Here is a 144,179-nt window from a genome sequence, read left to right as displayed (position 1 = left end):
GTACGCTTCTGCATAGTGTTGTGAACAGTAAAGATTTTTAATTGTACCAAAACATCAAATATTTTGATATTAACATTTGTTTCATATTTTATGACAAACATTTATATTGAGACCTAAACATGTAAAAGCTTGTTTCAAATCCATGGTCGGATGTGCTCACTAAAACTCACAAAATTCATATTATTTATTAATGCTTTTTAGTTTGCAGAAGTGCAGTTGTTTATTAAATATATTAATTACAATAATTACCATCATTACCAACCAATTGTACACTGTAATTGGCATGAGTGTCTCGAATGAGACACATTCAAAGATGACACCTGATTTGCACACCACGTGCATTTTGCCTCCTAATTACATTTGTTTTTATGCACAAAAGTAATAAAGAAATATTGGGAACACCCTAGGAAACAATGTAATTTTATTTTCAAACAGTTGAAAAATCTAAAATACAGAGGTGGTGGGCCTGCAAGCCAACCTGCCCCCCTTCCCCCTCGGTAAGCTACCTGAACCATTATGCAATATGTGTCTCCTGGGATTGGCCAATATCTGTCTCTTGGCTGCTACATCATGTCAATTTCTTTTAGCTAGTTGTACAATATGTCACTACAAACCTGTAAACTCATAACAGTAACTTCAAGTAAAATAGGTTAGATGTAATTGGTAAAAAGCCAAAAAATCCTGTTTTTTCCAAAAAGCAGACTTTTTATCGGAAAAAAACAGTCCATTTAAAAAAACCGGCTCTTTTGCAACTCTACTTACTCGTATTCATACAGGCAGGACTACAGTGAAAGACGAAGGAATTGTTCTTAAATGATGTATGAGTAAGTCAATGATTCAAAAGAGTCCATTTAAATATAATCAACCATCCTGGAATGGAATTTTTTGAGAATAAAACATTACTTACCACATTCAAATATATATCTAACAGCAATGAAGTGTGACTGTTGTACTTGTCCGTAGTCTATTGGAATGATCCTTCTGTTTTTGTCTCGCTGAAGCTGAAGAACATCTATTACGTCCTTCATTTTGAAACCGTATTTATCTGTAACAGAAAGTTTGAAATGAATGTCACTGAACTGTACTGATTAGTAGTGAATGTTTCACTGATAAATCAATCAATCTGATACATCTAATTATTTTCCAATTGTAATATTTATTGTCTTCGGGAAGTCACTGATCACATGGAACACATTTTTTCACATCTATGCAATCAGCAGGCAGGCTGGAAGGAGTTACTCTAGCAGGCTTTTTGACTGCCAGACCAGTTTCAGGTAGATAGAGGCTGCTGCAGAAAGGGAAGAGGAAGATTTCTGTGTCGACTTCCCCACTTTCTCACCTCAAAACTGCTGACCAGTGCAATGGTTGAAATGCCATGGTTTCAGGTATCACCAGCAGCAGCTCAAGGGGTAGAGCCGTCGTGCCATGGAACTACCCTCAGAAGAAACGCTTACCTCGCCAAGTATTGTTAAATGAATACACTGATAGTTTACAGACAAGGAGATTCGAATCTTGCAATCGGTCAAGTTGACGTGACGACCGCCCCAACCTCCTCACTGCATCGCTAGCTCTTTCGTTCGCACCCTCGCAAGGCAACAGTCCATGCTGCCAAAGAGCTGGCCTAACCCAAGTTGACACACGTGCAGATGGTTGAAGAAGTCTCCGTGAGGAACAATTCCATCATGAGCCGAGAAAAAAGTGGCAGGGGGCACGGTTAGCCCATAAGAAACAGTGCTCATCTTCGCCTGGCACAGCGAGGGAACTTTCGCAGTGTTGACACAGTTGCCACCTTCAGAGAAAAGTCGCTAAATACGACTGATTTGTACGATGGGAAGTAATTTCTGCCTACTTTTGGAGAAACGAACCTAGTTTTTTCCAAAGTTAAATGAACGTTTTTGATAATAGATAGATCCACCAAGAGGGCCATCCAGACTTTTTTTAAAATATAAAAGTAAAAAATCCTATGATGATGCGAGTTTCCTTTGGCATTTCGACAATTTCTTTTCATAACTATTTTCGACATTCAGTTAGAATACGTGTCCATGGAGGAGGAGAAGGTGATAGGAGTTGTTTTTCTTTTCCTCTTGTAATTGTTATGTTTTTAGGGAAGTGTCCTGTAGTGTATAAAGATAGGTTAGTGAGTGAAGATGAATTGGATTAGTACGTTATTACTTAAACACACGTTGTATTCCATGTTACCAAACGAGGATAAACATCATGGTCAGTGGTGCAACCTCAAGGAGGGGGCAGGAGTTTTTTTTTATTACGTTGACACTGACCATCATAGTTGCCGCCAGCCGCCACTGGGTATCACCTGTATCCCCGATTCCCTTTCATTTTCTCCAATTTTACACATTATACTTATGATTTATGAATAATAGCTCATGACTTCAAGTATTATTATTTATGAAATGAGAAAGTAAGTATTTTGTGTGCAGGTGAATTACTGGATCAGTTCCTTTTCTCCAGTGGGGAATTATTATTATTATTATTATTTATTATTTGAAGTAGGGTTACACTTAACCTTACAGTATTTTTACACGGATTATCTTACTATAGAAACAGCTTCTTGCCCTACATGGATTAATTTGTTAAACTATACAATTCTGCTAACCGTTTATAAATGTATAAGTATGGAAAAATATGTGTGCTTATATAATTGAAACACACAAGGAATAAAATTACACAAGGAATAAAAACACACAATAAATAGAAATTAAGTAAGTATGTGTGAAGGAGGCAATGAGGCAAATGAGGCACAGTCAGTATTCATAGATTAACATCTTAATTTGTTGTTTAAATTTGGCCAAATTTCTCTCCTTTTTCCAGGCTACAGGCAGTTGATTCCATGCCTTACTTGCCAGCGATGATATGGATTTTGATCCGTATCTTGCCTTGTTACATTTTGGTACTCTGATATTATTGGTGTTATTAGATCGCAGATTGGAATATTTCATGTCACTACATATAATTACCTTGCTGCTTATTGAGTGGTTGTGTGTGTGAATTGCCTGATGAATTTTGAGTAGGAACGCATATTTTCGTCTGGATTCAAGAGTGGATAGTTGCAATTCTTGTCTGCTCGATCGTGAAGTCATGTGTGGTGTATTTCGTAAACTACGTAGGGCCTCCCCCATGGCGCAGTGGTAGCATCGCCGCCTTGTAATCAAGGGGTCCCGGGTTCGATACCCGGTGGAGGCACAAGTGGTTCGGATCCCACTTTAAACTGTAGGTCCAGTCCCGATTAGCCTTACTGTGCATAAAGTGGACTTGAAACACCAACTCAACTCAACTCGTATACTACGAATTGCCCAATTTTGCATTTTTTCTAATTTGTTGGTGTTATTTATGTTAATCCCATAGAGTACAGAGGAACAATATTCAAGTAATGGCCTAATAAATGCTTTGTAGAACGTTAATTTGTGAGCAAGGTGCACATATTTGCAGACATATTGAAACTGTTTGATTCTAGGTGCTGCACGTGCACACATAATCTTCACATGTTGTGAAAAGGATAGATTCCTATCTAGGTACACACCAAGATATTTTAGACTCTCACTTGGTTTTATATTCGAATTACCTATTTTAATATTGTCAACTTGCGTGATGTTATTGTTTTCCGTGGATAATATTAATACTAGAGTCTTAGACTCGTTCACTTTCAACATGTTAGATTGATACCACTCAAGAACTTCGGGCATGCTTTTTTCAATATTTGCAATTACTTTATCTAATTTGTTAGATGTGCAGTACAGGAGACAGTCGTCTGCGTATAGATACAAATCAAAGCCAAATTTCTTGCTTGCGATATCATTTACAAACATGTTAAAAAGTTTTGGACCAAAAATAGATCCCTAAGATACACCGAGAGATACATTCAGACCGTACGAAATCAAGTTGCCAACTTTTGTATCGATACTTCTGTTGTGCAAATAGCTTTCAATCCAGTTGCATGCAGTAGCAGAAAAAATAAATTGCTGATATAATTTCTGTATTAATAACTTTGGTTGAACACTGTTGAATGCTTTACTGATATCTAGTGAAATTATGCCGATGTATTGCTTTCCTTTACGATCTGATCCATGCCGCCAGATATGTAACAGTTCATGCAGGAGTAATTCTGTTGAGTGATTTTACCTAAAAGCGAATTGTCTGTTAGTAATTAGGTTGTTACAATGTAAGTATTGTTCTAATTGTTTATCTATTACCTTTTCAAGAATCAGACTTAATGAGGAAGTTATCGATATAGGCCGATAATTATTTAATTGCGTTGGGGACCCCCCAAATATAGGTGTGACCCTTGCGTGTTTCCAGCTGTTGGGAAAGATTTCGCTTTTTATGGATGAATTAATTATATCGGTGCGAGGTTCAGTAATCCATGGGGTGAGCAGATATAATATGCGATTACTTATTCCATCGAAATCTGGACCCTTTCTGACATTAAGTTTGTGAAGGATTTTCAGTACGTCATCATGTGAGACGGGTGTAAAATTGAAGCTGGCTTCTCTACATTGACTGTAGTTTTCAATTTGCTTGCTAGTTTCATTTTTCTTGAGCATTAAATTGTTTGTGAATATATTCGATATTGACTTTCCGACATTAGCAAAGTGGTAATTCAGGACATTAGACATCCTCGGAGCTTCTGTAATTATTTCATTATTGTGTTCAATAGATGTGATGGATTGGTTTTTATTGTCATTTCCCGTTAAATAACTAAAAATCTTGAATTTATTGTTGCCTGCATATTTACCAGAATAGATCTGTTGAAGGAGATATTTTCTTTTCACATCTTTTACCATTTTTGTTACGTAGTTCCTTAAGGTCTTACATTGTTCCCACGTGTAATTATTATTATTTGAACTGCGTGCGCACTTAAACATCCGGTTCTTGAGTGATATCAGTCTAAGAAGACTACCAGTGATCCAGGGGTGCTTGTTGGCCCTAACGCGAAACGTTTTTATTGGCGCATAGACATCAAGAGCTTCGGTTATTAATGACTGCAAATATGTTACCTTATCGTTTATATCTGGCATCGTTGATCTTTTGGGAAATGGTAGATAGGAACAATGATCAACGAATTGCTGTTCAGGGAAATTTTTAAATGAACACCTAGTTACTAGTATTCTAGGAGATCTTTGTGGCCTCAGGTTAATTGTTGTGCATATCAGAAAATGATTGCATAAATCATGCATTGCCACAGCGGATTTAACATGTATTTCTCTCTTGTTTGTAAAAATTTGGTCTATGAGACTTTCACTTTTGTCGGTCACGCGTGTCGGCAGACGAACGAGCTGTTTGTACCCCACTGATTCCCCTGCAGTAGGTTTCATGACGTCATGATTTGTATCTCCAACGAGAACCGAATAATAATAACTCCATTGCCTCTTAATGTTAAGAAAAAGTAAAACACCTGTCTTTTTCATTTTATTAGTATCATCTTAAAATACACTAATCTCTAGCCTGCAAGTACGAGAGATGATGAATACATTTTGATTAGTTGAATAATATGAAATATGTATGTGTGTAGTGGTGGGTGGATGGTGGGTGCATTGTACCTTGTCTGTAATGGAATAATGTTACAGTGAAAAACTACACAGGAGGCAAATTACACGAAACCAGTTTTCTCGCTGTGCTAATTTACACTTTTGCCATTTCACATGACTTTCTTCTGGTTTTCGAACTTTGTAATGAGGGACAGACAAACATTCATACTGTACTCAGAATTTGAATTCAAGACTTTCCTTCCACGTGCTTATTATTTTCGAAGAGCACTTGAAAATTATGACCACCATAACACCACTCTTCAGTTCTATCTATTTAATTGGTGAAACTTCATAGAGGATATTTACAGATGCAGATACAGATAAAATAAATTCAGTTTCCCTGCTAAAATATCGCTTCCATGAAATAGCGAAATTATTTCGACTGTATTGAAACAACACTGCAATCTATGCATTTGGAAGGGTGGGTGTGTGGGGAGGGGGAGAGGGAGATGTGCGATGCTTCAAAATTACCCATAATCAGTTGCTACCCGCTTCAAAATTACCCATAATCAGTTGCTACCCGCTTCAAAATTACCCATAATCAGTTGCTACCCAAAGTGCCGAGGTCACCGCACGTCACTGGTAATTATCATACATTTCATCATCTGACAAATTTAAAGCATCACACACATTCACGAAAAATGACTATTAAATGTTAAGTATCCCCGAAACGTCTGAAATTCCTTTCTTTTCTTGTTTTTCACATTGGTACTTACGTATTCTGCATTCCTAAGGATTGTTGAACGTGCCATTTCGTTTTTCTCACACAAAATAATCTCAATTTTCAACATATCGAGTAATTCTTGTTTGTTCGTTTTCGTTTGCGTTAAACGCAATATGGCGCAGAAATCTTGACTAGCGTTGTCGATGATCAGTGGTTATGCAGTGTTGCAACCTTCTTCATCGAAAAATACCTACTTTCGTGTTATTGATTTTGTATTTTTTTTTCCAGGTTCAAAAACCCCACGAACCATGCACGGATAGGCCCACGAACCATGCTAGGTAAGGTTAGGTTACGTTCAGTTAGGTTAGGCAAAATTGTCATGTTCTTGGAGAACAACGGTATGGTTGGAAACACTGACCGGGGGTTACATCATCGAATGCACGCAACATTTGATTCATATAGTGAAAGGACATAGAGGCAACAGCTTTCGTGCATTGGAGAGACATTAATCTTCAAAAATACATGATTTACTGGCGAAATAAGTTAAGCGAAGGGAAAAAACACTTCCACGAACTTTCAAAAGTGTACGGAAAGTCAGTTCGGTGTACTTTCTCCTGTAAAATTGAAGAAATACGCTTCGGGGATACTTAAATTTTACCAAATGACTTTATACATCATATGTCCATAATAAACTTGCATCGGTACTATTATAGCATGGGGGTGAAACATATAAATCATATATTTCACACTTTTATACATTGCTAACGTACTATTTTAGAATGCAGAACATTTCCTAACGTGAAATAATGCATTCCTAACTAAGATAATGTCTATTTCTTACATTTACGAGTACTTACTGTTACTTGTTATTTTGATTCTGAAACACATTATGGCATGCGATAGCGTACTGGTTCAGGGCACGTTGTGCGAGTTTTCGGTCAATTTATGCAGTGTTGCAACCTCGTTCACCAGAAAATACCTACTTTTGCACCCAGATTTGAAATTATGCTAATACCTTGCAAACCATTGACGTTATCCTCACAAACCATTTACAATAGACTCACAAACCATTGACGTTAGCCCCAAAAACCATTCACCTTAGCCCCAAAACCCATTTTCCGTAAGGTTAGGTTAAGTTAGGTTAGGCAAGCATAATTAAAAAAAATTAAAAATACTCGAAACGTCATGTTGTAGTGAAAACATGCCGAGTTTGAAACACTGACTACGGGGTTACGTCATCTTAACACACAGAACATTGTGCTCTCATACAGAAAGCACATGGCGGCAGCAGAAACAGCGTGTCGGACAGAGATTTTCGCAGAAAACAACATGTATTCGCATTAAAATGGATCAAAACTACATTCACGAACTTCCACAACGCTATAGAAAATAATTTCCGTAAGTACTTTCTCCTGTAAATTTGAAGAAATCCGTCACCACTACACTATAATGTTACCCTTGCATCAAATCACTAAAAGCTCTGATGAAATACTTAAATCACTAACGTTCTCTTCTCTCACGAAATACTATCTAAAAAAGTGTTACATGGGAGACATATTCTGCAAATTGAAGTGCAAACAGCAGAAGAAATACGATGCTCAGCCTAGAAATTAAAGTGCAAGGATACGAAAAGAGTATGCAGTGATTATTATCTGGTGCACATTCATTTACCTTATCTGTATTCTGTCAAAAAAATCGACAATAAATAATAACAACGTCCTTGATCTACAAATCCAAGAATGGCTTGAACAAAGTATTACAAAAACTAACTTGCAACATGCTCATTTCCCTTATGAAACTAACCGGTGCTCATTTAGAAAATAATATAATTTGAACGCTGCTTCAGGGCATGCACTCAATAAAACCACAACATAAAAATTTAAAAATCACACCAATGAACCACCAAATCTGCTAAAACTTGTTTTGCTTCTCTACTACACTGCAAAGATAATTTCATGCCTTTATTTGCCCATGATTACATTAAAAATTATATTAGCAATTCCACAATTATAACATGACATTTATTAAATTATATGTTACTTGCTCATATTACGTAGATTATATGCAACTGTCATGAACCTTTTATGTCTCGGGATTATCTTCACAAGAAAAATTATTTGTTTTGATGCAGTGAATGTAATCCGGTTGTGGACAAATCGTTAACCGGTCGAAGAGGTGCAAAAAGATTTTATTAATTGTCCACTTGCGCAGTAGAGCAGCTAAAGAAATGTTCGGAAGATTTCTTTATACAGCACATTTTCCCGGATTGATTTGTCTTATGTAACATTCGTGTATATTTTAAATGTACATATGTACTTTTTCTAATTAAGATATATACATAAACAATTATGCTAGCGGAGAAGTGTATGTAATTTCGAAGTAGTGGCGGTGATTAGGTTCCAAAAGGGAGAGAGGGGGCAAGGTACCAACACTGGGGGGCAAAGACATTATATTTCACTTTGTAGATAAGGTTTAGGATAGTGCGGGGACAAAAGTGGCGAAAAGTGGGCGGGGCAACTGCCACCACCTCGCCCTCCCTAATCGCCGCCACTGTTTCGAAGTTATGTTAGGCTAAGTTGATTGCAGGTGGCTCTGAGTTGTTATTTCTAATTTCTACCAATGGACGAAATTGTTTAAATTTCTTTTTTAAAAAATAATGTAACTACTCTACTGGACAGAACAATTCACGTCGTGATCGAAGACTTCTGTAAATAATTTTCCGATATTCACGATCCCAACATTTGAGAAATATCGTATGGTCGGTCATGTTGGCATATCATGTACCTAATTTTCGAAGCATATACTGAAGTACCCATCTCTCTGTGTGTGTTGTTCTCGTAGGGCGTGTGTGTGTGCATAGGGCGTAGATAACATGAAGACACAACCTTCTTAATGACGTTTTGCTAATTTCGATTCTCCTTACCCTGCTGCCATAACCAAAGTGTCCCGGGTACGTATAATCTCCAGCCAAGGAAAAGAAAGGCCTCCCCAATAGCGCAGTGGTAGAGTCGTCGCCTTGTTATCAAGGGGTCCCGGGTTCGATACCAGGTGGAGGCACCTAGTGGTTCGGATCCCACTTTAAACTGTAGGTCCAGTCCCGATTAGCCTTACTGTGCATAAAGTGGACTTAAAACATAAAATCAATCAATCAATCCAGCCAAGGCACATTGCACAGTGCAATGGATTCTGTAGGTCCAGGCCCAATTAGCCTATATGAGCACAAAGTAGACATAAACAAGTTTTAAACATTATAGGCCCTTAAGTAATTGGTTTCACAGTTCCATAATGTTAAAAGCATACAAAATTCACCTCTATGAAACATGAAAATTAATACGAAACGTTAATGACTCTGTAATGGGTTACATGTTCAGGGGCGCCGACTTGTCAAAATTATTGGGGGGGGGGGCTCTGATCACTGAAATAAATGAATGAATGACTCACTCCCTCCTTTTTTATAAAAAAAATACGTCTTCGTATAGCAGTTTATAAGCAGCTTTATATTCCTCATGCAAATGAAATCTAACATGAAAAACGTTTAGAAAATGTTTCAAAGTCTCTTTATGTCTTTTGTGTATGCTCATTTGTTTTTTAGGTAACAATTAACATTTTTATTTAAAAGTAGGCTATGTATTTACATTAAGAGGCCAACATAAAAGTTTTATGCCGAGCGTGTTGGGTGGTAGACTCAACTTGCCTTGATCCAGAGGTCTCGGGTTCGAGTCCCGGCGAGGGCATGGGTGTGTTTTAATGTCCGCAACAGACTTGTAAAGAAAGGACATGTGACGGGCGCAAATAACCTTAGTGTTGACGTAGGCCTACCCATAAAAATAACAAATATTTACAATATTTAACAGTTTTATTTAATTATTTACATAAATCTTAACACAAATAGCAGGAAAATTAGTTTTACTTTTTTTGTTCTTGCTACAATATTTTAGTTTTAAAATTTAATTTTGCAATAATTAAAAAACACATAGCACGCCGTGCTTTAGCAATAATGCCTTTGATCATAGCCCTTCCCGCTTTCGCAATACAGGCTTTTCATAAGCTTTCCTTGCGTACTTTACTGCAAGCCAGTGTTAAATAAACTCAAAGACTTTAGAATCATTTTCCCCTTATTCTTTGGACTAGAGGAAGAGATTTCGACGATAACTAAATATCGTACATATCAATATTGCCTGAAAGTCGTGTTTACGATCTCAAATTGTTCAGAATTCACTAAACAACATACTGGTATAATTGTCATATCACCTCGTTATTTTGAAACTCTTTTTAGTAAAAATGTTAACAATACTTATAATTATATACTTAATATATAGTAATAAGTCATGTGTTTTGCTGTCTCCGGTCATAGCCTCCCCCCTAAAGTTGATGGTTTAGCGGTCTCAGCCCACCAAAGTTGATGGTCTAGAACATTTCAAATGTGTATTTAAAGTTAAGTTCATGTTGCACAATTCAGAATAATCTTAGCAAGAGAAGCAAAATAATACATTAGATCCTCTTAAATTATTTGAAGGGCTCTGTCCCGACATCATTAACATTGGGGGGGCTCGAGCCCTCCCAAGCCCCATGGAGTCGGCGCCTATGTACATGTTATTATCGGATCAACATTTCTAGGAGTATGCCAACTCTTACATTACTCAAGGGGTTCCTAACAATGCACGCAAAATGTTGCTAAATGATCTACGCTACGCAAGTAGCAAGTAAGGACTAAGGCAGACTCAAAGACCCAGTGGCGGCGATTAGAGGGGGCAGTTGCCCCCTACTTTCCGCCACTCTTACCACCGCACCAGGTCCGTAGCCAGGAATTCTTTGTAGGGAGGTCAAAGTCAATCCCAGAGGGGGCAAATGTTTAATATATTGTCTCGCATTGGCAGATGTAGCAAAATCTATTAGTAACAGGAAAGGGATGATATCTTGAAACTCCAACGAACAAAAAAAGTTCAAGCAACATCAAATAACAGTATTTCGATAATGACCTTTCCGGGCTGCCAAAGAATACAAAGATAAAGTCTAGTCGGGACTGTATCTACTTGATATTTACAGGTTGATAATATGTACCAACAGCTTTGAGCCTCTCTGCAGAGCTGATTAAGGGAGTCCTTTATAAATCGTGCTTCATAATGTTTCCCTCTAGTTTCCAGTATGCAAGATTTTTACGCACATTAACCAAAACAATCAATGTGAAACACTATCACATTTTCATCATGTTTGATAATAAATTGACCAACTAAGCTGTCCTACATCTTTCACCAGCCGATCTCTATGGTGGAATGGGTACTACGAAACCAAGGGTCCCAGTTTCGAGCCTGGGCATGAGTGTTCTTTGTGAGCAGAGGCGCAATCAAGGGCGTACGCTACAGTCTCCTCCGAAATTTTGAAAAATCGACATTTTCAAGTAAAAGCAACATAAACTCTGGAAAAACCAGATTGGTAAATTCAAGCCCTATAAAATTATCCCGAGTTGACATTTTTGAGAGTGGAAAGTTGTAAATATATGTATACTATCTTATTGTGTATGCCGCCCACTAGAAAGCAGTGAGGGATGCCAAATTTTGAAAAACATTGGGTTCTTATAAGTTCAAAAATCTCAAATTCTCCCTTCCATGTATTATGATATTAATATGCAACAAACTCGCTATTTTAAAAATATTATTTATTGAGTTTAATACGAAAATATACAACAATAACAAATATAATAATAATAACGCGACAAATTCTTAAATGCGCTATGTTCCCACGGATCCCTATAAGTTTGCGCCACTGAAAGCATCCACCTATACAAATCCAGCACCTCCAGAAAAAAAATCCTGCGTACGCAAGTGGGCGCAACCACGAATTTTTGTCTGGAGGGGGGTCAGAACCAGGACAAACGTGCAAGTAATAATAATTGTAATATAGTGGTGGTAGTGGTAGTAATAATAGTAGCATCAAAGACGTTATTAAAAATCACTCAAGAAGGGGTTAGAAGTCTGTGCTAAAGCATTTGTCATGGAACAAATGATTTGAAAATATTTTTCCAACACGTTCACATTAGCTAATACTGGAAGACAAGCACACAACTGTATTTTTGAAAAAGACAAAATGCATGATGAACATAATTCTATTTGTACATATGACATGTATTACTTTCATGTAATTACAACATATATTTTATTCATGCAACATGAAACGACGTAAAATAAGAAAATACATAAGTATGCAACATGTTAACGCTAAATTGTGTATGCATTCAAAGTTTATTTAATATATATATTAATGAGAATATATTAAATACATTACATAATCAATTCATCCGCCTCATAACAAATCAACGGTAAAAATAATACAAATTTTGTCTCCTATTCCTCAAAAGAATTATTCGTGCATTTAAGACAAAACTTTTTAGCAGAAACAGTCTGAAGTAGCTACATATTTGGTCTTACTTCTCTCTCGGGTAACTTAGAATTCATTACAGAAAACAATCATATTGGGATCGATGCGAGCAAGAAAATTTTTAGATCCAAATTTTTCAAACTGAGAACTTAATAGGGTGCAAAAAATTTCACAGGGTGCCATGGCATTTTCTTTAACACATTTTCCATTTCATTTAGACCGCTTTGCCTCACAGCTATGGCTCTGAACGTCAACTAATTATAATGATAGCAGATATTGCGAGCGAAGCGAGTAAGAAAATTTTACGAAAATTTGAAATCAATGGGGGCCATTCACCCTCTGTGTCCCCCCTGCAAGTTCCCTTGGCCGTCTGGAAGAAAAGAACTAATTCCATCTTGAGTATCCATTTGTCTTACTATTCTTAAATTCTGCTAGTCTTGTTTTTTACTTAAATGTTTGCCCCCCTAGAATGGACATCCGTTCAAGGTTGGGGGACAATGCCCCCTGCCCCTCTGTGGTTGCGGCACTTTTTGTGAGTTCCTCTTCATCAATTTCACGTCATCACTCATTGTCGCGATTAGCTAGAAGTGGCAGAGAAGCAAAGCTAAGTAACAAAAAATAAATATTCATTCCCCCTCTCTACTGCATGAATCACTATTATCAAATGGTAGACTTGGGGAAAAAAATAAGTAGTTCAAACTTCATAGCAACACATCCAAGAAAAACATCCAAACACATTAAGCACCTTTAATATAAGACTTCTCAAAATGTTATAACTTTTCTAGATACTGAAAATTACGAAATAATTTTCCAAAGTTGGAATCAGGAAAGGATTCCCCCCTCCAAATCCTAGTACGACATTATTCGGAATCCCACACACCTCATTAAATCAATAAGTGTCTTTGTTATGTTGCTAGAGTAATACAGTTATAATTGTAAAGATTAGTGAGAATATCAGGTCAGGTGTTCTGTATATTTCACAAGGGGGGCAAAGCAGGCTCTCAGGGGGAGCAGTTGCCCCCCCTGCCCCCCTGTAGCTACGGGCCTGCACCGCACTATGCTAAACCTTATCTACAAAGGGAAATATACTGTCTTTGCCCACCCCCTGTTTTGAAATCCAATCGCCGCCACTCAAGACTCATGTTTTAGTGAAGTACATACAACTTCAACCTTACGATTTTTCAAAGTATACATCACAGTGTAGGTAAAATGTAATCATATTATTAGTATTATTCGATATTTCTTGCATATCAATGAGGTTGAAGTCTCGTTCGATTTCATTACGTGTAAAAATCTAGCGTATTAGGAACTATAGGGAAAAATTATGTGACTCGATTTATATAGAGCCCCCTTTAGCAGTTCTGCAGGGTAATTTTGACGCAATTAGTATATTAATATATCGACTAGTATCAAGATGTTTCGGATTCGAGTATCACTGACTGCACGTTTCAGTTTCAAATATGTATATGAGTATATCCAGTGACGGCTCGTGGTCTGACTTTATGGGTGTGCACTTCAGACTCGTGTCCAGAAGAAGTGTTATTTAACCCCTCTCAAATACTCGCACCCGTTTTTGCGTACATTATGATGCTAAATGTATTGACAACGCAAGTTATGGCCACCTTTTACTGAAAATGAGGCTATGGGAGAGTTTTATTTCTTGAGAAATATCAAAAATATTTATATATATAAATTGGAAATACTTCGGTGAATTTTCCGTCGATCATGACAAGAGCGATGTTATTGGGTATAGATAATTCAACATTCGATAACCTGACAAAATCACTATAAACATAGAAATATAGAGGTCCTTGTGGCCGACAGACGAGGTGGAGCCTAGGCACCAAGAATAATCCTCCAAGGCAACCATTTATATACACCATATGTTTTAACAGACTACACGCTATCCTGAAGACGGAGGCAGATTCAGCCTCCGAGACGTTGGTATTTTTTTTGAAAATAACAGTGGTTCAAAGTCCAAAACCAAGAATGAATAAATCACCACTGATTAGCTACAAAGAAGAACCGATCTGTAGGTATTAAATAATCATATCCTACAATAAACGTGTTCTTGAACAGTATTAAAGTATTTTTAAAATAAGGCTATTATTTTTTGTCATTAAAACCGTAAATATATAACATGGTTATGATTTATATTGGAGGAAGGTGGAAAGTAGGGGGCGCGAAAATTCCACCTCGCCCGGGTGAAAACTTTATCTCTAGCCACTCCTACAAACAAGGTAGCAGATCCAACGACCACATGCAGAAAATCAGTTGTAATCTATCTATTTAGCAGTTGTTTACTTCTAATTCTAATGACCGACAGAGGCAAGCGAAATCAAGAGAATAATAAATATTAAGGAAAATAACAGTACTCACTCAGTCTACTCCGTACTGCCCTCTTCATACTTCAAACTTTCCCCTTCTCTTTCACCGTATCCGTATTATTACTGCAGTCGCTGCACGCTTTGTAGCTAACTTCCCTCCAAGAATTCAACAACGTTAAATATTACGTCTCTGCTTTCGCTACGTACAGTTTTTCCTTTCATTATGAAAGCAAACACTTTCCACTGAAACAGGAACGAGCTTTTCACAGTGCAACAATTTTGTAACGCACGAGCAGGCACAGTTGACTGATCCACGGTTCCCTACGCGGGTTGATATGATAATTCGACTACAGCGCCACAAGGGCAGTTTATTTTGACCAAGCTGCACTTAGCAAAGACAATGCAAGATATTGTTTAAAGCACGCGTTTCGCTTTCAGTTGCTCCCCCCCCCCCATTCCGTCTTCCCTTCTTTCTTGCCCCTTTTATGCTCGGAACAGTGTGGGTGAAGATACCATAGAAATTCCCTTTTCCAAAAAATAATCCCTCGATTTACGACGATGTGTGGGTTGCCTCTAATCCGCTATACGATCTCAAATGAAACGGGATTGCAACACTGCTATATCGTGAACACAACGCTAACAGTGTGCGTGAAGCCCATAATACCTCGATCTAGAAGAGTAAATCTCTTCTCTTTTCTTGCGTCCTGCAAACAGCAGAAAACGAGCACAGGGCGAGTTGTGTTCCGAGCGAACGTATCGCAGCGGCAGGCGCTGGTAATGCGAACCCGATGGGGCAATTGGGCTTCGGAACGTTTGATGTTTTGATGGAGATAGTGTCCAGTGAATAAGTATAAAAAAATTAATTGCATTGCAGATTTATTTGGGTGTACACGTGCGAATGTGCGAATAGGCAGAAGCCGCTACTGAGTATATCCCGTTCCGATTAGACTATTTGCACGATTCTATTTAATGCTCGAACTTATTTTAAAAAACTATGTCATTGTCACCACTTTTCCTAATACTTAATCATCGCTTTTCGGGGTTCACGTGCCCGTGTGCCCACCCCACTAAATCCGCCTATGACTATACGTTGATGAAATTTCTTGGAATTTACAGCGAAATCAATAACTTCAGGGAGAAATAGTTCCTAAAGTCGATTTTTTTCTATTTCCTGTCCCGTTTCCGCCTTTCTAAAAATGTTCCTTCATACGTCATGAAAGTGTAGTTAATTTGTTCTCATTATTTAAATAAAATCCTGTGCTGAACCGATTACGCTCTAATTCTTGGTATTGAGCGAATTTTGGAAGTTTTTGATCCTACGGCTTCAGATAGAGAAATGGGAAGACAGAGGGGTCGGAATATTTTCTGTAGACAGTTAAACCGATCCGTCTGCCTCCCCCCCCCCACCTAGAAGTTGGTTTATTTATAGTTGCAAAAAAGCATAAAGCTTATTATTTTTATTGTAACAGAGATAAGGTTCGGTTAGTTAATATTCTAATGGAATAATGGAATAACCAAAGTAAAAACTGCGTTATTCGAAAAGAAATATCGGGAAATGCAGGAACCAGGTTACGTTTTCATATTCTTCCATTTATACCAAAGAATAATAATTCCACGGTTTTTCAAAATTTCATAAATTAGAGTTTTGTGTGAGAGTTCACACAATAAACTTTCTGTCTAAAATATCCCTTTAACTTTTAAAGCTTTTTATTGAACAAGAGGTGTACAAGTTAATAACAAAATAGAATAACTATGCATTTCAGTACATTAACTGTATGAACTGTAAAAAGTAATAGGAAACGCTTTATGCTTGATCTTCACCCATCTGGTGGATTGGGCAGCAAAGTCCATGGATATGATGATGATAATAATGACGATTTATTTTTATTATTTTATGAAAAGTTATTATCGTACAGTAATAGTCACAACCATGATAATTATTATTTCTACTATTCAAGTTTTGTTAATAAACTGACGCTCATACGAGGGTCACTATTTATATTTTGAGCCTTGGCAACACTGATTGAAGTTAGGCGCGATTTGACGTTTGCACGAAGCGGCCCCGGCGCCTACCCAGCGTCGAATAACATGGGTACCTGGGGGAAACCCTGGGGGGTAAAGGCGGTCAGGGGCGTGATGCTGATCACATCACCCCCACTCACGACCGGATCAAGAAAGGGTGGGGCGTTACCCCCACACCCCCTATACGCCTTCATGGCGTGGTGCTAAGCACAGGGGAACACTTTACCTTTTTTTACGAATCGTCTGGCATTATTGACCATAACGTACTTCAAATGTTTTGTCAATAGCTTCATTTGTGTTGTTTATGTTGCCTTGGAGATTGCGCGACAACAATAAAATGGAATTAACTTGTGAACATTTTCGTGCGATGATTGTTTTACGATTTTCGACGTGGATTATCAAGACAAGAGTGCATCGATCAACTTACTTCCACATTTGGCGATGAAGCCCCATTCTTTGCCACTGTGAAACGCTGGTATAACGAATTTAATCGTGGCCGCCATTTGCTCACCGACGAGATTCGCGAAGGTCGTCCAAAATCAGTTGTTGTTCAAGAAAACATTGATGCTGTGCAAAACCTAATACTGCAAGATCGTCATGTGACATACTGTGAGATTGAGGCAACCATAGGCATTAGTTCCACCAGCATATATAAAATATTACATGATCATTTAGCTGTGAGAAAGGTATGTTCTCGTTGGATCCCACACAATTTGACAAAAATTCAAAAAGACGCTCGTGTCAATTGGTGCAAACAAATGCTCAATAAATACAATCGTGGTGTTTCAAAAGACGTATATAAGATTGTAACAGGTGACGAATCATGGATATACGTATGCATATGAGCCGGAACGTAAACAGCAGTCGACTGTATGGGTGTTTCAAGATGAACCCAATCCAACAAAAGTTGTTCGCGCTCGAAGCACATCGAAACAAATGGTCGCCTGTTTTTTCGGGAAAACTGGTCATGTGGCAACTGTGCCTTTAGAGGAACGTAGAACGGTCAACTCTGAATGGTACACAACAATTTGTTTGCCAGAGGTCTTCGATCAAATACGGAAAACAAACAAACGCCGTCGGATCATTCTTCATCAAGACAATGCCAGCTGTCACATATCTCGTCTAACAACCGACTTTATAAACAGTCAAAAAATCGAATATTATAACCATATTATGGAGGTGTCTCAAGAAGATTGGAAAAACTGCTTTGACAAATGGTTCGAACGAATGCAAAAGTGTATTGACCATAAAGGAGAATACTTCGAAAAACAATAAAGCAGTTTTCAATGCCAAATTCCTGTTTTTTCATTGTTAGGCTCAAAATATAAATAGTGACCCTCGTACTCAACAGAAGCGCTAGTTAAACTTAAAACAAGCGCAGGATAAATATAAAGTTAAGATATTCTGATAGCTCAGATATTTATCTCCGGGATCACGCCTCCAGTCGCGATAAGCTTCCACTAGAGTAATTGGTTACGGAAAACTTGGACAATAAAATTAATTTCAAAGCTCAACATTTGCAGCACTGAATTCTTGGAATCCCTTCACAATTAAGCAGAAGCGCTGTTCACAATTTCTTCCAGCTTGTATTTATGAATGAGTCTTGGATTGGATCTTAACAATGGAGATATTAGTAGGAGTGAAGAAAGGAATTCAAGAGGAGAGGGAATTACAACATCCACGCGGCCCTGAAAAGATAGATAATAGAGCGAGATCTTTGGAAGAAAATAGACAATTAACGTGGAAAAATATGAACGTAGTGAATAATGGTTAGCTTGAAATATAGGCTGGTTCAACAGTCTCATGACATTTTTCTTATATCGCTAATAAATTATTTTCAGGATGGAATAAAAGACACTTGTTTTCTGGCAAGATGGCGCACCATTTCGCCAGAATCGTTCGGGACTATACGACGTACGCTTTTAGAAGGAATATGAGTTCAGCCAATACGCAGCTAGTGCTGTCGCGCTGCTGCCAAACCAACTGCTAGCGGAAAGGAAACGCAGAGATTTCGCCGTGTCCAATATTCAGCTTTTTATATACACAGGGTGGCTCAATAAGTCACTTAACACCCTCAGTACAAGGCCACTGCGGCATGGAATTTGAAATTGGCGATGAACAATCGTTATCTGGCCAAGGGGGAACCACATTGACGCCACCCACACGGTCGACGGCCATCTTGATGTCCGCCATCTTGAATTCAACTTCAGAATTTTAAATGGGAAAGGGGTCGTGCGACATATCAAAATGGGCTAGAATTTCACGAGAAATGCAATGGTGAAGGATTGTTTGACGTACCTTTAACCAGTAAAAAGTTATGACTGAATTCTTGTACCAATTTGCTCCTTTTCGAGGTGTTATAAAAATGTCTTAAAATTTGTTTAGCGCTTCGGTAATGCATCGAGATCAAATTGACGTCTAGGGAGAGAAGTTCGCACGCCATTGCACATTATTTTAATCGGATACATCCATGAAGAGCTGTGCATTATGAATGGTTGTCGCGAACAATTTACAGTGTGACGCTTCCATTGAATTAAAAGTCCTTCACAGTGACAAGGCTAATGTTTATGTTCATAAGGAAGTTCATAAACAAAATATTCGATGATTTTTATCTGATAACCCATTTTCGACAGATCAAAGCTGAATGGTTAGTGTTGGTAAGTTAATTGTGTGGCGTGCTGTGTGGAACACGATTGGTTAGTCAATTTTCCATCAACGGAACCTTAAATGCTTAGGGCTACTTGGATTTGTTAAATAAACAGTTTTTTTCATCCTTGCTTATGGAAGAAGGTACTTTTTACAGAGTTTTTTTCAATAGGGAAGAACACCAGAACACATATGGGAACGTTATGAACCAGTTTTTGTCCAAAGTTAGTTATCAGATGACAAGGGTCACATATTCTGTTTATAAACTTCCTTATGAACATAAACATTAGCCTTGTCACTGTGAAGGACTTTTAATTCAATGGAAGCGTCACACTGTAAATTGGTCGCGACAACCATTCATAATGCACAGCTCTTAAGGATGTATCCGATAAAAATAATGTGCAATGGCATGCGCACTTCTCTCCCTTGACGTCACTTTGATCTCGATGCATTACCGAAGCGCTAAACAAATTTTAAGGCATTTTTCTAACACCTCGAAAAGGAGCAAATTGGTACAAGAATTCAGTCATAACTTTTTACTGGTTAAAGATACGTCGAAAAACCTTCACCATTGCATTTCTCGTGAAATTCTAGCCCATTTTGATATATCATATCACCCCCTTCCCATTTAAAATTCTGAAGTTGAATTCAAGATGGCGGACATCAAGATGGCCGCCGACCGTGTGGGTGGCGTCAATGTGGTTCCCCCTTGGCCAGATAACGATTGGTCATCGCCAATTTCAAATTCCATGCCGCAGTGGCCTTGTACTAAGGGTGTTAAGTGACTTATTGAGACACCCTGTATAATGCATGCACGTGATATTTGGGTACAATGAAATATACAGTATAGAATTCTACACAGGATTATATCATATCACTGCAGCATGTAAGAGAAACTCGTACCTGAATGAAGTTTGAAGGTGTTTATTATAGAGGAACTGCAAGACCATCATCATGACTCTCGTTTCTGTTTTCTGGCATGTTTCCCAGAAGATTTGAATAGGAGTTTACCGATTTCTGTGGTAGATACGTTACCCTGTTTTATAATACGTAACACAGTATGCATACAGACACCACACGCTTTAGCCGTAAGTTCTCGACTCGGAGAAAACACTGTTTCCGACGCCAATTCCTTGAAGCAAGAATACACTTTAAAACTAAGATTTCTGTCTTGTGAACGTAACATTTTACCCTTGGTGCCTGTACTGCTTGTAATAGGTTCCGAGAGCGACATTATTAATTTGATTTGCTTTACTTTATTTTATTTAACTTTTCTGTCACTTTTGGCTAATTGCGAAGATGGGAATGAGTGATGATATGATGAAATTGATGGATGGACATTCACAAAATCCATGTCCAAGCCGGGATATGAACCCGGGATCCCTGGCGTCTTAGCGCGATATGCTAACCACTCCACCATGAGGGCCGGCGCGAAATTATTAAGTAACACTCGCAGAACACACACTATTGCATAACTATCGAGCATAAGGGCTGGACTTCAGAGAGCGCTACGACGCCAGGGGTCCCAGGTTCGAATCCCGGCCCGGGCATAGGTGTTTGTAAGTGTCCCTTCATCAATTTCATCATATCATCATCCATCCTCATCTTTGGGATTAGCCAAAGGTAGCAGAAAAGCGAAGTAAAATAAACCAACATTTATTCAATCAATAAGGGCCATATTGAATCACGCTCACAACTGTTCTTCGTGGCGTACGAGTACAATTATCTTACACCGCCCTTGTTACGAAAACGCTGAACTGAAAGTGCCTCACACTCGCAATGTTCGTAAACGCCCACGGCAATGAAGGGCCATTCTTCATATTCAGCCGAATTTGACACCCATAGCTTTACCAAGACACAACTCAGCGGGGTTAACAAGGTGGCAAATAAAAAAAACCCAGACGGAACACTGAAGGAAAACGAAGGGTCATTGTGTGTGTGTAGAGACGCGCTGTTTCCCTTGTTTCTTCGAGAAACGATATCTCCGGCTGTAGGCGACGGAAATGCATGGGACTTGGACAGTCAGGTTCATAATGTCGTGTCCCATGCAATGATGAACCTTAAAGTGGCGAGTTTTATGAAGAACTTCTTGCGCGCAAAAAAAAGTTACAGAACACGGCACTTAACTTGCTCGCTGCAGTTTCCTAACTGTACAACGTTGCACTCCTGCTATTGGCTGTTCGCCAAGGACACGCTCTCCGTAACTCCGCCCGATATCGCTTCTAAAACCGTGCGTCGTATACCTCGCTGACACCTTCCCCGACAGGTGGATCGGTCGTGGCTCACCAAGACTTTGGGCGGCTCGCTCACTCCCCTAGACTTTTTTGCCTGGGGTTTCATTAAGTCTAGGGTGTACCAAGTAAAGATCAACACCATAGAGCAACTGACAGCGAATAGCTGCAGCAACAGGGGATGTCACGCCAGCTGCGTTGAAGCATGTGTTCCGGTCTACTCAAGAGAGGTGGGCGCTATGCCTAGACTTACAGGGCCACCATTACATTGAAATGTACTGAATTTGTCTTCTATTCTAGAGTACTTTTCACCAGTACTGTCAATTTTGTCAATAAATTGCTTTTTGATTAAAATGTCAAGAGGCTTTAGAATCACCCGGTATGATAGAAAAATAGCTCATGCATGCATTCAGACTTGTTCCCCTTGAATATGGAAACACTGCAAGTAATGTAAAGAAAAGCACGATCTTAGACAAGAAACGAAGGCAAGACTAACCCTGTCATTGGCTCATGTTGGTTTGTTTTTGAGGAGTTTACATAACCGTTGGAAAATATTTAATGATGAGTTGAGTGAGCCCAGGGGTAAACTCTGAACTGCCCACAATTTATACAGGGTCATCCGTTTGGGATGTCAGAAAAGTATAACGCTGTAGCTTTTATGTTAATGTATATGTATCGATGCAATTTGCGGTAATGTACATGGCAAAGATGGGAGTTTGCAACAATGACTTCTGCGAGACAACGCAGCAGTAGTTCATAGTGCAATCAGCAGATGGCATGTATAGAGGCGGTACGCGCGCGCTCAGTGTTCAGTGTTGATACAGAGTGGAGTGAAGATGGTCGTTACACCACAACAACGCGCTCAGTGTGTCGTGTGGTATGCCAAATTTTCGAGTGTGACATAAACTCCCGACTCTCCTACACATGTCTGTACCGTTTACAACCAATAAATGTTCATAGTTTCTAGTTAATAGCGTTTTACTTTTCTGACATCCCAAACGGATGACCCTGTATAATTTGAATCAAGGTAGCTGTTGCTGTTGGTGCAGGCAAGAAACAAAAGCTTGGCCACACACGTCAACTTTGAACAAAGCTGTCGCATTTCAATCGAGGCGTTCCAGATTCGATATCTACGGTATTGTGTGGTCATTCTATTGGTTGCGATTTCTGTTTAATAACTATAGGTTCAGTTCGGATTATCAATTTTCTACAACTTGTGGTTGTAGTTTACAATTGACACTTTATAAATTATAAAGGCTACAGGGAAGAATTTAGGTCAGTACGTCCTCAGAATTATTTTAACTGTTCCTCAGTTTCCCCCACAACTTAGAAGATTTTAACAAAGACACAATTTTTATGTATTTATTTATTTATTTCAAGTTTCAGATACAGCACTTGTAAGGCCATTTTACATTGAAAACTCTAATAAATCAAAAAGAACAAGTCAAGATGGTTTTAGGTAAAAACAAAAAAGGTAAATATAAACATGATAAAACATAAACAAGGAACAAACAAAATATTACATATTCATTCTTAGATAAGATCGGAAAAACTTTCAGGGGCAAAAAATGTCGAAATTGGTGGGTAGTTTATTATAGAACTGGAGCAGCCTATTGTCGTTTCAGCACTTCATGTTGTAGTGGTGTATATAGGTGGGATTAATAATGAATCTATTAATATGTATAATATTATTAATAATATTGGAATTATATTTGTTATTAATATTTTTACTCTTAATTTAAATATTTCTTTTGGTGTAAGTCTTGTTGTTTAGATGAAAAGTACTAATATTCCTCCTAAAAATACTAAGAATAACACGTAAGAAAATCATGTGGATTTTAAAAATGTTGATATTGTTATACAAGCAGTATTGGTTTGCAAAATTAGTATAATTCCTATAGATAATGGATGTTTTATGTTGTGACTGTTCTATTGTACAGCACAAATTTATTTTACTTCCTATGTTCGTTTGTAAATGTACAATTACAATTATCATCTATTTTTAACATCAAATGTTAATGTTCAAGTTGCTGTTTAATAACGTTTGTTTTCTATTTATGTTAAATTGTACAACGTTAATGTGTTTGGCAACATTGTTGTTGCTATGGTAACAGAGATAACAGTCATGGAATATTCTTGTAACAGTTGTGAAGTTTTCGGATAAAAGCACTTGAAAAATGAATCATCGACGGCAACAGCACAATATATAATATTTTCCTGACAGTGGGCACTCTAAATTCTGCAGATATATCCAAATATCTGTTCGTCGATAGAGGTTTCGTTGGATCATTTATAATTTGCTATTGTATTTTTTTGTTATTGGACGTCGCCTTCCATTTCTAAGTTATCGCGACGCTGATGATGATGAATTGTGAATTGCTGGAATATGAATAATTTTGACTGATTCAAACTAATATTTTTCTTGTAGTTTCAATTGAACTGTAAGCCACTGCGGCTCTTGACTGTACACTCGATGAGTGTTGGGTACGATTCCAAGAACTTTCCATGGCTGTAAAGATAACAATATGGTTTTAATCATATTCTCATTTCAAGCAGACAAAACAAAATTTCGAGAAGACACAACCAGGAAATACAAAGTGGGTCAGCAGTAGTAAAAAACACTTCAATATGACGGTTACAAAGAAACCCTAATTGCTGTTGGCAATTTCCTGCCGATATTTGAGTAGTACCGCGAAATCCACGATGAAGATCCGCGAATCATTGGACCAGTTCATTGCCGTGACGATCACATGCCAGTCAAAATTTGGGACAATGGAAGGCCCATGAATCATTGCACCGACAAGAATGTCAAAATCTGGGCACGCGAAGTGGGGTTGAGCAAATGGGAGGGGGGATTCGCTCGTTGCCAGATAAATAAACGTCACTTCCTGGAAATGTTGGCTCGCTTCCCGCCATAATTGATTTCGGCCTATTGTCTCATTATCTGGTTTTCGTGGAATCGATGCAACCAGGTGGTTCCTCCTCAGCCTGAGCAGCTAAATCCATTACAAGGAGGCTCGCGGGTCGAATACAGTTTGAAGACTCATTAGGGATTCGAATTTTTAGCTGATTAGATCACTTTTCCCGCAATCTCCATTGACCTTACAATTTGGCACACAAAGGAGATATGCTATGCAGAAATTTCAGCAAAAATGTACCCTACGTTAATTTACAACTCTACGCTGGAAGAAACTACAACTAACAGTATTCCAAAGATCCCGTTGCAGTAGCACTTACAGCGTACAAACTTACGAAGGTAAAACAGCGACAGGGAAAGAGCAGGCGAAGCCAGGGCTTACTCGATATCTCAGCTGAGAGTGTATGTTTCCAGACTTTCAGTGCTTTCCTAAGAAAAAACAAAATGCAGTGGTGCTTCACACAATTTGCTTTGTTTATAGTAAAATAAAATGATCAAAATATGTACCATAGGCGTAACTTAGCGGGGGCAAGGCGGCACTTGCACTTCCAAAAAAACCTCAGGATTATAAAAATGTACAAGATAGTGGTACTTTTGTTAACCTCCTGGAGTATTTTTTATGATTTTGCAAATGCTAAAGTTATTTATCAAAATAGTCCTGCAAATCCGTAGCTTGAACTCATTTCACAATCACCTAACTGACTCGCATAAAGAAATCGACCAGTATTACACTACATACCCAATTTCTGAGTTTGGTGATTCACCAGGTACTTCACTAGAGTCAGTCTCATAACTAACTCCACACTCTTATCACTAAATTTAAAGCAGTGAAAAATAGTAAATCTACTTAACCTGAAGCTCTAATTACAATAACACAAATTCACCTTCACTAGTTGCTTTCAATGCGTGTTTTATATTTTCAGCAAGAATATGACGCTAGCGGTACCCATAGTATCCGAAGGTCCAAAGGACGTTGGCAGGTACCGTGTGCTCAGTGGTGAGTACTCTGAATATTTAATTAATCGATTTTTTGGAAACATTAAATTATTCCTTGTATGTTTCCATTTTGGCAATATTTTCAGGTTTTTTTAGGACTTCAATATGTGTTGTGAAGTTACTGATATTTTTTCTATCTCGATACTATTGTTCTAATGATATTATCATTTTCTCGTGAGACGTTACTTACACAATAACTTTAGAAATGTGCAATTTAAAGTTTGAAATATAACTAAATCAATTAATTATGTGAAAAATGTCAAAATATGAAAATTATTTCACTATAATACTGTTTTACATCGTCAGCAATACTTAGCAAATTTGTTCACACTGTACAAAAGTAACAGTAGGCAAATTGTCCATCCCTATTTTTGTATTTTTTTTTGTTTCTACTAGCTGTGTTTTTAAGGAATAATAGTACTTATGCTAAAGCATAAGTTGTCCTTTGGAGCTTTTGTTTCAATGTTCTAACCTCACATTGTGGAAAAGAAAATGGATATACATGGTGATGCACTATTATCCCACCTTTCGTCAATATTTTACAACTACTTGAGATGAATCTGATTTAAGAAAACGTGAAGTCGATGCAAGAGTGCACGGAACGAGAAATGAAAACAGTTGGGAAAAAGATTAAATGACACTGCACCCCGTATAAGTACAAATTAAGCCAAATACGTGCATCAAGCTTTGTGATGCATTACAGTTTTGTCTCAATAAGTGTGTGTGTGTGAACTTTGCGACGATTAAGAGACAAGCCTTATGTTGTAGATGGAAGGAAACAAAATTGGTACCATTTTGTTGCCATGGATGTGGGAGTTGCTGTTTGAGTGTTAATATTAGGAAAGAAGAGTAAACGCCCCTGGAGCAGAAAACTCTAGCTACGCTTCTGATTTACAGAGAACAATGGATCAACAATTGCATCACATCGCATCTCTCACTCTTTCACCATGATTAAACTTTCAGATATGAAACAAATGTGCGTAAAAGCCATCCAGAGTTCTAACGAGTTGGAAAACAATGGTTGTCTTTCAGCGCTAATTCCCCCAAAAAGCTTTTCACTGCAATAGAAACCACAGATAGTTAATCGCTTCTAACAAGGAAGAGAATCTAAAATGGTCTTTCATTAACTCTTAAAAATACACTTTTTGTACCGTCTAAGTAATTATGGGAGAAGAAAGACATGCGTAGTACGAAACGTTTTGCCCCAGAATAATACATTTCCTTGTTAAGTAGTATTAGGAACAAGGGAAATAAGGGTTACTCCTCGCCTTACTGTACGCTCGTGCGCGCCATTGGTGGAAGGGTGCTTGTTGTAGCATGGGTCGCAATGTATTTTCGCAGTTTTTAAAGTCGCAGAATTCTTGTTGCACTTTCGTTTAGTAGATTCAGAAAAAGTGGGAAAAAATATTTTTTTTGTGACCGACATGTTCATCTGCGTGCGTATCTCATGAGCTAGTGAAACCAGACACAAGAGCACCCACATAACCATACAAGAAGGGGTTATTCCATGGGCTCCCTAACATAACTGAGAAAAGACAATGTAATTCGAATGGTGATATTTTATTATAAATTAATACTGTTTTCTATGACTTGCAGACTGTAGGTTATAGCAATTACTGCCATGTCGAACAAAATAAGGGAAGAGCGTTTTCACCACAAGCATTAGAATCATATTGACTGTCGTAACTAGGGGTGTCAAATTATTGAATTAGCAATAGATATTTTATGGAAGGCTTATCATCAGATATTTGATAATTTATGAGTATTAGGAATATATTTTACCATTCTTCATGAATATTATGAATCTCCATTTAGTGTGCAAGACGTATTTTTTTCTATTGGAACGGGATTGAGAAGGAAAAATTTTATAATCCCTTTCATTCTGGAGTGAAAAAAATCGCCATTTCCGGACCCGGTTGACGGGACGCGGTGAAAATCTCGAATTCTACACACTATTCCCTACTCCTCTTAAGTGGTTGTTTTTGTAATAAAAACAGTAAATTTCATGAAATGTTGACCCTTTTAGCCCAAAAAAAAATAATAATAATTAACCACTTCCCAATACGATCCTTTGGAATTTCTCGTGAGTTGCGATCCCGAAAAGTCGGAAATCAGTTCCCAAGTCGGTATCTTAGTTTTGATAATTCACGCGCCGCCGTTTTGAATTATTTTTGCCATACAATAACCTTTGACGCGTAAAACCGTGGATCGATCATAGGTGCCATGACGGTGATTAAGTGGTCTCTGCCCTACCTATGCATTGTGAAAAAGCACAAAAAGATATAGAATTTTTCATCCAGCAAAGTAATAGATGTTTATGGAAACGAACAAGGTGAATCCAGTTTCTATTTAAATAGAAGGCTCAAGTCAGAATTTATCAACAGCGCCAAGGTATTTTCAGTCAATTTCAATTTTATGATTTGTAAAATAAATATTAATGTGTATCATCATCATCATAATTATGTGCCCCTATGACTGAGGGACAAGATACGAAACTTACTTTGCTCCCCCCCCCCCCTTCCATGAGAAAAGATCCTGCGGGTGCCTTTGTGCTGGGTGCAGTCCACTAGCGCACAAAAATGTGGAAGAGTGTGCCTCGTGCACAATATCCAATACTGTGTTGCCATATCTATGATTGTGTTATGGCTAGGCTAGGTTAGGTTAGGTTAGCTTCGACTATGTCTCTGGGGTCTGCTGGTCTCTCCCTTTTTTTCTGCAGCGATACATTGCCTGTCTTACGAGACCAAATTCTCTATGAGATAGTGAGGTTATTTAAATGGAATAGGGTTTTATGAATATAGCCATTCACATAATATATGATACATAATATGTCAACTTATAAGGACCCAGCCGGGGTCCCTTGAAAGGCAAAAACAGTTGACACAACGTGGCAACATCGCCATGGATTTTGTGCGCTCGTGGTATACATTTTTAACCACAAGCGCACGCAGCCTTTTGTTCGTGCGCTCCCGGCCTACGGCCCTTGCCTTATTCCTTCATTTCTGGATGACTCTAAAACAGCATCTGTGTTTGTAGACAAATTGTCTTACGCGAGGGTTGGAAAGTAGGCTTTCTCAGGAGACCAAGGAAGCAATTCACTCGACAGGAAATATTGTCAATCTTATTTATTATTAGTGGAAAGAATGTATTTCACATTGTAGCACATCGTTTTGTCCTGGAGGTTTCGGATCTAGAGACTGAAATCAGAATTCGACGAGTAGGGATGGTATCGGGAAGAGAGAACACTTGGCTTGGGCGAGGCGAGGTCAGTGCACGAATACCATTGGCGCTGTCGCTGTTTTCTGCCAGTCTGGGAATCGAAACCGGGACCGTTCGCATCAGGGGCGAGATTACTAACCATTTGATAATAAACCGTAGGTCCTCCAGTCAAGATTAGCCTATCTGTGCATAAAGTGGACTTAAAACAATAATTCAAACAATTCAAATTAATTTATATTGTTCATACACGTCTTAAAGTGGTAGCAGTTTCCTTTTTTCCGCTGTGCAGTGAGCCCATAGAAAATAATTACAGACAAATTTCCTAACATTTTAGGTTAGTTTCGCATTCAGAGCTGATCGACCACAATCCACAGGCGTGACTGCGATTTGATGCCTTCGTTTTGGTCTCATCGATTGGCAAATACAGTGCTTGATGATGGTTTCGCTCGCTGAGAACATAACTACGTAACTACATAATATACACGTACATACATAGGAGTCAACACAGACTTGTGCAATTTCCAACCTGACCATCTCCGATTTTCATGAAATTTGGGGAGTTGAAAATATGGATGGAACTTAGTAACTATGAAAATTTTTAGTTTCGTTTGTCTTGTAATTGTTACATTATTCAAGGTCAAAGTTAGCATAAATTGCCCTTTTTGAGCCCGCTTAGCTGTACTAAATGTGCTGTAACTCCGCCCCTATTTCGCCTAGGAAGCTCAAATAAAGCTTATTGTACAGGGAATTGAACAAGCTTTCCAGTGCTATGCTTTTTATATATCACCAGACTGTAGCCAATAAAGTAAGTTTCTTGTTCTGGTGGCACAATCATGGAACCTCGCCAAAATGCCCATAGATGATCTCCACGCAAGTTTATATGTAATCATACTATTTCTACATTTGTACCTTCTGTTTGTTGTATTTTATATGGTTTGATGATTTTTAGCCACAAAAGGACGGCAATTAGTCTTTGCGAATGATTATCAGTTGTTTACTGTAAATATTTTTGCAAAATATAGAAATTCTGATTAACTATTAACTGCAATCGGGGAATTATCTATACACAGACCCAATTTTTCGCACCCCCTTAAAACTTTTAAGACCAAATTTATGATCATTTTGGAATACATTTACCTTTACAACCCCTAAAAGGGATCTTACACCCATGCAGATGTAAAATTCAGGATAAAGCACTGATTGTGATGGAGAATGCACGCGAGAATTACTCTAAATTTATACTAATCAACCGTTTTTATTTAAATATGAATATTTTATTGTGTATAAAGATAGATAATGATGTAACAGCATTTGAGTCCATCTAAATATACATTATAGAAATGGAATAATTAAGATTACATTATTTAGGTTAATTATGCAAGGGCTATAAATACTATAAAAACTGTCGTGTTTATTTGTTACGGTAGTTGGATGACAACGAAAATTGACGGTTTCAGAACGGCATTTCCATAGATAACGTTTTACAGTGTAGATTGGATACATATTAGGTATCATCCGTTGTGGCACAACTGTTGAAAATAAAATAAAATTGTAAATATGCCATATACATGGATATGGAAAATGAATATAAAACTAAAATTATTTTAGATATTTTGCACATAAAATTTCATTCTATGGCATCGCAGAAACATGAGAACTTCAAGCTGAATGGATTTTGTTTGAGAGAAAAACAATATAATGTAGAGGAATGATGGATAGTTTTTCCCCATGGAAAATAATACCTTCCTTGCCCCTCTTTGCAAACATTCTGCGGACGTCCATGCCCATATATGTTTATGAATCATATCTAATTGCTGTATTTCATATCTTCTGCTTTATTCACGATAATATCTCTGTAAATAAGGTTATTTCTCACCGGGAGAGTTCAAAGGCCTCTCAGTGCATTTCAGCCAATCCAGTGTAGCATACAAAGATGAACTCTGCAGTATGTAGGATTTGCTGCAGATGTTCATGTGACCTGTAGCTTCTAAATTTGAGCTTGATGCATCGTAACGTTATGTGAAAGTGAGGGAATGAATGCAGCCAGCTGTAGAGCTAAAAGGAAGAAGGAGGAAAAACGCAACATATGGAACGAAAATGCATTTACATTTACTCCTGTAACCAAGGGGCGCCCACCTACAAATTACTATGTCCATCATCTGTTTTTATGCGAAAACAAGCTTTCTTCAGTCTCGTCTCGACTCATAAATGAGGAAGCCTGCTTCAGTTTTGTGTTTATCTTGATATCTGAACTCCAGTTTCGATTGATTGGTTGATAGATTTGGTTTATTTTACTACAGCCAGTCACAGCCAGTATAATCATCTGTGGGACTTGTGTCTTGTCCTATCCATGTATATTTGTGATTTTCCTTTCGCCGATTTCATCTTATTCCCTTTCATCCTCATCTTCACAATTAGTAATAAATGGCAGAAAATGCAATAACATAAACTAAATCAATTAATCATTTATTATCAGTTCACGGAAAAACTGGCATGTGGCTTCCAAATTATCATAAAGGTATTGCGAGTATTTTGCAGAATGAAAACACGAAAAGATATTACTTATTATACAGTTTATTTCAAAAACCACTACCATGTAATCGAAAATATGTGATGAATGAATATTTTGCACACATGCTGTATAAAGAGACTAACTGTATGCGCACGAATTAGTGCTGTGACGAGTACAGTGGGATGCAAAAGTATTGCTCGGCAAATTGTCCATGGCTATTTTTGCCAATGTTTCTTTTGCACCCTATGTGTATTTAAAGAATATATTCTTTCGTATGCTGGTGCAGAGGTTATCAGCAGCTTGTTCGGCATTTTCTTTCAATTCTTGAATCTCTCATTGGACAATTTGATTGGTAATACTCATGCATCCCTCTGTACCGTGTGAAACCAAAGCAAGTACCTTCAAAAGACCTTCTAGTGGGCAACGGGCTTGAGTCTCTGTCTGCCTTGCTCTCTGTCTCGTTCAAGTACTAGTCTGTTGCTAGTTTATATTTGTTTTAGATTAATGGGGCAATTCCTTTGGTTATGTTTTCCTAATATTTAGTCTTACTACATTGCTAAGAAGGATATTCCATTGTAATTATTTAAAGGAAAGAAAATCTAACTTCCCACGTTTCTTAATGCGACACTGTAACTACAGAACTCAATACTTTCAAGTGAGAAATGGAATGGGGCTTAACTTATAGTTCAATTCTATAAGTACCTTCTAGCGTGATCTTTCCATATCGTGCAAAAGGATTGATTCGACGCTGCGTTCCCTTCCCGCCATTTGTCAGGTTTCCCGGAATACGTGTAATGTTTGAAATTCACCAGAATCGATCTCTCCCCTTTCAGCTTGAAGTTTCAACCATTGAGCGATTCTTAAGGGAAATGGATCATGGCCGCCATTAGGAAACGCAAGGCCCTGAGCAAACTATACAACACCCTTCTTGTAAGGTCTTTACCAGGGCTGAGCCGATACCACTTTGAACCAATGCCGATGCCGATACTCTCACCGATTCCCACCGATATCGTTGCTTGAAAATTGTAATAATTAAAAATTGTTCAAAGTATTCCACTCTAATCAATTTACTAAGCTTTTTGCTTTAAAATATTCAAGAATCATGTCAAAATATTAAATTAAAGTTATGATATCAGAAAGTAAGTTTTTTCACACAAAACTGGTGTAATATAAATATAAACCTTGAATTTTCCAAAATTTTCAGGATAATTTGACTCCGCTAAACTATCGCGCGGCATATTTGCGGAGCCGTGAAAGGCCAAAACGCTGGAAAGTATCGGCCAGTATCAGTAAATAAAATCCAACCGATAATTTCCGATTCCGATACATGCACCGGAAGTGTTCGATACAGTGACGAGAACAGATTTTGGCACCCCTTGTGTCGAATTCGGCGCCTCTCCTCTTTGTTTGGGACAAAAGTATTATTTTCTTAAATCACACTTCTCTTTAACATTCGCGCATAAACAACAACTCTGCTACTCCATAAGGCACCCATAAAAAAATTTAAATGATTTTGTTTCAAGTAACAGGACGCCACAATGAAGAATTATTTTGTAACTGATGTTAAATAATACTGAACATTTTTCTTATTTTTATATTACGTATAAGTACCATGTTTTTCTTCGAGTCTAAGGCGCACTTTTTTCGCGTTTTGAATGTTGAAAATTTAGGTATGCCTTGGATTCGAGTATATATGTATAACACGTATATAATGACATTAGTAATATAGAATAGAGTATTTGCCAATTTCAATAATCAAGTTCTTTCCTCGATGTTTTGTCTAAATGCCGGTATTGATGAAAATCACCCTTAACTAAATTTTGATGGTAGTATTCTTAACCGTCATTGTAGCAATGTAACAACAATATATTGCTCTAATAAAGTACTGGTATTACGGCATGCACATCTGTGCGCCTTAAATTGTATTTTTTTTTCTCAGAACCTTAAGGAATATTTAAGATTTACATTCGATAGTGTTTTGAATTCGAAGAAATACAGTATGTAATTTCAATCCTTTTTTTTTTACATTTTTACGAGCAAAGGGTTTTGCTTCAAGTAAATTGGTCAGGTTTAGGGACTTAGTTTGATTTCTCGATATTTTCATATTTACTAAATGAATTTCGTTAATTTTTAGACGATCATCAGAAAAAATATTTTTTGGTAGATTAAAACAAACTTTGACAAATTCTTGACTCAAAAACCAACTTTCTAAAAACTGGAAATCCGAGCATTAAATATAGTGTAGGTCGTCCGCTGTCCACCCTCTCCCCCGTCCCCAGCAAATACGACCTAATTATACGAAACGAGGGCTTGCGTCGCTTTGCTCGGAACAGCAGATGGACGTAATCAACATATATATCTTCGTTATAAAAGGGCGTGGTGATATTTCCACATGTAAGGAAATTCACGTCACCCGCAGCTTTCAACGAAATATTGCCGTAATTGCTTCCGCTGGACCAAATAAACAATTTTACGTCGTAATAATCCACGTCGTGCCACAAATCTGCGAAACGTGTTCAGGGTTTTGATAAAACCGCGGTGGAAAATTGCTGAATATACTTTTTTTGTAGAAATTGTACCAGTCACGGTTAAGGAAGCTTAAATTGTTCTATAATTAATTGAAAATTATGATTTTATATCCGCTATTCTGGTCACTAATTCTGATATGCCCAACACATGTAGGCTATCATTATACCGGCAATTCAACTCATGTACATTTCCAATGCATTTATAATTATCATTCCGTTCACCACAATTAATACCAGCCTTACTAGGAAGCAAATATTCTGTGCACTGGTGAAAAATGAAAAAAAAAAAAATGATCGTCTAGAATTATATTTGTTACCTGTGCGACAAGGCATGGAACTTGGAAATGAGTTCAGTAAAGTTTAAGATGATATCATTCTTATAAAGTTGGCTACATATTTCGATTATCTCTGTATAGATACTAGACCCTTAACCTGTCCTTTAAAAGATTACGTGGGAGGAGCGCACGTGAGATCAGCGCACAGCAAGATTTCGTGGGACTAGCGCATAGGATCTCAGGTGTTGGGATTAGCGCACAGTATGATTATCAATAAGAACCTTCCCTCGCACTTTTCTTTCCAGACTTGGGACTAGACAACGTCTAGATTAATACACGAAGGTGGTTTAAAGGTTCTTCTATCAGCAGCTTCTATTACAGCTTCGTCAACTTTTCAGAACGATCTTCAATCAAACTTTCAAACGTATGACAGAGAATTGAGGGAACGAAATAAATCTTCAGTTTCAACATATTTGTCTAAAATTGTTTTTATACGCCTGTTGGTTTCTATTTCTGTTTTCTTCTCTTGCGACCTGGAATGTCTAGGTATTTAGCTATAATTTTGGCGCTCATCTCCTCAGCGTCTTCCATCAGTTTCTGAATGAGGGAATAAACATTTGGTTTATGTATTCCCACCATCCTATTTAACTTGTTATTCTAACCTTCCATAGGGTTATTTGTCCTCTGTCTTTGTCTATAAACATTCCACATGATTTTCGGCAAAGAAGAATTGTCCAGCCATTGATCTACGAAATAGGCAAGAAACTGCATCAGCTTTTCATTCTGGGGAGTGATCTCCATGATGCATAGCCACGCTTCGTCAATTTTTTCAGGTGGTATCAAGGCTAAAGCTGCGCACATACGACATATTTTCCTAATATCTTCATTTTCCTTATATGTTGTGGCTAGACCTATGTTTTGTATATGACGCCAAAGGCATTAATTAAAATGGTAATTACAACCTGATACTGATGCTTGAGGAAACACTTCTCTTATTGCTTCTATTACTGCCATCTCAAAATCTGCTTTAACATGCTGCGGAGTCCAACCACAATGTTTGAGCGCCGTAACCAACTGCATATATGTAGATTTCTTTTTATCTTCTAGTAACACATAAACGGCTGGCCAGATCTTTGCTTCCTCTTCGGAACTTTCTGCATCAGCATGAATTGAATAAATTTGCTCAAACTGTTTCGGACACTTTTGAATGTTCCGTCAAGGCAGAAAGAATCACAAAATGTTAATAATTTCTTGCCACTGTTACTTGCAAACACCATGCATTTCTTTTCGTTGTCCACTGTCAGGTCAAGCATAAGGAAGCTCGTCCCGTCGGAAAGTCTCAACACATTTTCATCCTAGGAGATTTCGGAACTACCAATTGGATTTTGGGTTGTTCCCAGTGTTTTCCTACGTATTACACACAAAGAGGTTTTTACGTTATCATATTTTGGAATTTCAGTAACTAGTTCATAACCTCTATTCGTCAATTTCCCAAATTCTTGTTTGTAGACGACGTTCACTGGCGTAGACAGTTCCTCCCTTGCTCTTTTCCTGCATACAGACATAGTTTTTACAACTTCCAACTCTGCAACATTCGGAACACACTGATGAGGTTTTCTTTCCAAAACGTCGTTGTTTAATGTTGTCTTTAGTGATCCCTTGCACTTCAGCCGGCGTTCCTTTACACATCTCCAGTAGATAACATTTTCAGTCTTACGGCCAACACGATACTGATGTCCCTCCAGTAAGAGACAAGGTTCACCCTTGGCACTGGTAATAACTTCCATTGCGCATTCACCTGCAAGGAAAGAAAGAAGAACATTTGAATGTGTGCTTGCTTCACCGACGATCTTTTTCTCTCTGTACGCAGATCACACTGTGCGCTCCTCCCACGTGCGCTTCTTCCACGACACCCTTTAAACGATCATACTACGAACATCCTTAGAAAAACAGTGTTATATCCTTATCCTTAAAAATATGTTGTTACATCTTCATATCACACCTGTAGAAATACTTTGATATTTTATCATTACAAAGATGATCTTAAATATATCTTTGGATCATCATAATATATTCTTAGAATATTCTCATAAATATATAGTGGTATCCTTGTAGGCGACACTTAGACAGATTATAGTATATCCTTAGATCGTCCTCATAAAGATGAGCTTGTACTCTTGAACGATTCTTATAAAAATGTTGCTATATCCTTCGAATATTCTTTTAATGATTTTATCATTAAATCATTCTTACAAAGATGATCTTAAATATATATTTGTATCATTCTTAGAATATTATTAATATGAAGTAATATCCTTAAAGACGACACTTAGATTATAGTATATCCTTAGATCATCCTTATAAAGACGAGCTTGTACTCTTGAACATTTTTTTTAAAAAAAGTTGTTATTAGAATATTCTTATAATGATAATATAGATTATCATGTTTTAATAGTTGGTTGTAAAGATCTTATTTGGCAGAGTTTCGGTTTGGTTTCGACTTGTAAATGTCTGTCTCGTTCACGAACTCATCTCGGTTTATAACATGTCTTGTTCTCGAACTCGTCTCGATTTATAACATAACTCGATCTCGTATCGAGTCGCGAAATATACAGTGGAATCAACAAATACAATTCCCGCACAAACTTTTCACACCATAAATAAGCCATTAAGGCAAAAATATTTTCTAAATAAAGTTTTTGTGTTTGACACCTCGTCCTAACGCTGCGAACCCTCGAAGAGAGGAATTTTATCCTGAATAAATGCAACCATGATTGCAACTAATGGATTTGCATTTGTAGTAATTATTAATAAAGTCTCTGATCTATCTATGAATTATATATAAATAATTAAAATATGATAAATAGTCTCGAACACTAAGTCTGGGTGTCCTTGCGACAAGTCTTGTAGCTTCTGGTGTCGTTGTCGTCTCGAGTCTTACAAGACAAGACCGAGCCTTGTCTCTGTACCACCCCTATGTTTCGCATCTATTATTTAAGGTATCTGATTTCCTTTCAATTGCGTTGTGAATTTTAATGAATTCACTACCAACCAGTGATTGGATTAATTGTTTCAGAACCAGATAGTAGCATTTTTACTTTTTCCCTTTCTACCATAAGTTAAGGCTTTCTCCTTTTAGTTGTTTCTTCTGGCTTCTCCTCTGAGACCATATGCGTGTTTCATATCCCAGGAGATAACCCAGTTACTTACATTTTACGATACTTACAGGTTGTCCCATAAAACAACTCTGTTATATAGTTGTTTTTCGCAGAGCAGATGACTGTGAAAAAGAATCTTCCAACTTCTGTAATTCGTACTCAATTCTCTTTGCTTCATTGCATTCACTTTCTATTGGATCGACTACTCAGGTCATTGTTCAATTAGTGCTAAATTTAACCGAACTAATATATTTTATAAATAACATGTAACATTATTCTATTTAAGTTATCCTGTACATATACACCTGGTACGGTCACGAGCACTTCTGGGTTGTAATAACTCCATTGACTTGCAGAGGAATCATTACAACCCAAAAATGTCCGTGACTGTATAACCAGTAACATAGATTTTCTAGTACGCAAATTTTCTATCACCATTTTAATTTCCTTTTTTTCTACATTCTGTGTTGTTTTATGGAATGGAAATCTGTTGATGTGAAACAAATACTGCCCTCCACTTATTAACGTTTCTACAACCTTAGTGACAATGAAGTTTGACCAGTCACAAATATAGGAGTGCGTTGTGAAAGAAGGAGAACACATGCATATGCTGAACATATTTTATTCAGCAGGCTACATGGAACAAAGGAAAACATAAATTTCCGCTGCCACGAAGCAATGTATGGTGTCCACACAAAATAAAACATTTTCGTCCATCTACACGTGACATTGAAGTTCGACCACTGTTAGAGGGGATCCTGTTTACCATGGTGTGACGCCGCCCCGTCGGCGAATAACTGTGGCAATGCGTCGGGGCATGCTGCGGACGAGTCGTTCAAGGTATTCCACATCGATGCGGTGCCATTCCTCCTGCAGGCAGGCGAAAGAGCAGCCACTGTCGTGGGTCCCCTCTGTTGCACACGTCGCTTAAGAACACGCCACACATTCTCAATGGGCGAGAGGTCGGGACTCGATGGTGGCCATGGCAGAGTTCGCACGTGATGGCGAGTCAACCATTCTCTTGTCAGCCGCGCTGTATGAGGCCTGGCATTGTCGTGTTGAAAGATGAGACGCCGCCTGTGGAACAGGTGCCTTCGCACTGTGGGAAGATGCCGGTCCAATATGCGTGTATAGGCGTGTGCATTCACAATGCCCTCACAGAGGTGTAGTGGGCCAACCCCAGATGCCGTCATGCATCCCCATACCATCACTGACGCAGGTTTCTGTACCCGACGTGCATAACATTTTGCTTCATTCTGTTCCTCCTTCCGACAAATGACTGTTTTCCGTATTTTCCCGTACACAACATTGAAAATGGATTCGTCCGTCCACAAAACCCTGTTCCACTGCCGAAATGTCCATCCCCGGTACATTCGTGCCCACCATAGTCGATTGCCTTTGTTCAACATGGAAAGGAAGGGTTTACGTTTCGCCTTGTACACTCGGTAACCGCATCGCTGTAGGTAACGGCGAATGGTTCTGGTTGACACTTCAATGTGAAAGCGTTCTCGAGTCCACAGTCGTAATTCGGCCACAGAAACATGATTGTTGGTCTGGATATAGCGCCTAAATATCCGTAGGTCACGCACGCTCAGCAGGCGTTTTCGACCGGGGGCCTTACCTGGCTCTATAGTACCCGTATTTTGGTGGTGTTTGATGATGCAGTGGACGGGTAAGTTCAGTTGGCGCCCTATTTCCCGTTCACTGAGTCCATCCCGTTGCAACTCCACCACTCTTCTCCTCACGGTGTTGTCAATAGTTTTGCCCCTGGCCATGGTGATGATGCACTGCGGTTCCTCGGTGCACAGCACGCACTTATATACGGCGGACTCCCTTATCGTGTCCGTGACGTCATGCTTCCGTCGAATGCGCCACTATCTGGAATTTCCCGTATGGGTCTGGTGCCTGGTCGAAGTTCAATGTCACGCGTATAGTTCGAAGTTTTCGTTCTTTACGTGACCTTGGGTGCAACATGCTGGGATCACAATTCTTGCCTGCTCACACGCCTCCTCTTACACACATGCGTCACTTCTGCGGGTCACCCATTCCACCGCCTATGCCTCTGTGCATTTAATCACGTATTCCTTTCTGGTCGAACTTCATTGTCACCAAGGTTGTATTTTAATTCATGATCATCACATTGTGGAGAACAGGCTGAATGAAAATGGCGATGGGACAATTCGTTTACTATTTATTTTGCCGTTGGGTGTACAACACAAGCTACAAACGGAAATATTATAACAACAGTTAATATAATATCACATTACACCCAAACCAAAATATTCATAATTGAATCATTTATTTCATTGATCAATATCGGTGCATGCGATGCGAGTTCTATCTACTCGTAAATCTAAATCTGTATATAATCGGTTTCGAGTTTTATACAATTTTTATTCAACGGAGTAAAGATGTGTGTTTAACTTGGCAACACTGCATGCAGCAATAGCCCGGAAGGTTCCACTGTTCAAAGGACATCGCTGTAGTGACAGCACGTACGGTATTGCCACGTTCAACACACATCTTTACTACCTTGAATAAAAATCTGTATAAAATAGGTTTCGCATGTGAATTTACAATGATAATGGGTTTTAAAAACAGCTGCAAAGAGCTTCAAGAAAAGACCAAGATCATATTTGTAGGACTATTCAATACTAAGAAAAAGTTGTTTCACAAAATTTATAAGAACTTTTTTGTCGGATTTTAAATTTATGAAAATTAAGAATTGTATTAAAAGCCTTTCTACCTGCACTGTATCTAAATTTCATCACGATAGGGAGCGGTCGTTTGGAAAACAACGAAAAACAAGCACTATTTTGTTCTCACGACGATAACAAATCGAAGGCACACTCGAAAAAATTTTGGTTACCATAGCTTAACGCAGAATTCAATAAGCTAAATTTTGATGAATCTCGTTTTTATGTAGGTCAACTGGTTAATTTTTAATTGTAGTTCAAATAATTTTTAATCCAATAGTAATTTTTTTATGCAACGAAATCCAGCTTCTCCTGTTAACATTTTAAGTGTCGTAAAGTAACTGCTGATAACATTACTTCTATTGCAAGAAATAACTATGTTAAAGTTACAGCAACTTACTTTTAAAAGTAGTTAGATACAGTTAGAATTTTAAAAAATCTAACTAGTAACTTCCAAACACTGATCTTCAAATAAAGCGTTATTTTCTTTACGTTACTTCGCAACTCTGGTTTCCAAATATTCGCAACGTGTTGTGAAAGAGGTGGAAACCATTAATAACTTAGTAGAAGAGCTTCAATATTAGTTCCTCGCCATGACAGTAGCGCGCAAGGCATCCTGACGTCATCATTTATATATAGAGAGACGGGCATGTCAGGAATGAGTAACCATTCCCAGAAATGTTTGGAAATAAGAAAGATTGCGAGAATTCACGGCACTCAAGTGCAATTTTATTAGATTCCATGTTCCTCCTTCAACTGAGAAGCAACCCGACACCCTCACGAGTCAATATCTGCTGCTTCGGATAAAATGTCTCCAGGTTCAACTTTACTCAAGAGCTCGACAGATTGAATCTACCAACAATATGTGATATCAAATGTCCTCTAAATAGGCATTTCGGTTCTATCCCTGCTTTTTTTCAGCTTCCGTTGTGAGGAAGAATATATTTCCAATTTTGTATTTTGTTTGAAATGGGTTCCCACGCTCCATTTCACGCATGTTTTTTTCTCACTGATAGATGAAGAGTCAATTTGATATTTCTGGAGCGATAGAAATTAACTTTCTTTTTGCGTTTTCAGTGGTGCTCGAATGTTACATATGGAACATATAATGTGTTCAGAAGGTTCAATGTACGTATAGTAGCTGTTGGTAGTACCTCTGAACTGTTTCTGCTTTAAAGGGAAATATGAAATTCAATCCAAGCAGATGTAGAGTTTGATATCTTGCAGTAAAAACGAAAAGAAAGTAAGACATGTAACATTTGTACATTTAAAAACAAGCCATTTGAACGGTAATAAATATAAAAGTTTCCACAAATGTGTTACGCCAAAGTTTTGGAAACTGGATACGTGACGAGATATGACAAAATTCTGGGCATGCATCGTACACAAATGCGATGGCATATTTTTTTAAAATAAAACAATAATGTAGTTTTGGATTACAAAATCGATCAGTGACCAATCATCCAACCAGTTACGAGGTGCTATGTGTGGTCAGCACGACGAACCGCTTGTCGTTTTTGTATGTTTTCAAAGACCACGTTACGATCCTCATTCATAGCTATTTAATTTCCTCACGATGGTGGATGGCCACCGTCCCATACACTGGCCGAAATCTCAGGAGAAAGGTTGTTACGCTTCCCCCAGGAGATTCGAACCATTGCATGTCCCGTAACCCGGCCCAAAGCCGGACACCTTAGAACGTACGGCCATGGTGCTGGACGTTTGACTCTAGTAGTGTGCCTAACACGAATCACTGCACCTGGAGTTCACTTTGTGCTTGTTCTTTCATATTTGACTTGGCATTCTTCACACTCAAATGTCGCAGTTAGACCCATGGGCACCCGCAGAAAATGTCCAGATGTTAGTTTTTTATGTGTCTTGTTTAAGATATTTATATTGAAGCCGGGCCCCGTGGCGGAGTGCTTTGCACATCGCGCTATGACGCCAGGGGTCCTGGGTTCGAATCTCGAACTGGGCATGCATGTTTGAGTTTGTCCATTCATCATGTCATCACTCATTCCCATCTTCGGAAATTAGCCAAAAGTGGCAGAAAAAGCTAAGTAAAATAAAGCAAATCAGTCAATCAATCAATATTAATATTGAACTCCGTCATTTTAAATAGATATGCTTAAGGGAGACAGAGAGAGGGAGAGATAAGAGAAGCGATATAACTAGAAATAACGAGAGTGAGGAAAAGGAATCTTCTATACATATACACGTATCGCTTGCAATCTGGAAAGAAATACTGTGGGGGTAAGACACCCCTGGCACCCCTAGGAGTGTGTATGGGAAGAGGGTGACATGTAGAAATAATCGAAAATGACCGATATTAAATTTCGCACAAAAATCAGCCGTGACTCTGTGCATCCGGCACAACGATGGTGATTCTCGGGTTGTCTAACATTCAGGCTGATATGAGTTTGTGTTGCGAAAACGACTGATATTAGTGTGGAATCCATAGTTTTCGGGATTGCTAAGATGAATAGTGACACTCCCAATGCCGTTCAACTTCAAGTTCATCACCTATCGGCATGGGGGTGAGAGGGGGTGAAAAATGACCTACATTAGTGTCGAGTCTATAGTTTTCGGAGTCGCTAAGCTGATTGGTAACATTCAGGATGAAATAAAATTACTTAGATTTTACACTATAGTTAGAATTCATTATTTTCCTGTCTAATAGAACATTGGGATAAATAAATACCCGGGCAACGCCGGGTAATCAGCTAGTAGAAATTAAAAGTGAGTGAATGAGAGAAAGATATTAGAAGATGAAACGAAACAGAAAAGTGGAGACAAAAAATAGGAAAATAAATCATAAAAGAAGGTGCATTAAACAAGAAAAAATATATTCTAATACAGAGGAAGGAAGGTGAAATATCCGGAAACAGCGGTTGAAAAACTGATGGGGGGGGGGTGAATACAAAAAAGTAAGAGCTGAAGAAGCAGCAAGCAACTTATTCCATATTCCTGAAGGGACGCCCATGGAATGCGTCTGCTATGAAAAGATAAAAGACCTATGCACTGGTATAACAATTACTATCAATAAGCTACTTTTGATTTTTTTTATCGTACTCAAGCTGATCTCGTCTTACTAGCTTCTGGTCATTGTAAATAGGTTGCTGCAAAATATTGTAACATTTTACTTCATATATCTAACATTTTTGGCACGTTTCGGTCATTTCTAGAGCATAAATGCGTCAATATTTCAGGATTTAAAAAATATATATACTAGAATGTTTTAGTTTTAAGTCCATTTTACTCTCAGATATTCCAGTTGGACTGAATCTATAGTTCCATCGAAATCGAACCCGGCATTCCTTGATTAGAAGTCGACAGCGTAATGTAATCAATCAGTAAGGTATTGATTACACTGATTAACAAAAAAATAATTTCGGCGGATATCTTGGTATCCAACACGCGTTCTAAGACAATTGAAACATGCTCATTCAAAATATGCAAACCATTTGTCTGTAACACCCACCATTCTTGAGATATACGACATCAACCATTTATACAGGGTGTCATTTTAATGGCGCCCACGAACCACGGAAACGTATAGAGGACATCAAAACAAACAACTTTTCTCAGTAACATTTTTCTCGTTGGTGCGTCATTTCGGCGCTACAGTCGTTCAAAAAAGCCCGTTTTGCCGCCTGAATGCTGGCAACCACACACAACATTTGATTGCATTTGTGACGTCATATCCCGTCGTGAAGCGATGCGTTCCAGGGTTGCCAGGAACACACATACTCTGTGAAAAATGACATAGCTACAATCAGCCACATTATGTACCGTAACACAAAACGAGAAAACACGTTCTGTAACCTAACAGGAAGTAAACAAACGATACGAAAAATGGTAGAAAGAAAATAAAATTCAAGTGGAAGTGGTCATATCGAATTTTGTCTCAGCTTACATGTCAAATATTTGCAAATCTAGTTACCAAGTTGGCATCTACAATTTAGTCTATCCACTTCGTCCTTCTGATACTAATTGTCTGTGACACACTGAACAGATGACAAAACAGAAATGAAAGAACTCAAAATTCCAAACGTAAGCAACAGATAATATAATGTATATTCAGAGCATTATGAGGCAAGTGGCAAAAATGATTGAAAATACAGGGATATAAGTAGTAGTAATACTACAAGCTCTAAGACGACTATGTGTTTATCTATGTACCGGATACACATGTAATAGTTTGCATCTGTGAACAGGGCAGTATATTCGGTACTGATTCATCATTAGATTGTTACTGTGGTTGTACGTGTTTTAGTCGTAATGTAACAACGTGAACCTCGGATACTTCCGTTATCAGCACAAAAGTACCGCATGGCATCTGAACACAAACCTGTAGATATCAACCTTGCAACGAGATTTGCAAATATTTGACATGTAGTTGGGCGTAAACAGCCACGTGTAAGCTGTAAGTCCAATAAAATTTATAGTTCTTGATATTTTAGAGTAGGCTGAGACAAAATCCGACATTGACATTTCATTTTCAATACGTTTTTTACCATTTCTCATATCGTTGGTTTCATTTCCCCTTCCCCTGAGATGACTGCTGATCTTCTGGCTGGTAGGCTATGATGTTCGGTCTGCTGGACGCGTTTCTCGCTTCGTTTTACAGCTAATAATGTGGTTGGTAGTTTGTCATTTTTCACAAGATTTGTGTGTTCTTTGCAACCCTGCCGTGCGCTGTTTCGCCGGAGGATATGACGTCACAGGTACGATCAAATGTTGTGTTGGGTTGCCAGCATCCAGGCGGCAAAACGGTCTTTTTTGAACGGCTGTAGCGTCGAATCGACGCACCAACGAGAAAAATGTTACTGGGAAAAGTTGTTTGTTTTGATGTCCTCTATACGAATCTGTGGTCCGTGGGCGCCATTAAAATGACACCCTGTATATGTTTAACATTGTATCAAGGCAAACAACTCGCAGACATAGGTTTCACTAGAACACTTTTTGCTACATGGAGTACTATGGAACATGGCTTTAGCTAAGAAAATAGAGCAAATTCATCACATGACACATATACTATATAGTAACATCTAGTTGAAGGTATAATACACATATAAAATACACACATATAGAAAATACTTCCTTAATATAAGGTGTGTTTGTTTTTAATTTCTTGGCTGTAGAGTTGCGTCTGTGCTGAGCATTTGGCATGTCGCGCTGAAGCGTCCAACAGTAGTCAGCCTACATTGCTGCACTCCATCGACACTGATAGCGTGATTCCATCACCGAGATGTCCTGATGAAAATGTTCACCATGTTCGTCGCTGACTGAACCTAAGTTCTCGGGTAAGAAGTCAAGATGTGTGTCGAGGAGATTAATTTTGAGGGACATGTTGCAACCCAGCTGTCTTCTGTACGCACTAATGCACTTCTGCACAACATTCACATAGTCAGCAGATCTATAATTTCCAAGGAAATTGGCTACGACTGACTTGAATACCACCCATGCATATCTTTCAGTGCCACCTTGGAAGTGGCTGTCCGCAATGATCTTCCTTATTTGTGGACCTATGAACACACCTTCTTTCACTTTCGCACAACTCAACTCCGGAAACTTGTTCCACAGGTACAGTAAAGCATCCGAGTCGTTGTGTAGTGCCTTCACGAAATTCTTCATGAGTCCCAGCTTCAAATGAAGCGGTGGCAAGATAACTTTTTCACTCTCAACCAACGGCACATGAAAGACGTTTTTACTTAATGGCTGCATTATATCTCTGATCAGCCAATCCTTCTTTATGTAGTGGGGTGTCAGGGATGCTCCTTCCACATAGTGCACCCAATAGTCAACCTCACTTCCACATAGTGCACCCTGGACTGCAGACTAACGAGGCTCTGGCGACTGACCACACGGCCAGTATAATTTTGTTTGTGTTGTCCTGTGTTTTTCCTTATTTGTGCTGAGTGCTCCTTTACAGCATCAGCTTTTAACGAAAGTCAGAAGATTTTAATATTTTATATTTTATGCATATAGTTATGCAACGTTAGAGTTGTTATTTGTAACAATAAGGGGCTGGACTCCGAATAATGTGACGGGTGCAAAATAGCCTTAGTGCTGACGCACCCAAAATTTAAAATTCAAATTCAATTCTTTATGAAGTGGTGCTTCCTATCTCTGCTCTCCCACTCGCAGATGAAGCAGCAGTACTTCTTCGCCTTCCTTATCCAACCACACAAGTTGCGTGCACATGTCAAACATATAAACTGTGGTGCCCACGACTTACCACTACGTACCTTCGAATCAAAGTATAGTTCATATGGTTTCTTCAGAAACTGTGTAAAAGTTTTCTGATGGGATTTCTGTTAGATAGCCGCACACGTAGCAAAACAGATCTGGTGAATTTATGCAACCTCTGGACGCCATAATCTACTGTCACTCAAAATAAAAAACAAATGAAAGTATAGTAATGCGATGTCGAAAATATTTCGGCGTATTACATTAAGTATAACTGTGTTCACAAACAACGGAAAAAAATTACGGTGTTGCACAAAAAATAACTAAAAACGACAAATTGTTTTTTTTTTTTGAGGAACGGTATTCCATGAAAAATAAAATTTTGTCGATATCTTCAAAACCTGACGTGATAGTGCAAAACGGTTTTCAAATTTGAAATCAGCATGAAAAACTGCATTAGAAAATGTCAACATCATGTCAGATATCTACGGCTTGTTTATCAGTGTTATTATCGTTGAAGCTAACTTTCAACATTTACGATATTATCACCACAGAGTATTTGTTCTTTTATACAGCTGATTGATTGATTGATTGAGTTGTGGTGTTTTAAGTCAATTTCATGCACAGTAAGGCTAATCGGGACTGGACCTACAGTTTACAGTTTATTCCTATGTGTCTCCACCGGTATCGAACCCTGGCCCCCTTGATATCAAGGCGGCGACGCTACCACTGTGCTAATTGTGCCATCGGGCGCCCTTTGTACCATACAGCTGAAAATGAGAAATTCTGCGTGCTTCAAAAATTCACACTGATAGAGCATATTCTGTATTTGATCACACACATTGTTCGGATCGCATTTTGGACTGTGAATCCAGCTGATGTGTGGATAAAGTGGTCTAAAAACACACACTCATTCTACTTTTAGATGTTAGGCTTGACGTCAGCCTGACAGAATTTGCCATCATTGTTGCATTTTGTAACTAGAAATCCAAGTGCCTTGCTCCTTCTCTATCCTTCGCAACTTTTCAACATGAGCGCGGAAGGAGCAAGATTGAAACGAACTCCGCAGTTACCAGGGAGAGAGCGTATGAACATACTGCCCCCACACTCGACATTTATTCCACTCTTAGAACGGTCCAGTTATAATGATGGTCTTTTTCCAAGCTCTGATATTTGCTTCCTTTGGCAGCGGCCTCAGAGAGATGAAAGCACTGCCCACAATTTTTTCCCTTGTTTCGAGAGCTTGGACTTCGATAGCCCTTGTGAATCACGGAAAGATCATGTTTACACACGTTTGTTACCAAACACACAAAGTCTGTTGTAATTTGAACTTAACCACAATAACTACAGATGGAAAGAACTGAATATTTGTGCGTATATGTGTGCGCGAGAATGACGTACGTATAAGGAAATACACCAATCTGAGGCCGCTATAAGTGCTTATTTTCGTTTTGTTGTGAATATATATATATTTTTTTATTGTAACACTATAATATTATAGTGGTAAGAAGACCTTCAAAGCAAAATTATATCACTACGTCAAATGCAATAATATATTGAAAACGTTTAGTTTTTTTTAAAAGATAAACTTACATTATAAATTTTAGCTAATAAAGTTAAGAATTACAAAGTTTGTCTTAAATTCAACTTTATCTTCAGATAGGCTAATATGGATTGGACCTACAGCATAAAGTGAGTTCTAAACTTCTGGGCAATGTGTTTCCACCAATGAGAATCAAACATTGATTAATAAGCAACAGTTATCAACGCATCATTGGGAGGCGCGTACAGATTAGGTTAACATTTGATTGATTGATTGGTTTGTTTTATTTTAATTCGCATTTCTACCACTTTTAGCAAATCGCGAAAATGAGGATGAGTGGTGGTATCATGAAGTGGTTAAAGAGGCACTCACAAAGAACACTCATGCCCGGATAAGAAGCGAACCCGGGACCCATGACGTCGTGGCGCACTTTGCTGACTACTCTACCACGGAAGCCTGCACAATAACATTTGTATTCGCCGATATATGAGAGAGAGAGAGATATATACACATTGTAATGCAACAAATAGTGTATGCTATTTGAGAATTTCTAATATTTTTTGTTTTGTAGGATCAAATATTTCCAGAGCTTGGAAACAGTAACATTTCTAGAAATATATTTTGACGGAGAAAACGAACCAAATGTCTCAAATAGTGTTGTCCACGGGACCTGACGGGACAGGCTTTTAAAAATTCGAGACGAGACGAGATTGACCATGTGTCATGAGACAAACGAATATTTTCGAGACGAGACAGCATTTCCACTAGACTTTCACGAGGCGAGACAGGCCAAAGTCTCGTTTCGTGGGCAACACTAGTCTCAAAATAATAATAATAATAACTATTTAAATAATTACTAAAATAATTATAATTAACAATATTAATTAAAATATTGAAATTAATATATTTTTAAAACACGAATAGGTAGTATTACATAATAATACAGAAAATAATTAATTCTTCCGTATAATAAAATAATATTATTGTATTATAAACAGCATAAGTATAGTAATATAACAGCAGGTATTCATTAGCTAGCTTCCGTATAGTTAAGTTCGGCAAAATTTGTAAAAAAAAAAAAAAAAAAAAAAAAGGAACTGCCCTGGCAAGGAAATTAATGTCAAATGGATAAAGAATTGAATATTCATTGAATATCAAATAAGGATGTTAGATCCAGTTGACCAAAAGCAAATTTCCTGGTAATATCTTATGCATATAATATTATAAGTAGTACTAATCTTGCATAAATTTTCTTTGCTACTGTCATTCAAAGTCGCATGATCGCAATATAATCCTGGCCTTCCAATAAGTTGGACGGAAATAAATAACCCTCGATTAAACAAGTATATTTTCATTATTAAATTGTAGTTATTTTATTATTTCTTCATTTAATTTTAGAACTTAGGAAGTCTTTCGGCGGGTCCGGACCCCCTGCCCCCCCCCCTAAATACGTCCTTGCTTTGATACTCCAAAACTCTCTCCTTTAAGTACTACTCTGAGAGGAGATCTCGTGCATCAAGTTTATTACTATTATTTTACAACATTACTTCCCTTGATGGTGAAATTGTGGATGCAAACCTAAACTTCCGCGTCTCCTTAACTTCGGATTCAAATTTGGAGAACGCAGCACGTTACGTTAACCACTACACCGCAGACACAGGCTCTCCCAGAAGCAAAACGCCACTGTAAACGTTACCGCAACCTGTGTCCTTGAGATCATTCTGACGTTGATCAATTTTAATTCACGGCATCTGCATCGATGTGTTACACCCGAATATGAGTTTTGACATTGGACATTTTATCAATTAAAACGACTGCAATGTCCTTGCGAGATAATTTATACCGTATGCGCCTCCTGTGTCAAGAAGCAAAATGAAGGATGTGATGTGCTGTGGATATATGATGCGTTAATTCGACTCCGAACGATATGGAAATTTCAACAGAAAATTACAACCGTTAGTATTTTCCCTTGCCTCTTGCAAATCACCTGTTGTTAAAGGAATTTTCGACATTCCAGTTTCGAGTCCATTTCGACCCCTTCCCCTTTAGAAAAAGAAATAGATCGCTAACGAAAAATGACATTTGCCATTCACGTAAATAAATTAACATTGCTTACAGACGTGTGTGGGGGGTCCTTTTTATACGTAACAGAGGGATGGAATTCAAAGCTCCATGTGTAACAGCTTCCTACGCTCGCACGTCATGACGCCACATTTCATAGAAGTCGTGGTCTGAGAGTTCGCACCGCGAAACTTCACTGGAAAAGTTTCCCGATATGACGATTGCGTCTGCAGTTTATAGTGAGATCCGAACCATTAGATGATTTAATCGGGAATCAAATTCGGTGCCTCTTTATTATAATTTGTTTGTCTATTCTTGTGTTTTAAGTCCACTTGATGCACAGTAAGGCTAATCGAGACTGGGCTTACAGTATAAGATGTGATTCAAACCACTATATCCCTTCAACGGGTATTGAACTCGGGAACCATTGATTTCAAGGCGACGACGTTACTATTATCTCATGCCTATTGTATGTCTCTCAAACGTTTTAGGACAACGACATTTTAAACTAGGCAACCCAATTTACACAAGGCGTTGGTGGGTTGCGTGTAGAGTTAGGCTCAATTTCAGGGTTGCCACATGCACAATAGATATTTATAAAATGCGCGAAAGGAATAAAAACAAGTAATATTGTATACAATTATGAAAAATATCACTATTATATCGCAAGTGACAAAATTCTTTCTGGAAGAAAATAAAAAGGTTTCTTAGTATTTCATCGCTGATGAGTCTACAGAAAGGAAAAGAGGTGAGAGAAAACGAAAGGTGACAAAGGAGAGGAGAAAGAGAAAGCGAAAGGAGAAGAGGAAAAGTAGAGGAGAGAAGAAAGAGAGGATAAACGAGGAGAGGAGATGTAGTGAGGAGAATGGAAAAAGATTCTAGGAGAGATGAGGAAAATGGAGCAAAGAAGAGAGAAGAGGAGACGAGAGGAGGGGAGTGGAGAGTAAAGTGAAGGAGAGAAAAAGAGAAGAACGAAAAGAAGAGGAGAAGATTGCAGTGGAGTCGGAAATCTAAGACAGGAGAGGAGATACGAGAAGTGGAGATGAGTGGGATGGAGATAAGATGCGAGAAAAGTAGGGAAGGCGATATGAGATAAAAGCAAATCGAGCAGAAGGAGGGGAGAGGAGAAGGAGAAGAGAAGAACAGAAGGGACTGAAGAGAAGAGGTAGTTGCAGAAAATATCGTCTCAGCGTCAAGAATTGATGCATTGGTCAAATTATCGACATGAAACATTCAATAACATTTTGAAATGTATTGGAGAATGTATTAGATCGGTTCGAAATGCATTTTGGCTTAGTTCAGAGCAAGGTAAAATCTTCCATGTAAGATCTTTGATTTTGCCTGCGATTATACCACTAAAAACATGAATGTAATTTGAATATTTATAAGAATTATCCAATTTTTGTCCACTTCTCGGTTCGTTGAAATGGAGATTTTGTAATTTAATATTTCCCCTCCCCCCACCGTTAATTCCAAACTGAATCATTCCGTTTCACACGGCGTGGACAATGAACACAATGGGATAGGTCTAAAACTTACGAAAATTTTCTGCCACCGGATGGGTTTGAACCTACGACCATCAGATTGACAGTCCTGAACGGTAAACACTACCCTACAAGCTCTCGCTCCTGAAAGTAAGTAGAAGGAGCTGACCAATGTGAAATGTAGATGCAACTCTCCTCCTACATGTAATGTGCAAGCAATACTTGTTTGTAACAAAGAAAACGAAGGTAGTACGACTCGGCGAAAACATTTAATTTAGAATTGCACATGATGAAAACTTTTCATTCGATATTTGCGGAGGTATCCTTGCATTGAATTCGAGTGGGAAAAGGGGTAAAATTAGTATGTCCTGAATTGCCACAAATATAAATAGTTATTTCATTAAAATTTGTCAATGTCTTTGAAGCAGTACACAATTATCATTAGAGTATCATAATTCACGATCTTATACATGAAAATATCCCTTTGAATGTGTGTCAATTCATTTATTTGTTTATTTTTTTATAAATTCCATATGCAGAACAATGTAGCCACTATACACTACTATGACAAATAATGTTACCATGCTCTCCACACCTAGTATGGAGGATCGAACCTGGGACCGCTAGCTGCCCAATCGAGAACTCTAACTACTACACCACGCCCTTACCTTCGATTGAAACAACAATTTTTAAGTATTCTGTCCCTCCAATATTGTAAATGTCGTTGGGTATACATGTAGTTGAACTTTTACTTTAATTTTGAATTGCTTTCTTGTAGTATAACAGATATCTTCGAGAAATAATTTTCGAAGTGATGAAAAAAACGAGAATATTGGTAGTTGCGAATGCGAGTTATTTCTTGTAACTTATTATTGTGATTAGACATTATTAATGGAGAATATCTAGAGGCTTGAACATTGCAGGACGATATTCTTTTCCTGTGATACTGCAACAGACGAAATGATTGTTTACTGACGCAAGTGTCGTGTTCAGAACAGTCTTCTGAAATGTATTTGCTGTTGCGTGAGGTAACACGAAATAATTAAACCGTTTGCGAACTACCAAATCTGCGCAACGTTAGACGTAAACAGGCGGAAAATTGTATTCATAAAATCACTTCACATTTGACAGTATTAGTCAAGAGAGACTCGTGGGACACTGTGTTAAGGTGCTGGAGTAAATACTTCTTATTTTTCTTCCTCGAATAACAACCATTTTTAAAGTAGAGTAACAGTTGTTCTGCTCTTTCTTATTTCTTTTAAATTCTTCCACATTCCTTTAATTGGGTTAAAAATAAATACAAATATTGATTGCATTTCTGTCATTGACATAGACCAGGCCCATACGCAGGATTTCTTTGAGGGAGGGGCCAGACCCATATTTATATTTTATATATATATATATATATATATATAAGAGAGAGAGAGAGTGAGAGAGAGAGAGAGAAAGAGAGACAGATATTACAAAATAGTTCAAATAGTCCGAGCGCCATTGAAAAGTCATGATAATTCTATGTTTAGAAAATAATATATTTATAAATTAAATGTTGCGTACTAGGAATTATTATTGCAATAAAGAACATGTCTAATTGTGAGTTAAGAAAAAGCAATAATAAAGAGACATTCTCGCATCACGATTGCAGTTCGAAAAAGTCGGGACAGGGATTGAAACTAACGCACTGTCCTGACAAAATCGCTGAATCGGACGTCTGGTAGCCTTGCATCAATGATTATAAAACTAAAACCATCCAATATTGCAGCCTGAAGACTTTTGCGCAAGAAACGGATTCATTTATGTAAGAACAAAATTTAAATTTTTACACATTTCTAAAATCGACGATGTTATTTTCGTAGTTATTGATAGGTTCACATTTAAATATTTTTTCATGGTTCGAGGGGGTATGCCCCTCCCCCCTCCCTGGCTACTTGCCTGACGTAGACAGTGGGAGAGAAATTACGGAGAATCTTTCTATTAAATTTTATTATTTAAATAATAATAATCCTATTGGGCCAAGGCTTACTTACCGACTGCTGGCCTCCCTCCCACGAGGGGCAACCAGGGGGGCGTGGAGATCTGCAGCCAGACTAGGGGGACGGGTGGTCGGCCCGACAGACCCCCAGCCGTTGTAGGACTTCGCGACCGGATTACGCTCACTCACTCGGAGCTCCCCAATTTCCTCACGATGGTGGGTTGCCACCGGCCCTATATACAGGCCGAATATTCCCGGAGACTGAACACGGGATCGAACCTAAGCTGAGATAGGTTAAACCGTTTATTGACAATCGTGAACTTTTCGTTTAATAGATAATATTTGGTTTTAAACGACGGGAGAATATTGGTCAAATTTCCTTTTGTGCTCTTTTGAGAGAATATATACTTCTACAATAGCAATCGCGTTCGGAAACGGTGAAAAAAAATGACTTGGTTTTCAAAGGCAGACAAGCTTGGTAGCATAGCTTGCTCGCATTCAAAGTGACTCGCTCACGCTATTCAAGGCCGCTTCTTATCGCAAAACACGGTGCGTGCATGCACAGTGTCTGCACCCAGCATGTTACAAGTGACCAGAGTCGAATTTGAAAGAGAATCTGAAGAATGATAGATTTCGTCAGAGGCGGCTAGGTGGGCACTAGCTCAACATGCAATACTTTAAGTCATAATTTCTGACAAACAAGAAATCTTATTGAATAAGTATTGGGATAGTAATACATGTATCCGCTCCTTTTTAACAATGTTAGCTCGAAGACAATCTGTATTCCATTTGTTTATATTGGCAACTAGGTCAACCGGAGGTTATTATAAGGAACTACTTCGTAGATGTTCATGTAACCGTTATAAAATTACAAATAAAGTATATTCACAAGCTTAGATATACTAACAACGAAGAAATAAATTCAGAGTTAAATTTCAAATGCATGTGTATAGAGTAATTCTAGAAGTACAGAGCTATATCAGAGTATTGAACTTCTTTTTGCAGGATAACGTTTACAATATTGACGCGACAGAATAATTAAGAATTGTTGCTTCAAGGGAAACAAAGGGCGTAATGTATTGGTTAGAGTTCTTGAAAGCATTCGATCCTCCATACTAGGTGTACTTTTTTTAATTCCCTTTTTATTATAAACAAGAGCATGGTAACATTATTTGTAATAGCAGTGTATAGTGGCTACATTGTTCTGCATATGGAATTTATAAAAAAATAAACAAATAAATGAATTGACACACATTCAAAGGGATATTTTCATGTATAAGATCGTGAATTATGATACTCTAATGATAATTGTGTACTGCTTCAAAGACATTGACAAATTTTAATGAAATAACTATTTATATTTGTGGCAATTCAGGACATACTAATTTTACCCCTTTTCCCACTCGAGTTCAATGCAAAGATACCTCCGCAAATATCGAATGAAAAGTTTTCATCATGTGCAATTCTAAATTAAATGTTTTCGCCGAGTCGTACTACCTTCGTTTTCTTTGTTACAAACAAGTATTGCTTGCACATTACATGTAGGAGGAGAGTTGCATCTACATTTCACATTGGTCAGCTCCTTCTACTTACTTTCAGGAGCGAAAGCTTGTAGGGTAGTGTTTACCGTTCAGGACTGTCAATCTGATGGTCGTAGGTTCAAACCCTTCCGGTTGCAGAACATTTTCGTAAGTTTTAGACCTATCCCATTGTGTTCATTGTCCACGCCGTGTGAAACGGAATGATTCAGTTTGGAATTAACGATGGGGGGAGGGGAAATATTAAATTACAAAATCTCCATTTCAACGAACCGAGAAGTGGACAAAAATTGGATAATTCTTATAAATATTCAAATTACATTCATGTTTTTAGTGGTATAATCGCAGGCAAAATCAAAGATCTTACATGGAAGATTTTACCTTGCTCTGAACTAAGCCAAAATGCATTTCGAACCGATCTAATACATTCTCCAATACATTTCAAAATGTTATTGAATGTTTCATGTCGATAATTTGACCAATGCATCAATTCTTGACACTGAGACGATATTTTCTGCAACTACCTCTTCTCTTTAGTCCCTTCTGTTCTTCTCTTCTCCTTCTCCTCTCCCCTCCTTCTGCTCGATTTGCTTTTATCTCATATCGCCTTCCCTACTTTTTTCGCATCTTATCTCCATCCCACTCATCTCCACTTCTCGTATCTCCTCTCCTGTCTTAGATTTCCGACTCCACTGCAATCTTCTCCTCTTCTTTTCGTTCTTCTCTTTTTCTCTCCTTCACTTTACTCTCCACTCCCCTCCTCTCGTCTCCTCTTCTCTCTTCTTTGCTCCATTTTCCTCATCTCTCCTAGAATCTTTTTCCATTCTCCTCACTACATCTCCTCTCCTCGTTTATCCTCTCTTTCTTCTCTCCTCTACTTTTCCTCTTCTCCTTTCGCTTTCTCTTTCTCCTCTCCTTTGTCACCTTTCGTTTTCTCTCACCTCTTTTCCTTTCTGTAGACTCATCAGCGATGAAATACTAAGAAACCTTTTTATTTTCTTCCAGAAAGAATTTTGTCACTTGCGATATAATAGTGATATTTTTCATAATTGTATACAATATTACTTGTTTTTATTCCTTTCGCGCATTTTATAAATATCTATTGTGCATGTGGCAACCCTGAAATTGAGCCTAACTCTACACGCAACCCACCAACGCCTTGTGTAAATTGGGTTGCCTAGTTTAAAATGTCGTTGTCCTAAAACTTTTGAGAGACACTGTACATAAAGTGGACTTACAAGAAAAATTCAAAGCCCTGTTTTGCAGGAACGGGAAAGGGATTTTACTCAACAATTTTATATCCGCCTACTCTAAAAATATATTCCATATATCAATGAAACACATTTCACACATGTTATTTATTGATGTATGGTGCGAAAAACGTAACTTTTTGTGCAAGAATTTAGATTAATCCCAGTGTCTTACTAAGTCCTAGCACGTAAGCGTATGAGACTGTATGGATAAGACCAGTGGCGGAGTCAAGAAGAAGACAAAGTGGGCCACGACTAGTTCAAAATCAGGCTGGCCACCCTGTTAAAATGCGATAGGCATATTTCGTGATAACAATAAGAAGACAGCATATAGATAATGATGAATATGATGGGAAAGTTTTAAAGATTCGAATTCAAGGTCTCTAATTTCGGAGCGGTGTCCACTGTCCCCTGGAATCGTGGAGGTCTGCAGTATAATAGTACATTTTCAATAGTTCCCACATTATACTGTTAGTTAGATTATAACTTTTTATTATTACTATAACCATGTAACATGTAATCGTATCTAGAACTTAACACATTTTCAGTGCAACGTTTAAATGTGTATATCACTTACGTATGATAGGTTTAAGATGTAGGCGTATCTCACCATACTGTAGTAAAATATTCGTTTTAAAGGTTGGGCTCTTCCTCGCTCATGCCTTGAAATTAAATCACATAGCCTAATAATAATAATATGTTGATCCATGTTTATAGGTGAAGATATCATCAAAGCAAATCTTCGTCCCCGTACACCGCATTTAACCCGTGAACAATCTCTGCTAGCTGCGCACCTTCAGCACACACGAACTGAATCACACACCATTGCGCATATCTGGAGGAATCCATCCCTGCACTCTTCACGTTTGAGGGTCGAACGTCTACCTGCGAATAAAACAGATGACTAACAATGAATGTGCATTTAACGTGCGCAACAGACAAGTGTATCAATAAACACAATCGGTTTTTCCTTATTTCTACATACACTGAAACCACAGGCCCACTCCACTTATTTCCAAACAACCCTTATATACATATGTGTGAGATTGTCACTTGGCGAAACAAATACGGAATATGAATATTTTCCTGGTTATATTCAGGATTATGGTTTAACTAGCTTTGTTATTACAATAATTTGGGCAGATTTTCAACTTCTGAAGTACCACCATCTCCTTATTGAATAATTCTATGCAATTCTGTTCTGTGCTGATGAGCGTCGGAATCCTTCGGCCATCTTCTAAGCATTTTCTTATCCAGAGTCATTATCTTAACTTCCAATACGGTCTTTCCCCTTTTAGTAACCATTTCTGATAGATATTCTTCCAGTTCTTTTCTATGTCTTCCTCTCCCTCTCTTGCCTTCTGGCCTCGATTTCATCATTTGCTTCGGTTTTCTCTCCTCTCCATGACTATATCAACCTAAGGCATAAAATTGATGGGCAAGCTCAATAGAAAGAACATACACTCAGAGTCCAACCTCGTATGTAAATATTCAACTGATTTTTCCTCATTTTCTCATTTTAGACACTCAAAAGGCTGTTGTCTTCGAAATAGGCACTTACGACTAATAGGCAAAACAGGCACTATAAAATTCATGTATTCCTCTCCGAAGTGTCCTGGAAACGTATTTAAACTTAATTGCTTATACATTTGAATTTGAATTTTCAATTTAAAAATTTGGGTGCGTCAGCTATTTTATACGGAGTCCAGCACCTTACCATAACTAAAATAACATTACTGCAATGTCGTGCATCTAAAATATTAAAATATTCTGACTTTGTTTAAAAGCTGAGGCTGTAAGAGGGCACCCAGCAGTCAGCACACATAAGGACAAAAAACAGGACAACACAGAATTATACTGGCCAGAGCTTCGTTAATCTACAAAATCCAGTCCAGGGTGTACATACTACGTGGAAGTGGCCTCCCCGGTGGAGCAGTGGTAGCGTCGTCGCCTTGTAATCAAGGGGTCCCGGGTTCGATTCCCGGTGGATCCACGTAGTGGATCGGATCCCACTTTAAACTGTAGGTCCTGTCCCGATTAGCCTCTATGTGCATAAAGTGGACTTAAAACAACAAATCAATCAATCAACTACGTGGAAGTGAGGTTGATAATTGGGTGTATACTACGTGGAAGGTCACCCCTTACACCTATACATTTGCAATAAAAATGCATTTTAGAGCAAATCCTAAGCTTATACGTACTATGCAGTGGTTAGGTATTGCACTCTTTATTATGGCTATGTAGGAAACCGGTCGTTCAGACCCACCTCTTCCTACCAAAGAAAAAGGCTTGTTGGCATATTCCCGCGTCCGACAAAAATAATTGTCTGTGTACGGTTTATAGGACGCCTCTGCTTCCAATTAAGCAACTAATGTGATTTTCCTGACTTTGCAAATTGTTTTTCCACACTTAAAAATATCCAAAATTACTGGAATCGGTTCTAAACAAAGCACTATTGAAAAAATTGTGTTGAAATATTTCAATAAAAAATAGTTAATATGCAGTAATCGTTTAATTATAAAAGAAACCACGAAGTTAAAATATTATCTTATATGAAACAATGTATGTAAATTAAGTACAGCGTCAAAATTCAAAGACAAGAAATAGAATTATGATAGGGAATGCTTTGGATATGATTAAAAATTGCCACTCTGCTTTGATAGGTAAAATAATGGTTTGATATTGAACATACCCAGTTCAACACGTTCTACTTACTACTCGATTGATTTATTTATTTGTTGCTTTAAATCCACTTTATGTACAGAAAGGCTAATCGGGACTGGACCTACAGCTTAAAGTGGGATCCGAACCACAATGTTCCTTCACCGGGTATCGAACCCGGGACCCCTTGCTCACAAGGCGACGACGCTACCACTACGCCATCGAGGACGCCCTTCTACTTACTACTCGCAGGTAAGAATGCGAAATACGTATATAAATAAATTATAAGAATGTTGAAATTGTAATTGTGTAGTGCAGCTGTACTGTATTTCAGACTAAAGGACAAAAATCTCTAAGTTTTTCAGACTTTGGTTATATTCTATGTCCCAAGCCCTGCACCCACCTAGGGCCAACCCTACCCCTGTCTATGTGGACACTATAGGCGTGCGCAGATTCTCTGATTAAGAAGGGAAGGGGGTCAAAAGCCTTGAAGAAAGTTCAGTCGGAGAAAGAAGAACATCATTCCATCTCACTCTTTGTTGTATTCATGGGTACTAAACAGGGGCGTATATACGTAGTGTGTGTCCGGACCCGCCGAAAATCACTCTATTAGAATTACAGCTTCTGTGGCACAAAAGTTCTCTGTTTCCTTTTATTTTCCTTCTCTGTGGTTCAGACTAATATACATTTAAACATGATTTCGTACAGCACATTCAAAACAACTACACATAATTTACTAATTTCCAATGTGTGACCAATTTATTCTGCGACCAGGTATAACACAACTAGGCTAACGAATATAATGCGTGAGTCTTAATAACAAGTAATTTTATGGAGAACGAAGTGAGATAGTCCAATTACATAGGAAATAAGCCCGCTGTAGTTGCTGGGAACTTCCGTCTGCTTATGAATACTTTATTTTTTGAAAGAGAACAATAATTTTTGAAAGAGAACAATATAGTTTAATAACGGTAATAAGATTACTCTACATTAAATTTCTAAGTGAGAGTATTAAGAGGGGCAGCTTCCCCCTCTTGCCTCCTCGTGCGCACGCCTATGGTGGACACCTCTACTTATTGTATCCTCTGCTATTCCCACGCACACTACTTTTTCACGTAGATAGGGTCGCTCATTTTGTAATCCGAAAGATCAAATTTCACACACTGTCCTTTTCCATGCTAGAACTTAAATTTGTTTCACCAACCCGAAAATCTAATCCCGCTTATTGTTGTCTAGGAATTATTAGATTCGCTCTCTCCTGCATTGTGCGACTAATTGATCACACACATTAGGGCACCCCGACAGAAACAGGCAAGCAATATTTCAACAACGAACTCGCGTCTCGCCAAGCAACAATGGTTCAACAATCGGAAGCGCGGAAAGGAAAAATTTTAACCGGAATCCCGTGTAGGAAGGAAGATGACGTATCCCAAGCCACGCCCCCGCATAACTTATCCTCCCTCCTTGATTGTTGTCTGCGATATTTTCGCCCAATTGAGGGTCGCTTTCCGACGAAGTAATTTCTGAAAGAAAAAAAATTGTTTCGCGTTCTTAGAATAATGTGGCAGGTCGATAGTCGTTTCGTTTCGCCCACTGGGGGTTGGAAGCAGGTGCACCACGCATGCGGGTTGCGGGTGTTATAACCCGGGACGCTTAACTCGACGTCTCATTCTCATCCCGTGTGACCCGACTGCCTGACCCGAAGCCATGGCCCGCCTGTTGCTTGTTCTGCTATGTACCGGCATTGTTGTCGCCGCGCAAGAATCACATCCCGGTAAGTACCTGCTGCAACCTGTTGGATTTTCCGTGCAGGCCAAACTCACAGACGGAAACTTCCGACTCTTTGAAACTTTTTCCCAACGGCCTCTTTGGTGGAGCGCGTCGAGCTGTTCCTATCGCCGTTCGATCCTGTCGTGGACGTTGGTGTTTGTGAGCACTAGCGTACATAGGATTTTTTTTTCTTCGGAGGGGGATGGAATTTAAAGGTGGATAGTGCATACCTGCTTTCTAGAGGGGCGACATACACAATAAGATATTTCGTATTTAAAAAGTGTCCACTCTCAAAAATGGCAATCGGGGGTCTCTTTAAGGCGAGTTCGCATTTACCGCTCTATTTTTATCACGAATTCTTCAGTGCCATCTTTTAAAAATATTAATTTTCTCAAAACTTCCGGGGGGGGGGCTGTAGCCCCTTCAGGCCGCCATCTGCGTACGCCAGTGACTACTGTAGTTCTTAACTGTTTTAATTTGATAATTTTGATTATCCCAAAATTCGTGGAGGGGCTGTAGTTGTATCAGCTCCCTTCTGCGGGCTCCAGTGCGTGAGTGTCCCTTAACCAATTTCACCTAAAAAAATCGTTCATCTTCGTTGTCGCGATTATCCAAGAGTGGTAGAGTTTGAGATCTTCTTCATACTGGTGGAGGCTCATAGTGGTTCGGATCCCACTTTAAACGATAGATCCAGTCCCGACTAGCCTTTGCTTTTCTGTGCCTAAAGTGGACTTAAGACAAAAAACTCAAACTCAAACTGGTAGTAAAATACAAAATAACAAACTTTTCTTTAATACCTACGTAATAATAATGTAATTCCTCGTAACTGGGCGGACCCCTTTCTCCCTCATTCCATTCGGTTAAGCAATTCAGCAATTTTATTCGTTACCAGTAATTTTTTGGTAATTATATTAGTATTGCGTTACCGAAGTTACAACAGTAATTTGTTACTTTTAAAATATTACGTTGTATTGTTAAACCTGGTTAATTTATTCACTGCATAGGTGTAATTTGGAGGGGAAAAGGGGGGAGACACTTGGTCCGTAAAATTTTCAGGATCCTTAAAATTTACAAATAAAAGGGGGGGGGCTGTCGTTCATGTTCTGCCTATCCAAAGTTAGGCTCCAAGCTACGTTGTAGAACAAAACTTAATTTCCAAAAAATTAAGAATGTCAAAGTAGATTTTCTCAAAAGTCAGCATCATGACTAATAATGCTGCGAACAGACACATTATGTGTTTTGGGTGCGGGTAGTGTATGTATGTATTGATCATCTGAAATTTCGTAGATATCCACATTGTATGAAACAGTAAAGTATTACTTTTATTGATTAAGTAACCTTAACGTGTTACTTTTAGAAGAAATGTAGAAATATCGGTTTGGATTTAATTTTATTATCATTTATATTTTTTAATTAGGGGTTTATTTTGATTTAGAATTTTTCAGAATAGTTTATGATTTATTTTTATTGCCTTTTCTTTATCTTTCGCTTGATTAAGTTCTTGTTTGGTTGAAACAAATCGGACTCCCTTTGACTTTGTAACGTTGCTGCGAGACCAAAGCCCCGAGTTCGAATCCTGTGCCTGAACTATCTTATAGTCTAAGAAATACAACTAAATATGGATAAAAACTATGGATAAATTACAGAAAGGACACATATAATTTATGAAATCATTCCTGTGGAATGTAAAAAGATTACAGACATTTGTGGTTTTACTGAATGTAATTTTAACCGAGAAATTAATAGTTCGCAGCAGCTCACCAAAATTTGGACCCAAGTAACTATTTTTTAGAAAGTCATTTGAAATAAAAAAAATCAACTTTTTTTGCGCTGTATTGGAGTTTGTGTTTAAACGAATTGTATTTGTTCCAGCCATTTTCTTTGAGCAGATGTTTTCCTTCTTTAGCGTATACTTTGTTGCACTTCTCTTTTCGTACAATGTATTAATTTCCCTTCTCAAGAAACACTTCATATGTAAAAGAAACTTTTTTTTCTTTGCTGTATTGCCGTTGTAAGAATTATTGCGTCAGTTCAGTTTCTGCACGCATGAACACTACTTACAAAGAAATATATTCGGAAAAAGTAAGAGTTTTCTTTAGTGTCTGCTTTTATGACGCATCAAACTATTCCGCACACGCCCACTGAGAAGAACATTACGAGCAAACATAAAATTTAAAGTTTTAAATTCAAAACTGGTATTTCTTTTATTAGCTCTACATACCTTCTCTTGACATCTAGTTATTACTAATTATTTTCTACATGCCAATTTGATGATCTTTACTTTTAATAGCTATCTAGCCCTATGTAGAGAAAATACTTATTTGCAATAAACAAAAATAGCTTCTCCTAACCAAACATTTCTTTATGTGGGCGGTAGGCAAATTATTGTTCACCAGAAAGGGAAATTGTTTTAGTAATGGAGCATATTTGCTTAGAGCTACCAAAAAATACGATTTTTTACGGTAACCAAAAGCTTAACCAAACATGATAACACTGTTAAAATTTGTTTTCATGTTAATAAAACATCAAAATGCTGAACAAGGCAAATTTTTTAGTATAAAAATAAACACTAAAAACGTAACGTTTTCCACCCTCTAACAGGGTCTTCCTCAGACGAATATTCACAATAAATTGTGAATTTTATAAATACATTTATAACGTTTGTAGTGTTTATTTTTATACTAAAAATTTTGCCTTGTTCAGCATTTTGATGTTTTATTAAACAAACATGATTTGTTGCTTCGAAGATCCGTTTTTTTTCAGTGTATTACAAAAGAATGTCTATTTGCTTTGTTAATTTTATAAAAGTAATAAACAGGTCACAATGCAATACATTGAGATTTAAATAATATTACTCGTACAATGTTACACTTATGGGAAGATTGTTGTCAATGTTCTTAGCATTCATTAGTAGTTTGCTGATCAATCCCCATGTCATTACAATACAGTGCAGAATGATCATCGAAGTACTCTAATTGTCTCGGTTTTGGTCTCATCTTGACAAGCGGACCACGGTGGCGGAGTGGTTATCATATAGCGCTACGAAACCAGGGGTCCCACGTCCCAGGTTCGAACCCCGCCCTGGACATGGGTGTTCTTTCATCATATCACCACCATCTTCGTCGTCGCTATTTGCCAAAAGTGGTAGAAAAACGACGCTAAATAAGGAAAATCATCCTCAAATCATCATCATCGTCTCGACAAGTCTCCCTCTCTGTACCACTTTTATCTTCCATTATCAAGAATAGTACTCCATCTTATATCAAGCGGCAGAGTAAGAGATCAGCAACTGAAGACAAAAAAGTTTATTTACACAAATAACCTGCTTTTAAAGTTGCCCGTTTTCCCAGTTTATCACATGACTAGTTTGCAAGGTTTCCGGCAGCAAAATATCCCATATTGATAACCGCAGTAGGCCTGACCGCGCCACTCGTAAGGTTTCTTCTCCTACCGAACACAACACAGCAAACTGCTCCCACTAGTTCCTCACTATAGAGCGTTGTGGATTTCAACAAAATGCTAAAATAGATGTATTATCTGGTTCGCCCTTTTAACTCAAGATATCCTATTTCAGTAGGGTGAGTGCCAATTAAGCAATGTTCAGAACTGAAAGTTCATTTCGCATCAATCGCATTACATTGAGGGTACTGAAGAATTATTAAACACGTACAGTATACCGATATACGTTTGGGGGACAAAGAGTAAAATTGGTAAACGCTGTAAGTGCCACAATAATTCAATAACCGTTGTCCACTTTAAACTGTGAAATGTGCCATGCTTTATAATGTGGTAAACGTGAAATGTGGCTGGTAGCCCTCTAAGTAGTTCAAAGGGCGTGTAAAGAGGTCACTAGTGTGCACGTTCTTACGGGCTGATGTGCGGAACGATGCGATTTCCCAACACTTTCGCTTTTGGCACTTACAACGTTTACCACTTTTAGTCCTCAATTTATTTCACCTACAACCTCTGGGTTACAATTTTCGACACTAACATTTCAGCAATAATGAAAATCAGACTTTGGAAACTAGTGAAAACACGGCCCTATTTATAGGAAAATCATTTCAGAATGTTTTCTCGTAACAAGTGTGTTAGAATATTGAAATATTGTTTCTATTATTGAAGTAAATTTTTTTCTCCATTACTATTTTAAAGGTATATAAAAGTAACTGTTATTTTTTCCTTGTTACCTGTGAAACGTAATCGAGTTACAATAGTAACTGGTTACTCGAAAGAAGGTACTGTATAGTAACTATATAACTCGTTACTTGCACACGTGTGTACAGGAATTTTCAGCTTTCATTTCTCCAAAAAAATATAGTTGAAAATTTTCCTTAAATATTCATTAACTGTTGGCATAATTGCGAATATTTTCTTTCGTCTAGTATTTGCACGATTTCCTTTCATAACGAATAAATATATACATGACTTCTTCATGAAGCTAAGTTCGTCTGACAAGGGAACAAAATGCCATTCGAGAGAAGGTAATTGATCTCCAGAGTTTGAAAAGGGGAATCTTATTGGATCTGATGAACCTGACTTCGGAATGAAAGCGAGACCAAATTGGATGTGTTAGACTCCATTAATTTTGAAGGTGGCGAGAATTTTCGCAGAATGAATCGGTTCCCATCTTCCCTGGTATTAGCTTTTCTTTGTGAACTCATATTACCATTATTATTACTTCAGTCGAATTTATTTTTACAGGACTCCATTGTGTAGAGTCTCCGTACACTTCTGAACATTTAATCAGTTATTATGCGAAAGGTAACTAACGGTTTTGTTCCAAACGTTAGTGAATTTTGAATTGGCATCACTGAAACAATGTATACATTAACACGCTGAACCAGTTTTAGTGCAGCGTCGGCTCATCCCATATCTCATAGTAAGTTCAGCTGTGAACGTGTGGCCTGTTGATGCTTATGTTTATTATTTATTTATGTCTTTCTCCTTGTTTTCTATTGCGAAGTTGTGAAGTTAAGACCGTGGAGCCTTTCTTGTACTTGACCATATGTATCCACATAAAATTTTGTATATGGAATATAGCAGACAACATTTCAGTCATTAGATAACGTGAAATACTGAAACAAGAAAAAAAATAAAAAGTACGTACATATGCAAAAATACAAAAAAAATACATACAAGAATAAAAAGCGCAACCTATACACACGGGCACACAACAACAAAGAAACACGCTCACGTATTCCTGAAAATAATTTGAAGCTTGAAATAGTAGTATGTTAATTTATGAGAAAATCGGGCGAAGCCATGGCTGGCTCGGTAACTCAGTTGGCAGAGCAATGGCATGATATACCAGAGACTCTGGTTCGTGTCCTTTTCAAGTCTGCAATTTTCCCTGAAATTTCTTCATGGTAAATCTTCTGTGTGTGCCAAACCTTAATCTAACTGGCTAGAGCTGGTAAAATGGTCTACAACCCCCTACGATTAAAACCCGCTAATCCGTCACTGCCTTGTACTTTCGACGGATTCCTCCAGGATCTCGTGGAGCTTGGAGATACGAAGGAATGTTTAATATCCACTTGTGGAGTTCTCAACTCCATAGTGGTCTCTTGCTTTCCCGATTTTGAAGTGCTACATCAACAATTATACCGTGGTTTCTCTCGAGCTATAATTGTTTTACAACTAGTGTTCAGTTTCTACATGAGACATTCATTTTACCTACACAAGAAGGAGTACATTAAGCTTTATATCCTGTGACTGAGGAGGCCAAAATTTGCTGATGATGTCATTTCGAGTGATGTCATAAGCCTTCCACAGTAGTGCCATCTACCGAGAACATTAAAAGTACTGACAGATTTTTGAAAGAAGGGTAAAAATATAAGAAAGCTAGAAAATTTGTCTGTTAAGGAGCGCCGATTGGAGAATGTGCATTTTACATTGCGTTTATGAACTAATTTTATTGAAAAATTGCGACGGTGTAAAGCGCAAAAGGAGAAAGATGCGTTGGAAAATTAAAATCAACTACGTTTTTATAGCTGGTTACAAGTTGTGTAAAGATGAACTAGACAGTTGCACAGGATCTTTTCATCATATGTTCCTTTAATAATGTATTTCTTTAGACTGATATTACATTCTATGACGTCCACACCTACAGGTTATTACGCTAATACAGCAGTATTAATGTTTTCAAGAGACAAGGCCATTGCGGGAAAGAGGAAATGAAGAACAAAGACAAGCGTATACTTTGTCATGATTTTCCTCCGGATGGACTAAAACAGAAAAAGATTTTTTTCTCGAGTTTTGTTTACATGACAGCGCTTTGTTGGAGCTTGTACTGATAATATTTCATAAATTGCTTCTTTTGCTTCACATATAGCGCCATCATGGGAGGATGTTACTTAATGAAAAATTCATATATTGAAAAATGTACTTCCTCATAATGTTAGCCCACACCATAGGGAAATTCTGAAAAATATAGTTCGCGTAATGAGTTGATATGAGTGCAGGCAGAAATTTTGTCATTTTGCGTCGCTTTCCTTCACCTTTTTGTTAATCGCGCCAGAATGATGATTGTATGAAATTGGTGAAGGCGCCCACAGAAAGGATCACCTAGGCCAAGACTTGAATCCGAAACCTTGGGTCGGAGAGATCTTTGTGATGAATCGTTTAGCATACTACAGCGTCCCCCAAAATGATTACCCTGCTTTGAACTGCTTATAACTTTATTTAGAATGTACACTTTACTTTAAACAACAACATACATACAAGTGCACATAACTTTTAACTTTCTGGAACATCAGGTTCATGTTCTGCACCCTTCCCCCTTCACCCTCAAACTTAGACTCCAAGTTAGGTTGCTGTTATGATACTGAAACCTCCAACACAACAGGAGAAAATAAACCACTGTCAGGAAATGCAGAGGTTCGAAATATCCTATAGCGTTTAGGCTGTAGAAGCTATGTCCAAAATGCCAATGAGCATTGGGTCTCGGGTTCGATACCCGGTGGAGACACATAGTGGTTCGGATTCCACTTTAAACTGTAGGTCCAGTCCCGATTAGCCTTACTGTGCATAAAGGGGACTTAAAACACTAAGTCAACCAATCAACCAACCAGCCAATGAGCATTAAGTATGTAAATACTGGATATTGAAACATAACCTTATACTATATATATTGCCTCCAATAGATCTACAGTTATAAAAGGGGCTGCAGTAAAATAATCTAAATGAATCAATCAATGTAAGTTAAGAACAGAACCCCTGAATTTATTTTGTTTCTGACTCGACTCCCAACTAAACACAAAACAAAACACAACAGTTCATGTAACTGAGATAGGCCTATACCCATAAAGGTTAAAAGACAAATCTCTCCCACGCACGAAACTCAAAATGTCCAAGGAAACTGCCAAGGGGCGTGGACACGGAGGAATTTCTAGGAACTCTGGAAGTGAAACTTGCCGTGTCGAATCGAAAGTCATTATCTGCAAAAAGAGAAACAGCGTTAAGTGTCACGTGACGTGCTTTCAGTGGAAGCCAATTTTTAGAACTTCAGGGCTTTAATGGGGTAAGTAATCGTAAATGACTCATGATCTAATGTTCCAAGAAACTTAAGCAGTAATTTCTTCGATTGTGTGGGTGGAAGGGAAAGGGAAGACAATGCTATATTGCGGGACTGTGTATATTATAGCTAAAAACATGTAGCAAAGCTATATACATTTGTTTGTTTGTAAATCTCGCCGATTAGGTCCTGATAACAATAATGTATTGTAATCAATGGATTCAGAATCTAATTCAGTTGGGGGCTCAATTCAGAGATTCAGGTTCTACTCTAAATTGTAGGTCTGTACAGTCTACGAGTATAGTAGTAGTGTGTAGTTTATACAACGCAATTGTGATGCACTGATTATAACATTTTGCCGACCTCGGTGACGGAGCAATGCGCGCTACGACCCCAGGAGTCCCGGGTTCGAATTCCGGCCTGGGCAGGCATGTTGCTTTCATCAATTTCACCATATCATCACTCATCTTCATCGTCGCGATTAGCCAAAGGTGGCAGAAAAGCGACCCTAAATAACTAAATCAAAATCTAGAATGGCCGAGATCGTGAATGATCGTACCTCCACATCCCCATATTAGCCTCCATGGTTTGTTACAATGTGCGCATCCACAGTCACAGCCATCCAATCACCCACACTCACGCCCCTACACGCACACATTGATAGGTTGAAATAGGTTATTTTACGTCGCTTCTCTTCTGGCTAATCGCAAAGATGAGGATGAGTGACGACGTGATGAAATTGATGAAGAGACGCTCACAAAGAACACTTGTTCTCGGGCCGGGATTCGAACCCGTGCCCCTGGCGTAGCACGTTGTGGTAATCACTCCGTCGCGGAGGTCGTCACACACACACACACACACACCACACCACACTCGCGCCCGCCCGCGCAGCATAAACGTGTGTACGCATGTGTGTGTGTGTGTGTGTGTGTGTGTGTGTGTGTGTGTGTGTGTGTGTGTGTGTGTGTGTGTATGTATGTATGTGTATATATATACATAGTATATATAGACTGATTCAGATAAGGGCCTCCCTAATGGCGTAGTGGTAAGTCGAGGGGCTTTTTGTTCGATCCTCGGTCGAGGCACATAGTGGTTCGGATCCCACTTTAAACTGTAGGTCTAGTCCCGAATAGCCTCTATTTTCATAACGTGAACTTAAAACAAAAACTCAGATAAGAAAGAACTCAAATAGAGATACGTAATTTTATCACAGCAAGCACGTACACGCTATCATACTACACTCAGCGCTGTTGATACAAGTTCCTGGGTTGCGTTTCATCTATATTTTATACACCGCTCTTTGAGTTGAGAGAAGCAGGTACGGAGCAGAATATGGCCACGGATTGAGGCAAAGGAACCAAGAGTAGAAAATTCCACCACAGATGGTCTTCCTCTTTCGCTCAAAGCGGGAGAAATCATCTGACACCAGACGCCGAAACCTCTGACGGGGAAGAGATTTCAATTCCATAAGATCAGACACTGATGGAAGGTTTCCACTTTGAGTTTTTTCTTTCCTTCCCACGCAACTAGATATGGTCAAGGGTGGTGAAGGTTGTTGATGCTAAAAGACTTGCAGGGTGTTTGTTCAATTTGAATCGCGATGGTTTCAGGTTACATTCTCTATTGTGGTGTTTAACGATACTTGGAAATGGAGAGTCCCCTACTTCAAGCACACGTTGACACTTGCCAGTTCCGTTAATCGGTGTAAGGTTTGACAGGTATCTCTAAAGTCTATCAGTACACTATTCACATCCGCAGCTTTCTTGTGGTGTTACTTGTGTACATATCACAGTCAAGTGCCGGCTTTCATAATAGAAGGGCACCAGGGGCGGGGGCGGGAGGTAGTAGGAGGCAGGAGGTAGATATTGACATATCAGGGTGAGCAGATATAAATGTAGGTATTATATAAGACTCAGCATACACTTCCTCACTCACTCATTCACACACTTTCTCTCTCCCTCTCTCTCTTTCCCTCTTCCTCCTTCCTCCTTCCTCTATTCCATACTCATATTGCATCCTTGCCTCTTCCAATTTACTACGCGTAATTATCTCTTTATAAAATTATTTTCTGCTCGTGCACTTTTGTGCATTTCTATCTGTTCCCCTTTCCTCTCTTTCTCCTTGTCTCTTCCATTATGTCCCTTTTTCATTCATTTATTTCATGTTTCATCTTTTGTCTCTATCAATTTGCTACGTGCATTTTCTCTTTGTACATTCTTGTTCACATAAAGTGGCACATCTTGATAGGGTTGAACAGTTGAAATATGTGCCACTTTATATGAAGATATCTCTCTCTCTCTCTCTCTCTCTCTCTCTCTCTCTCTCTCTCTCTCTCTCTCTGAAGAAACTAGAATTCAATCTTAACTTAAGATACTATCCTGCGTCGGCAAGGAACAGCAATTCATTTGATCCTATGCAAATCATCCATGATTTATGCATTTCTATTTCTTTAGCACATACTGTTTGTCCATTACTGTTAAAACGTACGGTCACCGGCAATAAAAATGGTACACCTAGATCCTGAAATAATCACTTGTCTGTAAGGCATTATGTGTGTTGCCTAACTCTGCGGTGGTAGAAATTACCATTGAAAATTTGCTATTGCATTCAAATTATCGCCTTAAAGTTAGGCAACTCACATAACGCCTTGCAGGTAAGCGAATATTTCAGGCCATAAGTATCGCATTTGTATTGCCAGTGACTGTACCTGCAACTGTTAATGCCATTTACTTGTTAGATGCAAAACGTAACGAGGGTACACGTGTTCATGAAATAAATGTTATTCGTTCGTTTCGAAACACTGAAAGAACCTCCCCGATGCCGCAGTGTTAGGGTCGTCGCCTGTGGAGGCACATGGTTCGGATTCCACTTTAAACTGTAGGTCCAGTCCCAATTAGCCTTTCTGTCATAAAATGGACTTTAAAACACCAAATCAATCAATCAAACCAAACACTGAATACAACTGCTACAGTATTGGCCAAATTATTGAACTCATTTCCTTGTTTTGAAAATGTTCTAACTAAATATATTTGACGGTTGTAATAGCTTCTTATAGGATTAAATTGTTTGTCTGCTTCGATATTATCTTGTTTCCCACAATTCTTTCTTTTACTGCGACAAAGAAATAGGTGGCAACACGATTCTTTGCACATTCGCAAAAATGCCTGGAACAATACGTACATTGTTTACCGTGTTATTTATGCTATTTTTTTTGGTTATAGCAAAGGAAATAATATTAATTTTGGTTGTTGTAAGGGTGTTGTTTATTTGTACCAGCGGAGCAACACGTAATTTCATAAACCACCTGGTTTGAAGTTTATAAATAAGAGTGAAATGGATTTGTACGCAAATAGTGATTTAAATGTTCTCAAGAAGAGCCAAAGGTGAAGATCAAAGGTGGTCATGTTAAGTACTGACAGTACTTGCAGTGTGTATGACAATGCCATGTGCATCACAAAACATAGAATCTGTCAAATTTCTCTACATAAAGTTAGTTTATCTGTTTCATTTTTTCAACTAATGTGTCCACTAATTTGGACAATACTGTACTAATTTCAAACAGTAACTTATTTGTTACTGCGTTACAAGTAACTCCTTACTTCCAAACACTGACGACAACTACGAATAAAAAAAAACGGACGGAAACACAGGCAAGAGACGTCAACCCAAAGTGATGAGTAGACTCGAACAGACTCCTCGCTTCCGCCGGTGCACCCAATCAATAAATTATGAAGAAGAATCTGACGGGGAAATTCCCCATCTTGATTGCTTTTCAGCGTCGCAAATTAATTTACCTTCATCTGAACCTTATATGAACGGGGCACGTGTCGATAGCCATCTTTGAACGTCGCGCTGCGAGAATGAGCGGACGATTCAAGAACAGGCTGATCGTCCCTCATTAATCCATTGAACATATTGATCATCTCTGTGAAGGTGGAATAAAGGAGGCAGCGCACAAAAGATCATTTTACGTATAAGGAAGTTGAGTGAGGAAACTATTGTGTAAGTTGCTAGTTGACTGCTAATATACATAATTTCCTCCTTTAAAAGTGAATAATAATAATAATAATAATAATAAAATCGTCTTTATTGGAGCGGGCGTGTTTCGGCCTCGAAGGCCGCTCTTACAACAAATCCTTGTCTGGGTGATTAATACAAAGTAAAGTAAAAGTAAAGTACAAATGGAATATATGAACGTACCCTGATTACATGTAAGCTGGATGAACATCGAATACAAAAATACAAATTGAGTTAAAATAAGAAGAAAAAAAGGATTATATGTATAAACTAATGGACATATACTGGGTGATTTTTTTAACCTGAATCATTTGAATATCTTGAAAAAATCATCCTACAAAAAAAATTTTCAAATAAAAAGTTGATATTTTGGATGAGGAAGTTTAGTGGTGCAACAAAAGAACACCCCCTCCCTCTCTTGTAGGTGGAGCGGGGGGCAACTTTGAAATTTCAAATAGAAACCCCTATTCTTTATTACAGATTTGGATTTTACGGAAAAAAATACATAAGTTTTGTCTGAAACATTTTTTTTGATTCGTGATAGATGGCGCTATAATCGACAAATTTTCATTTCTTGAATGTTTACACTTTAAAACCAATGTATTTCATTTCGCAATTCATTTAAATTTAAAAAAAAAACATTTTTGTTCCAGGACTTGAAATTGTTGTAAAACAAATAAATTTATTTTGAAAATACAAAATCACTTGACAATTCTTAGCTCTAGATATCTCGATGGCTAGTAAACTACATTCACTTCTCAATTACATTAAGTGTTCAAAATGGTGACCTTCAACTTCAATACATTTATTGATTTCGAGCTTCGAATGAATGTACACAACTCAAAAGTACCTCTGGTTCAATTATGGCACAAGCGTTTTGGATTCGCTATCATATTTTCACGAGTAGTTGGCAATTCTCGATACACTTTATCTTTTAGGTAGCCCCACAAAAAGAAATCTGGTGAAGTAAGATCTGGTGATCTGGTAGGCCAATTTACAGGACCAGCTCTGCCGATCCATCGGCCATTGAAGTAACGGTCGAGTACTTCACGTGCTGCTCTCGAATAGTGCGGTGGACATCCATCCTGCTGAAACCACATGTTCTGTCTCAGTTCCAGGTTAAGATCTTAAAGTAATATTAGCAGTTCATTTTGAAGAATGTCGCGGTACTGTTGACCATTCAAATTTCCATCAATGAAGTAGGGACCGATGAGTTTGTCATCAACAATTCCACACCACACGTTTATAGTCCATGGACGCTGATGTTCAACTGGGCGCAGCCAGTGCGGATTTTCGACACTCCAGTAATGCATATTATGCCGATTGACCGTTCCATGGTTTGTAAAAGACGACTCATCAGAGAACAATACCAGACGAAAGAAATTTGGGTTTATTTGTATTTGTTCACGTGCCCACTGACAAAACGTCACTCGATTTTGAAAATCATTGCCATGAAGTTCTTGATGCAATGACACATGATATGGATGATATTTATGACGCTGTAAAATCTTCAAAACACTGGTCTGGGACAATCCGGAATTTTGAGCTACTTCTCGCGAGCTGACATGAGGATCATGGGCCACAGCAGCTAACACATTACTTTAATTTTCTTCTCCAGTAACTGTTCTTCGACGGGTCCTTTGTTTAGGTTTAACACTTCGTTCAGTAGTAAATTGATTGACTGTACGTTGAAACGAACCGAAAGAACGCACCCTGTCTGGAAAACGCTGAGCATAAACAATGACAGCTTGACGGAGATTCCTGCCAGATTCTCCATACACGAGAAACATTTCAATTTTCTCTTCTACAGTTAATACATCCATTGATATTAAAAAGTATCAACAGCTTAGTCAAATTAATCGCTCGGAGCATTGTTGTGATCTAAAAAACAATGAAAAACAAACAATGATTTAACAGGAAAAGTCTAAAAAGGAACTGTTTCTTGACATTGTTTTATTTTTTTATTTTATTTTTCTGTTGTGGCTTTGTTAAGCATCTTTAACACAACAATAAAAAAATTAAACAAATATCGAATCTAACTTTTAAATGTTGTAAATAGGCGAATTACCAGCTTAATGAAATCTCAAAAGATTTGTCAAGAATTAGTACTAAGTTCATGCACGAGAATGTTTTATTTTTTGAATTTAAATGAATTGCGAAATGAAATACATTGGTTTTAAAGTGTAAACATTCAAGAAATGAAAATTTGTCGATTATAGCGCCATCTATCACGAATCGAAAAAAATGTTTCAGACAAAACTTATGTATTTTTTTCCGTAAAATCCGAATCTGTAATAAAAAATAGGGGTTTCTATTTGAAATTTCAAAGTTGCCTCCCGCCCCACCTACAACAGGGGGAGGGGGTGTTATTTTGTTGCACCACTAAACTTCCCCCTCCAAACTATCAACTTTTTATTTGAAACATTTTTTTGTAGGATGATGTTTTTTCAAGATATTCAAATGATTCAGGTTAAAAAAATCACCCAGTGTATCTAATGTTCGTAGCTTTCATGTTTAGTACATATACATGTATAAAGTCAGCTGGAACAATGAATGAAACAGCAATAGCAATAATAATAATAAATTGAAAAGACAAAAGAAAAATTATGAAATTTAGAATACTAATAGTTAGGTATAACAATTTACATGAACAGAGTTGCCCATTATTACAATGGATATATATATTTATAACAGAAAAAGTGCTCGTGATTATGTACTTAGCTGCCTTGCTAGTAGATGATTTTTTAGTTTCTTTTTAAACTGCTTATGACACTGGATGGATGTTAGAGAGGTTGGAAGGGAATTCCATTCTTTGGTGGCACATACGGTGTACGATCTTCCGTAGGTTGTTGTATTATGAACTGGGACTGACAATAAATGTTCCCGTCTCGTTATATGTTTATGCCAGCTCGAATTTGTATTGTTTCTCAAAAAGATATCCAGGCTGTTTGCTGCTTAGTACTTTCTGTGTTAAAGTTAGTAACTGATATTTAGCGAAATTCTTTGTGTTAAGCAAATTCAAACGGTGTAAGTGTTTTGAAATGTGGTCCCTTTTTTTGAGCTTGTAAATGAATCTCATGCATGCATTCTGTAGTTTTTGTAGTTTATTAGTGTAACTATTTTTCCATCTTTAACTACCTTATCTTATGTCTATCTGTATAACTCTTGTCTCTCTCTGTCTCTTCTGCTCTCTTTTCCTTTCCCTCTGCCTTATCTTTCTTTCTCCCTCCCTCCCTCCCTCTCTCTCTCTCTCTCTTGTTCTCATTCCCTTTACATTTACATCTCCCTCTCTCTGTATCTGTCTCTCCCTATCTCTTTTCCCTCTCTGCCTTTCTTTCTCTATTCACACTCTCTCACACACTTCTCGCTCTCAAAGATATTAAACGCTGACCAAGGAAGTTTTTTAACGTAAAAAACAGTATGCACGTAACTTTTCGACCCTGTATCAGGGCCTTCTTCAGACTATGAAACAATTTCAAATGAAAAAATATTACAGAGTAGACTACATATCAGTGGCGCAACCCCGGGCGGCAGGAGGTGGCATTGCCCCCCCCCCCCCCAACCTTGGACGGAAATGAGTTCTAGGGGGGCAAACATTGATAGCCAAGTGTACCTGCAGGGGGCAATTACAGCCCACAAATTCAAATTTTATGCAAATCAAAATACTTCTCGCAAAATTTTCTTGCTCGCTTCGATAGCAATGCCTGCTATTCTTAGTCCTATTAAGTTCAGAATCGTAGCTAGGGGGCGGCGGGAGTCGGCCCTGGGCGCCAAACGATCAAAATGAAAATAAGTTGTAAAATTGATTGATTGATTTGTGGTTTTAAGTGCACTACACACAGAAAGGTTAATCGCGACTGGACCTACAGCTTAAAGTGGGATCTGAACCACTGTGCTATGTGCCTACATCGGGTATCGAACCCGGGACCCCTTGATCACAAGGCTACGATGTTTCCACTACACCATCGGGGAGGCACAAAAGTTGTAAACGAGAGAATGCACTGGCGTCCCGTGAAATTATTTGCGCCCTATTAAATCAATATTGATTTCAGTCTGCAAAAACTTTGATCCAAACATTTTCTTGCTCGCTTCGCTCGCAGTGTGTTGCTGTTATCTGTAATGCATTTGAAATCACCAGACATAGGAATAAGACTTGTCTTAAATGATTTTGTTTTAAATGCATTAACAATTGTTTTGAGGAAAGGGAGCATGCACATTGAGAAACAATTTATGTAATTTTTGCTGTAGGTTAATCGTGAGATGGATGAATTGGTTGCGTAATGTATTTAAATAATATATGTTGTATATAATATGTATTAAAGAAACACGTACACAATTTGTGTCCACGTCGCTCTTTGTTGCATTATATGAAACATATCGTCGATGTTTTCACGAACTGGCGAATATGTCAACTCCCCTGCATCACGAACCGGCGAATGTGCAAAATTTGACATTTTGAGTTTTGACGCTGTATATGTTGGAACAACTTGTACTTTGCTCTCACAAAGTTTGAAGTTTATATTAAATATTGCTTAGGAGATAAAGATGGACAACGTTTTGACGTATATGAAAACTAGTATTGTGATAATTTCACGAACCGACGAATATGAAATTCGCCGCTTCGTGGAGAAAAACATATCATTTTACGATCCATTCAGGATGTGTCAGTTCGACTACATTTTGCCTAACAGATGCCGCTGTAATAAAATGTTTTATATTTAATTTTTTCATAAGAAATATAACCCATTTGTAAGATATCAGAAAACATGTAAGGCACAGTTGTTTGTGTTTCTATTGGAACAATGTACAGTCTATAGTTTGAGACTTTCAATGAAATTGGCAATCATCTGGTTTACTTCTAGCAACTAAATTATTTCGAATGGTTTATAAAAGAAATACCATTTTTCTGTGTTATGTGGCTCGTTGAGTAATTATTCAGAAGATATGAATAAGGACGTGCTTGTGAAGTGGACTGATGGCAGTACTAACATCGTCAGAAGCCAAGAACTTACACTTCCCCATGGAATGAAGAAGTTGCAATATGGAGCGAAAGTACGTAAAAATGTGGTGGGATCCTGAGAAAATTTATTATGAAGGTGTTGTGATCGGGATGGAAGAAGATTCTGAAAGTGGTGATACAGGTGATGAACTTCCTCTGTCAGTGCCAAAGAAGAGCTCAGGTGGTGTGATCAATGACTCGAGTGCAGTAGTTAGTGACGTTGACAGTTCTTCAGAAACGTTAGCGGATGATGAGGACAAGGATCCTGATTTTCTTATATCTTCCAGTGATAATGAATCGTCCGTACATTCCTCACCGAGGAATGTTCACGCTGTATGTAGTTCCTTGCATTGTGAAGAATAAATATTTGCTGCATGCGTAACGTGTCAGGATTTAGTTTGTTACAATCACTTCATATTGGATTACGCCGAGCACAACAGACATGTTAGTGTACAAGAGAAAAACAACCCTCCGCGATCAAGCCACACAGATTTTAAAGTAGATGGTTCTCAAAAGGAGGATGTTACTCCAGTAAAGCGAAGGGTTTCCGAAAAGGAAAAAAGTAAGAAAAATGTAAAAGCCTGTCGTTCTTTGGGTTATGAGTATGTAAGTGAAAAGATTCATCAAGTTATTCCTTCTCGCAGATTGCTTCGTCCACAAGAGGATTGAAGTGCAACGATTTTGATGACAACACAAGAAAGGAAGTTAATAATGCGTATTATAATTTAGGAATTTCCCGACAACGAGAATGGTTGATTAAGTTCATCGCTTCCAATGCTCCTGAAAGGTCAACGAAGTCAGAAGACGAAAAGAGGAAGGAAAGAACGCTTCATTATTTTTTACCAGATGATATTAAGGTAAGACAAAGAGTATGTCGTAAAATGTTTCTTAACACACTTGCAATTGCTGAGAGACAAGTAAGGACAATTCTAATGAAGTTAAAGAACCAGTGCATGGTAGAAGAAGAAAAGAGAGGTTAACGTCAGACAACGTTAAAAGAAAGAGACGAAAAAAGGCGTACAGATATTAAAAAGCACATAAATATGTTCCCTAGGATGAAATCTCATTTTTGCCGCACAGATCAGTTTTTAAATGTATGGAGATAAATTTCGTTCTCCAAAAAAATATCTTTGTGGTTTGTGTGAGACGTACAACTCATTGAAATCAGCTAATTCTTTATCCAATCATTCTGACTTTATTGAAAAATATAACAGGCACATACAGGAAAAACAGAAGGTGAGGGAAATTAAAGGTGCGATGAAAGATACAGCTGTACAAAATCCACAGGAGGTCGTGGCTTCTTGCTTTGACATGGAGCAAGTCATAAATCTACCACAGAGCAAACGAACTGAACTGCATTACAAAAGAAAATTATCAGCCTATAATTTTACAATTTATGAATTAGCTAGTAAAAGCGGTCATTGCTACGTTTGGCACGAAGGATTAGCGAAAAGAGGTCCGAATGAAGTTGCAACAAACTTAAGGAAGTTTCTGCTGATGAAAGATGAACAAGGTGTAAAACAGGTAGCGTTCTTCGCCGATGGATGCGCATCTCAGAACAAATACAGTATCCTGCCTTCTATGTTCGTTTATTTTTTAACCAATGAAGCACAAAACATCAACACCATACATGTTTTCTTCTTCAAAAAACGAGTCACGGACAAAGCGAAGGTGATGCTATTCACAGTACAATTGAAAACGCACTTCGACGGAGTGAAGATATCTTCATCCCTGCCCAACTCATCCCGGTATCAGGATGGCAAGAAAGAAACAACCATATGCTGTTCATGAGTTGCATACTAAAGACGTCTTAGATTGGAAACAATATTCGCAGTACCTGCGTATCCTAAAAGTTAGAACAACAAATGAGGGTCAACCCGTGGACTGGACAAAAGTCATGCAAATTCAAGGGCGCAAGGGTTGTCCCAATATATTTATAAAACCATCGCATAACCTAAACACACACTCAAGTATATCACTTCCTAATCCACGCAGTGTTAAAGAGAACAATTTACAGCCAAGGGTTTATACTTCAAAGCCAAAACTGCCTATGAAAAAAATACCAGGACTTGCTGTCATTATGTCATGGAGTAATACCAGTAATTTCTCATCCTGATTATAAAGTCTTCTATGTCAGATTATCTCACTAATTGTACAACCATTTTGCGTATATTAACTTTATATTTGATAACAGACTAGTGTTGGTCAATGTACTATTACTATTTTGTTCCTTACATTTTAATTCCTGAATTTTATTATTATTGAAATTTATTTGCGGGTACGTCTAATTTCTCTGTTTCTCACTGTTACGTATTAAACTGTTATGGTGTATGTTATGATTAGTGTATTAAGGATTGGCCTAATATTTAACTCTGTATAAATATTAAATAAATAAGTTAAAAGGTTTAGCCTTGAACTGTAGAATTCGCAGTTTTAGTGAAAATTACAATAACGAATCAAGCTAAAAATATTCCATTTTTTTTCACGAACTGACGAATAGATTCAATGAAATCTTTTGTTAATTTATTGTTCATTAAAATTCTTTCTACGGTGTTCTTTCTCATGTGAACTACCTTCTCACACAGCATTTATTGTTATCTCAAAATATAGTTTAGCTCGAATATTTTTTTCAATGATTCGCAAGTAACGCAAAATTGGCTACTTTCAACTTCGTTTTTCTCAAAATCAATATTTTGCACATTCGCCGGTTCGTGATGCAGGGGAGTTGACACATTCGCCAGTTCGTGAAAACATCGACGATATATCGATTAAAGTTGTACATGTTAATGTAAAAAATAATTATATTTGGAATGCATTTATCAAGTATTTTCTGTCTTTCAGAAATAGTTTGTGTGCTTGTTTTCCATTATTAATGTGAAATTGAACATTTTGAAGAAATAATTCAAATAGTTTGTTCGAACACAAATGCATTAGCACCATCTTCTACGCTCTTTTTGCATAATTTACAAGGGTAGTAACGTCTTTGATACTACTACTACTACTACTACTACTACTACTACTACTACTACTACTACTACTACTAATAATAATAATAATAATAATAATAATAATAATAATAATAATAATAATATTGGTCCCGAGTTCGAATTTCGGCTTGGGCATGGATGTTTATGAGTTCCATTCATCAATTTCATCATATCATCACCCATCCTCGCAAATTAGCCAAAAGTGGCACAATAAGCGAAGTAAAATGAAGCAAATCAATAATAACAATATTGTTATAATAACAACATTATTATTATTATTAACATTATTATTGAAATTATTATTATTGGTACGTTTATCCTGGTACTTGCCCCCCCAAAACAAAAATTCGTGGTTGCTCCTCTGCTACATATACACACACTGATACTGTCATGCATTTTGTCTATATCATGTATCTTGTATGTATCAGCTGATAGAACAAAGTAACATACAGCAATGTACAATATATATATATATATATATATATATATATATACACACACACACACACACACACAATACACCCCCTGCACACACAGTCACACACACTTATCACTCTCTCTCTCTCTCTCTCTCCCTTATTCTCCATCTCTGTTCCCATGCATCTCTTACTTCTTACTCAAATACCTCCATCTCTCTTTATCTCACCCCTCTCACTCTTTATAAATATCTCCCCCACTCTATCTATCTATCTTTCTACAAGTATATGCCTTTTTAAACCTTGCCTCTAATGCCACAACCTTAATATATACACAAACTCTATACTTCAACCTTGTCCTTCTGCCACAAGAACAAAACTTTGAAATGTCATGTTCTTTTTTACTTTCGTTTCCAGTTTGTATAAATTTAAATGAACAATTGTGAAGGCGAAATGAGGAAAAATGAAAAAAAAAAAACGTGACAAAGAAGACGATCTTCCCCTATCAAGTTCTCCATTAACCTTCGTAATGTGCTTGCAAGACCTGGAACTTCTGTTACGTTACTCTTCAGGAATAACCATAAAAATGTAACTTTCATCAGACATCTCAGCATGAAAAGACGGAGGGGCGCTTTCTTAGAAACTTTTTACTAACGGAGTTGAACTTTGTTCGATATCTGGTCTTGGTTTTCAAAACCAGGGGAAAAACTCAGCGGGAATTCCTTGAATTTCAGGAATTATGCGTGAATTTTGGGCTGCGGGAATTATGCGGGAATTCTACGCCGCCTTGTAATCAAGATGTCTGGGATTCGGTACCCGCTGGAATTACATAGTGGTTCAGATCCCACTTTAAACTGTAGGTCCAGTCTTGATTAGCCATTTTGTGTATAAAGTGGACTTAAAAGCAACAATTAAATTATATATTTTTTATTGAGAAATTTTAACACCGAAAGTACCCCTGAGAGCATTGGTACGTACATGTACATTATAAAATACATCATGTTGACATCGCACATAATATATATATATATATATATACACACACAACCTATAGCTTCGAAGCAGTGGTGTATCATGTTTCACTTGGGAAGGATTCTAATTATAGCTCTCTACGGATTCGTCCACCTCATCCCCTCCCTCCCCTCTGTGCACTGGTTTAGCGTTTCACATCAGGTTTTCGAAAGAGGCAGCTTTCACCCCCCCCCCAATCAGTGGCACAGCAGAGTTTTTTATTTTTTTATTTTGAGGTACAAGAATCAACCTTCAAACGTACGCTCGCGCATAAGGGCTTATGCATGACATATATTATGTGTTGCATAAATTTATACAACAAATCTCCGAGTTCAACCCAGCCAATGTTTTCAAAAGTTGGCACCACTGTACATCAACGAGAATTTTAGAAACAGTGTATCTATGTATGAATGCGTGCATGTGTTCTCCAACACTTCGTGAACGGTAATTATCCACAGGCTCATATATGTACGCATGATGTGTGTGCTTGCATCAATTTGAATCGCATGAAAATAAATTACTTTCAAGTTACTATAAAGTCAAATATTAGTTTGCAAAACGTAATTACAGTTTGTATTCATAAACTTATCTCACGTAGTACCAGGATGGAATTTGGATCTTTTTAAAACTACAATTAATTTTAATGTGCATTCAAGCAACATCTTCAATTACTTGCCAAGTGATTTTTAATATTAGCTTTTATAAAAATGCAATTTATTAATAAGGAAATCATCGAAGTGCGATAATTTTCCTTGCTTTGAGATTCATAATCATATAACTTATTACGAAACTAAACAATTACACTTGAAGTGGGTTGAAAATTAATGGAAAGCAACTTATGAAATATTTCCACATGGTTTATCTTCAAAGCTCGTGGGTAGCAAATATGTTTCGAAACGCCTATGCTCGATCCGCTGACAGAGTAGATTAGAAAATTCTGGAAGAACAGAAGCTCATCACCTTTTTGCCGGAGGTTTTATGTTGCAGCTATACGTCACATTACGTGCTAAAATTTGAAACGCTTTATAGCCAATAGGCATATGCACGTACACGCATATTGCTTACAGTGTTGTAAACATATAAATCTCTGTAGTTTAGTTGCTTAGTGGCGTAATAAGAGCGACTTTTTCATATCTTTCAACGTACTGCAAATCATAGATATCTAATGGTTTTCTTTATTACTCTACTAATTTTTCTATACCTGTACCTGGTTTACTGTTTAAAAAAAGAGATTTAATCTGCTTTTGGTGAATGGTTTTGAGGTTTTTCTTTTTATAGTTTTTGTTCTAAGTTCACTTTATGCATAGATAGGTGAATCAGAGAATTTGTTTTATCAAAATTAGTTTTTTTAATGTTTTCTACTTTTGTTATTTTCTTAAAAGAAGTTGTCAGTGATTCATATTAAAAGTGAATGTATTCTTGTGAACCGTATCAGACTTCTGCTTCCTGTAGGTTCAAAGTCCACACGGAGCGGTGATTCTGTGGCAAATTGCAAAATAGCATCTGTTTCTTCGTGTGCAAATGCGGGCTTCTGTATTTATTGCCTCTCGTTACAAGCAGGAAGGCAACTGTTACCCATACCAAATGAATTTATTTGGCCACACTGAGAATGAAATGTTTTACATCCTTGTTCTGTTTAAAATATTGGTCGTGTACGGGTAGTACCTGGCTATTACTTTATCTGAAAATTTTTGCAAGGGCAAAGCATAAATTAGTTAAAAAGAAACACAGGAAGGTGACAAGAATATTTCTGTTTTGCTTTTGCGTCGCTGTGTGTTACTTTTGGCTAACTGTGATGATGATGAATGATGATTAAATGAAATTAATGGACACTCTTAGTCACAGAGGAACGCCCATGACCCGGCCGGGATTCGAAGAGAGAGAAGAAAATGGACAAGGAAGAAAGAGGGGAAATAGATAAAGAAAGTAGACTGAGGAAGTGAAAGACGATGAGAAATACAGAGAGGGACACTAAGATAGGGAGAGAAGAAGAAAAGAAATATACGTAGAAAGGGAGAAAGAGGGAGGATAAGAAAGATACAGAGATATGGAGAGAAGAAAAAGATAAATACATGGAGGGAAGAAAACGTAGAAACAGGGAGAGGGAAAGAAGAAAAAGGAATACAGAGAGGGGTATAAGATACAAACGGAGAGGGAGAGAAGAAAAATGTAATACATGGAGGGACGAAAAGATGAAGAGAACCGAAAGGAGAAATACAGATATGGGGAAGAGAAGAAGAAGATAAACACATAGAAAGAGAAAGTAAAATATAGAAACAAAGAGAGGGAGAAATGAAAAGAGAAATACAGAGAGGACGTGTATGTGTGCAAAAAGGAAGAGAAGAAAATGAGAAATACACAGAGTGAAGAGAAGATACAGATAAATACAGAGCGAGAGAGAAAGAGTGCGGAAAAGATAGAGAAGAAGAGAAGAAAAAGAGCAACACAGAGAGTGAGAAATATAGAGGAAAAGATAGGAACAGATAGAGAATAAAAGAGAAATACATAGAGGGAAAATGATGTACAGGAGAAATATAAGGAAAGAGAAAATAGATGTTGAAACAGAGAAGAAATGTGAGAAAGACAAAGAGAAGAAGGAAAGAAAGAAATCAGAACTAGAAGAGAGAAGAAAAGACAGAAGGTACATGGAAAGATAAAGAGAAAGAGGCAGAGGTAGCTTAACTCGGATGTTGGAGTTTTTCCAAGGATTGTCGAACAACACCGTCGATATTAATTAATCTTATTCCTCTAAGCAGAGCGATCAAGTTCTTCATAATGCTCCACTTCCCGTGTGCATATGCAGCAAACAACGAACTACGTCGCCTCGTTGCAATAGAGAGCACCTTTTATGACCCTACTCCACATCGCTTCAATACTCCCGTCTTCCCACCGTGTGCATTCAAAGCGGGCGAAACCCAATACCTTGTTATGAGAAAACCCATTATTAAGTCACGCCGAAAGACCCTTTTTCAAACACACGTTCGTCCCAACAGCATTTATGAGTCGAAACTCCACTTTTTTTATTCCTTCGGCAGAGCGAGAAAACGAATTTGCATGGTTAATCTTCAGCGTCTTTCCTTTTTTGAAAGGAAAAAAAACATCTCGTTTCACGCGTCTACTTTAATTGCTCACCGACTTACGAAGTTCAAAGAGCAGTTAATATTCGCACGACCCAATACTATCCCCTACCCCTTCCTTTTAGAGCACGAGGTACCTTAATAATCCAATATGTCTGTCGCCAAGGCGTAATTTTAAATAACGTGGGGCAGACGACCAGGTCCGTAGGCTAGGGGGGCTGATGCCTAGGGCGTCATTCAAAGCTTCCCCCCCCATAACAAAACAAAGTCAGGATATGAGACAGAGAAATTTACACTTGGCAGAGGTATAAGTGGCCGCGGTGGCTCAGTCGGTGGCGGCCCCTGTGGCGGAGTGGTTAGCACATCGCGCTACGACGCCAGGGGTCCCGGGTTCGATTCCCGGCTCGGCCATGGATGTTTGTGATTGTCTGTCCTGAAAAGTCTTGAAATTGAAATATGAATGAAATGATATGAGTGAATGAAGTGTGATGGGGGAAGCTTCCGCATAGGGGCTTTCCTTTTATTAAGAAAAAAAAAAAAAAAAAAAAGTCGGTAACTACCATGAGTCTGACTACCATGCTAAAGGTCCCGGGTTCGATCCCCGGCAGGTTCAAATCCGGGAACTTTTCTTACGTTGGAAGCAGCCCCGGCGCCCACCCAGCGTCGAATAACATGGGTACCTGGGGAAACCTGGGGGGTAAAGGCGGTCAGGGGCGTGGTGCTGATCACATCACTCCCACTCACGACCGGATCAAGAAAGTGTGGGGCGTTACCCGCACACCCCCTATACGCCTTCAGGGCGTGGTGCTAAGCACAGGGGAACACTTTACCTTTTTACCTTTAGAGGTATAATCTGGTAACACTGCCGGAGTTTCCTGTTTCACAAAGTAATAATACGTTTTTAAATATGTTCTTCAGGCACTAAGATAGAATTGAAATATCCTTAAAATATGCTAAACTATTTTAAATCAGAAATGCAAACTACGAACCTATATTATTTTTAATGAGTTATCTTTGTATTCACATTCTAAAATTTATAGGATATTAATGTCACAAGTCGTGTAACAAGAAGAAAACATAGAGAAACGTAATAAAAGCCAATACTTGGTGGCTAGGGAGGGGGAGGAGGCAAAACCACAAAACTACCTGGGTACCAGAATATCTAGCCACGGGGTTGTTGACAACAGGGCTATTTTTCTTTTATTTATTTGAACGTTCAGATTTGTATTACCGAAAAACATCAGATGTATGCATGCATTTATGGTTAAAGTTGAACAAAATATAACCTAAAAATATAAAGTGGAATTATTGTTGAAACTTACAAAACAGTAAAGTGTCGTTTTAAACATATTGTTGGCCCTATAAAGAGGTAAAACATGTCCCGCTTTAATAATTCTTGTTCGAAAAAGGAAAATGCAAACGCCCTTAACTTAATCGTAAAGCATTTATAAGAAAGGGAGATAAAATACAAAGTTCCTCATAATTATTGCCACAAGCATCCCTCATTGACCGATTATTCTCTCATTTTCGGCATATACTTGATACATTGTTTTGCATTTCGTTTACTTGATCTTAGCATATTCATGCAGCTTATGCGTATAACAAGTGAATAATCATGATTGTTCAAATTCAATTAAAAAAATCTGCGTGTTCAGCCTGAGGCTGTTCTGCCAGCTAACCCGAGTCTTGGAATATATTTAAACTTACATTCTTAACATGTGATTACAGTATTAATACAGAATAATAAAAAAATATAGAATATACGATTTAGCTGCAGAGTACTTCTTTTGCATAAATAATTGCTATACACAGGGTTTTCTTTTTCGGGAAGAAAAGTTCCAGCACTCTTATTGTGTTCACCGTAAGAACTACTCAAAATATTGATGCATTTAACACACACACACACACACATTTATTTCGTTAAAGTAAAACGTTTTCAATTTTATTCTCATCTATAAAAGGTCATACCTTTTCGTACGACTAGAAAAATCTACTGGTTATGCAAATTATATAAATAAATTAAAATCCTGAAAGTTGAAAGACAAGTAGATAAAAATTATCAAGAAGGGAAAATAAAAATCACAAAATGGGCATTCAGATTACGTCATATGCTTGAATACAGTATGCTCTGCTAGAAGGAAAAATCTGCACTTCCTTTTGAAAAATACTTTTTTTTGGCATTCTATCAAATTATTTATATTGCTGTGTATTTTCTAAAACAATGAACGTCGAGATCAGGAAAAAGGGCAGAATAGCGCCTATAGAATTGCCTGCTAAACAATAAAAAAAAAAATAGGCATAACACCATCTTGCAGCCATATACCTATTCCTTCGTGCTCCAATTTCACGCTCCGCCTGAGTCAGCAGTCTGACTTCGCTGATAGTCATCGTCTGGAATGCAGGAGTGCCTGACTCGTGAAGATCCAAGAAAAATGCTTTAAATCGCTGTCCAAGTGGCCGTGATCGTCTAGTGGTTAGGACATTGCGTTGTGGCCGCAATAACCCAGGTTCGAATCCTGGTCACGGCAGTATATATTTTTTTCTTTTTTCGTCCCGTTAACACATTTTTATTATTGTACTTTACGAAATTCTTGAGCACACCAATGAACTTTTTTTTAAAACATACGACATGTTTGGATGAAATTGAAGTTGGCAACACTGGCTCATGAACTGTGCATTAAAAAAATATATCTTGGCAGCTGGTAAAGAAGGCAATATATTTGTGATTTAGATTGGACGTACGTGCTCAAAATTTCTCTCTGAAAACTACCGGCCGATCTTTCTTTGACACTATTAGTCTATTATGCAGCATTAATATAATCACTATGCTCATCAATACATTTAACTGCGAAAATTAAATTAACAGAATTATTGCTCTAAATATTATTGACAAAATCTTTAAGCCAAAAATGTCTTCTTAACATATAACCTCTGTGTTTTTATTCGGTTGTGTACATTATAACCCTATAGCGCTACAGCCCAATATTGGGCCCTTTCTTACCTACCGACTGCTGGCCTCCCTCCCACGCGGGCCATCAGGGGGCATGGAGATCTGCAGCCAGACTAGGGGAACGGGTGGTCGGCCCGACCAACCCCCAGCCGCTCGCGACCGGATTACGCTCACTCACTCGGAGCTTCCCAATTTCCTCACGATGGGTTGCAACCGCCCCTATACACAGGCCGATAATTCCCGGAGACTGAACCCGGGATCGAACCCGCAGCCGCCATCCAAAGCAAGGTGCCTTAGACCGCAGGGCCACGGAGGAGGACTTTGTACATTATGCTTATTACCATTACTATTAGAACTAGCATTTGTTTTGGTAAAATAATAGTGTAATAACTTGCTTACACCAGTCTGATTATGTCTATCGTAATTGTTCACATGCTTGCTATCTTGATTGCGATTAATAAAGAATTACGTTTTAATTCTCTGAAGTATCCATAGCTGTTTTCCCAAGCTTTATTTAAAGTTAGGTTTCGTAGGCTAAGAAATTAATATTTAATCTAATCGAATTCAAACATGTAACAAACGCATCACGACAACGACTTTACAGTATATCGATCCCAACTCACATTCTGCAGGAAGTTTTTTCACTCCAAAGCTCAAAATCATTGCCTGACTGAAATTGTTTCTGCCGTAGTGAGAAAATTCGATGGCTTTTACGCACATATTTAGAGCTAAAAGGTTTCGCTAAAGTGTTCGGTGCGAGATAAGATTATACAATTTTGTATAAGGTTTAGATCCAGTTGATGAAAGAGGAACATTTAGAAAATGAAGAACAGCGACAGTCACTATATTCAGGGCCGACCCTACGGAGGGGCAACTCATGCACTGGCCCGAGGCCCCACGCTTCAGGTGGCTCCGCATCAGATAGAAATAATGGTTTGTGTGCGATTTATTACGAGTTTATAGTACGCTATTGCTTATTAAGCAAGTCATTTAATTTTTATTGATTTCATGGATCGTTTTGATCCACTGAAAAATATCGAGTATTATTACTGAAATCATATTCAAAACAAGGTGCTATATAGAAATCGTGTTCAATTTTTCAATCAAAAATAGTTAACATAGTTTAATTATAGAATTAAATAATGAAGTGAAAATATTACTTTATGTGAAAAATATGTAAATTCACCACTACAGTGTCAAAATTCAATAAAAAGTAAAAAATAGAGAGAGAGAGAGAGAGAGAGAGAACTGTGATAGAGAACATTTTGGATATGATTAAAAGTTGCTTTGATAATTCTCTAATAAATTAAATGAACGTTACACCAGTGGCACTTCGGAAATAAAAGAGACACCAATTTGGAAATTTTTATTAGCCTCCCATAATTCTTGGTATTAACCTTCAGGATATATTACTTAGTGTTGTTAGATAATAGAACGATATATATAAATTAATTGTTTATTAATTGTAATAATGTTTAAATTGTGATCATATAAGATGCCTCTACGTACTTCAGGCTAAGGAACAAAAACTCTGATTTTTTTTGTCTGAATTATTTTTTGTTATGGACCCCGCGTATATTGTATGCACCAGGCCCCGCACTCACCTAGGGGCGATACAATCCAGACTTGATTCAGTAACGCAGAGTTCTTGACCACGACACCTTAGTAATTGCTTTTAGTTTATTATTAGCCTACTTATCTTATATTAGCTGGTATGGCATAATAGGTAAATAAAGGCGTCCAAATATAAGAGTTGTATTAATCTTGATAAAAAACTTACTGCTAATAATCTTGTTCAAGAGTAACAACAGAGTTGATTATATATCCATAAATACATAAACCCATTTCTCACCACTTCTTTGGTTCTACCTATCACAATTAGGTATATACGTCCTCCCTCCACCATGGATAAATTATAACAAAGGAAACAGGGAACTCAGAACGTTGGTTGTGTATTAAGTAACCTCGATATATTAGACTTTCACTTGTTAAGTGATATTAGAAGCAAAACATATAATTCAAGCCTTATGCGATGTAATAGAAAAGAGACACAATGGTCGTGATTGCTACGGCTTCATTTCCCGAGATTGCTTTAATAATCTGCTTCTGGAGATAATGGGATTGCCGGCGCATTACATGATGAATCAGCTACGCCCCTGTTTCGTTGTAAATCGTGACGTAATGGCCGTGGGAGCAAATAGCTTGCGAAACGTATTTATCAAGAATTCATGACGTAATAGTGTAAGTGGCCTCCCCCATGGCGCAGTGGTAGCGTAATCAAGGGGTCCCGGGTTCGATACCCGGTGGAGGCACAAGTGGTTCGGATCCCACTTTAAACTGTAGGTCCAGTCCCGATTAGCCTTACTGTGCATAAAGTGGACTTAAAACAACAACTCAAACCAAAACCAATAGTGTAAGTAATGGCATGTGATGATATACAGATGGACTATGTCGGAAATTAGATATTGCTATGCCATTTACGAAACTGCATTATATTTTTTTTCGTGTCATGGTATTGGCGATATATTGTCTGCACAATGCGGAGCGGTTATCGCATCCCTCTACGATGTCAGGGGTCCTGGATTCGAATCCCGTCCTAGGTATGGGTGTTCTTTGTGAGTGTCCCTTCATCAACTTCATCATATCATCACTAATCCTCATCTTCGCGAATAATGAAAAGTGACAGAAAAGCGACGTAAAAGAAACTAAATCCATAAACGTTGTCTACGTATACAATATAGTCTGCATTGTGTTACGTTCCCCGGTTTAGTCTCAATTTATCTACTTACTTTGGTAACACTTTACTATACCGGAGACGGATTTCTTCAAATTTACAGGAGAAAGTACTTACTCCAATCATTTTCTGTAGTGTTGTTGATGTTCGGGAATGTAGTTTTGATCCATTTTAATGCGAAAGCATGTGGTTTTCTACGAAAATCTATTTCCGATGCGCTATTGCTGCTGCCGCCATGATGTTGTCCGTATATGCTAAATTGAACGAAAGGAGTGCTAATGGAACCTAACCTAACCTAGTAGGCATACCTCGTCCCCGTGATGGTTCGTGGGGATATCGTGAATTTTTGGGCTAACGTCAATGGTTTTTGGAGCTACCCGTGGATGGTTTGTGGGAAATAAGGAACAACAGTAAGTACTCGTTAATGTAAGAAATATACATTATTTTCGTTATAAATTCATTATTTCACCTAAAGAAATGTTCCGCAATGCAGAAGAGTACGTTAGCAATGTAAAAAATTGCGAAATAAATCATTGATAGGTGTCTCCGGTATAGTAAAGTAGTACCCTTACTTTTATTCCTCCAAGGCGAGCATGAGACTTATCAGCCTACTTTGAAGCCCTCAAGTTGTGGGAAATCAGATAAGGATATGTTTACGTAAACCTTACCAACTCTCGCACACAAAAAATATATTTAGATGTCAGTTAAGGTTAATATATTACACTTGCACTCGCAATTAAACTCCTTATTACAAACAAAATTGTATTAAGATCATAATTGTTCTTGATACACAAATTAACACATTCACATTTCCAAAATCACTTCCATTATCCCCCAACATCCATAATATCAAGGTTATTAGAAGCATAATATCTCTCACCTCACAACCCACAATCAAATGTTTTAAGGTTAGTCCATAACCATAACAGACTACCCAATTGAACAAAACAAATTACGTCATCATAGACAATTAGCATATTAAACACTTAAAATGATACAATAAGTGGGTGCGTATCAATTGTCTACGTATAGATGTAAATTGCCATTGCATACATGTAGACGCACACGACTGGAGTACACGGAAGAAATTAATGAGAATGTAGTGAAATGTTTTTTGCTTCTTCAGGATATGCTCAATTTCAACTCTTGGAGCTTATACTCTACCGATAACTTCATCTTCTCGTGTCCAATACGTTAAGTTACATTTCGTGCATTCTAATAACGGAGTTGGCAAAACCAACAGGTTACTGTGTAACGTATACAAGTCTTGAATTAACAGTTAAGACCATTGCTAACTGGAAATTTGCAAGTTTTCTGTGAAAGTTATCGACGCAACATCGCACATAATGCGGATGTGGCGTGACACGCAACTTTCCCTATCAGTGTAATTATCCTCACGTGTTAAGGGGTACCTATCACCAATGTGTAGGTGCGCTAGGGAATACTAGTTCTCCACCTCCACCACTGTAAATACTTCCTCCGCAAATGAACACCATCTTGAAAAAAGAACGACAATAAATTACTCGTTCTCTGATGTGAGTTACTTTCCAGTTGTTAACAGTGATCCTGTCGTTGAGTTCAGAAACAACTCCGAGAGCAGTGACTTCCGTTCGCCATTTTGTGTCGTGGAAGTGACAGCGTAAGACCCGCTTTAGACGAAATGGTTTTTCTTAACATTTCTGCTACGATCGAAATTCTGCCGCGTAAAGAGGAGAAATCTTATAGCGCTTTCATGCCATAGTATAATTCATAGCATATTTCACAGATAGAATCGGTCCTATATTTTTTAGAATCTTGCGTATAGGGTAACCAATCTGTAGCGCGCTCTACGTCACAAGTGCAAATGTAATGACGGCAGAGTTGGATTTAAACAATGTACGTGTATCACGTCACATTTTAAAAAGTCAATAAGTATTCAACTAAGAGAGAAAAACGGCTTCTATGAAACGGGTTTCTCACTTAGAAATTTAGTATAAATAAATATTATTACCGTTATTGAACAATATTATAACGTTATTAAACAATAATATTATCTTTAAAGAATAAAGTATTTTCAAACCGACGAAAGTTCCATGGAACTACGGCGGGTTTACAGTATTTCCTATGTAATTGAACTATCTCACTTCGTTCTCCACAAAATAACTTATTATGATGACTCACGCATTTTACATCTATGTGGTTGCAGAATTAATTGGTCACACATTGAAAATGAATAAATTATGTGTAGTTGTTTTGAATCTGCTGTACGAAATCATGTTTTATGCAAATTAGTCAACCAAAAAGAAGGAAAATAAAGGGGGAGGGGAACAGAGAACTTTTGTGCCACGGAAGCTGGAATTCTTATAATAGAGTGATTTTCTGTGAATCCGGACACACACTATATACGTTCCTGTTTAGTACCCATCAATACAATAAAACAGTTAGGTGGAATGAGGTTTTTCTTCCTCCGACTGAACTTTCTTCAAGCATTTTATCCCCCTTAATCAGAGGGTCTGCGTTCACAAATTAAGTCTTTGGTAGGGTTTGCGATTTGTTATTTAGGGAGTGCAAACAAAATAATAAGTAAAGATCAGAAAGACACTAAACTATTAATAATAATATAATTCATTTTCATTTTACAATGGGATAAGTCCTTGGGATAGACGGCCAACATTCAGCAGACATATTTCATATTTCCCATTCTTTACTAGGGATCAAAACCGGGACTCTCAGCTTGATGGCGTAACTTTTAAGTTTTGGCTTACGATGAGGCTTTAAGAAAACAGTAAACAGGAAGAAGACTCAATTTCAGATCCTTAAAATAACCTCGATAAGTGTATCGATCTTGCAACATCAATTTCTCTTACAAAAGCTACTGGACGTCATGGAAGACCTACGTGTTTTTCCCATTCAACGGGCTCTAAAAAATTACAAGGAAAACATGAGAAGAATAAACAACACATACGCCACATCGTTCGACGCTAAACAACCTACGAAGTTTGAAGTAGTAAACAGTATTTTGTTATGGCTTATCCATTCATACTTGTAATTGTCCACCCGCCAACAGAAATTTTGCTCCATCCGCCGTCTTTGTAAGGAATTGCCCATATCAAAATAAAATCCACCCAAGAGATTATTCATTAAACTCTTTCAGAATGGTTGATTGATTGTTTGAATTAGCTTATTTTACGCCGCTTTTCTTCCACTTTTGAGTAATCACGACAATGAGGATGAGTGATGAAATTAATGAAGGGGCACTCACAAAGAATACCCATGCCCAAGCCAGGATACGAACACGGACGCACTGTGCTAACCACTCCGCCACGGAGATCGATTCTTCCAGAATGGAGGGTGGGTAAAAATCAACCATGCTATTTAAAGATATCAAATTTGAAATATGTCATCTACGATACCAAAAGAATATTGTAAGTTAATAATGCCTTATTTGTTAATATTCATTAAAATACATAACTCACGAAATATTTTATCGCGGCTATATTAGGAACAGGAAAACTAAATTGAAATATGTTTATTTAGTGTTGTGAACAGCATATATATCCTTTATACAACACTGGAAATGCATAAGACAATGAAAGAAATAATATACAAATAATTATCCTATATAAATTAAAACGGACAACAAATTAATTTGCATGAGTTAATATGTACAATACTTTCAATAACACACACAGATCTAAAAAGATAGCTTTAATGACATAACTACATTGATTAATATACAATATTATGTTTCTAATTATAAATATTACGATTATAATTTTGTACCGACTTACTGTCTAGAGACGAGAAATGTATACTAGAACTTGTGAGTTTGGTTTCTGACATTGAATTTTAGAATGCTATATAAGGAAAGAATGTTTTGTTATATGAACCAATTACTCAACGTACTATAAATTAACCTAACTAATTTGAACCTAGATACTTCCTTTTCCTTTTGATTCAGCTTTTTAGTTTGTTGCTCCGCAATTTGCATATAATACCCTCGCCATCACGTACTATGCTGGTTTATGTGCATCTACCATTTCCTGCTATTTTGCTCGCAGAATGCTGGTGAAAAGGGTCCAAAAACTCAAGTCATCCTCCTCTTCTTGTTCACGAGACCGGAATGTTACCTTATTTTTGCACTTATTCAGTTGCAGCAGCATTGTATTCAAAGAAATTAAGTTGTTCCTAAATACAACTTCAAAATCAACGTACTTACGTCTGGGTGATACGCATGTTACGATTATGTTTTGATCACTGCTTAACTAGAAAATTAACCATTTGGAAATGTAAACTTAACAAACGAAGAGAAAAAATTAAAAGTAGCTTGAGTATAATGTGTTCTGGTTTGCTTTTATAAGCTAGAAAGTTGGTTAGTTAGGTTCTACTAGTATTGCTAGTGATACAATTTCAGAAAAAGACATATCTTTCACACAAAGTCTACCATTCTGGGCGAATACGAAAGGGGATTGTGCTCTCTTTTCATTATATAACACATCATATGCATCATGTACAGTTGCATCATGTTTCAATTTAAATTGATTGATTGGTTCAGTTTGTTTTGATTTACTTCGCTTTTATGCCATTTTTGGCTAATGGCGAAGATGAGGATGGATGATGAAATGATAAAATTAATGAAGGGATGCTCACAGAGAACACCCATACCCAAGCTGGGATTCAAATCCGGACCCCGCTGTGGTAACCACTCCGCCACGGAAGACGGCTCGAATTTAAAGTACCACTGGCGTTTGTGTATGTCGGTAAATATAATTATTGTTTAGATATCAACATATTCTTGGCTAATTCCTTTGTAACTGCTTGGAATGTTTACTTTTTTACTAAATCTCTTGTCAATTGCAACAGTGTAATTTAATTTTGGAGCGAATATCAAAATCCTACTAATTGGTAGAACATTAGTTGGTTCGGTGGAATTCAACAAACGTTTTCGGTTGAGAAGACGACGTTGTTCTTATAAAAGAAGGAAAATTGTTTTGTGTGAGAGGAATAGGGTACGTCATGAAGCAATTCTTGCACACAGAAGAAGGATTTTAGTTTGGTGCGCAGTGCCAACTGTTATTTTAAGACAAGAAAGTTGACACAAATTGCAGCACGAACTAACAATATTTCAACAAAAGGCACAGAATCTCGGCCTTTTGTGTGTTGACCGTTCTTCGTAAATATCATAATAGCGAGGAAGGAATTGAGTGATAAGATCTCGATAGGATGGAGAGATGTGTCCTTATCATCCCACACGATACTCCGAGCACCGCTGCTGTCACGTTTCAATCTGCAATAACGAGGCAAGATATGATCCACATGAATGACGTCAGTCATATTTTCCTTCGGTTGGACTAAATGGAACCAACTTTCCAATGGGTTAAACAGGAAAATACTTTCAAATTGTAACGTCTTGTGCTGGCGCCGAAGTCCAGTACATATCAATATAACGTATTCTGCCTTGTTTATAACCGTATCTTATGCGCACTTTTGCTGCGAGTCTAACAAGTGACGTCGTTGAGGAAGCTCCTCCCACACAACACTCTTCGCTCTCTGCGCATGTGCAGGAATCTCCATCGCACCCCACTAAGCAGCCCGACTTCTATACTGTGTTCCAGGAATCTCTGGAGCGAGCGAACGAAAGCAAGTCTGCGCAAGTGATGATTCAAGAGAGCTCGACCAATGAACTCGTGAAAGGGGGAAGTGATTGCAGCTAGCAGTAGTTTGCAGCAGCGCATACTGCTTTGCTCCGCCAACACTCTTTCTCCCCTTCTCTTCCGTTATGCGCGGCCTTTCTCTACAGATTTCACCGACAGAGTATTATGTTAAACCGCTGGCTAACATAATCAGATCTAGAGATGTTGCGGATATAATAGAACTCTAACATTTGATTGTTGATCACATAATGTTTGAAATACTCGATTTCTTCTTTTATAGTTATGCTATCAAGCCATTGTTGTCATTCAATGTTCTCATTACATCTATCTTATATTGCTGTAGTTTTTTTTAAGTAAATTCTCTATAAGGACACGTTATTGTTACTAGGCCTCACCGATGTCGCAGTGGTAGCGTCGTTGCCTTGTAATCAAGGGGTCCCGGGTTCGATACCCGGTGGAGGCACTTGGCACAGTGGTTCGGATCCCACTTTAAACTGTAGGTCCAGTCCCGATTTGTCTTACTTAAAACACCAAATCTATAAAAATGTCACGTTATTATTACTAACTATGTAGATATGAATTTCAGTATGTTATTCCGTCACTCAAACTCAGCCAAATGTAAAATCCATCGGGATTCAACCCTAGTCTCTAGCATACCATGGCATTTCTCTGTTACCGAAATCCCTGACTTTGCTTTTTTGATTGATTGATTGAATTGGGTTATTTTGCGTCGTTTTTCTTCCAGATTTGGCTAATCCCGACGATAATGAGTGATTATATGATGGAATTCATGTAGGAACACTCACAGAGAATACCGGAGGTCGGCGTCTTTGTTTCTTTAAACCAACTCTTCACCACATGGGTGGAACGGCGGAATTGATACCTTATGTGTTACCGGAGTTGGCTTGATACATCAATGCTGGTTTCCTACAGGATTGAATCGGTTGCACACTTTCCAGGCACCCTGTAAAACAGTATATCGTTGTTCTGCACTCACGCTGGTGGCTTCCAATCGATTTCCCCGCAGTGTACAAATTGATTCTACCTAGCAACGTGCTCCACACCTCAGGGTGTTCCGTCCAACAAAAAGTCGCGGACTTGTTCAACAGTCTTGGGGCCATGTCAAATAGAGTTCTCAGGAGGTGACAATGGTCAACACAATAAAGCGCAACCGTGTACCAATACGTTTACCACTCGGTCGCAATATACTAAACTTTATTTTCTCTCTAGAAATTTTGGTTTAATGGTACTGGCAATGACTGCAAGGCAAATATTGACTGACCGACAAGTATACTAATTAAAGAAAATAGGTTTGAAGCTCGTCGACAATTGTATAATTGAGCTCATATGTCAGTCAGTGGTTCCTGAACCTTAATATCTATTAACGACATACTTCGGTAAAATTATGGAGGAATTCATTCACTAGCCTTCAACAATCTCTTTTAAATATATTATTTCATTCGAATGAATAAAATTCAATGATTCCATGGTGTCGTAGCGCGCTGTGCTAACCACTTCGCCACATATTATGTGTGTGTGTGTGTGTGTGGCTGGCCCTGAGGTCGAGTTCGTTGTCGACTTTACATTTCACAAGCAGAGTTCCTGGACTCCAGCCTCGGCCTGGACAGTCTTTGTAAGTGTCTAATCATAAGTTTCACCTAATCATTCATCCTCATTATTGCGATTAGCAAAAAGTGGCAGAAAGATGGCGCTATATGACAAAATATATACATATTTGTACATATGCAGAAAATCATCGACGTTAAATTATAAAAATTGTGTGTATAATTTATATATAACTACTTGAACTTTATTTCCGTTATTAATAACAAAAATATGAACTTTTTTGTTTTGTAATTTGTGGTGAATTGTACCGAATCCCAGGAAATCAGGTTACCTGTCACAATATCATCTTCTCATTTGGGTGAAGACTGAAGGGAAAACTCGACACAGGACCAAACACTCACCTCTCCTCCTAATCCCGTCTTCGACGTCACGCTGTGAAGAATGATCGCAGGAAGGCCTATCCAAGTGATATCACTTTGGGGGAAGGGGATACGCCGCCAATATTTATACCCCCCTTGAGATGTCTGACGAAGTGACGTTTTGGCGTCTTTGCCCTGCTGCGTTCAGTCAAAGAACATTATATTCTACACGGAAGTAAACCCAGCAAGAAGGAGAAGCAATTGTGGCATGCTGAGCTGGTATACTGAATTTACGAACCTAGAGGGTACAATCCCGGCAAATGAACGTTTGGGCATCAAATAGTGCTTCACTGTGAAAGATGACTAGAGAATTTTCGTTGCTATCTAATTACCTTAAAGAAAATGATCGTGCCATTTTAAAACTATTACATATTTGATCGTATTTAAAGTAATTTTAATGGTTCCATCCCTAAAATTATATTTATGGTGCACACAACTGTAATTTATAATTATTATATATCTTCATGCAAAATATATAATTAAATTTGAAAGTTTTTCCCCATTTGTGCCAATGCTATACTACTTTATACATATATACTACATATGAGTGTTTTTCTGTGTTTAATATTCCAAGCGGTTTACAATGACTTGAAAATTTCTCATTGTACCCAGAGCACAGACAGCTGACGACATGAACTCGCTTGCTCTCAAGGGGAAAAAATGGATTGCGTCCTGTTTTTGTAAATCAACAGGCAGAATTTTAAATTTAAACAGTAGAATATCTTAAATTTTAGGTATCTTATAATCTTATAACAGTGTTGATAGAAAATAGTTGCTTATATATTTAACTTCTATGTGCTTAAGATTCTCTCTTGAATATATACGTGTATTCACACACACAGATATATATATATATATATATATATATATATATATATATATATATACATACAGGGTGTATCATAAGTAATATCGCAAACTGACAGTTGAAACTACACGATAATAGAAGCAAAAAGTCTCGGTAGACATGCGTCTGCAAACGAGCCGTTTTCGAGATAATTGCGAATGTGTGGTTCCAAGCCGCCACTGACTTCATTGTTTGTAAACGTCGTCCTAGTTGGTAAAATGCTAATAATACAGTAAGAAAAGTCATTGCAGATCTCATTGCTTTTATTGAACATTCTACTTACTTTAACAAACGTTAGTATGTTACATGTTACAATTACTGTACTCTCGTACCTGTTAAAGGAGGTGTTCAAAGTGTCGTTCTTGCATCTGAATGCAATACTGTACGCGATTCCGCATTGAGTTTCGAATTCTTATGAACACCCCCAGTTCATTTCGGAATTGGTCACAATCATGTACAATTCTCTGTACTGATTGTATCCATCCTGTTTGATTACAACGCCACCTCTCGGATATGTTCTGTTTTGTAAACAAAGAGCAAACCTCGCAACGCGCAAGGAGTAAAGCACTCGGTGTTTACAAAATGCAATCAGTGACGGCTTCTAACCACACATTCACAAACATTATTAGCATTTTACCAACTAGGACGACGTTTACAAACAATGAAGCCAGTGGCGGCTTGTAACCACACATTCGCAATTATCTCGAAAACGGCTCGTTTGCAGACCCATATTTACTGATTCTTTCTTGCTTCTATTATCGTGTACTTCAACTGTGTCAGTTTGCGCTATTACTTTTGAGACACCCTGTATGCACAATTGTAAGGAAAATTTACTCTATCATCACATTCACTCACCTCATATACAAAATGGAGGTCCAAAGTCCATATTTTGCAACAACTTGTAAAATATATCTGAATGAATATTGTGAATGCTGTGACAGATCCTATTTCCAAATACGTTGCAAAGTAAAGCGAAGTGGGCAGAATGTTTTTAAAAAAACATCTCATTGATGTGCATTTTCCTGCCAGTAGAGTGTTATGGAACATACCCTTCAACCATATTGCATGCATCTAATAATATGGTCTTAGAAAAACCAAGCAGAGGTTACGAGAAAGATTCTCTGGAGCAAAAGGCATTACATTAAGATTGCTTCAACATCGCCAGGGGGCAAAAAGTTCTAAAGTAACATGCAATAATTTCCCTCCCCAAAGAAGAACAGGAAGCTTTTCCCCGATGTCCCCGGGATATCATCACGTATCGACTGTAGAGAAGGCGTTTTATTACCAGCAGTGCTATGAACGAGGAGCTATAACCTCGTTAATTCTGTTGTGAATCTCCCTCGTCCTATTGGATCTATGCCCCAAGAGAACACATCACACGGTGGCGTAAATTTAATTCCCAGGAAAACCTCTTTTCCTTAAATTCACTTTTTTGTAATTTTTGCCAGAAAAAAAGTTGCAATTTTTGCAATAACATGAGAAAAGAAAAGGAACCGAAATGAGATTAACACTTTCTTAATCGCCTTCTTCTGCCAGTTTTCCCCCTCGAGCAAACAGAAGCAGTCGTGCGAAAAATAATGCAATTTTGATTTTATGCCCCTTCTGCAAGCCAAACTGGCGTTGTTTTCTTAATCTTTATTCCTTTGCGCCTCCCCCTTCCCCTTTCTGGTTAAATGGCTTTCTGTTACAAGCTGTTCTGTGTTCAAGGTCTTGTACTGCAATGCCTTCTGAGGCTTCAGTTACCTGAATTTTACGACCAAATAAATTGAAATAGTATATATTCAATCATATTCAATAAAATTAGATTTTAATAGAAGGTATATTGCTACGATGACCAGGAATACTAGGTAGGAATCTTGTGTAAGGTATGAATATCCATTTATTTATTTATCATAGTCACGAATCGATTAAAATAATATAAATATAGAAATTATTTAATTAAGCAGGATTATTTTAGCCTCCTGGATTGCTCATTCAACCAACCAATTACAGTTAAATGACTGATTGATTGATTTCATTTTTTTTACTTCGATTTTCTGCCACTTTTGGCTAATCGCGAAGACGAGGATGAATTGTGAAGATAAAGTGATGAAAAGACAATCACAAACACACATGGACAGGAAGCAACACAAACCCCGCAGAGGATTATACTGGCATTGAGTCCAGGCGCCAGAGCCTCGTCAGTCTGCAAAATGCAATCCAAGTTGTACTACGTGGAAGAGAGTTTGACATTTGAGTGTCTTAAGAAAGGATAATTCCTTACACCCCACAATCAGTCAAAAATAAAAGATAGCATACTAATCACAATAATGCAAAAGAAAAATACAAAAAAAATAATTAAAAAGTACCTAAGAGTTCTAGGTGTAATAATAAAAGGAGCCTTATTTTTAACATCTAGAAAAAGTAACAGATCAAATAACATATAGTGTCAACGATTGCTTGTTGTGGGACAGAAGTAAGTTTTTTAAACTTTTCTTAAAACTCAAGAAGATAGCAGTGGACTATTACTCAATGGTATACGCAGTTTCCTCTATTCCTTATTGCCTTAATAATGCTCCGAATTTAGTGACTGCCGGGCATTTGGACAGTTCAGGGTGCGAAATCATTGACACTGGTGGGGGAGGAAGTTCTTCATCTTCAAACCCCCCTTCCCCACAAACATATGTGTATATTATACGATATACATATTTGTAATGTTAATAAAAGTAAAAATAAATTACTCAATTAAAAATATATTATTATTATTGATACTATCATTATTAATTACATAAAGGAAATTAATTTGTTACTTTTATACATATCAGATATTGCAAAGAAGCTAATTTATTTACCAACTGGTTAAAGATGTTATTATATTATGAAATAGTTCAAGTGGTTTTATTATGTGTAAGTTTTTGTTTAGTTTGCGCTTTATGTTAATATAAATCAATTAGGTTTCATAGTTATTACTGTTTTGCATTCTTGTTTCACTTTAATTGTGCATATTGATGTAGGGTAAGGTGGTACATTTTCGATCACAAAAAATTAAATTCAATATAACTTGAAAAAAATAGGCAGCAAAATTACAGTTTTTGTGCCAATGAAATGTTTACCTTTTACTAAACACGCTGGCATAACATGACATTTTTAGTTCTGCTACTGTAGACAGCAGAACTAAATTTCGGTCGGATAGACTTTGATTAGAATTGTACCTAGGTAGGTACAAATCTGATCACCGTGCGGTACAATTTGGATTAATATTGAGTGAAGAAATAGTATCCTTAATATATACTACAAGTGCAACTTATTCTATGGCGTAGGCCTACAGGAGCAAAATAAAAACAAACTGCATGTTCTGTTAGTTTAATCACTCTGTTTGACTACTCATCTTTACATAATTCAAAATATAGAAAAGTATGTATAGCTATGCCTAAAGTATTTTCTCCGTTCTCTTAATATCAGGCTACCTTGTAAGTACTACTCGGATATTATATTAGGGAAATAAGTTTTTAATTTTTTGCTACATTACAATATTTTATGTAGCTATATTATTTTAAACATACGTACTATAGTTTAAAAATATACAAAAGCGGAAATATTTTAAACAGAAGAAGATCTTTACGTAATATTTATAGATAGGCCTATTTATAAATTGAAAAAAAATCACAAGGATTTATTGACGTGTGTTTCTTGATTTGCTGTTAGTATCATGAAAGGAAGTCCAACATCAATCCTGGAAGAGGTGGAATACCCGCTGCTTCTTGACGTGCCATCGTTACTTTGTTTTGGAGAGTGGCAAATGGAACATGATAAAGTTGCGATGCTCCGCGTATAGATAAGTGTCCCTCTAGAATACTCTGCACGGCATTTTCGAAAACTTGGGACGAATACTGTTGATATACCTTCTTCGGTGTTCGTTTGCTACGTATCTGTAACAATAAATTGAACAACGGATTTACTTTGTGAAGTAATGTGTTGCACGCGTTACGGTAATGGAACTCAAACGGTATACCTCGCTGATCAAAATTGCACAATTTCCGTCGATCGAATATGTACCACGTTGTGCATGGAAACAAATATTTCTGTAGTTCCCTTATCTCACACGGGATGGCTACATATGTCACATGCTACAGCCACCACATGCTTGTCCACGTTTGACCTGAATTTCGCTAACATACGTTCAAGCATAAACACGGGGCACGCAAAATGACAGGTAGACGTTTATATATAAAGCACCTATTCTATCTACAACGTACTCCCCTTGCCATTCAAAATTACGTCTGGTTCTCCGGGTTTTCCGTAGAATTTCTCGATGTTTCTGTACAACACACCTGACACCCCACGCAACAACTCTCACTCCTCAAATTAGCGTTGCCAGTAACAGGAAGCAAAACATTCAACTTTTTAGAATGGGTGATCAAAATAGTACCTATATCAAAAATGTACCACCCTACCCTAGATTTGTTAACGATCTCTTGATAGAGAATGCATTCAATACTCACAACTACACTAATTTGTGTGTGTTTTCGATATTATTCTCAGTAAAGTATATTTGAAATTAAAAGTAATTGCTTATTTTTGTTTGTTATAACAAAAATTCCCCCCAGGAATTTTTTTGGTGGGGGAGATTTTTGAGGCCAAGATTGTTGGTAGGGGGAAATCCCCCCCGTCCCCCCAGGATTTCGCACCCTCAAGGATTTGCCTTATCAACTGCCCACGTCAGGTCTATATTTTCAATTTACAGGTTTTGAAATGCCTTTACTTGCACATACATAAATATTTCTTTTTGCAGATGAATCGTTTATTTTTGGTTCCAACGAAAAGAAATTCCTGGTTACACGTATGATCATGGTAAATTACTTACTCCGTTCACTAGTAGGACAAGTAACAGCAAGCAGATTTTACCTTTATACTTTAATATTTATATATATATATATATATATATATATATATATATATATATATATATATATATATATATATATATATATATATAATATTTTTAATACTTTATCAGTTTCTGCAAAATATATACGCCAGTGTAAAATGTAAACTAACGCAGGTGGAAGAAAATTATACAAAAACAGTGAAGGGACTTGTGCTTTAATTTTTTTCTGAACATTTGGAAACATGTGTTCTTGTTTTGTTCATTCTACATCTTGTATAACTTATTCTCTTCAGATCGCACGTACGTTTGCTGTTCAAGCTTTCATTTCTAGTTCCATATTTCTCCCACTCTCTCAGTAAATCGTGCTCTTTGTATCTATATTGATCCCTTTCTCTTTCATTACAAAATTTATTTCGCCTTTTTTAGATGTTCACTTCCAGCTTGAATGTTACAAGAATAACACTTTTTTCAATTCCTGTTCTAAACTTGAGCCCTGGGGGCTAATTGAGCATCTCGATTGGTAAATACACTCTTCTTAATTAGAAACAAGTATATCTCTTTGTTACTAGATTTTCCTGCAAAGTACCCCAAACGAACTGCATATGCAACGTAGAGACATGTTCAGTTGAGTGCTTTGTACCTAGATAGATCGTAAAACCAGTAGCACAAGGGATCGTTTTTCGATGCATGCAAAAAATGCTTTCTTTTTAATTGAGCAAGAGATCAACATTTAAGTATATTTGAAGATGGATTGAAAATTTCGAATATACATTGTTACATTTATACTTTTCAAAATGTCCTGATAACCCAGCGTCGAATAACATGGGTACCTGGAGGGAAACCCTGGGGGGTAAAGGCGGTCAGGGGCGTGATGCTGATCACATCACCCCCACTCACGACCGGATCAAGAAAGTGTGGGGCGTTACCCCCACACCCCCTATACGCCTTCATGGCGTGGTGCTATGCACAGGGGAGCACTTTTTTTTTTACCTGATAACAATACTAATCCCTCGGCGTCGAGATTAACACGATCTATTTTCTTTTAATCTTCGATTATCGATAGAGGTTTCGATAGCTCGAAAGCTGATACGAACATACCGATGGACAACTCTTCCATTATGACCTGCGAACCTTAAAAGTTTTAAAGGTTAAAACTTTTTAAGATTTTAAGTTGAAACTAGTGGATAAGATAGCCACCCACATAAGAAAGTACAATATTTCTTAATCCCACAATAGTAGACAATCAAGCTATAGGGTTTTGCAGACTGACATATAAACGAATACATCAAACATTCTAGTTAATCCTTCATGATAACCCACGGAAGTTGCTAAGACTTGTATAAAGGAAAAGTCAAATTGTTTGTTTTAAGCCAATTTTCTGAGCACATACATTAATCATGATTGGTTAGCACAACGCGTTACTACTCCACGCATCCCGGGTTCGAATATATGTGTGTGTGTATATATATATGTGTGTGTGTGTGTGTGTGTGTGCTTGTGCGTGTGCGTGTGCGTGTGTGTGTGTGTGTGTGTGTGACAAGAGAATGAGAGTTAGAGTGAGGGGGACGTGCTGCGAGGTTAGGAATCCAAGTTTCTAATAATAGTTAAGTTCTAATGTTCTATCCCAATTCATCTCCATCGCCGCGAATAATATGAAGATGTGGAAAACTCTGGTAAAATTGCCACAATGGAGAGAGAGAGAGAGAGAAAGAAAGAAAAACAAACAAAAGTTCCGTTTTCTTTCTTGTACAGGTAATATTGTTTGATTTTGATTAACTAAAATCTAGGACGATTCAGCCATTGAACGCTTCAAACATGGTGGGAAAGGGCTATCTTTCGTAAGTAATATTCAGACGCTTTGTTGCCAGTTGCGTGGTGACGGGCGAGAGGTATCGGCAATTACCACACTCAAAGGGAGCCATTATTGTATAGGCCGCGGCACTCAGCTGCTCATACAAGTACCAAAGATAGCACTTGGTTTTACGTCATATTTCACTTATCTAGGAACTTCACTATATGTCAGGCTTTTTTCCTCATAAAATATGACAATTACTGCTTTTTTTTAATTCAATTACATTTACAGCTTTTCTAATGGTTTTATCATCGTAGAATTTCTAATTCATAGTACACGGAAAGTAAAACATTTTCGTACGTACGTGTAAAATCAATTTCAAATGCCATAGCACTGCCGCTATGACTAAGTTCGATTTATGATAGAAGCTTTTTCATTAGCATCCGTACATAGTCGGTTCTAGGGCTCATCCAGCCTCTCGCTCTGGAAGGCAACCCTAAGAGGGTAAAGGTGGTCAGATCGTGGTATTGATCAAATTGCCTTCACTATGATCGAGATAGAATACACGTATTTATATCAATTTGAAATTGCAAGCAATAAAGCATTTTTATGTTTTAAATAGTGAAATTTCCGTCAAATTAAACAAATCATGAGTTTTCTCATTTTTTAAAATTTAAAATTACAAAGGAGTAAAACGCTTTCGTTATTGTCCCTGTGAATATTTATTATTATTAATGTTTTCTTTGCAGAATACAGAATTTCAATTATACTAGAAATGAACCAATTTTGTGATTTTTAGAAACAAAATTTAAAAAAGCAATTACATTCTTAGAATTTGATTTAAATTACGAAATGTATTTCTTTTACGTACGTTAAACTACTGTAGACCCAAATTTAATTTTTGTCCGTTCTAGGGGTGTCCACAGAGTGGATAATGGCGCATTTCTCAAGGATAGAACCCGTCCCATTTCCGTAGCATTTATCGTAGCATAACCAATCAGAAGCGACCTCTAGGTCACGAGTGCAGATGTAATGGCGGCGGCGTGAGATGTAAACAATGTATCACTTCACATTCTTAAGAGCCGATAACTATTCAACCGAGAGGAATAACGTTTCGTGTAAAACGTTATTAGGTGCAAAACAATGGCGCTGCTTAAATACATACTTTACAACTTTTGCTGTACATGTAAACACCGTGCACTCAGCCTAGATGGTGTAACTCGACGTGCCTTTATTTTTGGAAGCATTTACATAGCATTTATGCTAGCAAAAATGCTAAAGGAAATGATTTCGTCTAAAGCCAGACTTATGTTGGATGAAGAAAAGGAAGAATTTAAGCGGTTAGATGGCAGATCAAGTAAAGTGTTCAGTAAAGCTAACTTTCAGTAGTAGGCAAGCTGTCTTATTAAACTTTATTAACTTTATGGGGATTAAGACATAATTTGGCAGGGATGCTTCATTTGTCTTGGGGGGGATGGGCACCCTTTGTCCGTTCTATCCTAAATATTACTCAGAAGACATCGTTTTCGCAGAAAACTTCCTTTACAAATTTCCCTTTTGCAAAAATTGAATCTCCTCTCCCATTCGGCTCAATTCTTTATCTCTTTATTGTTTTAATTATTACGCCTCCATCCTTCACAACCATATAAGCCAATCTGGCAGCCAGTTAATCTCTGGAGACGCGGAGTCCGAAAATATCGCTCATCCTGAAATCGCGCCCATTGTTGCGTAGTAAATGACCAAGACTTTTATTGCCGTGGTGTTAGTGATGTGCATATTAATTGCAAGATTAGCGCTTGTATTTGAAATGCCTCATGCATACGCATCAGTTTTCGCCTAGTTTCCATATAAGTCGTTAGATTGTCAAAAGTTTTCATGTGTGATGTGGGTAGGTTACTGGGTTATCCTTAGATTGATATGTTGGCAAGAAAACCTACATAGCACATTTGATGATAGGGGACAGCAGTAATGCTTTATTAAATTTAAGCAATCTTCCTTTAAGTTCTTATACAAATTTGCCTGCTGCGAAATGTACGTATGTGTAGCCCTTCAGGTTGTCATCATGTTCATCATGAGTTTTCTGCGTTTTAAGCAGGTACTTTTCTAGGTGTAGAGCCTAAAATCAAATGTACATAAGGAAACACGAATCAAACATGATTAGGAAGGGGGAGGGGGCAATATGGTGACCATATCGAAATTCGGAATGTTTAATTCAGTTTACTTGAAATAGAAGAGTGGTTAGGTAATAGGTGGCCTACCCAAATGGGCTGAATTGTACTAGAAACACGACGGTGTGTTTGATTTTAACATAACTTTAATGCTCGTGCTTTTTGAACACTACTGTACTTACAACCTCTTTTATTTCACCACTCAAAAACGCCACCTGTTGATTAATTTCCTTTCTTTTTCCATTTGCTTTCAAGAAAAGGAACTACATAGATGGTCGACTATCGAGTAGGGTTTTTGCAGGATGTCACTTAAACGAATACACCAAATATTCATGGTGGGCACTAGAAGGTTTTGGGAATGAGAATTATTGGATATTTCAAGTATTGACAAAAATAGTGATTTAGTTTTGAAAATTTCTTTTTTAGCATCTCAATTGTTTATTTATTGATTTTTTTGGCTGTGAGGTGAGAAGAGCAACTTTTAGGAGGCCCTCGCCTCTTGTTAATAAATAAATTATGTCTATCAATTTCACTTGTCATTTTTTAAACGTTTTCATGGATGTTACACTGTTGGTTCTCAATTGGATCATATGGGCGACACTTGTATACAAGCAATTAAGAAGATTATCAGCATTCAAAAGTAGAAATTAACATGCTGGATACCCACTTACAGGTTCATCTTTAATCACATAGGTTGTACTTCTTATTTTATTTTTAATTTACCTTATTTAAGTGCAATGCAAACAGAAGAGCACACTGGCAGCCATCTTATGAACACTCTGACTTGTACTTTCCTCAAAAAGTGGTTTAAAGTGGACCAATAGGGGAATGATATTTTCCGCAACTATGTTTCACAGACCTGAATAGCTCTCAGCAATCATACGTTTCATTCCGTCAAACTCGAATACTGACAAGCAAATGTATAGAAGAGTCTTGTGAAGATTTTTTTGTTCCTGTGAGTACGTTAAGTCTAGTCTAGTCAAATTGAAATAGGAGAATATGCTCTGCGAGGTTTTTCAGAAAGGACAGGACAGGACCAATATTTTCGAACATGACACTAGTAGGGCAACCAGCCTATGGAACAGCACAGTTATGAACTCTACATGTTCTCATATTTGCAAATACACAGACGAGCTCAAGCTCATAGAGCGACCACGTCGAAGTCCATTAATCTCATTCGAGATATTGACAAAAGTAGACCAGTGAAACATGTCACTCGTGTACAAAAACAAAACGCTGTTTCACGTTATCATTTTGGTCCCCTAGTAATGGTTCATTCTGCTGACCTCCGTGGCGGAGTGGTTAACACAACTCGCTACGACGCCAGGGATCCCGGGGTCCAATCCCGGACGGGACATGGGTGTTCTTTGTGGATGTGCTTCATCAATTTCAACATATCATCACTCATTCTCATCGTTGCGATTAGCAAAAAGTAGATAGTAGAAAAGCGACGCTAAATAACAAAAATCAAATCAAATGTTTCATTCTGCATGGAGACATGCCGTCTCTGTGGGCCACATTCGATCTCATTACCGAAGGCTTCAGGTTCGAATCCCGGCCTGAGCTGAGTTCCTTCTAAGTGTTCCTTCATCAAGTTCATATAATCGTTCATTGCCGTCGTCATGATTAGACAAATGTGGCAGAAAAGTGACGTGAATTACAAATACTTGCCTGAAAACATACATAAAATAGACTTTTGAACATACACCAAAATCACAGAATCATAATTTGACTCACGGATTCGATACTTAGTGGAGGCAGATAGTGATTCGGTTTTAACTTTAAACTGTAAGTCCAGTCCCGACTAGCCTATATGTTCATAAAAGTGGACTATAAACTCAAATAAACACACTTTAAACTTTTACTTTCTAATAATAATAAATACCTAAAGAGATAAACTATATAATATATTAGTAGAGTTTGGAATACCTAAGAAGCTTGTTAGTATGATAAAAGTATGCACCAGTGAAACAGAAAGTAAAATTCGTGTGGGTATTAATATGTCTGACAAATTTACAATTCATGATGGGTTAAAACAAGGAGATGCATTATCTCCATTGCTCTTTAATTTTGCCTTAGAATATGCTGTTAGGAAGGTAAAAGAAACTAAAGATGGACTAAAATTAAATGGTGTGACTCAGTTTTTAGCATATGCAGATGATGTAGACTTACTGGGGGATGGTGTGAATACAATAAAGAATAATGCTAAAATATTTTTCAAAACTGCTAAAGAGATAGGTTTGGAAGTTAACAAAGAGAAAACTAAATATATGCTTACAGGCCGAAACCAAGTGTTAGGTAATAATCAAAATCTAATTATTGATAACAACTCGTTTGAACAAGTTTCAAATTCAAATACTTAGGAGTAATATTAACAAATGAAAATTATATTAAAGAGGAAATAAAAAGTAGGCTTAATTCAGGAAATGCATGTTACTTCTCTCTTCATAAACTTTTGTCTTCTCGTTTAATATCTAAGAAACTAAAAGTTAAAATATACAAAACAGTAATTTTGCCTGTAGTATTATATGGATGTGAAACTTGGTCCCTTACATTGAAAGAGGAACATAAATTGAGAGTATTTGAAAATAAGATCCTTAGGAAAATCTTTGGACCTAAAAGGGATGAGGAGACAGGTGAGTGGAGAAGGTTACATAATTTAGAACTACATAATTTGTATTCGTGTCCAGATATTATTAGAATAATTAAATCAAGAAGAGTTAGGTGGGCAGGCCATGTGGCACGAATGGGAGAGGAAAGAGGAGTTTACAGGATTCTTGTTGGGAAACCTGATGGTAAGAGACCTGTAGGAATGCCAAGACGAACATGGAGGGACAACGTTGAGATGGACCTAAGGGAAATCGGTAGGGATGGAAAAGAGTATATAGATCTTGTTCAAGATAGGGAAACATGGAAGGCCTGTGTTGCTGCAGCCATGAACCTTCGGGTTTAAGAAGGCTAGAGAGTTAGTTAGTTAGTTAAGTTATGAACGTCTTAGAGCTTGTAATAATCAACAAGTTGAGTTAGTTCATTACCAATTGACCTATGAGTATTAAACTAATGTAAAGTTGAAAATTAATAAATATCAGCCAATTTTTAACATAGTCGCAACACGATGCAGGCAAGTAGGGGTACTGGAACTTCTCCGACATACTGTATAATCTGTTAAATTTCGTAAATGTTTTACTCACACAAACTGAGATTATTACAATAGACCATTGTTTCTCAACCTATGGGGCACGATCCACTGCTGGGGGACGTTTGGTGGGTCGCGAAGTCGGACTCAAAAATTGATTTATTGTGTCTTAAAAACATATTACATTCAAATTACTATATGTTAGACTAGAGTAAATTATTCTTCTAAATTACATACTTACTTTTCTAGAATGAAGTATGTGCGATTTGTTTAAGTAAGCTTAAAAGAGGGCTTCTTTAAGTACTCGATATTAGCAACTGGGTGCACACTCCTACAAGTAACTCTGCCGGCGGCCATGCTTATGGGTCCCATGAAGTGTAATTTCTTTCAAGGTGGGTCCCGGACTGAAAAAGATTGAGAACCACTGCGAATAGACTGACTACGAGATGTGGGAGGTACCGCTTCCATGTAGGGGATCGGAGTGGTATTTCGAAAGATATATTTTGATAAAGTCCTTACCTGCAAACTTCAACTCAAATTGTAACTTTATCACTATCTACTCCATGCATAATGAGGTCCCTGAACTAGCTGTTACCGGGCCGTAAAAGCGTAATCTACAACAGATCTTGGCAGTAAGATTCCGGAGTTGTTATCCGAATTACCCAGAAAGCTTTACCATATGAACGCAGAGGCTAGCGTGAGAGATGCGTGTTAGTCATTGATATCTATCTATTCACTTTTCGTCGGCTGCGAGTTATTTATTCATTACGTGTGGGGAATACGCCTTCATTGGGCACCTACGTGAGGGCGGGAAATCTCAGAACCTGACATTAAAAGTGAATGAGAGGTTTATCAAGTTCTAGAGCTGTAACAACCTACGTCATGCAGATTGGAGTAGGCATTTTTAGCTTGGAAGAAACACAGACTTTCTACCTCTGTCAAATGCGTTACCTCCGAGTTGTTTTGGAATATTTAATTCTAGTTCATTCAGACCTGTCAATTGCCACAACTGGATAAAAATGCGCCAATATAGGCAAGAATATTTGCCTCCTGGTATTTTAGTGTACGTATTTAGTAAATTTCCTCATTTTTAGCAGATCTCCGTGGCGAAGTGGTTAGCACAGCTCGCTACGGTGCCACAGCCCCCGGACTCGAGTGTCCTTTCATTAACTTCATCATATCATCACTCATCCTCATCGTCGCGATTAGCCAAAAGTGGAAGAAGAGCCAAGTAAAATAAACCAATTTATTCAGTCCTTTAACATTTTGAGCCAATGGAAGATTCACAGAAGTGTTGCGGCGTCATAATGTACTACAGCTTGGCAATAAAGTGTCTGAATTTTAGTGCGTGATTTAGGAGGGGCAGGTGGCAAAGAGGGGCAATTTTGTAACCACAACTGTCATAAATAGCTCTTGAAATTTAGAGTTTGTTCACACTAGAAACTTCCTAGTACTGGATTTCACCAAAATCCTTAAATGCATTTGAAGATTTGAAGAGGCGCTCCAAATTCTGTCGATATTTTCAAATCTCTGTGAACTGTAAGAACCTAACAAACAAAAGTTTAATATGTTACTGAATCAATATATGTGTGTGTCGATTTACACATTTTGGGTTCTTTGTGTGTGTGTATCTTTAGACTAATAGCGACAATGAGGTTGCCATTGATTAGATAGAATTGATGAAGGAAGAACACAGGTGCCAACGCCAGGACTCGAACAGGAATCTTTTTTTGCCACTCTCGGTCATTGAGCTTACTTTAATCATCAGATCCAGACAGATTCGCTACTTCAATCATCAGGTCCAGACAGATTTGCTACTTTAATCATCAGGTCCAGACAGATTTGCTACTTTAATCATCAGGTCCAGACAGATTAGCCTTCTTTAATGTATGAAGTGGGCTTACAACAAATTTCCAGAGCCTTTGCTATATTCTACATCTAGGACTGCATACTTCACTCAAATGATCATGTTTCAACAGAAAGAGGAACTGATGAATTTCAATGCCACGTGTGAAGTAGTCAGCCTAAGATTTATAGCTGTTTGTTATTATGCGTACACTCTTGCAAATTATCTCCAATTTGATTGAACAAATGTTGAGTTATGTTAGGACATTACCGGTTATTTTCCAAATATCCACTGTCGTCGGCGTTCCTGCCGTAGTTATTTCCCGTTCTGATGGTAGAGATAAAAATAAGTTGCCGCAACGCAACGGTGCAGATCAGCCTGCGATGAAATTCGATAGAGGCGGATTGTCACTGCAGCGAAATATAAACGGGCAACGCTGTTGAATTACTAGATGTGGTCACAGGGAGAGCAAATAAACGAACACCTTGCTTAAATTCGGAGTCACGTTTCGCGTGGGCATTTCAAGTGACGTGATAGGATGCGCTGGTTTCTGCGGCTGTTACTTTGAACACACCGACTGCATTCGGTTTGGTGTTGCGTCTCATGGTTATATAGAAATGTATATTGTTTCTTTCTCACAGTGGAATTTATAGCATTATTCTAAGTGTTATAGAATGTAATATCGAGTTGGAGGCCTGTTAACGGCGCGTATTCCGTTACCATACGAAGGAAAATCTGCCTCGACGCATGGAACTTCAGATAAAATTTTAGGTGAAAAGTTGTATTGCTAAATTGTGAACTTAATGTTGTTAAAACCCCTTAATTATCAACAGGAGTTTGAAGACACCTGTAAATTTGAAACAAGACGACTTTTACAATTATCATTAATTACAATAAAATAAGTATATGAAGACATACATAAGGTAAAGTGTTCCCCTGTGCATAGCACCACGCCATGAAGGCGTATAGAGGGTGTGGGGGTAACGCCCCACACTTTCTTGATCCGGTCGTGAGTGGGGGTGATGTGATCAGCATCACGCCCCTTACCGCCTTTACCCCCCAGGGTTTCCCCCAGGTACCCATGATATTCGACGCTGGGTGGGCGCCGGGGCCGCTTCTACCGTTAGAAAAGTTCCCGGATTTGAACCGGCCGGGGATCGAACCCGGGACCTTGAGCATGGTAGTCAGACGCGTTACCGACTGAGCCACCGCGGACATACATGTGTTATATTTATGTCTCTGGTGCATAAAATAAGCTTTCAAATTACAACAATGAAATAAGATAAAACAAAACACGAAGTCTTGAAGTGCAATTAGAAATAACGAATTAGAATAAAGCGCGGATGTTCTAAATTTAGCATGCAACGAAGCCTAGATTCCTTGTCTCGAAAAGCTTTTCACTTTACCATCCACAGAAAACATATCGTTGGAAACAAGGTTGCCAAATTTAGGCCTTCCGCCATGTTGCAAATTTTCAAGTTAACAGTCTAAGTATTACTTCAAAAAGTAACTCTGTTTCAGTTAACAACTGCGCATTTTTAAAAGTAGCTGCTGGTAACAATTAAAATTCCTAAAAAGTAACTGCTACTTGTAACTGCATTTCAAATAATTAGTTTCTTTCAAACACTGTTAAATATGTGGAATTCAAATATAGCCGAAATTAGTAACAGTTGTTTATGAGTTAGCACATCGTGTGCCAAGTCCACTCCCACCATATTGGATTATATCTGGGCGTTGTTAATTGAACCACGAACGTATACCTTCACGCGTTAACATAATTAGAAACAGTATCTGGTAATTGACTAATTGAACAAAATATAAATCATTAGAATCGTCAATTAGATTACAGCAATTAGATTGTACTGTAGGCTCTAAATTAGCGTCAATTGGGAGATTGGCCAGATGGAACATACTTTCAAAACGATTAAGCGATTTTCGATGAAACGCACGGGCTTCATGTTGGTGACATTCGATATGAGGAAGAGAAGAATGTTGGTTATCTGTTACTTGAAAAAAATCCATTATCTCAAGGACATTATAAACTCGTTTAAGCGAATTTCTTTCCGAAAATCCGGTTTATCCGAAAGGATTGTCAGTATTTTTTTTTTAAATGTAACAAGATAAACTTTTTTAGTACTATAACTGATTGATTGAGTTTAAAATGTTGGATGCTTCGGCACGTACCGTTCTAACTATACGAGGAAAATTTCCTTGCCTTAAAGTTAAAAAGGGGTGCAAAGAGTCCTTTAAAAAGGTTAAAGGTGCAAGTTGTAAAAGGAGATGCACAGGATAAAGACAACACATTAAAAAAGGCAAGAATAGTCTAAAAACAGTGTAAAAGGCCCGCACTTCTCAAAAAGTTAATAACATTTGTTCAAACGCTGTCATCTTCTACCAACACGAAAGACTAATTGTTGGGAAGTTTAAAACTCTGCCTGAAGAAAATAAAATAGGCACATTTTAGAAGAATATACCTAACACTTAAAAGAACATACCCGATACAGCGGAGGGTCCATACCTTGCAGCAAACAACCGTGGGTGAGTCGTTGTAATCAGTATTTAATACCTTACACAACCAATCAGTGGCGTTCCCACGATTTTCGAAAGGAGGGGATTAGGTATAAATTTTTTAGTAGTCAGCCCTCATTTTGCCATGTTCTCCTGCATTTGGTGTTCTTCTTTTTTTAGGAATACTGGGCCAAAGGGGGGAATGTTAAAACCTCCACCAACCTCCGCTTGGGCACGCCACTGCAACCAATTCCACTTGATATAACATTCTAAAATATAAAAATTTACTCTATTAATCGCATTATTCAATACATTGTATCAAAATCGAAAAAGAGTTGGAAAATTGTTTTATCTATACAGCAGTCACACTCTAGCTGCGGTTAGTTTATTATTTAATGTGTCATATTCCTTGTAATTTTTAATGTACAATATAGCCTATTTTTATGGTCACTCGGAATTATCCGAAAAGGCGCGGTTCCATTAAATTCGGATGAACAAGTTGTCATTGTATAGGAGAACAAGTCTGTATGTACCAAGGTCACAAATTACAAATTCAAAACTTAGAGGATTATAAATTATCGAAAATGATGTGTCTGATTATGCGAAAGAGACACGTGACCCATGATGAGAACCAAATATTTGAGAGATATGTAATGACATTTCTCTCGTCTATTTGAGCTTTCTATTTTAATGATTATAATGTATTCTCAGAGCACAACCTACATAATAATGAAAACTTGGCAATTACTGTAAAAGTTCACATTATCTATTGTTATGCTTCTTTATTATTATTCGTGAATAATAGCTGGTCTCCAAATTACTACCGCATCATGCAGCAAACACTAGCTAATGTAATGACGATATGATTTTCTTCAATTTAGATTATATATTATCTGGCAGAGGTTAATTTATATGATGTGGCACTCAGGTCACAGTTAAATTCAGAAATCATCAAAGTAGACAAGTTAATTTTTGTTATCGAATTTTCAAGACCTATTTGCAGTAAGACTCATTTGTCATCCACTTTCAATGGAGGGTGAGGGGTACATTACTCAAAATTTGAAGTAACTGTAAAATATATATAAAAGTAGCTAGTAACTGAAAAAAAATATAAACAAACACCTACAAATTTATTTTCTTGTCACACAGATAATGTATGGGGATGGGCGTCATTATTTTCCTTATGCTGCATGGTATCAGTAGGATGTAGTGGCACCAGAATATTCTGCCCATCCGATAAATATCATGTAATATTACGTTAATATATGAATATATGCTAACGGAACAATTGCGTTTTTATTACAATTAACTATGCTCTACAATTTGAATGAAAACAACTAAAATAGTAATTTGAACATAATAATTATCCATAAATTACGTAACACAATTTAACACATTTAAAGATCAATTTAGTATCACACGATTTATTGTCTGTCCTTTGTATGCAAAGTTTTTTTTTTGGATTTTGTATTAAGTAAATTTTAAATAAGTAATGTGTCTATGTAATTTATGGACTGAATCTGGCAGCGGTTTCTAAATATTGAAATAATTTTGTAGATAAGATATTTTAATTTGTTATTAATTTTTTATTTCATTACGTCAAGAATTTGTGTTTCAGATAGGTAAGTAAGTAGGTTGAGTATATTTTTGACTGTTTATACCATGCAAATTATATATATAATCGATTGATTAATTTATTTATTTCAGGTACATTAAATGGTTTGGCATATTATGTGAATAGTATCTCTCTTCTCTAGTAATTGAAATGAGGTCGGGGTGATATAGAGCCAAGTTATATTATTTTCACCAGGCACCAGCAAATATTTTAAATGAAATGACATGGAAGTCAGTTACAGACATTATCAAGAAATTTTAGGAAGAATTATAAAGTACGAAAGAAATTTCGAGTGTAAATGCGAATTTGTGTAGTTTTGGTTGAAGTTTAAAATTCGTGAGTCAGACAAGTACACAAATGTGACTTGGCACTACGAGCATCTCTCCCGAACGTCTTTAATTAATATAATAAACTTCGCTGTATTTTATATTTAAAAAAATATCATGAAACTATTTACCAGTATATATTCCATGATGTGAACTGTGTACAAGTTGTTGGTTAATAACATAAATGTTATACAAAAGAGCTGATTACAGAATTCTAATATATTGAAAAACTAATGTGCATATTACAAACTGTCATAATACTCAGGACAAATATGATTTTACGTACATGTACGTTCCACAAAACACATTGAACAAAATAATAGTAGTGAAGGATATATTGGTCTTGATCTGCACAAGAATATTACATTGTATTTACTTTTTGAAAATTTTGAATTCAGATACACTGAGAACCTACAATGGACCTTATTAGCATAGTTGAAGCGAATATGAATGCAGGTTCTTCTATACAATGTACCATTTTGTATCACTAAGAGAAGATGGAAATGGACAGAGTGAACAGAATGAAATCCGAAAATGCTGCTGTACTATATTTTTTGTGGACGAACTTACCTTCAATTAAAAATAAAGCCATATTTTTTATATATTTTGTATTTTATCAATATATTTTTTTATTTTTGGAAACCGCTGCTTGGAATAGTGGTATTTTTGCACATTTTTTGGCATTTTTTTGATACGAACAACAACTTTTTTCTCTTTTTGTTGCAGACTTACCGTTTGAGATGGACAGCGGAGACGTCACTCGTAGCAGTAGAATGCGACGCGAAGCCAAACCTAGGGGAGAATCGGAGTGGCTAGGCCTCGGTAAGCGTGAGGCCCGGTTCACACCCTACGTTAGTGTAGGTGCGTACCTTGCCTGCACTAACACAACCGGCGTGTAGCCCCCAAACCCCCTTTTCAACTATCGCCTGCGCGGCATGCAAACTGCTAACAGCAGCAATGTAAAGACTAATAATCTTAGCCGGTTGCAAAAAATTTCTGTTGATAACTGTCTGTAGAATTAGTTGTCCATTTTTTCCAATTTTCTATTTGTCGTAATGTTGATCACATCAGACCTTGAGTGGACAACACTAATAAGGGGTGTAATCGGTCTCTATAATAGTAGATGCTTGCTTCTTGTTTATTAAAAAAAAATCCTTAGTAATGCATTTATTTGCACATGAAACGGTTAAACGTGCGAAATACATTAGTTAAGCATAACTTTTTTGTAAATTAGAATATTCATTTTATGCTAATTTTATAACAGATGCATAATTTTAGTAGAAGAAATATACATTAATTGCAGGCTTTGTAGAGGAAATATTTTTAGTTTTACAATTTTTGCAGTAGAAAACCATTACCTGCATTTATTTTAGTAGATGCAACAGATGTGCACATCTTTAGGCATAAACAATGACAATTACACATCATTCTACAACTTACTAAGAATATAAATTAGCTTTGCATAACGCTCATGTTATGACATTTTAAGGATACTTATTAGTAGTGATAAAAATATAATTTTATCATTTGATTTCATACTATTCAGTTCACGTTTTACGTTTATTTTGATCACAGGTCAGGTTGATTGTTGGTTTAGTTATTATTAAATCTATACAGGGTGTCCCGTTAGTCTGGACGCATCGGAGGGAAATAACGTAGAATTGCAGAATTTGTTTGCATAAATCTCCCCTCCTGCAACACTTTATGGTTCACAGTCACAGAAGTTTTCTGACACGCCTGCACAGTGCGTTCTTTAAGAAAGAGAATGCTGTGAATTGTGACCTTGCACACAACGGCTTGTAGGTCGTCCCACAAATCAAATTCGAGCGGAATGAGATCTGGGTTCCTTTGAGGCCACTTCATTCATACTAGGCGTACAGTCCAATGTTCTGAAAACTGTGTGTTAAGGTAATGTCGCACTGTAAGCACATAATGCGGAGGGGCGCCATCCTGTTGAAAATTCCTATTGGTCCATACTTACGGAACACTCTGTAGATTAAACAATACTATGTATTCACTAAAGCAACACAACAAGTGTATGAGTAGGGACAATGAAAAAATAATGGTTTGTGTTAGTGTAGCTCGAATAATTGTCACTTCCAAATACTGATAATAACGATTGTGTTAGTAGTTATGATTTTCTTTTTTAAAAAAAATGCGCTTTCTGAGACCTGTTTAGGTGATTTCTTAAAATTCAGCACGAAAAATCACATACAGCGTGATCAATACACGTTTGGAATTATGGGCTTGTATTGTCTATATTGACATATGATTAAATTACACAACTCCTGTATTCACGTCTTGTATTTTCCAGTCATAATTCTAGGCAAATAGAAATGTGTACTCATACTTCCACCCAAATGTGTGCACTGACCTTCGGTTTTAATACAAAATTAATGGTGCGTGATACGAATCCGTGCAAAAGACCAGGTGAGGAGGTTGTTTACGTTAGAAGCGTGGTACCTTGACCACACCCAGGGATTTGTCTGGGAAAGTTTTGGAATAAACTAGGGATATTAATTAAGGAGCGCTCGTTATTTGGATTTTTGCATCCTCATTAAAAAGTTAGTTAAGAAGACTCATTACTAAGGGATGCAGAAGCTCTACTGAACTCTAATTACTACAACTGAACTGTGATAAACGGGCATAAGAAAAAGTTCGATATATGTATGAGGGTTGTTTAAAAAATCGAGGATTTATACGAAATTGGCAATTGAATCGTCTTAGGGAGAATTCACACTGAAGAGACACGCGACACGCTGCAAGAGATACTTGTCGCTTGCAATCCATCACTCAGTAATCAATTGAACCTTTCAAACCGAAGAGACACAACAAGCCGCACGTGTCTCATGTCGCTTGCGTGTCGCTCGGACTGTGCGGTTTCCTCAATACTGTGCATCGTGTCGCCTCAGTTTGTTGTTCGCGTATACGCAGTGAATGACTCACCCAATGAGCTATTTTCAGAGAGCCGAACCGGAGGCCTTACAACATGTTTGAACCTCTAATTGGTTGATATAATAAAGTATCTATATGTACAATCGTTTGCGATCTAAACACAATATTCTTTTCGCTTTATCAAGTTTTTTGATGCAGTTATCGGCTGTAATTTTCCTTCAACATCGTGTAAAGAGGCAGTGTTTTGGTCATTTCGGGTGTAACTGTTATTATTTTAAAAAGCCAACACATGGAGGCACTTCAGTACAAAATTGATCAATTAGCGTGGAAAAGTACTCTAGTGCATTGTTTCTCAACCGTCGGGTCTTCGTATCAATATACTGAGCTGTGAAAGGTTATGATGAAGTTGGATGACAAATAAAACAATCCCAGTATCATATTTGGGTTGTGAGTTTTCGTTTTTTAATCCATTTTATGCAGAGGTAGACTAATCAGGACTGGACCTACAGTTTAAAGTAGGACCCGCGCCACTATGTGCCTCCACTGGCTATCGTACCAGGAACCACTTAATTACAAGGAGACGACATTACCGCATCGTCGTCCATATTTTTATATTTGTCAACAATTCTACACACGTTATACTCTTTATGATTATGCTAGGATTTATTTATCAATATTTAATTTCATAGGTAGCCTACATGTTAATTCATGCATAAAATTGTAAATACTGTAAAGATTTACGTGGAAAATTCTTGGGCTAAGGGTATTGACTTAAAGAAAGTACCGGGACATGGTTTCACGAAGGTTCAGAACCATTTCTCTAGTGTTTAGGTATTCGCTTTAATCAGGCTGAAAAATCTAGCATATGCAGTTTGAGGTCAGTGCATATTATTTCTCCGTTTCTCATGCACAACATGCCTCTCCAGAGTTTCAATAACTTGCACAAATTTTAAAATGCGATTTACATGTAACAATGTCTCCTGTTACGTTTTTCTCGGGTGGCTAATAAACTAATTAATGCAATTATATCGGTACCATCATGCGAACTGAGCAAAGAAACAAGTGTCGCTTGGCGCGTGTCGCGTGTCTCCTCGGTGTGAATTCTCCCTCAGTTGTTTCGGTATTCGCACCAATCAGCAATAGCAGTGGTTGCGATTGGCCCCCCTCTCACTTTTTTCGACACTTTTGCTGCCCCCGCACTATGCTAAACCTTATCTACAAAGGGGAATTGATTGATTGATTGATTGATTTGGTGTTTAAGTCCACTTTATGCATAGTTGCGTTCTAGGGAGGGAGGGGGCGGATAAGCTATAAAACATTTCATAATTACCATTTTTAACTTTCGCTTTAAAAGTTGTTCATAGACAAAAATTGCAATCGGGGCTCATTTTAAGGGGAGTTTGCCTTTACCACTTGGTTTATACCCAATTATTTACTACTTTCATTTAAAAATTTTGATTTTCTCAAAATTTATGGAGGTGCTGTAGCCCCATGAGCTCCCTCCTGCGTACGCCAGTGTCTGTAAGGATACCTTTACTAATTAACGAGATCATGAAAAATAATTATTAAGTATTTCACTGAATGTGTTTTAATGTTCTGGGCCATCACCAAAGGTCCAATTGGTTACATTTTCACTATAATAATGTTTAAGTCCACTTATGTACAGACTGAATAATCGGGACTTCACCTTCTGTGTAAAGTCGGACCCAAACCACTGGAATGTACCACCGCTAGGAACTGAACCCGAGATACCCTGATTTCAAAGCATTTTGGTGATGATTCAGTGCTTTTGAAAATATAAAATCTGTATATTTTTTTTCAGTCTCAACACACTGCTCAAACGTTTCTATAGGTTTCTTTGAATTATCTTCAACATATGAGGATCCAGGACAGTGGTTGTTCTTTCCCGGAGATAATCTAGATCCAGGATTTTCACAGCATCATTTCAGATTACAAAATTCCCCACATAGCATGAGGTTGAAGTCTGGTGACCGTTGTGCCCATTCCCATTTCAAATACCACAATTCCTGTCACGGACGTCCGGAAGGAGGGGGGGGGGGGGTAAGGAGGGACACTGCACCCTTGGAGAATAAATGTCAACCTAAAATATATATATATTTCACACACATATAATTGCATTTCAGCAATAGTAATTGATGTTGCAAGGAGGTTGCAGGAACATGATACCTTCAAACTGAAGAAGTGTTTTTTGAGGGAGAAATATGCCTCGTTTGCCGTCCCTGCAAAAATACTTTGCTTTCTCCTCCCTGAAAAAATCCTGCGGACGTTTATGCATGTACACTCACCAGCAATAACAATAGGACACCTGATCCTAAAATACTCGCTCCCTGCATAGCATGTGTGTTGCCTAACTCTACGGTGGTGTCAGAACTTGCGATTAAAATCTACTTATCGCCTTAAAGTTAGGCAACATACACAACGCTTTGCAGAGAAAAGAGTATTTGAGGGTCTTGGTGTCCCATTGTTATTGCCGGTGAGTGTACTCTTTTTATGGGTTTCTGCCGAATGAAGTTCCGCGGGGAGAGGGCAAAATGATGAACGTGGAAACCTTAGCTGCTCGCTCGCAGGAGGAAACCATTGGCCTTGTTTACTAGGTCACCTCAAAACTGATGTGCTTGTGGCTGCGGCCGCCTTTATTAACCAAGACCTTAGCTACCGCAGGTGATGGCCTGCTATCTCGCGCCCAGATCGAGTGGCGAAACAAATTGCTCCAAACGACTGGGCGATGGCTGCCTAGGAAGGTTCCATGCTGCTTGTCTTCTGGTATCTCACCATAATTTCTGTGCGTAGTTGTATCGCCGTCGCCTTATAATCAAAGGATCCCGAGTTCGGATCCTACTTTACATTGTAGGTACAGCCTCGATTAGCCTTTCTGTACATAAAGTAGACTTTAAAAAGGTATTTTATGCGTGAAATTCAAGGGGCCTGTCAATTTCCATCAAATTGTAATTAGCTTTATGTATTTTTTTAAAAAAATATCGAAAATATCGAGGTTACAGTATTCAGAATAAGCCGGTATACTTTCGCAGAGGAAAAAGTTTCCTTGAAAGAAAGAAAAATAGTTTATGGTAACCAAATAGACGACAAAATAAATGATTGTCCACCAAATCGAAATTATTTTAGTCATCGTGCACGTTTCTTTCGTTGTCAAAAAAATTTAGTCAAAGTTAGCAAATTTAGTAAAAACTACAAATGTTTTGGTTTGTGGTTACCAAAATGTTTAACCAAACTGGTTTTATTAATTCAAACCCATCAGTTTTTTCTGTGTTGAAACGAAGATTAACATATATTTGTTCACAAACTATAATTTTTTTTACTTAATTAACCAAGATCTTATGGTGTCAAGAATGAATATTAGAGATTATATAATCTTATGGTACAGCCAACGACAAATAAAAGAGAAGGCGTTTTGTAAAATGTTGAATCCAGCCACTCTACTCCGGGGAAATTTCAAATTTCCCGGGAGATTATAATACTAATAAAAACAATACTAATATTATTAAGTAGCCCCTTATGTGTAATTAAATTAAATTAAGTATAAATTTCGATAAGACTGCACAAGCACGTCACCATTTTACAGCAAACTATTCACTGACTAACAGTTAAAAAAATAGCTACAAGAAGTTGACATTCGTTATAACAATAGAATCTTACATTACGACACCCCTGCCGGTCTGTGTCCATTGTTGATTTTCAGTGACAGACAATAATTTAAATCCGTTTCTTATTTTAACAAAAAAAGCCCAAACAGTACATTATAGTTTAAATTAAAGTGAATGAAAGAAACCCAAACTGAACATGAAATTTCGTAGTTATTGTTTGAATGCTCTATCAGATTATTGAAATTTTGGGTTAGACTTTTCTATTTCCAAAGGAAATTATCGTGACCCTCTCCCCGTAACGGTACCTAAAGACAAGGCATGTTTGTTTCCTCCTCAAGGCTTCGAGCACGCCAGCCAATCAAATTGAGGCATGACGTCACTCAATGATACCAGCGCATTTGTGGGCAAAGGGTTGTAAAATACTGTACAGGGTGGTTCATAATTACCTCCAGGGTTTAGAATGTTTATAGTAAAAGAACTGTAACACATACAGCAAAAAGGTGCATATCAGTACATAAAGAATCTCTCCAAGTGTGCACTCGTAATAAACCCAATCACGTAATAGCCGCTAGGTGGCAGTATAACGCAGTTATCGCAAAAATGACGTGCGCTGGTGAACACAAAGAGTTCTGCGTCTCAGAATTCGCAAAATGTGAGTCTGTTGTGACGGTACAACGTAGATTTTGTACGAAATATCGAACAAAAGCACCTACAGACAAGACAATTCGTGGTACAGTCACGGAAACTTCTGGATTGTAATAATCCCATTGAAAGTCAATAGGGCTGTTACAACCCAGAAGTGTCCATGGCTGTACAACAAGTTCAAGCAGACTGGCTGTCGATGCGATGCACAACAAACACTTATCGAGCACCTATTAGGTACGTACCAAACTTGGAGAGATTCTTTATGTTCTGATATGCACATTTTTGCTGTATGTGTTATAGTTCTTGTACTATAAACGTTCGAAACCCAGAAGGGAATTATGAATCACCCTGTACAGCGGCGATTTGGGCAATAAAAGCATCACATTTCTCACGCGATTTTAATAATCATCATTGGAGATTGCTGTGGGCGTCCACCCCTGCCGTCCCCTTCCTAGGATCGTCACTATCAACAATGCAACGGGAGGTATTGATCACTGTGTGCACATTGTTTATTAATATCCTGGTTTCATTAAGTGCAATCTTTTCTGAGGGCGGGGATAATAACAGTATCAATCCATGCAGTACGAACTCATTATCAGAAGTGTTTATTAAATGGGAGGGAAAAAGTTACTCCCTGGATTGGGCGGGGGAGGAATTACAACACCGTATGATTTCAGGGGAAAACACGGCGCGCAATGTGGCGTATACAAGCTTGCAATCAACAGGTGTCGCGCGTTAACTTTTTCCTTAGCCTGGTGCTAATTGCTCGACACATTAGCATTCTTCTTTCTGTTGTGTTTTGCAATACACGCAGAGCGTGAGCTTGCTTATCTGGTCTTTTTTTCCGTAACGAATCAAGCAATATGTAAAAATGCCCATGTGTCGTCATTCAGTCATTGACATTGCTGTTTATAGTCACATACATTTTTCTCTTTCCTCTCCTCCTCCTCCTCCTATCTCCCTCTCTCGCTCTCCTATTATCTCCATTCTCATTTTATTTATTGTCAATTTTAACATTCCCTTTCTTCGTCTTCTTTATCCTAATTTCCTTTCTCCCTCTCTCTCTCTTTATTCTTTATCTCTTGCTCTCTCTACTTCTTTTTCATCTTTGTTGTTTCTTCTTAGTTTTAGTTATTCTGGTTCCCACCCTTTTCTCGGTTTATTATTTTTTCTCCCTCTCTTTCTCTCTCTCTCTCTCTCTCTCTCTCTCTCTCTCTCTCTCTCTCTCTCTCTCTCTCTCTCTCACACACACACACACACTCTCTCTCTCTCTCTCACACACACACACTCTCTCTCTCTCACTCTCTCTCTGTCTCTCTTTCTCTCTCTCTCTCTCTCTCAGTTCATTCTCATTTAATTTATTTCCCCCTTTCTCATTCATTCTCTTCCATTTCTCTCTTTATTCTTTATCTACTTTTTTCTCTGTCTCTGTCTATCTCTCTCTCTCTCTCTTTCTCTCTACTTCTTTTTCCTTTCTCCCCCTGTTATTTTGGCTCCGCTTTACTTATTGTGTTTTCACTTTCTTTTCCGTTTTCGCTTTCCATCTCTCCCTCTTCTCTACCCTAATTTCCTTTTTTCTCGTTATTCTTTCTCATACCTTCGCTCTCTCGCTCTCTATTTCTCTCTCGCCCTCTCTCCCTCTCTCTATCTGTTTCTCCTCTTTCCTTTATATCTATCCTTTCTGTCCTTTTCCCTAGGTTTAATTTTCTTTCCATCTATCATTATACGGCCCAGGCATTATCCCATTGTTACTTAGTTGGCCTGGGAAAGGAGAAAAGAACACTATAAGGAGGCATATTCTGTTGTCATATTTTCGGTTGAGTTACATATTGTATGTCGGTTAACGTTTCGGACTTACGTCCAGATTTCGGTTGCAATGTGTACTACGTGTAGTTGTCTTGTCTTATTCTTCGAATGATATTAACCTGCATATCAAGGATCTACCTAGTCTTACCATAAATACTGTCCCAACGTTTGAGGGTGGCTGTACTTCCACCCGTACAAACGAGAGACGGCAAGAGCGGTAGCGTGAAGCGTGAGTCATTGCTTGTTAAGCTGGTCAAGTGGAAAGGTGTCTGTTGTAAGTGTTGAAGATGGAATGGGGTGAGTACGAAAATCGTGTGGCCGTGGTAGCGTTGCACAAGGTAGGCAAATCACCAGGGGAGATTTTCTAAACCCTCCAGAAGCTGAAAATCTCCAAGAAATTTGTGTACCGTACTATCCAGCGCTTTGTTGAGACTGGTACTGTTAAAGATCGCCAACGGCAAGGAAGACCACGCACAGTACGAACACCAGAACTTGTGAAAGCAGTGGCAGCACGAGTGCGACGAAATCCAGTACGGAAACAGTCAGTGATGGCTCGTGAGCAAAAGATTTAAAAAATGTCGATGTCTCGTACGTTACTCAGTGACCTGGGACTCCATGCCTACAAACGACGCAAAGGACATCCCTTGACAAGTGAACTGAAGCTCCAGAGGCTCCGGAAATCAAAGCGATTACTTCAGCGTTACGCGGCAAATGGGCACCGTCAAATCCTTTTCACTGATGAAAAAATGTTCAGTGTTGAGGAGACTTTCAATGCTCAAAATGACAGGGTGTAAGCCAAATCCTCTCGGGAAGCTGCTGACAAGGCCCCCAGGATCCAGAGGGGTCACCATCCTGCATCAGTCATGGTGTGGTGGGGTGTGAGCTACGAGGGCACAACGGATCTCCATTTTTGTGAAAAGGGGGTCAAAACTTCAGCCAAAGTGTACCAGCAGACAGTGCTTGAGAAACTGTGCAAGAATCTTACCGACACCATCTTCCATGGAGAGAACTGGAGCTTCCAGCAGGACTCAGCCCCAGCACACAAAGCACGCACCACTCAGCAGTGGTTGGAGGCAAATGTTCCAGACTTCATTTCCACGTCAGATTGGCCCTCTGCCAGTCCAGACTTAAACCCTTTGGACTACAAATTGTGGTCCAAGCTTCAGGAGATGGCTTGCAAGAAAAGACATCCCAATATTGACAGTTTAAAGCGGTCTCTTCAGAAGGCAGCTGCGGAGTTTCCACTTGATGTGTTGCGTAATTCCATTGATGAGTGGCCACGAAGACTTCAGAAGTGTGTCAGTGCTAAAGGTGGCCATTTCGAATAATTATTTGTGATTTTGGTTCATAATGCATCCATGCACCTCATGTTATTCTGATATTAAAATATCTCTCACCATTTTGTGTCTATTTACTTACAACTTTGGGACAGTATTTATGGTAAGACTAGGTACTCAAGAAACCTTGAATCTTTATTACCCTCCATCTATTCTCCCCATTCTTTCTCTCTCTTCTTGTTTCTCTGACAAATAAAATTGCTTGGTTACATAGAAATTACACGTCAAGAACCTTACATAAATGAAAATAAAAAAGAATCAACAATTGTAAATATGATAATATATGGAATTTAAAGCACAAACTATCAAAAAGAGGCTCAAGTGGTTACGAGACATAGATATCGTAATCTTTCACCATAGAAACTAAAGTTTTCCAAAGGCCTGCCTTTACATAAAACGAACAACAGTATATTTGCTATAGCCATTGCATTTTGTAGGAATAACATTTGATGAAACGTAAGATTAAGTGAAGCAAATACTTTTCGTTAGCCCCCTCAATAGCCGACGAAGTTGAATATTCGATTCGAAGTCCCACCACCAAATGTTCTGGATTCGAGTCCTTGTTTCGACACGGGAGTTATTTTTCGTTTGTTCCTTCTTCAAGTACGTCATCCATTCTTGTAGTTGCGATTAACCTAAATAGGTAGAAAATAACGTAGAATAAGTAAAATACAAATACTTCGTCAGTAAAAACAACATTGTTATTGGCAGATTGTTGAGTGCAACATAGGTTCACATGGGATAACACCTCTAGTATATATTACACACTGCATAAAATGCAATGAAATTATCGATCATTGAAGTTTGGACTCCAACAATAATTATACTTTTATGCTAGAGTTTTTTATGTAAAGTTGCTCCTCCGGATTCAGTTCCTATTAAAAATTGTAGCCGATTTATCGCACACGATGTAAATTTTGGGCGATACGTCATCTTTTCAACGTCACTTTCTCCTCACACTGAAAGCACTGCCTCTTTTTTGTCGGTTCTGAATCGCGTTCCTGTGACGTTTAATTGCATTTGGGAGCGTTAATCTTTGATCGTCGCTTTCCACAAAAAGCCGTGCTTGCGTTAGTTCTCGCCTGCGGGTCGAATCTCTGCCCGATTATGTTTCTCGCGGGATACGCTTTTTTTAATGAGCTTTAAGCCACCATATCGTGATTTCACCCTGAAGCCCTATACCCCTCTCTCCCACTTGGGGAGTTTTGATTTTGCTCAGCTCCTTAGAATTATAGTCCCGCGTGGGAAATAAATTGCTTCCAGTAGTGTCAAAAAAATATTGCTTCCCCTTTCATTAACAACTTCTTCTTGTGTGCGGCGGTTAAATTTAGAGAATGTCTATGTTGTGAATCGTAGACCCAGTGTGACTGTTCAGTGCTCTCTAACGGACGTTCTTGGATCTTTCATCTTTTAAAATCTAATCATAGTTCATCTTCGTCGCCGCGATTAACCTCAATAGAGATACGTTTTGAAGTGAGATGCGATGTAAGAAAAGCTACTTAGCTTTGTTATGTTTTATTGCCTGTAACCTGGCTTCAGTTTGACTCAAATTAAACCACTTTACTATATGGAAGCCATGGCTGTGTAGTTCTTATGGAGTCTGACTGCCACGCGGGAGTCACTTTAAAACATGAAAAGTTAAGAAATAAAAGTTCCTCCTGCCCTCCCCAAACCCATGAATCCATGTTGGCGCTGAAGTTGTACATTAAGATTGGTGGTCAACGAGTTAAATCTACGGGGCTTCACATGCCACTCTGCCAGTTCGCTCTTGGACATATACGTTCAATAATTATAATTTTGATAATGTGATGTCAGTATTATTAAAGTACAACTTTCAGTCACCAGTATCTAAACTACGCGCTTCACCCCCATTATGTCTTATTTATTGAGATTCCATTGTTTGAAGGTCACTTCTCCCCTCACTAAAGTACGCCTATTTCCCCCTTAAATATGTTTCTCGTTCATCGAGGAGCGTTTCTCCCCCTCTTCCCTCCTAAAATATGCCCCTGTCCCCCTTAAATATGTGTTTCATTTATTAGTGGGCGCTTCTCTCCAACTAAAGTACGCCCCTGTCTCCCTTAAATATGTTCCTCATTTATTGAGGAGCCTCGCACGCATGGGTATCGTTACATTTATTTTTAAATTTCGAGTTTTGGAGATCATGAAACATCTTAGCCATATTTTCACAACGTGAAGTAACCGAACATGACTAGAGAGTATCGGGAAATTTCATTCCATAACGTTAAAATGTCGGTCCCTTTACCTTGATGAGAAAACAAAATGTTCTTTCTCGTGAGAGGAGAAATACAAATATTTACGCACCCGGAAAAGAGGCGGGGTTGGGTAGCAATATTAAATGAATATTTTTGTACTCCCATAAACGTCAGGAAGAAGCCACATGGATGTTCTCCGTTCCATATTTCCACGTATGACTTATTTAATTTCTTCCGCCACAGTGCGTGTTTTTATTATACTTGCACCTTTCCCTCACACGTTCACTTCCTCTGAGTGAATTGAACGGTCTCTTAACTAAATTAGAAAGCCATTTGAGGAGGTTGTAAAACAGCACTTGGGTCCGTCTCTGTCCCTTGTATAAGCCGTTTTGTTTGCGTTCTCCAGTCTGTTTGCGAAATGTCGAACATGTGTCTTGGGCGTAACGTTGCAGGAGTTCATCCGAGAATTCGTTAACATGATCGATCATTAGTCCTTCACCGCGTGATGATTTACAGGCGTGCTTCTGAGTCTGTTTCCTGGCCTTTACATTACTGGCAAATAAATATCCGAAGTGGGGACCGCAGCGTACTGAAAAGAGGGGGGCTTTGGAAATGTTTCGGAAATAGTTTTAATCGTCATTGAACAAGTGTGTGTTCGAATTGCATTGTTGTTTTAAGTCCACTTTATGCACAGAGAGGATAATCGGAACTCGAGCTACAGTTTAAAGAGGGATCCGAATAACTGTGCAATGTGCCTTCATCGGGTATCGAACCTGGGACCGATACACTTTCAACCGATACTAATACAGATACTGATACTCTTTCCGATTCCCTATACCGATACTTGAAAAATATAACCAAGGTTATTGAAAGTATTGGTGGGTATTTCTCCAGAATACAAAAATTCCTTATGTGTTAAACTGTGTATAACTTCCAGGATAATTAGACTCCGTGGAAGCGTATCACGTGGAATTCTGGTGTAATTTTTTAATATGTTAAAGGAAAACTCTGGTATATTTATGCTTGCAATTGGTGTGAAAACCATACACCAGCAACGTTTCAGCCCTAGTTGTATCTAATTTTAAACCACAAGTCAAAATGCAAATAGTGGAATTGAAAGAAATTTTATGAACGTTTGGCAAGGTTTTGAGCAAACAATATTCATGTATATACTTTAGTGTAATGAGCTTCAATAAAATTGTAATATGTTAATTAGTGGTCAACTATAAGGGATTGGTTAAAATTTAATGCGAGACCTATTCCATTGGTGAATGGATGACTAAACCGATCATTTATTCTTGTGAACTATATTACGGTCTTGAAATCATAATTAAAATAGTAGCAGAAGACATAAAAATGTAATATGCTTATTTGTAATTCTACCAATATTTTATTAAACTACTTCATAATGTAAACACTCTTGCCAAAAGAAAAGTACTAAGTACAGTGTGATAGTCTTGGAATGCACATCGCGCTACGACGCCAGGGGTCCCGGGTTCGAATCCCGGCCTGGACATGGGTATTTGTGAGTGTTCATTCATCAATTTCATCACATAATCACTCACCCCCATCTTCGCGATTAGCCAAAAGTCGCATAGAAGCGAAGTGAAATAAACGAAATCAATAAACAATAGTCTTGGAATGAGCACAGCAGTAGATCTTAATGCATTTTCTCTTACCAAAGCTGAGGAAAAATCATTCATTTTGCATTCAAGTAACTTCCATCTTTACGCAACCACGTGGAAAAAAAAAACGTGTTTCAGCGGACAGTCTATTCATATTTTTTCTTCTTTTATTACCAGCGGCACTTGTCCATGAACACGCCTGTACTCGAGAATAGTGAAAATACTCATATTTGTTAAGAAAGAAAAGTATACGCACTGGTTTCAAAGTGGCCCCTGAAAAATTAATGTCTTGTTCAAGAGAGAACATATTTAAATACATCATGCGTATTATAGAGCGAGAAAGGGAAGGAAATGACAAAAGAATTGAAAGGGGAAATTATTGAACATGTTTTTGAAATGGAACTCTTGAGGGGAATTAATTTCTCTGGTGTTACTGTACTTCTCTTGCTTCCTTTTTTGCGTACAACTTTATTAAAATATTCATACATAGTGCAGACTTTACAAAGAGAAAAACTCTCCGGTAAATATAATTAATCCACTGCTACTACTACTAAATTTGATGTTTATCGTTTCCCAAACAAAGAAGTCTCTAAAGCGGACTGGAACTAAAATTTTGTTCTGGCTCTTTTGTAAACCAGCCCGCAATCAGAATACAATAGATAAAGATACGAAATAGACTACTTTTACATGTTTTTTCGTCTCTACGCTTTGTCTTTTCCCAGTAGACGCAAGGAACGAGAGGCGATGCATTTCAACCAGAATAGTTCTTAACTCCTTACAGAAGAGCCTGATTTTCCGCAACACGCCCAACATCCGTGCAGTAGGTTGCATAAGACTCAGGAAACTTTGATGATCCCGAAATAAAGAACTTCTAATCTCTAGACGCACGAACACTTCATGCAAACACTCGTATTATTTTACTTTTAATTTTGATATGTGATGGGCCCATCGGTACTTCTGCTGTTTGTACCCGTCACACAACAACTGGACAAGCTCCTTAACAAAAACATAATGGTCGACAGGTCTAACCAAATAAAAGGGCACCCATAATGACAAAACACAGGAATACATAGGCTGTAGGTCCAGGCGTCAGAGCCTTGTTTACTTGCATGAATACACTTACCACAGTGTACTAAGTGGAAGAGAGTCTGGCATTTGAGTGTTATCTGAAAGGTCACCCAGCACGTCCCATATAATAATATGCCATGACATGTATTTACATATAAAAAAATAAATAAAAAACATAAATAAATAACCACAAAAGCCTCTTTCAAAACGAAAGTAGATAAAATACGCGTGTTTTGGTGTCTTTATCTTATTGGCCAACTATAAACTGACAACCAAACATGATCAATATGAATCTCACATTTAATTTGTTATTTCACTACATTCGCGACATTGAATTACATTGCAGTAACATGATATTAGGCTTCTAAATACTATTTGTATGTCTTTAACCATGAACATGTATAAGAATAGATACGGTTGTGCAATAATCGTACATGTCTTGCGACTTTTGCAAACATTTGGATATTATAATGTGGTGTGTGTGTATGTGTGCGGTGGTCTAGTCGGTAGAGCTTCAGACAGCCACGCTGGACACAGGGATTCGATTCCGGTACGAGTGATCTCAGATGGGAATTTTTCCGGCCATATCTCTGATTAAATCGGCTCTAGGGTTGTTTTTTTCTTTTTGAGGTATGCGCTATTGTCCCGTTTCCTTATACCTGAACGTCAGTTTCGCGAGAATGCGGATTCCCCCGTTTATCTTTGTTCTTTATCCTTTATTTGTATTTTCCATTTTTTACATATCATACCAGAACAATGACCAATGATTATTCGGCGTTCAGAATTATCATTGATTGGTTTACATAGAAAAGTGTTAGTAGGGTTAAAATGTACATTAATCTAGGTTACTGTGTTAGATCTACAATTATTAATGAGAGAGAACAGATTAGTAAAAAGGGGTTAATACTAGTATAGAGTATAAAATGAGATAAAAGAGTTATTAGATTAGGGATTTCAGTTTGACAAAGTTACTAATTGGGAGTTGTAGGAAGTTTATTAGCCTCTATTAGTTGTTAATTTTTAATTGATTGATTGATTGATTGAGTTGGTGTTTAAGTCCACTTTATGTACAGTAAGGCTAATCGGGACTGGACTTACAGTTTAAAGTGGGATCCGAACCACTATGTGTATATGCCTCTACCGAGTATCGAGCCCGGGACCCCTTGATTACAAGGCGACGACGATAGCACAACGCCCTCGGGGAGGCATTTGTTAATTCTTAACTCTTGGGGGGGGGCAGTAACGGAGTGGTTATCACATCGCGCTACACGACGCCAGGGGTCGCGGGTTCGAAACCCGGCCTGAGCATGGCTGTTTGTGAGTGTCCATTCATCAATTTAATCACATCATCATTCATCGCCATTTTCGCAAATTAGCCAAAATAAAATACCAATCAATCAATCAATTAACTCGGGGGGCGGGTTCGTCCAGGCTAAAATAAAATGGGTACTTGGGGGGAGGGAGTAAAGAGGGCCAGAGCGTGGTGCTGATCACATCACCTCCAAAAATAGTTGCGGCCCCTAAATTCGCCTCCGTGGCACGGTGCAACGTGCACGTTTAACTTTCACTATATGTCTGTATATAATTGTGGTAATGCCAATGTGCACGCCTTGTAACACCCGCCTCTTTTACTTTGCAGGGGTTCTGAGCAACATGCAGCAATTCTTCGATAGCCTGCGAGGCAACCTGGACAGCCTGGAGGCGTTGCCCGAGGGGGAGCGGGAGGGGCTCCTCACTGACCTCTCCGGCGGAAGGGAGAACCCAGGTAAAGGCAGATATCGCGGCTGCAGACGAAGAGGTGAGCGGCCTCTTGAATTGCCGCTAGAACAAGAAAGAGACCGACACCGGAAGTATGACATTAGCTTATGTTAGTACAGCATGTTCAGAAAATCATACGTGTCGTCTCTTTGTCACTTCGTGTTATCTTCTTTTTTTGTTGAGATGCATCAACCAACAAAGAAGGTGTATAGTGACGCTAGAAGTTCTAGGACATAGAGTTTCAGTCTAGAATATTTTAAGTATTTAAATGGCGATAGTGTGTTAGTTTCCCCTCTTCTAAAGCATGCTTTATTGTACACTGCCTTCCAAAAGTTAAGCACGCAATGCAAATTTTCGAAAGCATATTTGAATTTGAGTGGATGAAAATCGCTGCGGATGTAGATGTCACTTTTTATGTGTAGCTTCCCTTTTGTAAGCAAAGAGTGAATCATCTGTACCTAGGTGCTTAATCTGTGCTCTTGAAATAGCATAAAAGCGAGGATTTCGTGCAAGAATCATCACACTTTCATTGAAGATGCCAGTATTCTGAAGAATTTGAGGTGCATTTATAAGCTGATACGAAGTGTTTTTAACTTTTGTAGGATTATTTTTGATAATATTCGTGTTTCTATGGCTGAAAGGAGACGAATGACAGATAGTAAGCGCTGGCGTGCTGTCGGACGCATTGAAGCAGGACAGTCAATCAAAGATGTCGCTATTCTCTTTGGCGTTGATCATTCCTTAATTTCTCGATTATGGAAACAATTTCAAACAAGTCAAACAGTTGTCCGGAGACCTGTGTCCGGTCGTCCAAGGGTTACCGCCACCTCTGATGATTGATATATTGCTATAGTAGCCAAGCGGAATCGACGAGCGACCTCCACAACTGTTACATCCATGGTTGCAGCGGCACTTGGTAAGACAATATCTGCTAGTGCTGTGCACCGAAGGCTCCACATGAAGGGATTGTACGTCCGAGTACCAAGTGTTTGTGTTGCACTAACCGTCCAAGCCAGAGGAGCAAGATTAAAATGGTGTCGTCAACATGTCAATTGGGCTATCTCAGATTGGTGCAACGTCCTGTTCACGGACGAGTCCAGATTTGCCCTGGAATCAGATGACAAGCATGTAATGGTCTGGAGAGAACGAGGCACACGCAATCAGGCCAAGAACATCATCGAACATCACTCATTCAGAGGTGGCAGCGTCATGGTGTGGGTTGGAATTTCAATTGGATATCGCACCGAACTGCACATCTTTAAAGGCGGTTCTGTGACAGCTCCGCGGTATCGGGATGAAGTCCTAGACCCCATTGTGAGGCTCTACGCTGCAGAAGTTGGTCCTGAATTCCTCCTTATGGACGATAATGCCCGTCCCCATCGAGCCAACATCGTTGACGAGTACCTGGAAAGTGAGGGCATTTCTCGTATGGAGTGGCCGGCGTATTCCCCCGACCTTAATCCCATCAAAAACCTTTAGGATGCCCTCGGGCGTGCTGTCCCTGCCCGTTTACCTCCTCCAGCCAGTCTCAGAAAGTTGGAAACTGACCTAATGGAGGAATGGCCATTGCTCGCATCTGCGATGGTTGATCACCTCCTTGAAAGCATGGAAAATCGTTGTAAAGTTTGTGTGAAGGTCCGGGGTTGTCACATACCAAATTAATGTAAGTTTTGTTTTGGTCACATACCATATTACTGTAAGTTTGGTTTGGTTTGTTTGCCTTTAAACATCATTATGTTAATGTCCCAAATGTGACGTCATCATATAACTTACGAAAAGTAAATATTTTTATCGTCTTTGTACACAATTCTTGTTTTCCTTAATGTATAAACACATTTGCTACCTTCATGTGCAATTTTGTGTTAATCGAAGCAATTCTTTTCAATTTTTGTTGATTTTAGCGTCGCGTGCAAAACTTTTGGAAGCGTGTTTATAATTGTAATATGGCTGTGTAATAATTTATATAACCCTAATAGCATTGTTAAGATAAAAATGTGTGTGTGTATAGCATAAATTCATTTGTGCCAGCCAGCCGCGATAGCGGAATGGTTAGACTAATGCGTTATATATCCACGGTTCCTAGGTTCGAAATCTGTATCTGCTTTCTCTCTTTAAAAGCGTTTAAAATAGCCAAGTTAAAATACCGTATTATATTACTTTCATCCCAAAGGTTTTCAATAGGATTAAGGTCGGGGGTTCTTAAAGCCTCATTGATGTTTGAGATTGTAGATTGGTATGGTAGATTCTTGAATTGATTGATTTGGTTTGTATTATTTCTCACTTAAAAAAATCTCTAAATGTGAAAGAAGTAACTCCCTGTGCAGTTTGTTTAAATGTAACGCTGCATATAAACATGTATTTCTTTAGAAATGGGGCGAGAAAAACATGCTTTATACAGTACACACGCTAAACGCCTACTTCATTAGAGACAGTAGCTATCATACGTGTGATAGCATGGCACAAACAGAAGGTTCAAGTGTGTTCTGACTGTGTCTTCAGGTAATCGTATGCCCTGAAGAAATTTGAGTAATTTCCTCGCCAAGCCTGTGTAGGCTTTGGGATAACTTTGGTCACGATTATTTTGAGAACAAATTTTACCTGAGCACTTAGAAAGGATGTTTCAAGAGCACCAGTTTTTGATATTTTTATTTACTGCATGAACGTTCTCAAAATAAATTAATTCATTCTGCTCTTGAGATTATATTTTCATTTCCTTTATCTAAGTGCCTTTGAACTAGAAACTAAACAACAGGTGATAGCACTTCCAGAACTACGACATTGACAGTTTTTCCGGGGCCTACAGTATCACAAGTGCGTCGTGAACGAATGAATGAGCAAATAATTTCCAACAGTAAGCCACTGTCTGGTCTTAGAGTGAAAGTGGATGAAAGGGTTAGACTGCTGAAGATTGTGAAGGTCAACAGAAGAGCCATAAATTCAAAAAAGAGAGTTGATTACAACCAGTTTTTGTGCAAACCGAAAAAAACTGTTTTGAAAAACCTAAACTAAAGAACGATTTTAAATAGAAAACAGATTTTATGAAATTCACTTTAAAAAACTGTTGTCAATTTTCTAAAAAGAAAAGGAAAGAAACTGTTTTGAGAACGGTAATTGGTTACAGTGTCAGTACCCTGAATAGCATGTCATTGCACTTCAGAATGTTTATCCTGGTACCGCTCCCGCCAGTCGGTGGTCTGTCGTCTGCTGGAATGCATTCACCCAATAAGACGAGCGCTGGAGACAGCACGTGCTTTGTTCTTTGCCAACCAGAGCTCACTGTTCCCTTTGGGAGGGGAATTTGAACACATACACTACCTTCGGACTTTCAGCGATCAGTTCAGCATTGGTGCTTCAGTTGACGTCATCGCCTATTGCATCACTTACGTTCGAATTTTCTTCACAAATTGTTTCAAAATGGAGGCCACAGTTGCTCTTTTTGTCTGCAGTTTCGGCTGTTGCTTCAGTTTTTATGAAAATGCCGTTGTTGAATAAATTTAAAAGAACAACTAAGAATAGTACGAAGAAAGAGGAAGATTTATTTCTACTTACAAGCGCAGTGGCAGAACACACACATTTATTCTGTAGATTTCCAGCCCGTAATTCACTTCCATTGTTCTCATTGACGCCATTTGTAGCTCACCGTTAGCAGACTATAATTACCCACAATTCCTAAAATCCACCGCTTGCACCAGCCCCTGTTTGTGATGGAAGAGGAGGAATGTGATGGATTCAGCGCTGAATCCATCGGTGAATATCAGAATGAAAATGCTTAAGCGCTGAAATCAGCGCTTAAAATCCGAATGTGCGGTTGGTTGCCACATTCACAGCGAAAGGGAGAGGAAAGCAGCCGACACACGAGGAGCAGTATTTCAGATGTCGAGAGGAAAAGAATTTGCCCTCTGAGGGCTTGAATGGCTCATTGATATTATTTGCTTGCCTTGTCGAGGGACACGTGCAACAGCCGCGTCAACCGCCATGTTTTAACGAAACATACGTTTGGTAACAACTGACTGCAAACGTGTGGCTGGCTTGTACATATCATTCGCCGAATCATCCTTGGTGCAGCTATATTAACATAGTGGACGTTCATTGTACTGTATTAAGTATAAGAAATATATTAACTAATCACATCAGTCAAAAGTAAATTAACTTCTCGTAAAATTACTTTAATGTGTAAGTTATCACGTTCACATTTTGAAATGCAACTCAGGCACAGTTACTTTACTTTCCATAACCTATAACTTGTATTTTGTAAGCAAATCATAATTTGGTTTATTGCTGTAGAGAAAAGTAAGTATATAAGTGACCGTTAATTTCGTTTCTAGCTAAAAAAAAAAATAACAGAATTACAGTGACTAGTTACAGTCAGTCGAAAAATAACTGTTATTAGTGTTCGAAAAGTTACCTTTTAAAAGTAAAAGTAAAAGTTACTTGGTTCAAGAAGTAACTGAGTTACAGTTATTTGGTTCAAAAAGTAACTGAGTTACAGTTACAGTTACTAATTTTAAAAGTTACTCAGTTACAGTTACTGGTGCTTGAAAATAACTGTAAGTTACTTTTATAGTTACTTTCTTTTGGAAATTTTCTTGCAAACAAATTACACACAATCAATGATAACTAATTATAATAATATAAATATATGAATATTTACATTATGTTTTACTTATGTCTCTGGTGTATAATATAAGTTTTCATGTATTAATTTTACTACAACAAGAAAATAAGATGGAACACTTTAGTCTTCAAGCTCAATTAGAAATGGCGAATTGCAGTAAATCGTGGGTGTTCTAAATTTAGTATGCAAGTAAGCCTAACTTCCTTGTCTTAGGTGATTCCAAGAAAATTATTTCACCTTAGCATCCAGAGAAGACGCATAGTTGGAAATGGATTTCCAAATTCAGGTCTTCCTCCTCGTTACAAATTTTCAAGTTGACAATTGAGGACTAAAAGTGGTAAACGTTGTAAGTGCCAAAAGCGAAAGTGTTGTAAAATCGCATCGTTCAGCACATCAGCCCGTAAGAACGTTCACACTTGTGACCTCTTTACACGCCCTTTGAACTACTTAGAGGGCTACCAGCCACTTTTCACGTTTACCACATTATAAAGCATGGCACATTTCACGGTGTTTGAATTCTTGTGACACTTACATCGTTTACCAATTTTAGTCTTCAATTTAAATGTCGTAAAGTAACTGTTGATAACGTTACTACAGTAAGAATTCCTTAAATGTAACTGCTACTTCGAAACACTGATTGTTGCTCGTAGCTGCACCATATTGTACCAGATTCTACTTCGTTCTTTTTCTTCCAGCAGCTCAGAGGAACGCAAGGCCTACAGCCACAGCCGCTTATCTGAACGCCCTGAGGAACCACAGACCATCCCACAAGATCCGAAGTTTCGTGGCGATGGGCGAGCCAGCAGATCTGCGCGGCGCAAATCACTATGACCCCAATTGGCTCTGGACGGGTCTTGGTCGTCGCTGAGCCTTTTCCATCCTGTTCGATATGTTCTGCATAAAATTGTATTCCCGTGTCTTCTGTATCGTGTTTTTCCTCGAGACAAATTGTTTCCTCATGTTCAATTGACTACTTCTTACTTTACGAAGCATTCGAAAGCATAAATAAAGAATTCCACAATTGTTACTTTCTCAATTCTGTTTATTTTGTTCCGTCGTGGTGTACATTCTTCTTCAATTGTAGTTTAGATGTAGCTGTAGTGTATAGAAGTAGAATATCCTCTCTTCCTTGTGTGTACGTAAAATGTATCACATGAAGGTGAGCTAAGGGTTAATCACGAAACTAAAAATAAATCGACGGCAGTTATGAAATCTCATTTCATTTTTATCCTTCCTAATGACAATATGGCTTTTCAAGGAAGGAAGAAGCATATTTTAAAATTATTTTGTGAACTTCCAGCCAGCAAATATGTTCCAGCTGCTATGTAAACTTCGAATCGATGAATGTGGACTACTAACTGAAAATTATATAGTAACCGACGATTTTATGGAAACTGCTTTATGGATTTCCAATTCCTAAACCTTTAGCAACTACTTAGTGGCCTTCCATTCGACGATTGTTGCATGACAACTGTTATGTGGACATCCAATTCGCAATTCTTTAGCAAATGCTTGGTAGACTTCCATTTGAAGATTGTTGTATCACAATTGTTACGTGTACTTCCAATTAGCAATTCTTGAGAAACTGCTTTATGAACTTCCATTCGACTTCGCATTTCTTCCACTTTTGGCTAATCGCGAAGAGTGATGATGTGATAAAATTGATAGGGACACTTACAAGGAACACCCATACCCAAGTTTTCTCTCCTCTTTATATGTACTCATAACATTGTCCAAAGTGGTCAGATCCAGTTGAACAATCACCCGTATCCTGGATATGGAGTTGTTGCACTGGCTGCACCAACTTCCAACTAAAAAACTGTCTATAAAGTAGGAATAAAGACTGGTTTTCCTTTCATGTCTGTCAACCTGTAGTAGCACCATTTTGAATTCGAAAAATTCCTATGCCATGATGATCTATGGGTTTTGTATAGTTTTGAACAACCTGTAAAAAGTTTTGAATCCGATTCAGTTTTTCGTAATAACGAATTCAAAAATGCTACTACAGGTTGACGCCTCAGGAGCACTTTCACCAAATTCAACGGAAACGATGCCATTTCGTAGTCTAGGTTATGTATCGTTTTGAACAACCTTCAGAGAGTTTTGAATCCGAAGGACAACTTCAATAATTCAAATTCAAAAATGCTACTATAGCAGCACTTGTTTTGAATTCGAAAAAGTCATATGCCAGGATGATCTATGGGTTTTGTATAGTTTTGAACAACCTTTAAAAAGTTTTGAATCCGATTCAGTTTTTCGTAATAAAGAATTCAAAAGTGCTACTGCAGGTTGACGCCTCAGGAGCACTTTCACCAAATTCAACGGAAACGATGCCATTTCGTAGTCTAGGTTATGTATCGTTTTGAACAACCTTCAGAAAGTTTTGAATCCGAAGGACAACTTCAAAAATTCAAATTCAAAAATGCTACTATAGCAGCACTTGTTTTGAATTTTAAAAATTCCTATGCCAGGATGATCTATGGGTTTTGTATAGTTTTAAACAACCTTTAAAAAGTTTTGAATCCGATTCAGTTTTTCGTAATAACGAATTCAAAAATGTTACTACAGGTTGACGCCTCAGTAGCACTTTCACCAAATTCAACGGAAACGATGCCATTTCGTAGTCTAGGTTATGTATCGTTTTGAACAACCTTCAGAAAGTTTTGAATCCGAAGGACAACTTCAAAAATTCAAATTCAAAAATGCTACTATAGCAGCACTTGTTTTGAATTCGAAAAATTTCTATGCCAGGATGATCTATGGTTTTGTATAGTTTTGAACAACCTTTAAAAAGTTTTGAATCCGATTGAGTTTTTCGTAATAACGAATTCAAAAATGCTACTACAGGTTGACGGCTCAGGAGCACTTTCACCATATTCAACGGAAATGATGCCATTTCGTAGTCTAGGTTATGTATCGTTTTGAACAACCTTCAGAGAGTTTTGAATCCGAAGGACAACTTCAAAAATTCAAATTCAAAAATGCTACTATAGCAGCACTTGTTTTGAATTCGAAAAATTCCTATGCCAGGATGATCTATGTGCTTTGTTTAGTTTTGAACAACCTTTAAAAAGTTTTGAATCCGATTCAGTTTTTCGTAATAACGAATTCAAAAATGCTACTGCAGGTTGACGCCTCAGGAGCACTTTCACCAAATTCAACGGAAACGATGCCATTTCGTAGTCTAGGTTATGTATCGTTTGAACAACCTTCAGAAAGTTTTGAATCCGAAGGACAACTTCAAAAATTCAAATTCAAAAATGCTACTATAGCAGCACTTGTTTTGAATTCGAAAAATTTCTATGCCAGGATGATCTATGGGTTTCGTATTGTTTTGAACAACCTTTAAAAAGTTTTGAATCCGATTCAGTTTTTCGTAATAACGAATTCAAAAATGCTACTGCAGGTTGACGCCTCAGTAGCACTTTCACCAAATTCAACGGAAACGATGCCATTTCGTAGTCTAGGTTATGTATCGTTTTGAACAACCTTCAGAAAGTTTTCAATCCGAAGGACAACTTCAAAAATTCAAATTCAAAAATGCTACTATAGCAGCACTTGTTTTGAATTCGAAAAATTCCTATGCCAGGATGATCTATGGGTTTTGTATAGTTTTGAACAACCTTTAAAAATATTTGAATCCGATTCAGTTTTTCGTAATAACGAATTCAAAAATGCTACTACAGGTTGACGCCTCAGTAGCACTTTCACCAAATTCAACGGAAACGATGCCATTTCGTAGTCTAGGTTATGTATCGTTTTGAACAACCTTCAGAAAGTTTTGAATCCGAAAGACAACTTCAAAAATTAAATTCAAAAATGCTACTATAGCAGCACTTGTTTTGAATTCGAAAAATTCCCTTGCCAGGATGATCTATGTGTTTTGTTTTGTTTTGAACAACCTTTAAAAAATTTTGAATCCGATTCAGTTTTTCATAATAACGAATTCAAAAATGCTACTACAGGTTGACGCCTTAGTAGCACTTTCACCAAATTCAACGAAAACGATGCCATTTCGTAGTCTAGGTTATGTATCGTTTTGAACAACCTTCAGAAAGTTTTGAATCCGAAAGACAACTTCAAAAATTCAAATTCAAAAATGCTACTATAGCATCACTTGTTTTGAATTCGAAAAATTCCTATGCCATGATGATCTATGGGTTTTGTATAGTTTTGAACAACCTTTAGAAAGTTTTGAATCCGATTCAGTTTTTCGTAATAACGAATTCAAAAATGCTACTACAGGTTGACACCTCAGTAGCACTTTCACCAAATTCAACGGAAACGATGCCATTTCGTAGTCTAGGTTATGTATCGTTTTGAACAACCTTCAGAAAGTTTTGAATCCGAAGGACAACTTCAAAAATTCAAATTCAAAAATGCTACATTAGTATCACTTGTTTTGAATTCGAAAAATTCATATGCCAGGATGATCTATGGGTTTTGTATACTTTTGAACAACCTTTAAAAAGTTTTGAATCCGATTCAGTTTTTCGTAATAACGAATTCAAAAATGCTACTACAGGTTGACGCCTCAGGAGCACTTTCACCAAATTCAACGGAAACGATGCCATTTCGTAGTCTAGGTTATGTATCGTTTTGAACAACCTTCAGAAAGTTTTGAATCCGAAGGACAACTTCAAAAATTCAAATTTAAAAATGCTACTATAGCAGCACTTGTTTTGAATTCGAAAAATTCCTATGCCATGATGATCTATGGGTTTTGTATAGTTTTGAACAACCTTTAAAAAGTTTTGAATCCGATTAAGTTTTTCTTAATAACGAATTCAAAAGTGCTACTACAGGTTGACGTCTCAGTAGCACTTTCACCAAACAACGGAAACGATGCCATTTCGTAGTCTAGGTTATGTATCGGTTTGAGCAACCTTCATAAAATTTTGAATTCGAAGGACAACTTCAAAAATTCAATTTCAAAAATGCTACTATAGCAGCACTTGTTTTAAATTCGATAAATTCCTAAACGAATATGATCTGTGGATTTGGTATTGTTTCGAGCAACCTTTGAAAGGTTTTGAATCCCAATCGGTGTTTCAAAATGACGAATTCAAAAACGCTTCTTCAAATTTGCAACTCAGGATAAGTTTCAACAAATTCTACCGTTGAATTTTCCATTTCTTAATACACTCATGACTGTGCATATTACACTAGAAATTGTTTCATCTTTACACATAATATTGAAGTTGATAGTGCCTTAGAAAAGGAGCTACGCCTTATAATTTTGTGCGGATTGCAGGAGCGAAATTCTGAAATAATAATGTGGACAGATATAATGTTTATGAATTTTACAAGCACGTATTCTCTGGCCCCCCTTACTCTCATTCTCTCTCCTATTTATTTTTGTTTTTCTTTCGCCTTATCTCTTTGCTTCTTGCATCACTTCTTATTTACCCTTTTCCACCATTGTCCTCTGCTTGTATCCAACCACATCGCGCTAAGACGCCAGGTGTCCCAGGTTCGAATCCTGGCCTGGGCATGGATGTTTGGAGTGTCCATTCATCAATTTCATCACATCATCACTCATCCCCATCTTCGCAAGTTAGCCAAAAGTGGCACAAATAGCGAAGCAAAA

At 37.8% G+C, this 144,179-nt stretch overlaps 2 protein-coding genes and 1 non-coding gene across 11 annotated transcripts in view; 2 read left to right on the top strand and 1 right to left on the bottom strand.

Annotated features, from left to right (window-relative positions):
- The window catches only part of koko (cyclin Q), a 37,489-nt gene extending 29,326 nt beyond the window's left edge, over positions 1–8,163 (bottom strand). Inside the window, exons 1-2 of one of the 4 annotated variants that reach the window (XM_083141285.1) lie at positions 8,100–8,163; positions 908–1,045 (exon numbers count right to left, since the gene is read on the bottom strand). In XM_083141285.1, the coding sequence (XP_082997411.1) occupies positions 908–1,028 (121 nt within the window). In that variant the 5' untranslated portion in view covers positions 1,029–1,045; positions 8,100–8,163. Of the gene's footprint in view, positions 1–907; positions 1,046–7,878 lie in introns of all 4 variants that reach the window. The other 3 variants (XM_083141356.1, XM_083141215.1, XM_083141414.1) reach the window with 3 other exon arrangements.
- A 17,484-nt stretch (positions 8,164–25,647) lies between these two features.
- On the top strand, positions 25,648–139,618 carry LOC146002637 (uncharacterized). Of its 6 annotated transcripts, none has more exons than XM_083140677.1 (4): positions 25,648–25,722; positions 117,731–117,865; positions 133,856–134,083; positions 139,288–139,618. In XM_083140677.1, the coding sequence occupies exons 1-4, from the start codon at positions 25,656–25,658 to the stop codon at positions 139,455–139,457; spliced, it is 600 nt and encodes a 199-aa protein (XP_082996803.1). In that variant the 5' UTR covers positions 25,648–25,655; the 3' UTR covers positions 139,458–139,618. The 6 variants fall into 6 exon arrangements, with proteins under 6 accessions (XP_082996803.1, XP_082996842.1, XP_082997016.1 ...); XM_083140716.1 differs by lacking the exon at positions 25,648–25,722 and adding an exon at positions 60,490–60,581 and having other exon boundaries at positions 117,731–117,826; XM_083140890.1 differs by lacking the exon at positions 25,648–25,722 and adding an exon at positions 60,490–60,581 and having other exon boundaries at positions 133,856–133,981.
- TRNAH-GUG (transfer RNA histidin (anticodon GUG)) lies at positions 87,054–87,125 on the top strand. Its single transcript has one exon. It is a non-coding gene; the product is annotated as a tRNA-His (tRNA).
- Positions 139,619–144,179: the final 4,561 nt, after the last annotated feature.

This window comes from Lepisma saccharinum, chromosome 1 (genome assembly GCF_977018435.1).
Source record: "Lepisma saccharinum chromosome 1, izLepSacc3.1, whole genome shotgun sequence".
NCBI lineage: Eukaryota > Metazoa > Arthropoda > Insecta > Zygentoma > Lepismatidae > Lepisma > Lepisma saccharinum.
The sequence above is the reverse complement of the archived record's forward strand: the minus strand, read 5'-3'. Positions and strand labels throughout refer to the sequence as shown.

Coding starts and splice junctions, on each gene's coding strand:
- LOC146002637 (XM_083140677.1), top strand. CDS start 25,656: ATGACGCTAGCGGTACCCATAGTATCCGAAGGTCCAAAGGACGTTGGC. Junction 25,723..117,730: donor CAGGTACCGTGTGCTCAGTG/GTGAGTACTCTG, acceptor TTTTTGTTGCAG/ACTTACCGTTTGAGATGGAC. Junction 134,084..139,287: donor GAAGTATGACATTAGCTTAT/GTTAGTACAGCA, acceptor TTCTTCCAGCAG/CTCAGAGGAACGCAAGGCCT.